Genomic DNA, 144,179 nt, shown 5'->3' with positions numbered 1-144,179 from the left:
TCGTCTATAATGAGCTGTCAATCCCACATATGGGGCAGCGTTTTAGGTATTTGGCTGGGAATCTCTTAACCATATATTCCTATAATGTACACAAAAGGTGAAGTAATTTTTTCTTTCTTTTCTGGTTTAAATGCCCAAATTAATCTTCTCAGCCTTAATGGACATCAATGGGGGGAAAACCTGATGAAATTAAGACTTCAATCAGACCTGGTTTCCAAGAGTTTGCAGCCAATTTTCTCTTGTTTTAATTGATCCAACAGCTCTGTCTGGTGTAAAATAAAGGCCTTCTGGTTAATATTTTATACTCCGGAAAGGTTGTGATCAATATATCTTACTCCATCCTTTTAAAATTTAATTTCTTCTGAGCTGCTCCTTTATCAGAGAAGCCAATATTCCTCTACAGCACTATTGGCCAATGGGAAAAAAAGAGAAGTGTTTGGAAAGTCAAATTGATTGGTCTCTCCCATTTTTAAATGTTGAAATATTAAGCATATGTCAGTGCATAATACTGAGATAGCATGTCAGTCCCATAGAGTCTTAGTTTAGGCAATGAGAAGGGAGCTAATCTGTACCTGTCATACACTTTTTATCAATACTTGTTTAACTGTATGGGTGTATTCAAATTATTGTTCTAACGTTACAAAAACCCACTGTTATTTCTCTGGTTTGTGGTTGAGGAATCCGAAGTCTTTCCTTAAAGTAGTTACTCAATCACAGCAGGAAATCCAGATATCTTTCCTTGAGGTTAGCCATTCGGTTGTAGAAAAACTGCATTTGTTTACCACTATGCCAGCTCAATGTCAGATCACTATGTCAGATCTCAGAAGCTAAGCAGGGTTGGCCCTGGTCAGTATTTTCATGGGAGACCCCCAAGGCAGTCCAGGGTCACTACAGACAGGCAAGGCAATGGCAAACCACATCTGAAAGTCTCTTGCCTTGAAAAACTCTATGGGGTTGCCATAAGCCGGCAGTGACTTGTCAGCAAAACCGCCCCCCCAAAAAACAAAAAACCAGCTGAATGTTGCGTCTAGAAAAATCCAATCCTTCCCTTCAGCTAATGTTTGCTGTCATTAATGTTGTATGGACTGTTCCAAGGCACCTATTGGTTAATGACCATGTCGTCAGCAGTGACAAGCAATGAGTAAATTGTTATTGCTTTGCCTTTTGCAACATCTCGCCAGCTCTAACCCAGAATTTATCTAGCGAATAGCAAATAAATTAGAAAAAAATAGGGAAGGAAAGGTCAACCCAGCATGGAGAGAGAGGCAGAAGTTAGACCAACCTAGAACTATCAAAAGTATACATTTCTTCAGCACTGAAATGAATCAACAGACTTGAGCCAAAATGAAACTGTTCTTTCTCTTTTCTTTTATAAGGCACTTTCCCTGGTCACATACTGAACTCCAGCAATCTGGTATTAAAGAATGGCAGGATCTGAGGAACTGTTTTGTCATGATCTTCTAAAAATCAACTGCGAGGACATATGGTGTTCGGGGCATTTAGATGTTGGTAAATGCCAATATTGTTCCCTTCTCCCCTCATATATATTTTTTTAAATATAAACATAAACAGAAAATAAAAGAAAAATAGAAGCCATATCACAGACAATTAAGTCAGTCCAGTTTTTTTAATACGGTTGACTCACCAATCACGTGCCAGCACATCAGAATTTCCAGACACAATAGTTTTGCACTGCAGAATCACAGACTGCCTGTACATATAAAGGTGTAAGGTCAATAAAAGCAACCCCTGGTTAAAATTATCACATTAAAATAGTAAAATATTCTAACAAACATTCTCTAATAAAGCGCTGCGTATTTTAATAGCAACAGCGCATAACTTGGCAGTTTGGAGCGTAAGCTGAGGGTCTTCTCCTAATAGGAGCTTCTTTGCCAAAAGCTCAACTGACTCATTAGGGAATTTACCAAGTAGAGGGGAAATAAGCTTTGGTCTAACTTTGTGGTAGAATGGGCAACATATCAGTACATGTTCGATGGTTTCAATGTCCCCTGTTCCACATGGATATAACCTCTCTGATCTAGGGATCTTCTTATATTTCCCTTCTAAAACAGCCGATGGTAGGGCCTGGCATCTGGTAAGGGTAAAGGCCTTCCTATAATTAATAGACTCAATGTGATAAAAATAAGCTGCAGGTGAGACCAAGTACCGAGATTTATCAGGTACTAGGATAAGTGGTGATTTTCCAAGGTCTGTCTGGAGTTCAATGTCTTCCACCCTTTGCTTCAAGAAACTTGATGACAATTACAATTAACATCAAAGAAAAAATATGCAAATGATATAATAGATGGTTCTTGAATAATTAAAGGAATTGGAGTTTCTCCCCCTTTCAGACACCGGTGAGGTCATCCCTACCACCACTCACAGCAATCTGTCATTTGGCAAAAACCTGTATGAGATCAGGATCACAGGCCACATGCATCAAGGGTTGGTGGTGCTTTATGTGGTTCTAAGGAGGAGGTAGGGTTCGTCTCTCATGCCTCCTGTTCATGTGTTTCTCTTTTGTGTGTAAGAAATTTATTTTAAAAATAGTGTTAGATCACTAGTGCAAAGCGGGTCAGCTTATGGGATGAAAGAAGGCAATCTTTTTTTTTATAACATATTTTTATAGACATATTTATAATGAGCATAATTTGCTATTGTGCTGCTCATTCAACCAACTCAGAGATAGCTTGTAGGGCCTTTTGCTTGACTTTTAACCATCTTGAATAATTCACTGTCCTCTACAAAACTGGCTACTTCTCATTGTTGATGTCAGATCATTTTTAAATAAATAAATTAAATAGCAATTGTAAATTATGCTGCAGTCAGTGTGTTTGTGTGCCTTAAATATGTCATTTCCTCCCTGGTTATCTGTCTTTTCATATCAGTTATTTTGGATCTCAAAAGACTTGAATTGAGAAGCCAGTGGGAGGTAGGGCTGCCAACCTCCAGGTATTAGTTGGAGATCTCCGGCTATTACAACTGATCTCCAGCCGATAGAGATCAGTTCACCTGGAGAAAATGGCCGCTTTGGCCATTTTGGACTCTATGGCATTGAAGTCCCTCCCCAAACCCCACCCTCCTCAGGCTCCACCCCAAAAACCTCCCGCCAGTGATGAAGAGGGACTTGGCAACCTTAGTGAGAGGAGACACCAGGGTGGTGTTGCATCAATGTTTCCTAGTCTACACATCACTTTTCTAGTCTACAAATCATCGAGGCTATGAACAGGGCAGCTATCATGCGTTTGCAAATATTGGAATTTCTTTGAATCTGGAATTCAGTACCATGAGTCATCACCTTAACTGGCCCACAGTCCTGAGGGTAACATAGGAATTCAGGGGTCTGAGTCCTCAGGAGTTAATGATGCAACAATTTATTTTATCTAATTTGTTTAATTTCATTTATACCTTGCCTTTCTCCCCAATAGGGATCCAAAGCAGCTTACATTGCTTCCCTCGCCTCCATTGTCATAATAACCCTGTGAGGTAGGTGTATGACTGGCTCAGGGTCACCAAGAGTTTTTCATGGCAGAGTGGGGATTCAAACCTGGGACTCCCAGATCCTATTCTGACACTCTCACCACTATGCAACACTATCACAATCATATTTCTTGTATACATCCAATAATTGGAACAGTTGGTTCTTGATTGGAGAAAAATATTGGCTCCAATATGAATCTGTTAGGTCAAATCATTTTGTGCTCAGAAGTAGGGATGCAACCAATGTTTAAGAACATATTGGCCTATGCTCTATCATAATTTCCAGTTAGGGACATTTAAGTTTTCTGAACAAGGGGTGGTGATCCTCACTGATTTTCCCCTCGAGTCTTTGGAATTGTGTGGTTCAGCTTTCTTTTATAGTTTCTCCATGCTTGGGATGAAACTGCAGCCATGTCCCCACCCCCTCCCAAAAATATGAATGGAAATTTGATAGACATATTCCTGTTATTTAAAATCAATGCCTGTTTTTGTGCCAGTTATGTATCAAGAGTATAAATGGTACATAGCTATAAACAGCATAAAATGGGGTGTAATGTAAAAGTGGCATTAAAATGTAGTAAAAAAACTGGGAAATCTGACAGAATAGATAGGATGGAATCACTTTCCAACCCACGCATAAACATTAAAAGAAATTTAAAAATACATTCCTTAGTTCCTAAGGGGCTTTCATGATGGCTTTCATGCTGAGGTTGTGAAAGGTCACCATTTATCTGAGGAGGAGGAAGAGGAGTGGGGAAGGAAGACAGGCAGCACACAAACAATTTCTAACCTACTTTACGTCCCCAAGTTCCACAAATGTCCTTTCTTGTTAAAAAGCATTCCCAGACCAAATAGCATTTTCTTTTACTTCAAAAAGCACAATTTCCACCATTATGACATGGTTTATTAGCTAATAACTTAGCAATCTTCAGTGCTGGATGGGCTAGAAAGTGGAATCCTTTGATAACTTACGGATTAATTTGGACACTTTTTTTTTTGCTGTGTTGCTTATTGTCAGTGTTTAGCAAATAATATAAGGCTATAGCTGATGTTGTCAGTACCCTCTTGAAAACCCAGGTTGACTCTCTTGGGACATAGCAAACAGAAAAGTGACTCAGAAGTACATCTGACATTTGCATCTTCTACCCTATCGTTATCTTGCTCAGTGCTTTGTGTATTTATCCTTCACATAATGTAACATACTAAGAGCATCCTGGGGAGAGAGAAAATTTTGAATTTTCCCAATGTCATTTAAATTGCCACAGGAAACTGCAAAACGAAGGCTGAGTTTAGTAATTGTCAGTGAGTGGGAATAGTTCCTTATCTACTAAATTCCATTACCGGTAATTCACTTATGTAGCTGTGAAACAGTCCAAACCTTTACTGAGCCGCATTTGAAGGCAAGTCAAATGGTTGCCAGTTCTGTTATTATAGGAAGGCTCCTGTGAAGTTAAAAGTTGAATTGACTCCCTTGTGGGGTTCCCACACTGTAAGCTCTCCTTCCCTGGAGGTTTTTAAGCAGAGGCTAGATGGCCATCTGTCAGCAATGCTGATTCTATGACCTTATGAAGGTCTTACAATAGGTATTAAATATACAAAGGAGCATCCTGTACGATTGTTTAATTGCACTGACAAAAGTCTGTGCCTGGTTCTCACTTGGCTTCCTGGCAACCATATTCACCTCCACTGTTTCCCTTTCTGTGAAACATCTCCAGGAAGTCCTTCTGTCCCATAAAATATTTTCCTGCCATTCCCTTCTCATACTGATTATTCTAGCAAAGCACCTATCCCTCCAATATACCTTAAAAGCTTTCATTTTTTTTAAAAAAAGCCATGTCTGGTTCTGTATGAATCATTTTTGGCTCTAGAACCATTCCTTGCAGACCCAGCGTCTACACCATTCACATATGAAATAGGGGATGTTTTACTTTGTCACAGGTACTGAACCTGAGATAGTATGGCTGACGTTGCTGGGCCCAGTGATGGTGTTGCTAGGATCTATATGAGAGCAAAGTTGGCACCTTGGTTTGTTGCAGGCCTTGGTACCAGAGTCCATGCTGCTGTTAAGTAGTTTATCATTGTGGGTGAGAAGTTGTTTTAGGTCAGCAGGCTGTCTGTAAGCAAGAAAGGGTCAGTCCCCCAGTGCCTTAACAAGGGAAGTGTCACAAACCAGCACTGGTTGTAGGTTTATGGATTAGTAACTAACATATCAAGAGCCCCGTGGCACAGAGTTGTAAGCTGCAGTACTGCAGTCCAAGTTCTGCTCACGACCTGAGTTCGATCCCAACGGAAGTTGGTTTCATGTAGCCGGCTCAAGGTTGACTCAGCCTTCCATCCTTCCGAGGTAGGTGAAATGAGTACCCAGCTTGCTGGGGGTAGAGGGAAGATGACTGGGGAGGGCACTGGCAAACCACCCCGCAAACTAGGGCTGTTGATTCGGTTCGGCCCGAACTGAAAATCAGCCGAATTTCCCCTGATTCGGTGGTTTTTAGTTCGGGAGGAACCGAACTCAAAACTGGCGGGCAACCGGGGGGTGTAAGCTCCTGACCCTTCGAACCAGAAATCACCACAGAGTCATATAGAATCCAATCAGATGGCTTTTACTGGTCAAAAAGGCAATACAGTGCATACAGGGAACTATGGCAGCTATGAGAGTCTCACTAGCCGAACGATAATATAAGGCAGTAAATGGCGGGAGATTATACAACATCAGCATACACAGACAGAGTCAACTTTCCCAGGAGCAGTGTTCCCAGGCCTTGGTATGTGTGGTCGGCCTTGAGGCTAGACAGTACAGCACCGACACAGAAACAATACTGAAACCGAGATAGCAGCCTGACATCCTGCTCCCCTTAAGGCCCCCTCCCAGTCTGCAAGGGGGATGGCCTGTCCGGATAGGCAGTGTGAAAGGCATCGATTAGCTTGGGGGCGGAGACATCTCGTGCGCGAACCCATTCGTCGTAGGCAGGGGGGAAGTGCTTCCAACGGACCAAATACTGTAGGTTTCCATGGTGAACACGGGAGTCAAGGATTTTGGAGACTTCGAAGTGCTCTTCCCCCCCCACCATAATGGGCTGTTCGGGGGGCGGATCGGGATGCCATCGTGGAGAGGCCGTATGGGGCTTCAGGAGGCTAATGTGGAAAACGGGATGCACACGCCTCAGGGTTTTCGGGAGAGCTAATTCCACCGTGACAGGATTTATGATCCGTGTGATCGGGAATGGACCAATGAATTTAGCATTGAGTTTAAGGCACGGACGGGTGGAACGTAGGTTTTTGGTGGAAAGATAGACCAATTTACCCACTCGCAGTTCGCCCCCGGGGGAACGGTGTTTATCAGCTTGTGCTTTGTATTTGCGCTTGGCTCGGTCGAGATTGTTAATGAGCCAAGGCCAAGTGGTACGGAGGGTGTGTGCCCAGGAAGCAATGTCAGGATCTCCCTCCCCCTCCACAGTGCTTGTGGGAGTAACAGGACCAAATTCCTGCCCATACACTGCATAGAATGGGCTAAAACCTGTAGATTGATGTACAGCATTATTGTAGGCATATTCTGCAAAAGGTAACATTTCTACCCAGTTATCTTGGTGGTAGTTAACATAACAGCGTAAATAACATTCAAGGACAGCATTTACACGTTCAGTTTGACCATCAGTTTGGGGATGGTATGCAGTAGACAATCCTTGTTCTACCCCCACCAACTTGAGAAATGCTTTCCAAAACTTGGAAACAAAGCCACTGCCGCGGTCACAGATTATTTTGCGCGGAAACGAATGTAATTTGAAGATATGTGTCACGAAGAGGCGGGCCATTTTTTGAGCAGAGGGGATTCCTGCGCATGGAACCAAATGGATTTGCTTGGAAAACAAATCGGTAACAACCCATAATACAGTTTTTCCCCCGCTGAGAGGGAGATCAGTCATAAAGTCCATAGCAATCACTTCCCATGGTCTGTTGGGTGTTTCTAGAGGTTGCAGTAGCCCCGGGGGTTTGCCTTGTGAGCGTTTCATTGTGGCGCAAACAGGGCAGCTGCGAATAAAAGAGTCAACATCGGAACGCATTCCCCCCCCACCAAAATTGTCGGCGCAATAAGTGGAGAGTTTTTAGGAATCCAAAGTGTCCAGCTGTTTTTACTCCATGAGCTAAGTGTAAAACGTCTTTTCGAAGTGCCTTGGGTACGTACAATTTAGAGTCTTTGTACCATGAGCCCCCCTGTTCCATTACCCCAGCGGGTAGGGTATGAGTGGCGCGTTCAGAAAGGCAGTGGTCCCGAAGGGTATTTAAAAAGGATTCGGAGATGGGAATCTTGGCGGGACCCCCCCCCCCCGGCTATAGTAGTTTTAGGAGTAGCTATGGGGGTAGAGCTTACGTGCGGTGGTGCGCAGGTTGTAGGCGGTAGGGCAGCCGGTGGGATTGGAGGATCGGGATCGTTGGTTCGTTGCTGTTGCGAGGGCGGTTGGGTAGCCGCTCGGGTTGGAGGTGCTGGAGAACTGGATCTGGGATGCTGTTGCTGAGATCGAGTTTGCACGGCCAGTACAGGAAGGGCTCCCCTTTGCGTAGGGGTGAACAGAGAGTCAGTCGGTCTCTCGAGTTTTACCGGGTATTGTGGCAACCGTGAGAGGGCATCTGCGAGAACGTTTTGCTTCCCAGGAACATGCTTTAGGATGAAACGAAACTGAGCGAAGAATTCAGCCCAACGTTGTTGCTTCGCCGATAGTTTATGGGACCCTGTGAGGGCAGCTAGATTCTTGTGATCGGTCCAAACCTCGAAGGGAATATTGGACCCCTCTAAGAATTGCCTCCAGAGAGTTAGGGCATGGTGAACGGCCGCTGCCTCTTTTTCCCAAATGGGCCAGTTCAATTGTGCGTGTGCAAATTTCCTCGAAAAGTAAGCGCAGGGGTGAAGGAGGCCATCCGGACCTTTCTGGAGAAGGGCCCCTCCCATAGCTACATCGGAGGCATCGACTTGCACAATAAACATTTGGTTTGGGTCCGGGTGCTGTAATACGGGTTCGGATGTGAAGAGGCGTTTGAGAGCCACAAACGCAGCTTGGCATTGATCAGTCCACAGGATTTTTGTGGAAGGTAAGGTAGCTGTGTTTGCTTTCCCTTTGGTTTTTAGTAGATCAGTAATGGGTAGGGCCACTTGGGCGAAGTTAGGAATGAACCCTCGATAGAAGTTTGCAAACCCCAAAAACTGTTGCACTTGCTTGCGGTTGGTGGGGGGAGTCCAATCGAGAACGGCTTGGACTTTGACAGGGTCCATGCGAAGACCTTGGTGGGAGATTATGTATCCTAAAAAAGTGAGCTGGCTTTGATGAAACTCGCATTTAGCCAGTTTGGCAAAGAGTTGGTGGTTGCGCAGGTGATGCAGAACTTCTCGGACTAGAGTTACATGCTCTTCCATGGTTTTTGAATAAATGAGAATGTCGTCTAAATAAACCACCACCCCGCGATATAGCAAGTCATGAAGGATTTCGTTGATGAGTTGCATAAAGACCCCCGGGGCCCCTTTTAATCCGAACGGCATCACGAGGAATTCATACATACCGAAACAGCTAGAGAAGGCAGTGAGGTGCTCATCTCCTTTGCGGATGCGGACTCGGTAGTAGGCTTCCACCAAGTCTAGTTTGGAGAATATCCGGCCCTCCTGTAATTGTCCCAAAATATCAGAAATTAATGGGATAGGATAGGCGTTGGTTTGGGTAACCGCATTGAGTTTCCGGAAGTCAATGCATAAACGAAGGTCGCCCTCCTTTTTTCGGACAAAAAACGCGGGGGCCGAGTTCGGGGCATTCGATGGGCGAATGAACCCTCTGGCGAGGTTTTTGTCAAGGAAGTCCCGGAGAACAGTGCGCTCGGAAGCGCTCATAGGGTAAATTTTGCTTTTGGTTAATGTGCAGTCCTTGACCACCTCAATTGTACAGTCCGAGGCTCGGTGGGGAGGTAAGGTGTCACATTCCTTAAGGTCGAAGACATCCACGAAGTCTCGATAGACGTTAGGTAGGACTGGAAGCGCTGGGACATCGGAGGCCAATGCTGGGACGGGTGGATATAACAGCGCAAAGTTCTGCCGGTGCTGATCGCACATAGGACTGGCGAAGGAGATAGTGTTTGTTTCCCAGTTAATGCTGGGACTGTGTCCTTTAATCCAGTTAATACCCAAGACCACTTCAAAACGGATAGGGGCTATAGTGAAGTCTATTTGCTCCCAGTGGGAGCCAATTCCCATTGCCACCCCTATAGTGCGGTGATCAACTGGACCCCCCTGGAAATGGCTTCCGTCCATTTGGGCAAATTGGACAGGGGCGGGTAAAGCCTCAGAGTCGGCTCTGAGTGCAGCAAACGTGGCTTCGCTTATGAGAGTGCGACAGCAACCGGAGTCAATTAGTGCTTTGACGGGTAGTTGTGGGCCACCGTTAAGGTGTTGTAAAACTGCATCCACGTAGACGGTGGAGTCCACCTCTTTGATTTTGGTAGGAGCATTCGGTTTGATAGGAGGATCCTGAGAGGTCTGTGGAGACGCTCCATTCACCACAGACCGGAGCCGTTTTTTGACAAGTCGAGGGGAGATTCCAGGTTTAAGGCTGGAGAATTCCAAGGATTTTCCTCATCCGAAGAGGGAAAGTTGTCCCCCAATGGGGCACTTGTAATCCGAGACCCGGCGGGGTCGTTGGTAGTAGGCAGGGAGGCTGGGTCCCCGGCATGGAGTGCAGAGGGTGTGGGTCTTCCCGGAGCTGCGCTGCGGGTGGCCGCGGTGCCTCTGCGTGGTGGACGACCTCTGGCGCAGGTTGTCGTGCTGGGACGAAATAATTCATGGCGGTGTGGGCAAACAGCTGCAAAGTGGCCCATTTCTCCGCAAGTAAGACAGGCACCCCTCTGAAATCGGGCTTCACGTTCCTGGGGCGGACGTGGAGGATTTCGTGGGACGGGCGGTGGTGCCTTGGGTTGAGGCTTTTGGGTGCCTTTTTCCTTGTGCTTTTGACGGACGAGAGAAATAAAGCGTCGGCGGCTTTCCACTTCCTCGGCCAATAGGATCCAGTCTTCGAGGGTATCGGGATCGCCCCGCATGTAAGACCAGTTCAGAACGTCAGGATGCAAGGCTTCCCTGAAATGATGGATCAGGGTGGTCTCGGGCCAACCTACAATTTTACTTGCCAGTCGTTGAAATTCATCGGCAAATTCTCGAACTGTAGCAGAGCCTTGTTTTAATTGTAAGAGTTCTGTTTTGGCTCTTTCCCCCAGGAAGGGGTCCTCAAACCTCCTTCTCAGGGCAGTCATGAAGTTGTTGAGGGAACGAATAGCACGAGAGCGGGTGTCAAACTGGAGGACCATCCAGTCAGCCGCTTTACCTGTCAGAAGGGAAGCTACATAACGCACCCGGCTATCTTCCGTGGGGAAAAGTTGTCCTTGTTCTCGCATATAACTGTCCACTTGATGCAAGAAACAAGGCAAGGTCTCGAGAGATCCGTCATACGTAGTCCTCAATTTGAGTTGCTTCCAAGGGCCGGGCGCAGGTTGACCCGGTTGCACGGGTGGTCCGGGCGGAGGAACAACAGGAGCTCCAGGAGGCAAGGGTGGAGCAGGCACATTAGCGGGTGGTTGGGGTGGCTGTATGGGTACCCCCTGACCCGGTATCGGAACGGGCTGTGTCTGGGCTATCAGGGTTTGTTGTAATTGCCTGTTCTCCTGAAGCATACGTTCCATTAGTTCTTGGAGTTGATCAACACGGTCGGAGAGCTCCCGATTCTGGGCTCGTAAGAGGTGAACCTCCTCACTTGGGCCACCAGTAAGATGAGGTTTACTGGTCCGAAAGCTCGTGGCCCATTGAGAGCTATCCCCATATAGATCCTCGTCTTCAGACTCTCCTGAGTCTCGACGTCGGTCAGCCAAACGGCGTGCGCGTTGGGTCGCGCGCGACGGGACAAACGCCGGGGAAAAAGACAGACCTGATAGCCCTTGTACATTGTCCTTGGGGCGCGTGTCCATGTTCGCCCGATCCCTAACTCTTGCTGCAGCCGCCCTGGCTGCTTCAGCAGCTTCTCTCTCTCTTGCGACCTTAGCCGCTTCGGCGGCTTTCTGATCCGCAAGAACTTTGGCGTTCTCAAGTCTTAGGGCAGCCTCCGCCGTAATGCGCGGCAAAAGTTCTGTTTCCAGGAGTGAGAGTATAGGGTCGGGTTCCCCGCCCAGCAGAGGTTGTATTCGAACCGCCAGTGCGGGTGCCTCGGCTCCAAAAGTCGAGGTCAAAACTTGAGCCAAGGTGGCTACCGGGGTGTCCTTTGTACATTCCACAAGGAGAAGAGCGGTGCTAATAGCGACTCGCTTGGCCTCAGCCTGACAGCTGGCCGCATCCGGGATCAGGGAAAAACCCTCCGGCGGGGCTCCCGCCATGGTAGATCTAGAGGAAAGAGTCTCTCGAGAAATAAGATTATCCAAAAGTCCAGTTAGTATTTGTAAATCCTCAGTTGCCAACCGGGCATCGTCCAGTAATTGATCCAAGTCTTGAAGATCTAAACGAGTATCAGTATCCTCCGACGTCAACATCCAGAGAGTCCCTTTAAGAGATTGCCACTGTTCCTGTACCAGTCCCCTCAAGCGGCAAACCTCTAGGGTAGTCCTGAAGAGTTCAGCGACTATGTCCTGTAACAGGGTGGGATCCTTCCGAGAGGAATCCAGGATAATAGGTCACTCGGAGAGCTTCTCGGCTCCCATCCAAGCGGCAGGCGAACCCTCCTGGGCTCCAGCCTGACTAGTAGTACAATGAAGAAGGAGATAGATAGCTGCCATAATGTAAGCTCCTGACCCTTCGAACCAGAAATCACCACAGAGTCATATAGAATCCAATCAGATGGCTTTTACTGGTCAAAAAGGCAATACAGTGCATACAGGGAACTATGGCAGCTATGAGAGTCTCACTAGCCGAACGATAATATAAGGCAGTAAATGGCGGGAGATTATACAACATCAGCATACACAGACAGAGTCAACTTTCCCAGGAGCAGTGTTCCCAGGCCTTGGTATGTGTGGTCGGCCTTGAGGCTAGACAGTACAGCACCGACACAGAAACAATACTGAAACCGAGATAGCAGCCTGACATCGGGCCAAATTCAGCGAGTTCGTGAGTTCGTGAATAAATTCGGCAAATTCGGGGCCGTCAGTGAGCAGCATAACCGTCAGTAAGCAGCATTCTCCTCCCCCGGCCAATCGGTGGCCAAGCTGGGTCTTCTTCTGGCCAATCAGTCAGGATTGAGTACTGGAGGAATCAGCTGATGTGCGGCCCGGCCAGGGAGAGAGAGAGAGAGAGAGCGAAATCCTCGTGTGTGTGTGTGTGGGGGTGCTTGTGCACATTTGCTCCTTTCTGTGGCTGCAGGGGGCATATTTTTTGGGGTACAGACACAAAACTTTCAGTGGAGCTTCAGATGAAGCTTCTTAAGATACCCCCCAAGTTTTGTAAACATTGGGTCAGGGGGTCCCGAGATATGGGCTCCCCCCTTTTTCTTTCCATGGCTGCAGGGGGCGCATTTTTTGGGGTACAGACCCCAAACTTTTAGTGGAGCTTCAGATGAAGCTTCTTAAGATACCCCCCAAGTTTTGTAAACATTGGGTCAGGGGGTCTCGAGATATGGGCTCTCCCCCTTTTCCCTCCCCCCTTTTTCCATTTATGTGGCTGCAGGGGGCGCTTTTTTGGGGATATAGCCCCCAAACTTTTAGCATAGCTTCAGACAATTATTCTTAAGATACCACCCAAGTTTTGTAAAGATGGGTTCAGTGGGGGCAGAAATATCGCCAACCCCCTTTTCTCTTTCCGTGGCTGCAGGGGGCGCATTTTTGGGGGTGCAGATCCCAAACTTTGAGCGGAGTTTCACACCAGTGTTCTTAAGAGACCACCCAAGTTTTGTGAACATTGGGTCAGGGGGTCCCGAGATATGGGCTTTCCCCTTTCCCCTTTCCCCTTTTCCCTATTGGGATGAATGGATCAGCCGATCCTGTGTGCATCTTCTCCAGAGCAAAACGTCCCGTGCCTAATTGGAATCATCTTGGATTACAATTCCTCCCCAGCCCCTCCTGATGGAACAGAAGACAGCCACAGTAAGACCCCTTTGGTGGCTTTAATCTATAATTTTTCTCCTGTGTATGTGTGTGTGTGTGTGGGAAAGCAGAGTCTGTGTGTGTGAGGGGAGGAAGCAGTTTCTGTGGGTGGGGGGGAAGCCAAAGGGGGCTTTCGTCGGTTCTGCCTGGGGTGTGTGTTCCACCTCGAGTCTCTTGCTCCCTGGTTTGAGGGGGGAGGTTTCAGTTGTGTCTTCTGGTTTTCCCTGTTGCAAAGGTGTTGTTTTACAAGGTTCTGTTGCTTTGCAAACTGTTGTCGGGGCTGGGAGCTTTGTGCGTGGGCGGCAAGCTCTGCTGAGAGATGCACATTAAGGGTGGGGGGGACCCCTTTCAGGGCCCATATCTCAGCCCCCCCTGACCCAATCTTTACAAAACTTGGGGAGTCTTTCAATAAACGCCCTTTGAAGCTCTGCTGGAAGTTTGGGACCTCTAACCCCAAAAATGCCCCCCCAGAGCCGCGGAAAGGTGCGATTGTGTTTTTAATGGCTTTATTCGGCCGATTTTTTTTTTGAACTTTGAATTCCCGCCGAATTGAACGGATCCGAAGTGGGGGAGTTCGGACTTCGGCATATCCCGAATCTAAACGGGCCGAATTCGGCCGAATCCGAACTATACCGAATTTTTTAAAATTCAACAGCCCTACCGCAAACAAAGTCTGCCTTGGAAACGTCGGGATGTGACGTCGCCCCATGGGTCAGGAATGACCTGGTGCTTGCACAGGTGACCGTTACCTTTTACCTAACTAACATATCAGCTATAGGTGATATTAAGTTTTATAGCTTTCATTATTCAAATAGGCTTTCTTATACTGTATCTTTGTTGATCATTTGCTCTGAATGTTGGCATAGTTTGGCTCTTTAGTTATAAAAGATTGCTGACCCATGGTGTGTACCCACATGTAATGCTTTGGGTCTGTGAGCATCATACCTAGTGTGAGCTCCAGTGACCACTTTCTACTAGTTCAAGAGGCAGCAAAATTCCTGCACGATCTAAAACTCTAAAGGAAGGAGAAAGAAGATGATGAATCCCTCTTGGGTTCTGTGACTGTCTGGCTGTAATGAAAGTGCAAATATATTTAACACCACTGCATCCAAGATACCCTTGGGATTTCAAAAATGTGCCCTTTTTATAGTGCTAATAAATTTGTCAGATACACAGGGAAACACTGTGAAAAATGAGTGTGTTTTACAACATTTGGTGTGATTGCTCCATATTCAGAGCAGGATAATGGCTAATAAAAGTTTGCTGCGTATTTCTGGAATCCTTATTATGGGCAGTCTTAGGAAATGTGCATCAGTGTGCCACAGGGTTATTTTTTTAAAAAATGTTATCTGTAAGATTCTAGCCTAGTGTCAGCAAATAAATGCAGAAGTAGAGTATGAATTTTATTTTTGCCCAAGTCAGGCCTCTTTGGGTTCTATATTAAAAACTCCTAAGGGAAGTTTTACTGGACACACCAATAATGCTTTTTAGTCTGTGTGATCCAATCACGTCCAGGTGAGCTCAAATTGCTTTCCCCAGGACTGGGCCCAGCTTAAGAACATAAGAAAGGCCATGCTGCATCAGACCAAGGTCCATCAAATCCAGCAGTCTGTTCACACAGTGGCCACCCAGGTGCCTCTGCTGCAGCGTTGTCCTGCCTGTGTTCCACGGCACCTGATAGAATAGGCATGCTCCTCTGATCCTGGAAAGAATAGGTATGCATCATGACTACTATCCATTTTTATTAGTAGCCATAAATACCCCTCTCCTTAGGTTTGCCAGGTCCCTCTTTGCCACCAGTGGGAGGTTTTTGGGGTGGAGCCTGGGGAGGGCGGGATTTGGGGAGGGACTTCAATGCCATAGAGTCCAATTGCCAAAGTGGCCATTTTCTCCAGGTGAACTGATCTCTATTGGCTGGAGATCAGTTGTAATTGCAGGAGATCTCAAGCTAGTACCTGGAGGTTGGCAACCCTACCTCTCCTCCATGAACATGTCCACTCCCTTCTTTTAAAGCCTTCCAAGTTGGCAGTCATCGCCACATCCTGGGGCAGGGAGTTCCACAATTTACTATGCTTCCAGTCCTGTGGGCAGATCAAAAGTCTAGGGCTCCAGTAGGACCACATTGTTTTACTTAGGGTGGGCAGGGTATAGCAGGAGGCCTCTTGGCCTGGGCCCCTTGCTCTCTGCTACCACTCAACAGGCTGGTAGGAGGAATTGGGAGGGATCAGCCTCCCAGCATCGTGATGTCACTTCTGACAAGAACCTGAAATGACATCAATGCATTGGGGCAATGCTTTAACATTTGCCCGGAACTCTACAGTCATGAGTTGACCCAATACATTGATATCACTTCCAGTTTGTTCCAGAGGTGACATTGCATTGCTGGGGACTCTGGAACTGGTAAGTCTGCCCCCCGCCCCACCTGTTGCCAGCCCTAGGTAACATGACTTTTACCTGCACTACCATCCTGCATGCCCCCCTTAAGTGCCAGTGGCTTTGATGGTGAAATGCCTGTATTATTGTATCAATACCCAATGACAATAAAACAGCAGGAGGTTGAAGATTTCAAAGCAGTTTGTTTATTGGCCCAGTACACAAACGGTGAAAATTGCCCAAAGCGCAGGACAATTCACACAAACATCAAAGGATTGCAAGCACAGATATAATCTTTGGTAATGGGTGGTACAGAGATGTAATACATCCCGTAAGGACCCAAATACCCAATTCTAGGGACCCCAGGATTAGCATACCCTATTAGAGAATCGGAGGCGTTGCAGAGAAGTGGTGATCTCATTCTCACTAATGAGCAGTGAAGACCCACATTCCCAGGTGCTTCTCTGTTTGCTCCTAAATTACTGCTGTCCTTCTTATCTTGGACCTTGGCTTCTGCCAAAGCTAACTAAGGGGGTTCCTAGCTGGTTCTTATCTCTAGAAAACCAGCTTATGAAAACATACTAAGGCCATCTATGGATTCTTTAATTAGCTTCTAACTAAGGAGCAACACTGGGCCTCTTATACTTGAGGCCTGTAACATATGCAAGTGCTTGGTGTAACTATAATAAGGGATGCCACCTCTTATATGCTGAGAGTGGCATGTTTATAAGTGCAGATATACTTTATTGAGTACAAAGAATATATTTCAAATCAAAGAATACATTTCCAATACATTTCCCATAGCATATAATGATTTCAGGCATTACATTGGAGCCAGTGGAGATCCGACACGGGGAAAGTGTCCCAGAACACCTCAGACTGGGTGGAGCCAGGCAAGAGAAAGCCAAAGAAGGAGGTTGACACATGAACCAAGGTGTTCAGGACAAGAACAACGGCAGCCCTCAGAGTAGGGTTGCCAACCTCCAGGTGGTGGCGGGAGATCTCCCGCTGTTACAACTGATCTCCAGGCGACAGAGATCAGTTCCCCTGAAGAAAATGGAAATTGGATTCGATGGCATTGAAGTCCCTCCCCTCTCCAAACCCCACCCTTAGGCTCCACCCCCCAAATCTCCAGGCATTTCCCAACCCAGAGCTGGCAACCCTACCTCAGAGCCTTTTGGCCTGGGAAGAATATCAGTTACATGAGGCCTTGCAACAACTTCATCCAGCCCAGCGTAGTCTGATCTCAAGCAGAGAAATATTATATGCAAAACATGTGCCTTACCACTTAGCCACATTCTGGGTCTGTTCCCCATTTATGTTGTGTCTCAGTAAATATACACACTCATTTCACACATGCATCATAATCATGCATCCCTTCACATTCCATTCCCACAGATTCCATTTATACATTTTGTCTTAACCACTTGATATCATAGTGTACACACATGAAGCTGCCTTATACTGAATCAGACCCTTGGTCCATCAAAGTCAGTCTTGCCTACTCAGACCGGCAGTGGCTCTCCAGGGTCTCAGGCTGAGGTCTTTCACATCACCTACTTGCCTAGTCCCTTTTACTGGAGATGCTGGGGATTGAACCAGGGACTGTCTGAGTGCCAAGCAGATGCTCCACTACCAAGCCTCGGTCCCTTCCCTAAGTAGTAGTGCTACCTCACCAACAGCCCCATTTATGGGGAGTGTGTGCTGCTGATATTTTTAATGTTTGAGTAGCTGGAATGTCGGAATGTTGAAAATTGTTTTATAACCCATCATCAGCTAAGTTCCTCAGTGGAACAGGCTTCTAAGCTCTCCTTCCCTGGAGGTTTTTAAGAAGAGGTTAGATGGCCATCTGTCAGCAATGCTGATTCTATCACCTTAAGCAGATGATGAGTGGGAGGGCGTCTTGGCCATCTTCTGGGGTCACTGTGTGTGTGTGTGTGGGGGGGGAGGTAGTTGTGAATTTCCTGCATTTTGCAGGGGGTTGGACTAGATGATCCTGGTGGTCCCTTCCAACTCTATGATTCTATGAAATATTCCTCAGGTATGCAACTAAGACAGAAAAAGGTCTCATATAAATTTTACAACAGTTCTCCAATTTATACATATGATGAGAAATTCTGCAGAAAAAGCAGTATGATCATTTGAGATTGCGGAGCCAGCACTGTTTTTATGGAAAGAGCCATCTAGGTCAGCTTCCCTTTTCAGTTACACTTTGATCAATAAACATGTGGGCTACAAGACCTATATAGTAAAACAAATGCGTATTCAAACAAAATGTATTCCCTTTAGGGTTGCCAGTCTCCAGGTACTAGGTGGAGATCTCCTGCTATGACAACTGATCTCCAGCTGATAGAGGTCAGTTCACCTGGAGAAAATGGCCGCTTTGGCAATTGGACTCTATGGCATTGAAGTCCCTCCCCTCCCCAAACCCCGCCCTCCTCAGGCTCTGCCCCCAAAACCTCCTGCTGGTGGCAAAGAGGGACCTGGCAATCCTAATTCCCTTGAATGAAAAGGCATATATGATCCAAGTAAGGTGTTTATTCAACTAACAACCAACCCAAAATTCTTTTTTAAACTAGTAAGCATACAGAAATACCTTTCATTTTTAGATTTCTGACACAAAATGTTCATTTGCTGCGATATTTGTTTTTCACTTGGCTTTGCTGAGCACTAGCAAGCAAGGGGTGAGTGATGTGCAAAAATATCCCCAGTCATTGTGTCTGGTGAACTACTCAAAAACAAAACATATTCAGATATTAGACAATCTTTGACTAAATCTTCCCAGTATTTTTTTAAAATAAATTTCAGGTACACAAGCCCCAATTCGAACCAGGGCTGCAAAGGGAGCTTGAGAAAGAGCTTGAGATCCACAAACCTGAAGGCCCACAAACCTTCAGAGGTCCCCTCGCTCTCCCCGCACATTTCCGCATGTCTTCCCCGCATTTTCTGGATGCTGGCTAAACATGAATCCAGAAAACGCGGGCGAAACGTGCAGAAATGCACGGGGAGAGCAAGGCAACCTCTGATGGTCGGAAAATGCAAGCATCATCAAAGCGAAGGAAACAGCCATGCATAAATGGCCAGTAAGCTAAGCATAGTATTTTGAAAATATGTGGGAAAGAGCACAATGGTTCCTCACTGTTAATGAAGAGTGTTTTTTTTTTTTTAAATCCCCACCTGCAACCAGGTCCGGCTCCCTGTTCACTCCTCCAGCCACTACAAATGAGATTTCAGGCTCCATGCTTTCAGGAATCGTCGTTCCTGTTCAGCCTAAAAAAACTAATACAACCTCCTACCCCCGAATAAAATGACCCACACCCAGAGTGGAAGAAGTAAGAGTGAGCTAGCCAGGTGGTCACCCTTCTAGTGTAGTTTGTATGCTGGGGCGAAAGGCTAACTCCCTGGCAAACAAATCCATATGAAAGAAGGTTGTCAGGAATATTTGCTGTTCTGTTTTTGACAAATTGGCTGTGTGTGTTAATGCTACAGGTCCGCATGTCACCTTGACTTTTTAAAAAGGGGGAGCTGGGCTTCAGCTTCTCTTTATTAATTCCTCGCCTGAGCTTTGGCTTTTGTGCATTCCAGAGGCAAACAGTTTTGCTCCTCAGCATTTTTACAGGCCTATGGAGAATAATCCCTGGCAGGGATGAAGGCAGATTCCAGCAGCAGCAAAGCAATAACCCAGAGCCTTCATGGGTTGGCAGAGTTGGGATTTGAACGGTGGCTGATTTACAAATCCCTCTCAGCACCTTTTCTAGTCAGAGGATGTAGAAAGTCTTTATGCTGCACTCCATATTCCCTAACTGTTGTTTAGTTTGTTGTATTCTTTCACGGAATAAGAATGGCTGATATGCTAAACCAAAGTTGTGGTTTCCCCCCCTAAAAACTTAAATGTGCTCATAAGGAAAATGGTTAGCTATTATTAGTGAGGATGTGCTTTGAGATCCCTAGTTACAGTTGCCAGGCCTGGCTTGGCATCCAGTGGGAGACCGGGGTGGCAGGAACATGGGATAGGTGGCTGACAGCTGACAGTATGATGTCCTTTCCAGGGAAAACCAGAAGAGGTGTCATACCTCTCTAGGAATTTGCTAAAACTCTATGGTAAAACAATAGGGGTTTTGGAGATTTCTAGAGAGGACCGATGTCACTTCCAGGGGAAACCCAGATGTGATGCCAGTCCTCTGTAGGAATCACCAACTCAGCAATTCAGCCAACCCCTAGAGAGGCATGACACCACTTATGGGTTTTCCCAGAAGTGACATTATGCCATTGGCTGAAAGCCTTTTATTTTATTTTCTATTTCTCCAGCTGCCATTCAGAGTGGCAGTGGAAAATGCCAGCTGAGGAAGGGGGCTGGCAACCATACCTCTGGTAGAGATTATGACTTTTAAATAGGATGAGTTTCTACTGTGTGCCGGAGCTATGAAGCACCGTATCTGACCTGGTGTACTAAAGCACCTTTGTGCATCCAGTAATCTGGACCATCTAGCATAGGAACTTGTTTAGTCTACACAGGGGGTCTGTCTTAAACAAGGTATGTCTAGCCTGGGGGAAAAGCCCTTGCAAGGGGTCATATCAGGAGGAATCCCCTCAAGGAAGTAACTACCCACAGCCCCTCTAGGGATCATTAGTTACCATGCTGCATAGGGTGTGAACTCTGGGCTGTGAAATATCTGGAGATTTGGGGTTGGAGCCTCGGGAGGGCAGGGTTTGGGGAGAGAAGGGACCTCAGGGGGTATAGTGCCATAAAGCCCATACTGGAGAGCAGCCATTTTCTCAATGGGAACTTTAGTCTGGAAATTAGGTGTAATTCTGGGAGACCTCCACCCCCACCTGGAGATAGGGTTGCCAACCTCTATGTGGTGGCTTGAGATCTCCTGGGATTACAACCTATCTCCAGGTGACAGAGTTCAGTTCATCTGGAGAAAAGGGCCACTTTGGAAGGTGGATTCTATAGCATTATATGTCATTTAAGTCCCTCCCCTCCCCTAACCCCGCCTTCCTCAGGCTCCAACCCTGGAATCTCCAGGTATTTCCCAGTTCAGAGCTGGCAACCCAACCTGGAGACTGGCAACTCTAAGTTGCTTGCCATCTTGAGTCCAAGGTGATAAGGCACGATCAAGATATTTTAAATTAACAAACAAACAAACATGTGTTGGAGCTCTGGATAGACCAGAAAGAACCCACACCATCAGATATAGCGGGGCCTGCAGCCATGCACAGGTTTTAGAACCCAGGTATATGATCCAAATTGGGTCCCTGAGTACATGGCATTGAGTTCCAAGGACCGAACTCACGTTGAGCATCTGGCTAATGGCAACTGTAAGGAATCCGTAATGTGTGAATCTGTGCATTGTCCTATAGACCATGCACTGATAATTATGCAACGTGAGAATATCCAGGCTCTTGCTCACAGTACTGCAGCACTGAATGTACCTTGGAGACTAGGAAAGAGCAAAGCAGAGATCAATGACATGGTATTCTGTGATCCTGCACTGATATTGGAATCCATTCCAGAAATAAGGCTGGCTTGCTTGCAAACATCCGTGGCTATATCCCTACATCTTTGGATATTACACTGTCTTTGTACTATAGCAGTTATTCACAGCTGGATTTTCAGAACTGTGGACAAGCCAACCCAGTTGTGAACAGTAGTTATGCTGCAGGGTATATTGCTGCGTAATGCATGGAAGGCGCAGGGTTGCCCGAGCCGGCACTCTCACAGCTTCCATAATTCACCCAGACGCTGTAACATAATGTTGCTATTGTACACAAAAGTGCTCCGTATGCGGCAGGAGGCTCAAATAACAGTTGCTCCGGGGACCATAACTCTGAGTTTCCTGATTCCAAGGTGGCTTTTAAAATTTTATTTTCAAGCAGCACGTTGCTTTGTGTGCTATTTCTGTAAGGAGGCATTGCAACACTTCCCACTTGCTGCGGCACACATGCTGTAGGATTTGTTCTAATAGTTCAGCTGCAGGACTATTCGGCACGATCAGCTTCCTTAAAAAAAAAAACAGTTCAGAAAGGATGCAAACATATCCAGAATATACTTTGATGAAGATATCCTGGAGTTTCTTGCACGTACTTCATAACTGAAGTCAGTGTGATGTCATTGTACATCCATTATTGTTACTACGATCCTGATAATTACGGTTGCCAACCTCCAGGTACTAGCTGCAGATCTCCTGCTATTACAACTGATCTGCAGCTGATAGAGATCAGTTCACCTGGAGAAAATGGCTGCTTTGGCAATTGGACTCTATGGCATTGAAGTCCCTCCCCAAACCCCGCCCTCCTCATGCTCCACCCCCAAGACCTCCCACTGGTGGTGAAGAAGGACCTGTTAACCGTACTGATAATTATCAAATTGCATAATTACCAATGCGTGGCCTACTAGAGAATAATATCTGGGTCGATTCACCCATTACAAATTTCTTGCTGCTGCCAGGCGGACTTTCATTCAGACACGCAAAGGCAGTTTAGTCTTAGGAACTCAATTCCCAGGCACACAGGGACCAGTTTCGACTGGGTGTGCAGTGTGTGGGGAGAGGGGGGGGGCTCCCCTGGGAAACTTTCCTGAAGTGGCCCCAGGGGAGCCATTTGTGCCCGTTGAAGGAGACTTTGCCCCCTGGAGAAATGTTCATGTAACGATGGCTACATGCAAATACTGGCTATTGCTGGCCACTGCAGACATTGTTTGCGGCTGTGAACACAAATCTGGCTGTCAGCCGGCTGATGGATTGGCAGGCAATTGCCCGCCGTTCCAAGCCACCTGGCAACTCTAGATGAGTTCCATATATGGAATTCACAGACCATGGCTGTTGATCAGCCACATGGGGGACAGGAGGACTTTATAATGAAGAAGAAGAAGAAGAAGAGTTGGTTCTTATATGCCGACTTTCTCTACCATTTAAGGCAGAATCAAACCGCCTTACAATCACCTTCCCTTCCCCTCCCACAACAGACACCCTGTGAGGTAGGTGGGGCTGAGAGAGATCTTAATACAACTGTGACTAGCCCGAGGTCATCCAGCTGGCTTCATGTGTAGGAGTGGGGAAACCAACCTGGTTTGCCACATTAGCATCTAATAGTGAGACAGGACCTACCTTTACAGAAGTCATGTTGGGCTTTGTTCAGCAGAGCTTGCCCTTTTATATGCGTGACAATTCTATCTTTCCATCAATTTACCTGGAACAGACATTAAGCTAACTGGCCTATAATTTCCTGGATCCTCTGGAAACTTTTTTTTAATAAATGAGTGTTACATTGGCCATTCTCCAGTCTTCTGGTACGGAGGCTGATCTAAGGGACATGTTGCCTATCATTGTTAGAAGTTCAGCAATTTCCCATTTGAGTTCTTTAAGAAGTCTAGGATGAATACATCTGGTGTTAGTTTGCAGTTTGTCTAGATGTTCTAGGATTTCCTGCCTTGTTACCACAATTTGCCCCAGTTCCTCATTCTCCCCTCCCCAAAACCTCTGTTCAGGAGAAGGTATCTGCCCTATATCTTCAACAGTGAAGACAGATAAGAAGAATTCATTTAGTTTCTCAGCATTCGCTTTATCTTCCCTTAGTGTTCCTTTACTCCCATTGTCACCCAATGGTCCAACCGCTTCCCTAGCTGGTTTCCTTCTCCTAATGTACTTAAAGAATTTCTTATTGTTGGTCTTGATGTGTTTAGGGATATGTCCCTCAAAATATTTTTTTGCATCTCTAACATCTCTAATTGCATCTAAATTTCCACTGGATCCAATCCAATGCACAATTGTGCCTATGACACCACCACTCCTTTTTTAAAAATCAGTTTTGGAAAGGGGCACTTGAGGACAGAGAAGTGGTGGCTTAACCCTTTCTCTGCTTATCATTTCCCTGCTCTCAATTGCTCCTGCCACAGCTCCTGCAACCCCATGGGGTCCCAAATAAAAAAGGAAGCTGCGTGGATGGGTGGGGGAAGGGTGTGATTCGGAGCAAGGAAACAGCAGGCGCCTAAAGGGTTAAGTGCCCCTCCATTTCTCCATTCTCAATTATCCTTTCCTGAAGTGTGTGTGTGGGGGGAGGCATTTAGGGGTCTATTGTGTGCATTTGTTCCTAAAGTAAGGCTACTGACAGGGTGAGCTCCTTAAATCAAAGTAAATCTCTTTGCAATACTGCCCAAGACTTTTGCAAGCTAATTATTTTCAGATGGAGCTGAGCTGAGTGCAGAAGGGCCTGTATCAGTCTAGTAGATCCCTGTCACGTCCAGCAGCTTCAGCTATGGGAAATGCCCTTGTTCCATACCCCTTCATTTCAATGAGGTTTGTATAGGAGAACTTCCTGGGCGATCTTGCCCTTGGCTTTTGGAGACAAGAATATCCACGTTTTATGTTGCTCGTGATTTTACCAACCAGCTTCATACATTTCTACCAACCTTGCAAGAAAAAAGTAAAATCCATTGTCGGAGCATGTTCCTGCTGAAAAGTAATGATAAACTGCCCTCAGCGTCTGATACAGGGAACTGCTGTGAGCCAATTTTAAAGATGCGTGATGTTAAAGTGACTCACATTTTTGTCTTTTCCTCCGTGTCTCACATACACACCCACAGAGGAGACAAAGTGATTTCTTTCTTTGCAGTTCTTATTATCTTAATTAAAAGTCACACAGAGCAACAGCGTGCATTTTTCATTTTATTTGCTCAGAAAACAGATGTACTAGCTCCTCCAAAAAAATAAATAAATTGAAATTGCATAGGAGCTACACAAAGCCTGCTAAATATAGTGGCATTTTGACAGTCTTTCCCTCCCTTCCTTGGGATGTGGACTTGCATATAGCCGATGTTTATTTATGTCCATTTTTTAGGTCTAACATTACTGTATGATATGATTTTGATGCTAATGCCGGCAGGGAAGTCGTGTTAGTCTATTACAGCAAAATAAAACAGAAGCCTAATGGCACCTTACAGACTAAGAAAATTTATTCCAGGATAAGCTTTCATGAGTCAGGGCTTCCTTTATCAGAAGAAAGATGTGTACATTCTCAGATTTAAATCTGGAGCAACAGATTGGCGGGTGTGGGGAGATTTTGATGCTAATGTACATGGAATCACGTAGGAGGCACAATCCAGTGAAAGCTTAGCTACTTGTTACCCCCACTATAGGGATCCATAGGGTTGCCAACCTCCAGGTTGTAGCTGGAGATCTCCTGCTATTACAACTGATCTCCAGCCGATAGAGATCAGTTCACCTGGAGAAAATGGCTGCTTTGACAATTGGACTCTATGGCATTGAAGTCCCTCCCCTTCCCAAACTCCGTCCTCCTCAGTCTCCTCCCCAAAACCTTCTGCTGGTGGCGAAGCGGAACCTGGCAATCCTAGGTATCCATTGCACTTGCAAAGAGGAAATATATTTTGGACTTTGTCCCAATACTAAATTAGAAGACAAATCAGGTAAAATAAAGCCACTTATAAATCTCAAAAGTCGCCTTCTCCTTCTTACGTCTTTTCAGGTCTCTTGCATCTGAGCTCTTTTAACAATCTGCCTACTGCTAATATTCTTCACAGTGTTTCTCCTTTTTGACTCTAAGTTAGGGTTGCCAGCTCCGGGCTGTGAAATACCTGGAGATTTTGGAATGAAGCCTGAGGAGTGTGGGGTTTGGGGAGGGGGAGGACTTCAATGGGGTATGATGCCATAGACTCTATGGCATAGAGTCTACCTTTCAAAGCAGTCATTTTCTTTAGGTGAACTGATCTCTGTTACCAGGAGATCAGTTGTAATGGTGGGAGATCTCCAGCCACCATCTGGAGGTTGGCAACCTTACCCCCAGAGCTCTATCTGACAATCCAGGAATATTAATCAAAATTCAGTTTGAAAGTAGATGGAACAGAAGATATCTGCAAAGGGCATATACCACTTTTAAAGAGGTTACAAGCAACCAGGAAGAGTAAATTGGATTGGGAGGAAAGATGTGTGTTAATCCAGTGCTCTACGCAATTTTCCTGATTTAAATTGCCTTGCCTGTATTTTTCCTCACAGAAGGCAAATATCAGGCTCTGGAGGAAGATTTAACTCTGGATCTACCATGCCACATCTAATATGACCCTCAGATATCTTAGTAAATTATTGAGGTGATGAAGACGCATATGTTTGACCAGGTAATCCATTTCTATTGTATTAGTGGGATAGTGGTTAGAACTGGGGTATCGAATTCAATTGTTACGAGGGCTGGATATGACATAAATGTCACTTGGTTTTTTTTTTTTTAAAATAAGATTTTTATTTATATAGTTGGAGGGGTACAGGAAAAAAAAAGGAAGGGGTAAAGCGTTGTATTTATAAAAACAATTCAACATTATAAAATAAACTCAGTTGTAAACAACAAAAAATTATTGGTCATTTATGATATATTATAAAACATTTTCTGCGTTAAAAATAATTGCAAAATATCGTTCAGTTGTTCTACTTGTGTCATATTAATGTTCTATTATGTAAAAATCCGGAATTTACTTAACAGTTAGTTAAAACATAGAAGATAAAACTTAGCCTATTATTAAAGGTTAAGCCAGCGTACTTCGTTCAATTAGTTGCAATTCATATAAGTATAGAATGACGCCCACTTATCATCAAACTGCTCTGTAGATTCACTAAACTTTAAATTTAACTCGAAAGTCATCTTAGCCATACTGGCATATTCCAACAGTTTTTCTTTCCAGTCTTCTGTTTCGGGTATATGAGTTTGTTTCCAGGTTCTTGCCAGAACTATTCTGGCTGCAGTTGTAGCATATTTGAAAACGTCCTGGAATTTTAAAGGCAGGTTTGGTGGCACTATACTGAGTAAGTAAAATTTAGAATCAAATGTTATCTTGGTATCTAACATCAGCTGGAGTTCACGATGAATTTTTTCCCCAATATATTTGTAATTTTGGACATGTCCACCAAACATGGAAGTAGGAGCCATCCGTGTCTTGTCATTTCCAGCAGGTGCCTCTTTTTCCGGAAGTGGTCATCTGGGAAAGCATATTGGGAGTCAAATACCATCTATAAAATGTCTTATACCAATTTTCTTTCACTTCTTGGCACACGGTATATTTCATTTCAGAAGTGCAGAGTTTTTCCCATAAATCCATATTGATCATTTCTCCAAAGTTTTGCATCCATTTTATCATATTGATCTTCACTTGTTCTTCTTCAGTATCATATTTCAAAAGAAGCTTATAAATTTTTCCTAATAAATGAGAGTCATTTTTGGATATTGTTTGCTCAAATTCTGTTAGTTCACGGAATGGCCGGGGGTATAAACAGTCTTTTTGTAAGTTAGACCTCAGTTGTAGATAGGTCAGCCAATTCAATTTTTGAAATTTTTCTTGAAGTTTAATCAGGCTCTTAATTTCTCCTGTGGGCTCTATCATTTGATTGTAGGTAAAGTGAACACCCGGTTTCAGTGTGACGTTATCATGATAAGCTTCGATTGGCGACATTATAGATGGTGGAGAAGGACTTATTCTCTTTTTGTATTTTTTCCACACTTTCAATAACGCTATTTTAACATCGCAGTCTTCTGGTGCTTTATCTTTTTGAATTTTTGTTGTAGAATCCCACAGCGCTTTATGAAAACCTTGTCCGAGATCCGCTCGTTCTAGAATAACATGTCTAGATTTAGGATATTTTATCCATTCTGTAATCCAGGTTAGACAGGCTGCATGGTAGTATAATTTGAGATTGGGTAATGCCAATCCTCCTCTTTTCTTTTCGTCTTGTAGCACTTTAAATCTAATTCTCGGTTTTTTTCCGTTCCAGACGAATCGATTGATTTGTTTTTGCCAACTTTCTATTGTTCTGTCAAGGATGTCAATCGGCAAAAATTGAAATAAAAAATTCAGTCTAGGAAGTACGTTCATCTTAATTGCCGATATCCTTCCCAACCAAGAAATATTCATTTTAGACCATAAACTCAGATCTTTTTCTATTTCTCCCCAGACTTTCAAATAGTTTGACCTTAAAAGTGTCTTGTTTTGTGAAGATATATTAACACCCAAATATTTAACTGATTCTTTAGCGATTTGGCAACCAGTAAGTTCTTCGATATGCTTGTCTTCATCAATTGTAGTATTAAAAGTCATAATTTTCGTCTTTGTTTTGTTCAATTTATAACCGGAATACTTTGCATATTCCATGATGTGGTTGTAAACATGTGGGAGTGTTCGCCCAGGATTCTGACAGATTAGCACGACGTCATCTGCATAGCTTTTAATTTTGTGTTCTTCGTTTCCTATTGTGAGACCTTTAATCTTTGGATCGTTTCTTATATGGTTCGAAAGAACCTCCATTGATAAATCAAAAAGAAGTTGAGAAAGTGGACAGCCTTGTCTTGTGCCTTTTGTAATAGTAAATTCTGTTGATAATGAACCATTGATCAAAAGACGTGCTTTCTGAGCGGAATATATTGTGTTGAAAACTGTGAGAAGAGTATCTCCACAATCCATTTGTTATAATGTTTTAGAAATAAAATGCCAGGAAACATTGTCGAAGGCTTTTTCTGCATCTAAAAAAATCATTGCAGTTTTTAGTGATTTTGACTTTGTATATTTGATTGCGCTAAGAACCAATTGTACATTGTCTCTCATGAGTCTCTTCGGGATAAAGCCAGTTTGGTCTGGATGTACCAATTTGCCGATATATTTTTGAAATCTTTTGGTAATTATAGAGACAAAAATTTTGTAATCAATGTTCAACAGTGAAATTGGTCTATAGGCTTGAGGAAGATATTGATCTGGACCTTCTTTTGGAATCAAAGAAATATGTGCTTCCTGCCAAGACGAAGGAATCTTACCGTATTCAATTACCTCGTTGTAAAGAGAGAGTAAAACTGGAGTTAATTGTTGTTCAAGCAGCTTATAAAATTGTGGTGTTATACCATCCGGACTGGGTGCCTTATCTGGTTTCAGATTATTTATAACGTCTTACAATTTCTTGAGTTGTTATCTTCACTTGGTCAGGCCAGGCCAGGCCTCTCCAGCCCAGATTGAGAGTGGTGTGTGTGTGGGTGGCTGGTGGGCGGGCAGGCTGGATAAGAGCTCTCAAGGGTCTGGATCCGACCCTTGGGCCTTATGTTTGACACCCCTGGGTTAGAGTGACCCCACTGTGCCATGGAAGCTTCCTGGAAGATCTTGGGGCCGGTCACTGTCAGCCTAACCTACCTCACAGGGTTGTTGTCAGGATTAAATGGAGAAAGGGAAAATGTCATAAAGTGTCCCCATTTGGGAGAAAAGCAGAGTATAAAATAGCTAATAAAAATTATGGAAAGTCGTAGGCTAAACCAAACGTAATATACCAAGGATGCAATTGCATTTTGCTTTATGAAGCTCCTGTTCTTGAAATGAAGATGGTCATGTCACAAATGAAAAGCTATTTATTGGGTGGGTGGGTGGGGCTTAAGGTCATACAACCCAGTGCTCCAGGTGGGGCAGTTCATCTTGTAGACTCAATCCAGCTACAACCCTTGTAGTGAGGTAAATTCTTGGAGGCAGAAATATCTTGTCAGTTCCTTTCCGAGGATCTTTAAATCCTATTTTTACAGAAGGGGAGGGGAGGAACTCCCTCCTCAAACAAAGGCTTTAATGCTCTGCTCATCTGTGAGCAGAATTGCTCTTACCAGGAACTCACATTTCCTCCTCCCTTTGGCTGCCACCCATGAAGTCCCTCTGAAGTAGATTGAGCAAATCCCAAGTGCAAATATTTAACAGGAGGCCGCAGTTTCTTTTAGTCAACTCTGCAGTGCTGTTAAAATCCAATTATGAGAGAGCAGATCACACATGTTCAACAGCTGTGGGACGGGCAGCTTTAGGCACCGTCACTTTTGAAGGGCTAAGACTTTGAGGCTTTTGAAGCTCAGAACTGGCCGTTAGACCTTTGTCACCCTCTCTATAGTCTCATGTAGTGGTTATGTTGCCAGCCCCATTTTCATCTGCACACCTTCCCTCCCAGCCTGAATGGATGTACTGCCAGCGTAATACTGTGAGCAAGTCCGACGAGGCACACACCAAACATGGGGAGCGCTGCCACGTTTTGTGTCTCACAGGGGACCATACAGCGGGACTACATCCACAGCCACTGTTTCCAAGGAAGCCTCGCTGGGAGAAATCAGGGCGTGCCAACAAGAAGACAGCAGTCAACCCACCCCAGGCAAGAAGACAAAGATGCCGGTTCCTGATATGCAATCACTGACCATTAACACAATCCAGCCGTTAAGCGTCTGGAACCTCTGATTCAAAGCTTCCCATTGTCCTCAAAGCTCCTGCCCAATACATGACTCACCTTAATATATCTAGTTTGTGTAATCCTGAATCTGTCAGGCCTGTATCTCAGTTGATTCAATTCAATCAATCCTGAATCACAATTCAATCAATCCTGAATCATAATTCAATCAAAAACTGCCCTTCCTGGTGCACTTTAACCAGTTCTTTACTTTTTGCTTGGGTTCTCTCAAGTATTCCTTTATCCTATGTCGTAATCTTTTGTTTCCTGAAAAGGACTCATTTTATGCTATGGGTCAAAAACTGTATAACTAGCCTAACTTTAGAGCCAAGAGAGAGAGTGGCATTGAAGTCCCCCCCCCTCCCCAAACCCCGCCCTCCTCAGGCTCTGACTGCCCCCAAAACCTCCTGGGTGAAGAGGGTCCTGGCAACCTTAAGAGAGAGTCTCTCTGGTCCTGGGTAGCGACTGAACTGCAACAGACTCCCAACACACACTGGATCCCTCCTTCTTCCATCTCATTTCTTCGCAGAATAGGACAGGTAATAACCTGATAAGATCAGATTGACTTTTTTATTTGTTCTCCCTCTTGAGCTATTTTCCAAACCACTATTCCCCAATTTCCACACATGTACACCTTTATCTCAAAGATTAACTCCTGCTCCAAATTGGAGGAGCTCTGCTGAATGTTGGTTAGTTGTTGCTATATTAATTGGGATAACTTTGGTTTAATATGGCTAGTACTTGCTTAGGATAATTCACACACACACACACACAAACACACACACTGTTGTACAAAATACCTCAATAAATTATATTCCTTTAAAATCAGGTCTCTGTCATCCTTTTCCTACTGAAGACTGGCTACTTATAGCCACCTCTTTAGGTAAAAGATACTGGCTTGCTGTGCCCTGCACAAAGACACAAGCTAATTCCTCATGTTAATCTGAATGTATGTTCATGTATTTGGGAGTGCGGTGGCAGACTTGGACCAAGGAGACCTGGGTTCAAACCTACACTCTGTTGGGACGACCTTGGGCTAGTCATGGTCTCTCAATCTAACCTTCACAGGGGAAAAATGTGAGGATAAAATGGTTATATGATGTTTATATGAATTTTATACATACACGTAATATGTAATTTTTAGGCTTAGATTATTTGTAGTAGCTGTTGTTGTGGTTTTATTATTATCTATTGTGGCTGTTGTTGTTTGCTTGTTTGTTTTTGCTGGATAGTGACCGTATTAATAAATTATTATTATGGGTGGAGAGAACTGTATTCCACCCTGAGCTCCTTGGAGGAAGGTGTGATAATATTCGTTAGAGTGGGTGGCTATTTTTGCCAGCTTAACATTTTCACTTAGATGCAAAGCATCAAACTCCTGAGTTGCCCCCATGAATAATACCAATTTTTTTTAGGGAAGAGAGAACATGATTAAAAATCATCCTCTTCAGCTCCAAAAGCAGTAGCACTTGTGAACGCACATGCATGCCATCTATGGCTTGCAAAGCAAGATTGTGGGCTTGGTTTCTATTTCTTCTTTTCTTCACTTTTTGTGTAGTGAGGTCACATGAAAGGCTGTATTGAGACACCTTCTGGCCCATCAAGCTGGCCTGGAGAAGGCACGTATTAGGGATCTGACTTACACCACTTTTGGATGATTGAGCCTAGCCTTGTCATCTCACTGGCGGAGTTTCTTCAGAATCTTTTCCAGCTTTGCTGCCTTCAACAGGAGGTACCAGGGATTTAACTAGGGCTGCCAGGTCCCTCTTTGCCATCGGCGGGAGGTTTTTGGGGTGGAGTCTGAGGAGGACGGGGTTTGGGGAAGGGAGGGACTTTGATGCCATAGAGTCCAATTGCCAAAGCAGCCATTTTCTCCAGGTGATCTCTGTTGGCTGGAGATCACTTGTAATAGCAGGAGATCTTCAGCTATTACCTGGAGGTTGGCAACCCTTGATTAAACCCAGGACCCTCAGAGCACATATCCTACCATCAGGTCAGGCCAGGCCGATACAGCTGCTTTCAAGTGATTCACCCAAGTTCAGCCAGTCCTATTCATGACTCAGTGCAGAACTGAAGCTGGGTTTCACCTCATCCACTCTATCCATGGTAACACACTTCCTGTGACCTAGGCCTAGGGCTACAGCTTCTGCTTATGGTTATAAAAACAGACATGCAATATAGAAATTGCCCTGACCTGGATGGCCCAGGATAGCCTGATCTTGTCAGATCTTGGAAGCCAAGCAGGGGTGATCCTGCTTAGTATTTGGATGGGAGACCACCAAGGAAGTCCAGGGTGGCTGCTCAGAGGCAAGAAATAGCAAACCAGCTCTGCTAGTCCCTTGCCTTGAAAACTCTACGGGGCCACCATATGTTAGCTGCAACTTGATGGCACCTTCTACCACCAATATACAAATTTTATGAGTCAACATGGTGTACATTGAATGTGGATACTTGAGCTCAAAAATCCTCATTCAGTCATGTAGTTTGCTTTTCCCCTCCTCCATTTTTTCCTCACAACCACCACACTGTGAGGTAAGTGTGGCTGAGAGTGACTAGACCAGTGGTTCCCAAAGTGGGCAGTACCACCCCCTGGGGGGCGGTGGGATTACCTATGGGGGCAGTAAGAGGCAAAGGGGCAGCAGGGGGCGCTAGAGGTGGGTCCCTTCAACTGTGCTGTTCACTAATTTACAGTAGATCAAGCTATGGTACCATGCTGGCAAATTTGGTGGAAACTATCAGAATTTTTTTCAGACTTTAAAGAGCTGGTACCACTGGATCAAGTTCATCAGTTTTGTTGAATACATTTCAACCAAAAAAATTTAATTTGATTTTGAATAGGTGTGCAATTAATTGTTACTGTTTTAAAATTTGGTTGTTATTATCTTCTCTAGTAAGTCATGCAAAGCCTTATTTTGAATAATGCTTTTTATAGGATAAGGTAGGGGGCTCTGGGGTTGAGTTTGTGGAACCAAGGGGGGCAGTGGCTTGAAAAGTTTGGGAACCACTGGACTAGACCAAGGTCACTCATGGTGCTGCCAATGTAAAGTGGGGCTTTGAACCTGGGTCTCCTAGTTCCATGTCTAACTCCCTGACCATTATACTACCTGTGATATATGTGCTTAGGCCTCAGACCAGGAGCTGCCCTTTAAACCTGGGCTCCACTCCCCAAGGAGTCCTCCTTGGCCTTCCCATGGTTCTGTGCCCCCTTCCCAAGGCCTTCTCACCTGTGTCGCATCTTCGACCTCCGTTCCCAGAGCTGTCACCTGTGCCTGCCTTGCCTTCTCTTGGTGAGCTCCATCACCCTCGACAGCTAGTGCAGTTTCCTCTTGCCCTTCGCAAGGCTTTTCCTGCAGCTCCCGCCTCCAGTCCCACAGCCTGCGGTTGAGGACTGCTTCACCATTCCCAGCTGTATCTCTGCTCCTCCAGCTATGCGCAGCCTCCTGGGTGTCTACAGTTCCACCCCACCCCTCCGCAATGGTGTCTCCTCACCCTCAACAGCCCAGCTATATTGTTTTTGGGTTGGGCTGTCTGAAGTCACCTGATGCTACTCAGGCCTCGCTGTTAGGGTTGCCTACCTCCAGGTGATGGCTGGAGATCTCCCGCTATTAAAACTCATCTCCGGGTGATATAAATCAGTTCCTCTTTATAAAATGGCTGCTTTGGCAATTGGACTCCATGGCATTGAAGTCCCTCCCCTCTCCAAACCTCACCCTCCTCAGGCTCCATCCCCAAAATCTTCGTGTATTTCCCAACCTGTATCTGGCAACCCTATTCATCGGCCTGCTCCAGCAGCCACATACCATTATACCCCACATGAGGACCTTGGCAAAGTGGCTTTCAAACTGTGCTCTAGGGAGTCTCTCAATGTGAAGATCAATAATGGTGGACAACCGTAGGCACAATAGTATGTGAAGTATGTTCTGACACTCTTTTTGTGCAGGGCAAATGGCAAGACCCTACCAAGTCTCGCCTGCATACATTGTGAACTGACATATTCCATTAGGTTCTTCAGCAGTAAAGCTGAATTACAACTGGCCCCAGAGGTAGAAATTTGAAACGAACCAACGCTGACTTAGAATATTCTTTATAGTACTGACCAGTATAGTTCTCCTTTGTTTGAGGGAATATGTCACTGTATGAAAATATATGCATATACTAGAAGGTCACTTGGCTTTAAGTATTCACCACTGAGCCCATTCCAAAATTTTTTACAAGGTTTTTCACAAGCAGAAAGGACATGCCTGCAGCATGATTCAAATGCTATAAGGCTGGAGCTAGGCTCTGTATATCATTGTGTGTAAAGTGCCAACAAGTCCCAGACAACTTATGACAACTCCAGCACGGGGCTTCCAAGGCAAGTGGGAAGCAGAGGTGGTTTGCCACTGCCTTGCTCTGCAGAGTCTTCCTTTGGTGGACTCCCAACCAAATATCAACCATACTTAGCTTCCGTCATCTGCCGAGATCAGGCTATACCATGCTGTCGTCTCTCTCCTGTCACAGGAGAAGGCCACCGCCTTCCTGCCTTCCTCAAATCCTTGGGCTGGCCCTGAATCAGACCATTGGTGTGTTAAGGTCAATTCTGTCAACTCTGACTGGCAGTGGCTCTCCAGGGCCTCAGGCCGAGATCTTTCACATAATCTAATGTTTTATCAAAAGATGCTGGGATCTGAACCTGAGACATTCTCCATGCAAAGTAGATGCTCTACCATTGAGCCTCTGCCCATGACCTCACTCCAAAATTTGAAGATTTTTGTTAAAAAAATTTATGGGTTTGTGAAGGGAAGTGATCCCCCCATTTGTGCTTCCACTGCTTTTTAGTGGATCACCTGTAGGGCTTCTAGGTCTCTCTTCATAACCGGTGGGAGGTTTGGGGGGCAGAGTCTGAGGAGGGTGGTGTTTGGGGAGGGGCTTCAATGCCATAGAGTCCAATCGCCAAAGCGGCCATTTTCTCCAGGTGAACTGATCTCTATTGGCTGGAGATCAGTTGTAACAGCTGCAGATCTCCATTTTCTCCAGGTGAACGGATCTCTATCAGCTGGAGATCAGTTGTAATATCTGGAGATCTCCAGCTAGTACCTGGTGGTTGACAACCCTAATCACCTGGGCTGTTTTCACCCCAAGGATTTCACAGGTTCACAACTCAAATGGCGCATTTTAAAAACATGTTTCCACATGATGTTATCCTCTATTTATTCACGGTTTGTTCCTTCTACACAAACACCCACAAAACCTGCTTTATTTTAAACCTGTGAAAAACCAGTGTTTCCTTGCCCAGGGCGCTATAACCACAAGGGGCCAGGCTCTTGCAACAGTTTTGTTTCTTTAATGAAGGATTACTGTAGACCTATGCAGACATCATGTCAGCCTGTTCACTCACTGAGGTAGAGCAGGCCCGAGTGCTCTGGCCTGGCATCCACACTATTGCCAAGTGGTCTGCATGGGGCTACCATGTGGAGGAACTGCCCATGTGCATGCCCCCTCCCTGTGATCTGAAATGTTCCAACAACAGAATCACTGATCATGGGAATTGGGTATATGTTCGGGTACTTCCTCTGCATATTTGCTCTGTGCAGACCACTCGATGATTGTGTGGAAGTGGGTCCAGGGCACATGTGCCTGTTCTCCATCCCCATGTGGAAAGTCAACATGCTCACTCTGCCTTGCTCTTGTGTGGAAAGGGACAGCTGAAGCTCTTTGTGGCATGGAAGTAAATAACATTCCATTTAGTCTCTGTTAAAGGGACAGGGGACTTTTTTGCTCCTGGCCTGATGGTAAACCTGTGTGCGTGTAAAGTGCCGCAGCTGATTTATGGCACCCCAGTAGGGATTTCAAGGCAAGAGACTAACAGAGTGGTTTGCCGTTGGCTTCCTCTGTATAACAACCCTGGTGTTCCTTGGTGTTCTCCCATCCAAATACTAACCAGGGCTTAGCTTCTGAGATCTGACAAGATCAGGCTAGCCTGGGCCATCTAGGTCAGGAAGACGGCAACCCTAGTTTCTGAAATTAACAGACTAAATACAAGTAAAGATTTGGGGAGCAATCCTAAGCAGGTCTACTTGGCACTAAGTCCCATTTTTTTAATGAGGCTTTCTCCTAGGAAACTGTTCTTGGACTTTCAAGTGGGTTAAAGAATTTTCGGTTGAGAGTGAAGAAATTACTAATTTTTCATTCATTTTTGATACCCCATGTAGCAAAGAAAGTTACTGCTCTTTTAAGGTTATTATGGGAAAATAATAACCAATTAATACCATTTGTGTGTATGAGCATTACCTTCATCCAGTGTTTGCAGAAAATTAGTTATAGTGCATCAGCAATTAAAGTACCATGGATACATCAGACATAGCTGCCTCTCAGACTTCTAGGTGCTGCAACACTGCTGATTCACACATTACAAAGTACGCAGGTTGTGTTTGAGATCCCCACTCTGTGTAATAGTCAGATGTGACTATTGTTCCCAATTTCTATACGTAGTACTGAATTTGGATCAGGACTATGCATGGAAATGAAGCTTTAGTCTTCCTTCCCCACTCTTATTTTCTCAATCTTAAACAGGCCATGTGTGTTATCTGGCCCCCGGGGGAAACCTGCATGTATCCTGGGACACACGTGGATTTCCCAATAGCCCAAACAGTCAGATGTGAGTTGTGGGTTCTCCTGTTACACTGGATGGGAACCCTAGACCCAAAATAAGTGATTAGGTGCATCAACTAGGGTTGCCAACCTCCAGGTACTAGCTGGAGATCTCCTCCTATTACAACTGATCTCCAGCCAATAGAGATCAGTTTACCTGGAGAAAATGGCTGCTTTGGCAATTGGACTCTATGGCACTGAAGTCCCTCCCCTCCCCAAACCCTCCCCTCCTTAGGCTCCAACCCAAAAACCTCCCGCCAGTGGTGAAGAGGGACCTGGCAACCCTAGCATCAACAATGCTTAACCAAGAAATGTGATTGAATATTGCCATACACTGCATGCTACTTATGCTAGCAAGGAAAGTCCACCATAATTTAAGGAATACAAATAACTTGATGATGGGGAACATACTTTCATTGATGGCTTGTTAAAGCATAATATATACAACTAACACTCATAGCTTCCTTAATGTATAGTTTAGTCATAAGAAAACCCATATGATTTAACTTTCAGCAAGGCTGTTTAAGGTCCTAGAAGGAAGTATCTAACATGATAATAAGAAAAATTAAGAGGCTTTTGCGCAGTTCCAGCAAAAAACAACTGTTCTACTGGTTGCCACAGAGAACACTGCTGATTCAGCACCAACTTGGTACACAGGAAGTGAAACTGACTTCTTCTTTTATTGCATTAAAAATATATGGAGTAAGGGGAAGCATAAATGAGGAGACCTTCAATGAAATGCGCACCTTATTTAACCAACACATTTATTATGAAATGCTTTTGAAATTTCTTTTTCTCCCCTAACCTTAGGCAATATGAATCAATATGTTGGGGGTCCTCAGCTTTGTCAGTCTCTTGATGGCACTCCTGAAAGGACAAGTTGTTTCTGGTCAAACTGTCAATGTGTAGGGCCCATTTTTTCACGCCAGCTTTTCTGTCAAAGAACCCCGGTGCATTTGCTTCTTTGTGTCTTGCAAAGGATTCTGGTTCTTGTTCTAAAAAATGCATGATCACTTCCTGCAGAATATTTGGTCAAGCCACATTGTTATCCTTTGCGCATTCTAGGATACGTTTCACAGTCTCATGCGGTTGCACGTTGCATGGGAAGGTCGATTAGGGTGAGCAGACCGTCTTTCAAGGAAAACTTTTTGCTTTTACTAATCGTCTTACTGAGGAATGCCTCCCCCTGTTAAGAATCTAAAGAAGCCCTAGGATTCCTGGAACGTAGCTCAGAAATGATGGCAGCAGACTGTAATTCTGCAATCAAAAGAGCACAGGTGACAATAGGTACGCAGTTGTGCAATCTGAAATGCCTGCTGTCTTCAGTCGCTCACAAGCCAGGTAGGTGGACAGCACACGCAGGCTTTGTGCCCTCCACCTGCCCTTATCAGTCACCCCAATGTCATTAAAGCTGAGTCATCCATCCATCCATTGCTCAACAGGAAGGAGACAAAGTTCACCACAGGCTAATGGGCAAAGAAAAGCTAATGCCAGGAAGTCAAAGCCACCAGGGGGAACAAAACCTCTTGCCATCTGGAACTGTCAAAAGTGTGAGAGTCTTATCAGTTTTTCCACTCCCCTGCCCCCCCTCAAATATGGTCGAGGGAACATTAGTCTCCCAGGATTCAAAGGCCATGTCGATGCTGCTGTTTTGCAGAGTTTGGTTCCTCTGATTTCAGTTGTCATTGTCAGATTTTGTGAAAGCTCCCTGGTGGTCTCTGGATAACTGTGAATGTACCCAGAGGAGCAGTTGCAGATGACGCATGGTTAAGCACTAGGGAATGGGTATGATTGCATTGTCATGTCCGGTGCCTTTCTCGGTCTTTGTTATGTTTTGGACAGGAGCTCTTCCACATCACAGTTACCTTGCTGAAGGCTCCTAGGGAAAGCACAGGGCTTACTCCAGAGGATGAACTTCATTTGCTTAGTAAGCCAAGAATAGGCTCTCCTTTTCAACATTCTCTGATTCTCTTACCATGGTGATTAACTCAGCTTCATCTGCAAGCTGGTTAACAATTCTGGTGATTTGCTCAATTCTCCAGAATTCTGTGTTATGTGTTTGGAAAATACTTCCCTGGAGTTTGAAATTCTGAATATACAGGTGGATCTAAATTTATAAAAACTACAAAAATATGGGATTAGTGTTTCTCCCCTCTTGTGTTTACATTCCTCCTCCTGGACACATACCTTAATATAATGAAGGGGTTGCATGTATCAGTGAAGCTGAGAGCAATACAGGAAGGAGTTTAGACTTTGTCAAGACACTAAATTCCTAACGAAGTCACTCAAGGTGGAATGGTCACAGCTGAGACACCATACTAAGTTGCATCCTCCCCCTTCAAGAATCACATCAGCAGAAGAGGACAGTTCCATTGGTGATGGGGGTGGAGGAATCTTTGAAGGGTAGCTACTGGGTGGCAGCAGTAGTGGAAGGTGACATTGGTGGAAGATCTCTCATAGACAACAGCAGTGACACTTCAGGTAACTCTGGTTGGTACTGTGCAGAAGAAGGCAATGGTAAACCACTTCTGATCATCTCATACCTCAAAATCTCTATGATTTAGCAATCCAAACAAACAAAAAAAGATATAGTGCTGGAAGACAGCTACTGGGGAAGAGCAGAGGACAACTGTGCATAGCACTTTTCTTAATGATGTGTGTGTGTGTGAAGTGCCATCAAGTCGCTTCCGACTCATGGAGACCCCATGAATCAATGATCTCCAAAATGTTCTATCTTTGACAGTCTTGTTCAGATCTTGCAAATTAAGGGCTGTGGCTTCCTTTATTGAATCAATCCATCTCTTATTGGGTCTTCCTCTTTTCCTGCTGCCCTCAACTTTTCCTAGCATGATTGTCTTTTCCAGCGACTCTTGTCTTCTCATAATGTGACCAAAATATGATAGCCTCAGTTTAGTCATTTTAGCTTCTAGGGTCAGTTCAGGCTTGATTTGATCTATAACCCACTGATTTGTTTTTTTGGCAGTCCACAGTATCTGAAATACTTTCCTCCAACACCACATTTCAAAAGAATCTATTTTCTTCCTATCAGCCCTTCCCGATCTCAATCTCCTTCTGATTTCTTGGTTGCAGTCTCCCTTTTGGTTAATGATGGAGCCAAGGAATAGAAAGTCTTCAACAATTTCAATTTCTTCATTGTCAATCTTAAAGTTGTGTAAGTCTCCTGGAGTCATTACTTTTGTCTTCTTGATGTTCAGCTGTAGTCCTGCTTTGATGCTTTCTCTTTTAACTTTCAGCAGTAGTCGTTTCAAGTCTTCGCTATTTTCTGCCAGTAATGTAGTATCATTGGCATATCTCAAATTGTTAATGTTCCGCCCTCCAATTTTCACTCCACCTTCGTCCAAATCTAATTCAGCTTTCCTAATTATATGTTCTGCATATAGATTGAAGAGATAGGGAGATAAAATACATCCTTGTCTAACACCTTGGCCAATTGGAAACCATTCCGTTTCTCCATATTCTGTTCTAACTGTGGCCTCTTCCTAATGATACAACAGGATTAAAGCTGAAAGGATGTTCAGTTGTTGATATGAAAGGATGCAAAAGGAAAGTCTAAAGCTGTTTGACACATATAATAGGAACATGGAACCTGAGAAGTATGAAGATAAGCTTAAAATCATAAAACGAGAAATGGAACATTTAAACATTGTGATCCTGGGAGTGAGTGAACTAAAGTGGACTGGATTAGGACATTTCCATTCAGAAAATTACAAAGTGTTTTACTCTGGAAATGACAAACACAGAAGAAACGGAGTTGCTTAATAGTGAGACGAGATATAGTACAAGCAATCAGGGGCTATAACACAAAGTCTGATCAAATAATATCAGTCAGACTTCATGGAAAGCCTATCACTGATGAGGAAGACATTGAAAGATTTAATGCAAGTGTCCAGCAAGAAATTGATCACATGTGTAAACAAGACATGCTGTTAATCAGAGGTGACTGGATCACAAAAGTGGGAAACAAAGTAGAATCTAATATTTTTGGAAAATTGGGGCTAGGAACATGAAACAAAGCTGGAGAGTGACTCCTAGAATTCCGTGAAGACAACCAATTGTTCATTGCAAGCACATGTTTCAGGCAACTGAAGAAATGATTGTATAAGTGAACATCACTGGATGGCCAATACAGAAATCAAATAGTTCATATAACTAGATTCAAAAGATGGAGAAGCTCTATTCTCTCTGCTAAAACAAGACCAGGAGCTGATTACACTTCAGACCATGAATTGTTAATATCAAAAATTAAAATAAAGCTGAAGAAAAACACCAAAACATTCATGATGCCAAAATACAATCTAAACAACATTCCTGAAGAGTTTAAAGACCATGAAAAGAACAGATTTGCATTACTAAGTTCAGGTGAATAGAAACTGGAAGAACTATGGGTTGCAACCAGAGATATTATCAAGGAAGAATGCAAAGACTATTCCTGTAGCCAAAAGAAATTAAGTCTCAATGGATTACTGATAAAAATATTAATATTGCTAAAGATAGATGAGAAGTAAAAGTAAAAGGTGACAGAAATATAATCAGAATTCTAAATGCAGTGTTCCAGTGACTGGCACATAGAGACACAGAGAACTATTATATAAACAGTGTAAAGAAACTGAAGAGAACAACAAAAAAGGAAGAACAAAAGATCTGTTCCACAAGATCCAAAAAATCAAAGAGGAAATTAAAGCACAGTTAGACATGCTGAAAGATCAACATGGAAAAACATTAACTGAACAGGACAAAGTAAAGAAAAGATGGAAACAATACACTGAAGAACTTTACAGAAGAGATGAAAGGATGACAGATTAATTCAAAGAAGAATCTTTTGAAAAAGAACCCACAGTTTTAGAATGTGAAGTGAAAGCTGCACTGAGAGCAATTAGGAGAAACAAATCACCAGTACTAGATGGGAAACCAATAAAACTACAGAAACCAAGTACATCAAAATCTTAACCAAAATCTGCCAACAAATATGGAAAACATAACACTGGCCCACAGACTGGAAAAGCTTAATTTACATTCCAAATCTGAAAAATTGACACATCAAAGACTGCAGCAACTATGGGTTCTTCATGCAACATTTTCTTGATGTAACGGTTCTGTCTTCCAAAACTGAGTTAAAGAAGAGATTAAGAGATATGCCCAATAGGACCTCTCTGCCTTGCTAAAATTCACACCCTGAGAAATGTCAACATGGTCTTCCCCAAAATCTGGCTGATTTCAACAAACTCCCACTGAGAAAACTCAACAACAATTCCCTGAGCAGTTTTATGCAGGAGATACAAAAAAAGTTAAAAAATGAAGGGCTTTAAAGTTCATAACCAGCACTTTGATTGGGTCTAGAATAAAAAGTTGACTCAGCACTGGAGTTATGTGTTCCGAGTTGATGAGCCCAGAGAGAAGGAAGCTTGTTGCTCATATGACCCATAGTGCCCTCATACTTCAATACTATACAGAATTGTGTATGCAATTTGGATTTTAATATTGTCAGGATGGTTTGAATTTGCTTACCCACATGAGTTAATCAGATCTTCATGCGTGTTTTAACAAAATGTTCCACCTTGAACTTACTTCAGTCAAGAACATGGCTGCTGTAACTCACCTCCTCATTCTGGACAGTCTAAACTTGCATGGCTTGATAATTATACAAATCAGGCACATTGCCTTGCCTTTTTTGTTTTGTTTTGTACCATCAAGTCACAGCTGACTTAGTGACCCCGTAGGGGTTTCAAGGCAAGAGACGTTCAGAGGTGGTTTGCCATTGCCTGCCTCCATATCACGACCCAGGTATTCCTTGGAGGTTGCTCATCCGAATAATAACCAGGGCTGATCCTGCTTAGCTTCTGAGATCTGATGAGATCAGGCTAGCCTGGGGCTATCTAGGTCAGGGTGATTGAATTACCTACCAGTTGCTTTAGTTCTGCTTCTGACAACTGCTCTAAAAAGATGCCAAAGGTCAGAGGAAGCGTCTCCCTACCTGATCATTTGCTGATGCGTTCTTTTCAGATCAAAACAAAGCTTGTCAGGGAGGAGTGTCATAAACATGTCTATCATGGCTATGGATTCCCTTATTGCTAGAAAAATGGCATGTGGGAGTGGGTTTGTTTCTTGCTAATTGATTGGGCAGTATTCTGCCTGTGCATTTTGCCTTGTATCCAATGTTCTACTATAGACTTAGGTCTAATTTAACAAAAGCTTGCAATGTGGAATAGCTGGAGATCCCAATGGACTCCAGCTGGCATGCTGAGAATCTGGGCAAAACTCAGATAACCAGGCCTTATGATATTCCCAGTCAAAATTTTTTTTCCTGCTACCAGAACTAAAAAGCAAAATTCTTGTATAAGTGTAGTGACATAGTTTGTTCAGTGCCCTGATCTGGATGTCGCAGGCTAGCCTGATCTCCTCAGATTTCAGCAGCTAAACTGGATTAGTCCTGGTTAGTACCTGGATGGGAGGCCCCCAAGGAATACTAGGGTCATTATGCAGAGGAAGGCAATGGAAAACCACCTCTGTTAGCCTCTTGCTGAGAAAACCCTATTGGGTTGCCATAAAACGCACACAGTTTGTTCAGTCCCGTGAGAAACAAGTAGCCATGTATGCTGAGGAGATATATATACAAACATTACTATAATAATCTGATCTTTAACAGCTTTTCTTTTACAATAAATACCTAGAGATGCTATGTAAGCCCAATTACCTATGGAACAAAAGCACCGTGTCATCAGCTTACAATAAAAAGGGAAGTTTACGCCTGCTGACCAGAGGCTGGAAAAAGTTGCTACCATTGAACTCGGGTAATCATAAAAATGCGAACTGGAAAGCAACCAAGTCACACCCCTGTTTCAGTCCTCCATTTGCTGGAACATTTGCTGTTGGTAATCCAGTAAAAAGGATGTTCTAAGCCTGAGGGGCTTGTGTCTGTACACAAAAACCTTCACCAACAGCAGCAAATGCCAATCCACATTAGAACGGGCAACAGCAAAGTTTTCCCCACAGCCTCTCTCTTGTTGCATGCATGAAAAATAGCTTTCAAAGCCACAAAGCTGCATATAGGCAACTTTTCATCACATCAGCGGACTGGATCTAACCAGCTTTCCCCTTCCTACTCAATCTCGCCCAACTCTCCTCCTTTCTATAGCTCCTGCCTCACATGTCCTTTGCCTATCATGGTCCCATGATATTCAGCATAACCATTTTTTGTGTGCTCAGAGGGGACCCTCTCTCCCCTTTTTATCAGCAGAGAAGCTGGTTGGATCCATCTCACTTATAATGAGCAAGGATGAAACAATTATAATCTGTAGCAGAATAGCTTGGCCTGAAACCTCTTTGCTGCTAAGAGGTGGCTAAGAGGGACCTGGCCAGTTCACCTAGAGAGATCAGTTCAACTGGAGAAAATGGCCACTTTGAAGTCCCTCCCCAAATCCTGCCCTCCTCAGGCTCCACCCCAAAAAAATCCCACCGGTGGCTAAGAGGGACCTGGCAATTTCTTGGCCTTGGTTTCCAGACTGGAGAATTTTGGGGGGAGCATCCATATGACTTCCCACTGTAATCATTCTGTTTCCAGGCTTTCCTTGTTCTCAGTATGTAGGGTTGCCAACCTCTAGGTGGGGCCTGGTGTTCTCCTGGAATTACAGCTGATCTCCAGACTACAGAGATCAGTTCCCCTGAATCAGAGGGCAAACTCTATGGTACACCACAGATGCTAGGCAAAGCCCCTCCTCAAATTCTCCCTCCCCCAACACACACCACCCCCAAATCTCCAGGAATTTCCCAGGCTGAAGTTGGCACGCCTATCAATATGCCTTTGTCCTGTTACACCAGCGTGGTGTAGTGGTTAAGAGCGGTGGTTTGGAGCGGTGGGCTCTAATCTGGAGAACTTGGTTTGATTCCCTACTCCTCCACATGAGCAGCAGACGTTAATCTGGTGAAACGTGTTGGTTTCCCAACTCCTCCACAAGAAGGGTTGCCAGGTCCCTGTTCCCAACCGGTGGGAGGATTTTGGGGCAGAGCCTGAGGAGGGCGGGGTTTGGGGAGGGGAGGGATGTCAATGCCATAGAGTCCAATTGACAAAGCGGCCATTTTCTCCAGAGGCCATGATCTCTCTAGGCTGGAGATCAGTTGTAATAGCAGGAGATCTCCAGCTGGTACCTGGATGTTGGCAACTCTATACACAAGAAGCCAGCTGGGTGACCTTGGACTAATCACAACCCTCTTAGAGCTCTCTCAGCCCCACCTACTTCACAGGGTGTCTGTTGTGGGGAGGGGAAGGGAAGGTGATTGTAAGCCGGTTTTGATTCTTCCTTAAGTGGCAGAGACAGTCAGCATCTAAAAACCAACTCTTCTTCTTCTTCTTCTTCTCCTCCTCCTCCTCAGACATCAGGGATATACAAAGTGTTGTAATGGCTCAGGTAGCCTATGACAATTGTCCTTTTATTTAGCAAGGCCATGCCATTAACTTCCCTGGCACACTTTTGTAGCTTGGTAATAATTTCCTTTCAGAAGAGAAGCAAAAGTATCTCCCAGCTCTGAAGATTCTCTCTGTGGGGAGAGTAGGGAGGAGAGAGGAAGAGCAGAGCAGAACTCCACAGCTGTTTTCTAGTGTTTGAGGGTAACTGTCCTGGTACGGGCGTGGAAGGGGCGGAGGTGGAGGAAGAGGGTGTTGGTGACAGAGGCCATATATAGCAACTGCTCAAGCCTATCTTTATCCAGACTTTGCTGTGGGTGTGAAACTGAGGAGAAACCAGAGAAGCTACATCTGCACAGAAGGTATCTCACTGTTGGCTGCCAGACTGCCTAATGTTGTGAGGGGAACTGTCACGTTTTGTAAGGCTGGTCTTGGGAAGGAGCTTTGCTGTCTTACAAGAGGCAGTTTGTGAGCAGGCTGCAAGCAGTTTTCAGAGGAATTTCCAAGAAGCCACCCTTCCTGAACTCTACTCCCCCTTGATCCAGTAATGGGTGGGAGGGGTGTGTGTGTCTTTTTATGACTGAGTAATAAGAGCAGAATTATGTTTTTCTTGTAATTTTGTTTGTCCAGTGTGGGGGTGGGTTGTATTTCTCTGTGGAAAACTGTGTGATATGTTTGCAAATTTGGTTGCAATCCTATCATTGCTTGCGACACCAATTTTGATGCAATGGGACTTATTTCTGAGTAAATATGCATAGGGTTGCACTGCACTTCCTTTTTCTTTTAAATCCCATTGCAGGGAATTTTCTAAAAGGTTTGAACTCCTAAATTTTCCATTAAAAAGAAATGTTGTTGGAAACTCCCCCCCCCCGGCATTTGCAATCTGAAGGGTATGTAGTTGTAATTCTGTCACTGAAATTTTGACTCAGTTTTTCTATATTGTCAAGACTAAAATTCTATCTTGCCAACGTAGCTCACTTGCAGTGCCTTCCTAAACAGGGACACCCGTCGAAGTCCATTGAAGTCATTGAGCTTACATTGGTGTAACTCTGCTTAGGATGGCACTGTTAAGATAAGAACTCTGACTCACTCATTATTTCCTTTCCTTTCATTCCCCACTTTTTGCCTTTGAAGAGAATAATAGTGAGAGATCCACTATGACTGAACCAACAACTACTGAGAAAGAGAAGAAAAAACCAGTTCCTGCTGGCCTGAGTGGGCGACGAGCCATCCCACCCAATGTGTCCAACGCAGAAGAAGATGAGATTCCTACAATGGAGTTGACTGGTTTGATGCCAAGAGGAGTTAATCTGCAAGGTATGAACTGTCAAGACAATTTAAGAGTTCCCAAGACCTGCATCTAGGCTAGGGTTGGTAAACAAATTTTGGTTTCAAAGAGAGTTCACTTCCCATTAAATGTATGGAGTGTCCATTTATAGCAGTCACAGTTTTGCCAGTTAAAACAACATAAATAGAAAATGATGACTTCTGGGTAAAACAGATGCTAATAGTGTGTGTCTGTGTGTGTGTCTGTGTGTAAAATGCATTACTAGCATTGCACAAAATATACAGCAGTTCCGAAATGAAGAAATGAGGAGTTTCAGCAAGACATGATCTGAGATCACACCTAACACAGAAATTCTGCAGAAACCCAAAATCCAGGGTCAGGTACTAAAGGATGAGAGTCTTTTGTGCACATGACAGCGATTTCACACCCCTTTCCCGTCCCCTCCCCCCATCTCCAACAAGACGCTTTTGAAGGCTGGGCATCCAGAGAGAAAACTGGGAGAGCCTCTCTGTGCAGGGGGAGCTCAATAGGCACCCCCCTGTTGTTTGTACTTGTTCTCAGACCCACTTTAGCTGCTACCTATTAATGGCTGATAATGGTGGGGAGTAGGAGTGGTGCCTCTTCCCAGAATGAGCTATTGAGTTGCTAAATAGGGTGTGTGTGATCATTCACATTTCCCTGTCTGGGTTTAATCTCCAGTTAAAAGATAGTGGTAGTGGGTTCTTCCAAAATGGGAGCTTCACCACAGGCTAGGGGTTTGCATTTGGATATTCCATAGCTGAAAGAAATTGCTATATCAGTTTGGTTCGGGGATATTGGAAATGACCCCAAAATCTCTTGAAATTCCAGGAATGACAGAAATGTATCTCCTGGAATTTTGGGAGTATTTCAGATTTTGGGAAGGCCAGGAGGAGGGAGGGAGAGGAAGCTGGTACCAGCAAGCATCAGTTTGGCAATGCCTTGTAGTAGGGTTACCAAGTCCCTCTTCTCCACCAGCAGGAGGTTTTCGGGGTGGAGCCTGAGGAGGGCGTGGTTTGGGGAGGGGAGGGACTTCCATGCCATAGAGTCCAATTGCCAAAGCAGCCATTTTCTCCAGGGGAACTGATCTTTGTCGGCTGGAGATCAGTTGTAATAGCAGGAGATCTCCAGCTAGTACCTGGAGGATGGCAACCCTAAGGCCGGGGCTATGCTTCTGAGATCTGATGAGATCAGGCTAGCCGGGGGCTATCTAGGTCAAGGTGATTGCATTGCCTACCAGTTGCTCTAGTTCTCGTTCTGACAACTGCTACAAAAAGATGTCAAAGGTCAGAGGAAGCCTCTCTCTATCTGATCATTTGATGATGCAATCTTTTCAGATAAAAATAAGGCTTGTCAGGGAGAAGTGTCAAAAGCATGTCTAGTAAGGTTGCCAGGTCCCTCTTCACTACCAGCGGGAGCTTTTGGGGGCGGAGCCTGAGGAGGGTGGGGTTTGGGAGGGGAGGGACTTCAATGCCATAGAGTCCAATTGCCAAAGCGGCCATTTTCTCCAGGTGAACTGATCTCTATAGGCTGGAGATCAGTTGTAATAGCAGGAGATCTCCAGCTAGTACCTGGAGGCTAGAAGAGAAGGCAGCACGAGGCTCCGTTAAAATAAAGACTAAAAGTCAATTGGTTCTTGTAGGTTATCCGGGCTGTGTAACCGTGGTCTTGGAATTTTCTTTCCTGACGTTTTGCCAGCAACTGTGGCAGGCATCTTCAGAGGAGTAACACTGAAGGACAGTGTCTCCTAAAAGTCAAAGCTGAATTCAGTAGAAAATAATATAAGGTTCATTCACCAAAAGGCAGAAAAAACAGAACTAAATACTCTCAAATGGAAGCGTGTTACTGTTTCAATACGAACTTTATTAGTGCTTTTTGTCATGATTGAAAAATTATAGCCCCTAGAGTCTAGATGCTTGTTTATTTGTTTATTTTTGAACTAGTCCTGTATGGCAATTTGCTTTAAGCCCTGCGAGGCATTGTGTGTGAAGTAACACGCTTCCATTTGAGAGTATTTATTTCTGCTTTTTTTGCCTTTTGGTGAATGAACCTTCTATTATTTTCGAATTTATTCAGTTTGACTTTTATTCTTTATTTTAACAGAGCCTCGTGCTGCCTTCTCTTCTAGTCTATACTAATTCAGCACAGGTTAACCTTTTTCCTGAGTACCTGGAGGCTGGCAACTCTACCTGGTAGAGATGGACAACTTCAACATAAATTCCTTTTTGGCCTCCTGTGAGCTGGAGTCCCAGACCACATGGCCTTCCTGCCCTGCTCCCAGCTCTGGGAGGAGGAGATGACAGTGAAGCAGGGTCCTAACCTCATGTTGTGGCCTGGCGTTCTCCTGGAATTATGACTGATCACCAGACTATTGAGATCAGTTCCCATGGATGAAATGGAAGTTTGAAGGGCAGATTCTATGGTATACCAAAGGATCTAGGATAAATGGCAGGCCTAAAGTGATGTCACATCCCCGCTGAGCTCATTCCCCAAATTCAGCCCTGCCCAGACACTGCCTCCAAATCGCCAGGAATTTCCCAAGCTGGAGTTGGCAGTCCTAAACTGGTAGTGGCGAAGGACCCAGAGGAAGAAAGGATACACTGGTGAGGAATTTCCTTTTCCCTGCTTCTTGCGTTCCATAATATCCTTTACCCACTGTATGGAATTCTATAGATGTCCATGAGGCCCCATCGTTGCTTTATTTGTTTAGATTTATTGGTTACTCTGTCATTAAGAATCAGGAGCCCTTATTTAATTTGTTCTTCCAACAGCCTGTAAGGTAAGCCACAATTATGAGCACCGTATAGGTTGAAAAGCTGAGCCTAAAGGTGACCTGCCCAGAGTCAGGCAGTGAGTTTATGTGACCACAGACGATCCTGATCCAAATCCAAATCCAGTAAACTCTATCGACAGAAGTTCTTCATGGTTGGGGAGTTCATACTAGTCTCCTAAAGTGAATTTTCAAGATTACTGTCTTGAATAAGTCTTGAAAATGTATAGGGTTTCCCCACAACACAAAACTACCCGGTTTCGTTTCATTTGACTTTATAATGTTGGGCATCACCTTAAATTTATCTACAGCATTGGTAATAAGAACACAAGAAAAGCTGTGCTGGATCAGACCAAGGTCCATCAAGTCCAGCAGTCTGTTCACACAGTGGCCAACCAGGTGCCTCTAGGAAGCCCACAAACAAGACGACTGCAGCAGCATTGTCCCGCCTATGTTCCACAGCACCCAAGATAATAGGCCTGCTCCTCTGATCCTGGAGAGAATAGGTATGCATCCACTAGTATCCATTTTTACTAATAGCCATGAATACCCCTCTCCTCCATGAACATGTCCACTCCCCTATTAAAGCCTTTCAAGAGGTATACATACCCCCTCTTTTATTTGTTTTTATTTGTGAAATCCAGCTTCGCAAAGAGTTCTATTGAACTCAGAAGCTTGCACACTTCTTTGCGTCACTTTAGTTGATCCTAATAATGGTATTACACAGGCTTGTTTGTGAAACAGAACAATTCATTCCTTTTGCTATTTTCAAAGGGGTTGGAAATGGAAAGCACAAATTTTCTACAAACAAAACAAAGGAAGCCTCTCACCTAAAATCATTCCCAATTTTGCCTCAGGGGCTGAAATATTGACCTCTGCTTATAATTTCCCTTCCTTCTTCAGTTCCATGAACGTCTGTTCAGGTAATCTCAGCCACTTCAGGGTTTTGCATTTGTTGTTGGCATTTTGCCAAAGTTGGTACAGAGGATGCAGGAGGGAATTACTCCAAGCCTCACTATCATCCTGATAGAAAACCCCTAGGGATTTCCTCACATAAATTAACAACGATCTTGTCAGGGCTGTTGTAAATTGGCGGCTGGCATGTGTACAAGGGAGTGAGGTGAGCAGATGGTCCTGGCGTGAAGCATCAGTGGGGGTGTGATTGTGGAGAATCGGCTGCCATGGAGATGGGGAATATCACAGAGAGCCTGGCTGCTTGGGATCCTGGGAGGAATGCATTCCTGACTTGCTACATGACCCTCCGGGTTATTTCATCCAAAGAACGAGTTTACACTTTCAAGGTCAGATGGTCAGGGGGACTTCAAGGGTCACAAACTATGTACCGTAGTTTTAGATAACTTGCTGTGAGTCATTAGTTAATAGTGAGAATGGATAAAATGGTTTGCCTGAACTACTAGAGTACTGGGGAATTCCGTCTGATTCCTGTCCTTAAATTAGACCAAAAACACAGAGCCACTGTCCAGATTTTGTTCTCATATAAAGTTTCCCCTCTCTGTAATGAATTGCTGACCTCATGATACGACGTGTGCCTGCCCTGCCTCATCTGGCTGCCACCAGCCGTCAAAGCCTAGGGCATCAAGTTGGATGTCATAACAGAAGCCAGCGTGCCAGCCCCATAGCCATCCACTAGGCAGAAGGTTGTGTCATGTAATTTTAAAGGAGGCGCTTTTCATACTGGCATGAAATATAGATCTGTGCTTGCTAAATGCAAGCCTACATGTGTACACAAATAAACACACACACACACAAACCCAGTTTCCTCCACCAAATTTGTTTCACAGAACGTTTTCCTTGTTTAATACCTCAGAATTCTGGACCTCATAATAAGGGTGGATGTTATCTGATGTTATACATAATGGATTAATTGTGGCCGTGATCCTTTCCCTTGTGTGTTCACACTGATACACCTGCATGGATGGCAAAGTTTGAAGGCCTATGGTATGGGAGAGTTGACTTATAGCAAAAGCCATAAATGCAATAGATCTCTGTATCTCCAGGGTTTCCCACTGGCACATAATGGATCTAGCTTGCTCACCATTACCTGCTTTTGAGCTGTGGGGTCACTTGGCTAATTAGTTCTTAAGCAATTCTTTATTGGAAAACACCTGCAGAGCTGCACCTTACACTAAAGGTAAAGGTCCCCTGTTCAAGCACCGGGTCATTACTGACCCATGGGGGTGACGTCACATCCTGACGTTTCCTAGGCAGACTATGTTTACGGGGTGGTTTGCCATTGCCTTCCCCAGCCATTTCCCCTTTACCCCCAGCAAGCTGGGTCCTCATTTGACCGATCGGAAGGATCGGAAGGCTGAGTCAACCTTGAGCCAGCTACCTGAAGCCAACATCCGTCGGGATCGAACTCAGGTCGTGAGCAGAGCTTGGACTGCAGTACTGCAGCTTACCACTCTGCACCACTGGGCTCCTTACACTAGTCCAAAACTATTTCACTGTGGAGGGAGACGTCCATGATTGAAGTGTTTGGATACCATGGTGTTGAGTGTTGGATGAAAACCAGACAGATGTATTTGAGGATCATTTGTAATGTATAGAAACCTTGGGGACCACATATCCTATCAGATTTCAAAGTGAATCTTGTTTAAACAGGACCTGGAAATGAGATGCCCAAATGGTACTTCTTTATTTTTATGGCCCTTTCCAGCTACACCAAATAATGTAATGTATGAAGTGAAGAGACCCATGTCCTTCTGGCCACCTCTTTTGAGCATTACGTTTCCTGTAGGGTCAGTGCAAGAATATCTTTATTAGGACTCACCAATGCTCCAATGCAGCACAGAACAGTCTCAGACCCTTTTGATGATTATTTCTTGGCTTTTGTAATTTATTATTTGTTGGCTTTTGTAAAAAATGCTAATTTATTACGATTGTGAACTTTGTTCTAGAGGGGCCAGCCTGGCTACCAGTTTGGAGCTAATCCTCTGGCCTACTACAAGCCCAAACCTATTATCTACTCTCCAACCTCTTCAGTGGAGATGTGCTAGATTGTGTTGCCACGGTGAAAATTTGTGTTATGAGAGGCAGCAGTTGGTCAAGTAATGAATCCTGTGAACAAAAGATTCTTTAACGGGAGAGGAGAAGCTGGGGTTGTTGGGTTTAGCGAAACACTGTCAGCTAATTGACCTGGAAAGGATTTTCTTGAGATGATAAAAAAGGGACCCCCAACGTGGTGACTGTGGGTGCCACAGCGCCCAACAACACCTTTTCTGGTGCCCGCCAAGAGTTTTTAGGAAGTGGGTGGGGCCAGGTTGGGCTTTTGCCCAGCAAGGCTTCTCATTGGTTATTGGAGATTGGATTGGCTGTGCAGGGTTTGTTTTTTTAAATGTTGCTTTGGCAGCAGCTGCCACCACAGCACAAAGATCTGTACTGTGTTACTGAAGTTAACTGTTACTGTGTTACTGTGGCAATAATTTTGTGGCTGGCTCCGCCTCCTACGGCCGCCATTTTGTTCCAGCCATTTTGTTACTGTGCCCACCATGCAGAATCAAAATTCCAAATGGGCCTAAATGTGCCCACAGGCTCAAAAAGGTTGGGGACCCCTGCGATAGAGAGATTGCCCGTTGTAAATGCAAAGCTATTCACAATGACAGCAGACTCTCTGCATGGGAATTTACTCAATACTCTCCCCTCATACCCACCATTCCACCCACCTCCAGCTAGCATTTTGACTTGCTTTTTAATTGATAGTAGAAATATTGTTATAGTGTGGATGCCTACTCCTGATTTAAAAAAAAAATCCTCCAGAAAAAAGCCCACCATTGACAGGGGATGGCAAGCATGAAGAGACTGGGTGCCAGATATTCAGGGAGGTGTGAAAATCCATACCTCCCTGTTCACATTTTTCTGGATGGACCCTTTTCCAGGGTCATTTTTGCCTCCTCATGATTGACGTTATGCCTATAGAGTACATCCTAAGTATAAAGAAAAAAGCTGTCGTTTAAATCTGGTAACTTGGAGTGAGTGAACGTTATTGTTCTTCAAGAAACCAAAGGGCCTCTCTCAGAAGATCGGGTTCATATCACTGGTCCAGGCAGCAGAACAAAGTTCAAATCATGTCACAGTTGCGTGGAAATAGCTAACCAGGAATACGGGTTATGGAGCTGGACCCAGCTTGCAGCCTGGCGTTATTACGATGATACTGTATGATTAACCCTCCGAGAGGGGCTAGCATGATTTTCCTTCAGTCCATCCAAGGACAAGCCTTATTAAAGTGTTTCTGTAATGGCCAGTGGCATACAGGCCAGTATATTTTCTGAGGGTGACCACAGTGCTCTTTTGTTTGACATTACAATAAGGGCGCTCAGCTGCTGAATTAAAATTTAATTTGGAGGCAGTGGGATTGCCTCCAGTATGCATTATGCCTCTTCAAAGTGTCTGCATCATTCATGAGGCCTCCTTTAAGTCCCTCAAGATCAGAAGTCAGGTGTTTGCATAGAGATGGGAAATTCAAATGACTTGCACTGAGAAGGGCTGCATCTAATAAGCACTGTTACAGTATAATTGCCTGATCTGCTGGTATATTTACTAGTCCCCCCCCCTTTGCTTTAGTAGTTCCATCCACTAATGTATTTAAATTATACTTGTTTTTTTGTGGAAAGCTGCCCCTAGCAAGTTAAGTGCGGTGCAGGTAAAGGACTGCCGCTGGCATTAGTCGTATTGGATAAAGAGCCGCTTTCCTGATTTTTCTACTTGAGATTTCTCAATTGAAGGTGCTGAGGATCAAACCCGAGGTGTTAGAAATGATAAATTTGTATCACTTGGTTTTTAGACAGGAGCAAGAACTATAAAAGAGAGTGTCACTGAACATAATCCAGAAGCACTGGGGAAAAGAATGTGGACAGAGTACAATAACAAGGGGTCAGGAATTCCGCAATGACAGTTCCCAAGTTCTGAAAAGTCAAAACACTGTAATTAGAGCAAATGTTATCTATATTCAACAAATATGCATACATTCACTTAGAGATCATGTGTACTATTAGTTACGGGCACAAAAAGTTTCAGCTTTTAAAGTAATTACACTTTTTATTTTGTAGTGTGACTGGGACTTGTGCTAAAGGGGCCAACATGGGTACAAAGCAAAGCAGGTCAAAGCAAATGACTGGACCCTATGCAAAACTGAATAACTAGCCTAGAATGGAGAAGTTCCTACCACTCACAATCGTTGCCTAATCCAGATTCCAAGGGTTTTTCAAAACCTGCTAATGTACCCTTCATTCCACCCCACCATCATGAAAGTTTGCTGGGTGTTTGTGTGTGTCTGTGTTAAGGAACAAAGGATTTCATGTCAGCTACCAGATTTTGCGTTACCGATCTTATGACTTCAATGGATGTATAGAATCCTTGTCTAAATTAAAGTTGATAAAACCCAATTCTCTTCTTTTCAAAAGTCAACCTTTTATGCTTTTAAGAATGGCTAATTCTCAATTAAAAGCCTGATCCTAACGCCCGCTAAACCAAAGACCACTTCAGTGAGCAATAGGTCAAGAGCCAAGATAACAAAGCAAAACAAAACAGCGAATGTGTTGTTGATTTCTTCTGCACCCCAATGCCACGTTTGTTATGGAATTAAAAACAGACACCCAAAAGCTGCCAACATCCATCATGCTCTAAGCACCCTTAGAGATGGCTCTAAAGAGGAAAGCAAGAGACATTCTTCCAAACCGCAGGCATTGATGTAATGTCCTTTGGGAGAGGGATTTGGAAGATGGTGACAAACAGTCCATTGAGTTCTGTTTCTGAATGTTAATCTGGAGAGGAGAGGGTAGCTAGCAAAGTGGCCTCTGTCCCCAGCATATAATAAGGATGTGCACACAGACACTTTTGATCTGCCTTGAGCTCATTTGGTTCAGATTCTTTAATGATGTATTGGGTTGGATGTAGCAGGAAAATTGTGCTGATGAAAGAGGGTTATGGTTTTAATCAACGCCCTCCCCTTGCTAAAGACCTCTGACTCTCTGTGCTTTCCCAGGGGGGTCCTTTGGCCCCCTTCAGTAGCATTTTAGGGGGCATTGTGGGCTGCAGTGGTAAGGGGAGATGAGGAAGTCTAGCTACTCTGCTGGAACGCCCTTCGTGTGCTCAAGGGTACCTGTTTGCTAGTTGTCGCCATTTGCTGGTTTATTATTTATTTATTTAGAATATTTCTATGCCACCTCTCTTGGGATCCAGCTTTGAGGTGGCTTACTAAGCAAAAACATTAAAAGTTGTAAGTTAAAACCCAGCCAGAGCATAAGAACATAAAACAGTTAGTGGCTTAAAATGAATTAAACAGATTTCAGGCTAAAAGCAGACTATAAAAATAGTTTCAGTGAGGAACACACCCTGAAACGCCTTTCCCTGCTTTGGGATGAAATGTTCTGGGATTGCACTACTCATCCAATGAAGCCTCACTCCCAAATCTCAGACAGTTGTATTTATGTATTTGGTTGTATGTATATCCCTTTCCCAATGGCATTAGGATCAGGAAAATGAGGCAATAAACCACACAACACATGGGATGACATTTTAAGGTACAGCTCTCAGTCTCCCTGCCTGAGTAAGTTTCACCAGGCTTACAGAAAAGTGTCCTTAGGTTTACAGCCTAAGATTCTCTCTTGCAGAGCAGCTTCACGGAAGTGTGAAGATGGGTGTGTCCCCCTCGCCCCGTTCTTTCCCAAACTTGCACCTTCTTGAGGGTGGTTGGGATTTGAGAGCTTACTTTAAACAGAAATTCTTTGAGGGTGTGTGTGTGCTAAACCCTGTGAATGCACATGAAACCTGTGCTAGCTTCATCATTTCAACATATTTTCTTCTCTCCCCTGGCTAACTATCAAGTATATACATGTGGGCATCCTTGAGGAAATACTCGACACAGTGAAATTAGCTGTCCTTGGACATAGGTTCTGCTTCTTTTAGCTTTCATGCTGCATTGTTGTTAAAAACAGAAAAGGGATAGTGGCATACATCTACCTTTTTACATGTGGGAGGGCAGGCTGATTTAATTTAATTTATTTGTATCTTTATATCCTGCTTTTCTCCCTAGTGAAGACCCAAAGCAGCTTACAACTTCATTTCTCACTTCCTCTATTTTACCCTCAAAACAACAAACTTTTGAGGAGGAGGCTGAGAGAGATGTGTGAGTGGCCCCATTTGCTGTGTTTTCCCATAATCCTCTGCAAGCCCTCAGAGAGCCAGCGTGGTATGGTGGTTTGGAGCGGTGGACTCTGATCTGGAGAACCGGGAGGCTTATCGCGCCATCAACTGACAGCATATTATCATCGTTCTCGGTGTGTGTGTTAAGACTGCTCTCAAGACGGTTTATCATCATATTGTCATATCGCAAGGAGAAGCGTGGGGGAGCACTGCGTCATGTCTACTTTGCTGATGCTTCCCCGCCTCCCCTCCCCTTTTTTCCCACGCATGCGCAATATCATTGATCTGAAAGAGCGCTGTTCGCCATTAAGAATTGCCTCATTTTCACGGCAGGGAAACCCTAATCACAACCTATGCAGGCATTCCCCCCCCCCCCAAAAAAAAACAAAATGAGCCGTTCCTTGCACAGTGCTAATCACAGAGCTACCGTCTTTTCAGGCGTTGGTCCAACGATCTTGCATTTTTTTGTTGGGACGAGCACATTAAAAAAGTTCTTTTGAGAGCAGGGAGGCACGCTCAACTCCAGCAGCGGGAGAAAGGGAGGAACAGGCGGGGAGAAACTAAGTCAGGGCAGGAGAGCCCTGACTTGTGTGTGTGTGTGTGGGCGCTCTCTCTATCCCTCAGTCTCTCTCCGTTCCTCCTCCTGCTGCTTCCCCCTCCCCCATCTGCCGCTCACAGCAATTTCGCTACTTTTCTAGCCTTCGCCCTCCTCTGCATTCCTTCCCCCTCAAGCCCACGAACCGTGTACAAAATCCACTTCAAGGACATTCCATATGAGGGAAATGTTTGATTGGGACCCTGCACAAATAAAAATGGTTGACCTAATGTTCCAACGTTCCCGTGTTCCTTTGTAAGACCACAAGCACTTGGGGGCGGGCGGGATTAAGTAACAATAATGATTGGTGGATGCAAAAGGGAGGGGAGGGGGAAGGTGGGATGAGAGGAGAAAGGCTTTTCATTGGGTGTTGCAAAAAGAGGGGAGGAGAACTGAATAGCGAATGTAACTGATCGCACCCCTTGGATTGCCGGTTTTGAAACGACATAAGGAAATACATTGTGGTATAGGCGTTTTGGGGAAAAACAGATGTCTGGCGCTTCCAAAGCATTTCCAAGCTGAAATGGGAGGTCTGAGGTGCGATCTAACCTGGATAACCCTTTTTTTTAAACGTAGTATATACTGAGTGCGTTAGGCTCCCGGGTTTGATTCCCCACTCCTCCACATGAGCTGCGGAGGCTAATCTGGAGAACTGGATTTATTTTCCCACTCCTACACATAAAGCCAGCTGGGTGACCTTGGGCTAGTCACACTCTCTCAGCCACACCTATCTCACAGGGTGTCTGTTGTGGGGGGGGGGAAGGTGATTGTAAGCCGCTTTGATTTTCACGAAAGTGGTAGAGAAAGTCAGTATAAAAAACCAACTCTTCTTCTTCATCATCATAATTTCTGGGTCTTTATACATTACAAGGAACTGTCATCCAGAGTGGTTTTCTAGAGAGGAAATTACCATCTTTGCATTAGGCAGAGACATCCTGGGAAGCAATGCAGAGGGATTTGTGCTTTTTTTGGACAATTTTTTCCCCAGGAGTAGAGATGTGCACTCTTTTGCTTTTAAAAAGAGCAAGAAGCCTTTCCCCTTCCCTGTCTTTTACTCATCTGTCAGTGGAACCTGAAAGACTTTAGAGTGAGTTAGCGATAAATTAAAACAAAGTCTTTAATTGTGAGAAGATTACTAAAAATAAACTGTTTCCATCTCTTTGTAGATTTTCTGGAAGTCCAGGAAGTCAATATATTCAGCCGGGAATATGAAATTAATAAACGGGAACACCACACAGACAAATACTACAACTTCAAACTGATTGTACGCAGGGGCCAGCCTTACCATATCCAGATTCAATTCAACCGTCCATACAACCCACAAGAGGACCAATTCTGGATTGAGTATGTTATAGGTAAGTGCCAAATGACAGCTTTCGTAGTTATTATCATTCTCACTCTTGTGTCGCGTGGGTTTGCCATGTGTTGAAGTGTGAGGTAGAAACACAGGAGGAGGGAAAGGCAGGCATGGGTACCTACAGGTAACAGGGACTTCTGGGTGGGCAGCAGAAAGTAGATTTGTGCCCCCAGATAATCTACACGTACTGCCTTCAAGCTCCAACAAACCTGCAAAAGCTCCAGTCACCTGAATTTCTCTTGAAATAAGCAAAAGCAACTCAGGATGGTGCGGACAGTGAAGGAAAAGGAACACAGCTTGTTGTAAAAACACAGTTTGTTGACTGAAGAGAAACTAGTGAGGCTGAGTCTACATGGGGGTGGAAAAATATGCCCTTGCTACAGCATCATCAGCAAGTAGAGTTGCCAGGTCCCTCTTTGCCACCGGCGAAAGGTTTTTGAGGCGAAGCCTGAGGAGGGTGGAGTTTGGAGAGGGGAGGGACTTCAATGCCATAGAGACCAACTGCCAAAGCGGCCATTTTCTCCAGGTGAACTGATCTGTATCGGCTGGATATCAGTTGTAATAGCAGGAGATCTCCAGCCACCACCTGGACGTTGGCAATCCTATCTGGCTGTGATCACAGACGTTCCATTTAGCTATCATGGCTAGCAGCCCTTGGTGAATCCATCCTCCAGGAATTTGGCTAATCCTGTTTTGAACCCATCAAAGCTAAAGGTCATCCAGTGGCAACTCATTCCATAAGTTAATGATGTATTGGTAGGGTTGCCAGGTCCCCACTTACCTTGGGTGGGAGGTTCCGTTGGGCGGGGCAGGGTGGAGGGAGTCCTGCGTGCTCCCAACTCCACTTCCGGTTTCCCAGCCCTCCCAGCAGATCTGGGAGGAATGCTCCAGGCTCCCTTTGCATGCCGATTGGGCTTGTAGAGTGCAAAGGGAGCCTGGAGCCTTCAAAGCCTTGCTGTGCGTGCGCTTGGAGCACACGCACAGCAGGGCTGGGAGGAACACTCTAGGGTCCCTTTGCACGCTACAAGCCCAATCGGGCTTGCAGCGTGGAACAGGAGGCTGGAGCGTTCCTGGGAGGGCGCAGGGGATTGTTCCCCCCTTTCTGCTTCCTCCTGCCAGCCATCAGCTGGTCAGCAGGCAGCCCGGTTGATTGGTGGGCAATTGCCCGCCACAGCCGGGCAGTTGGCAACCCTATATTGTGTACAGAAGTGCTTCCTTCATGTCTGTCCAGAATTGGTTGCAAACTGTTCCCTTCCTCCAGTGGTTGATGACTAGTGGCTGAAAGTAAGAACTGTGACACTGGGTGATGGGCAAATTCAGTGTGCAGAGATTAACCTAGCAAGCTCCTTCGCACAAGCAAATCATCACTGGACTCATGTAAACGTGGGAGTTGGTGTGTTCTGGTTCTGCTCCTGAATCCGTCAGGCTGCACGCCACCTGCCGTGTCAAAAGTGTGTTCATCCTAAATGAGTTACTGCTGTTAATGTTTTCCCCCCCAAAGCTCTCTCTGTTGCCATTATAAACTCTTTGGGAATTGCTTTTGAATTGACATTTAATTTATTTCCCTGGGAACTGGCTGCATTTTTGAAATTTGTATTATTGATTCCCCCCACTTTCTGTTGCTGCATAATAATCATGGAGCCATTTATTAAATCTGTTGCTTTTCACAGTAGCGTGCGTTTACCTTTTACATTTAAATATGGCAAAAATATGGCTGTTTTTCAGGTTTTTTCTTTTTCCCCCACTTCTGCGGATTGCACTGAGAATTGCTGGAGAAGGGTAATCCATAGATTTAGGAAATGCCAGGGAGGGATCCTTAGGTCTAGATCAGGGTGAGATTTCTTCTGTTTGTGCTCTGCTTTTCCCTGCATTCAGGAGAAAGAGATATAAAACTGTGGGTTTCCCCATGAAATTGCATTGCTGCGCTGGTTAATCACCACCTCATTCTTTTCTGACTATTCCAGCTTTAATCTGGCCCAAGAAATCTGCATCACCATCAAATAACAGAGTAACATGGGACTGGGGGTGGGGGGAGAAAGGATGAGGTGAGTCATAGTAGAGAAGCATCATTTGCTTAATCCTTTCCCCCAGCTTCTTTTCTCCATAACACAGGAATAGATTTCATGTTATGATTTCTTTGGTGTGCATTTTCCAAAGACTTTCCTCCTTTAGCATGGATAGAAGTAGGGTTGCCCACTCCGGGTTGGGAAATACCTGGAGATTTTGGGATGGAGCCTGAGGCGGGCGGGTTTGGGGAGGGGAGGGACTCCAATGCCGTAGAGTTCACTTTCCAAAGTGGCTATTTTCTCCAGGTTAACTGATCTCTGTTGCCTGGAGATCAGTTGTAATCCCAGGAGATCTCCAGGCACCATCTGGAGATTGGCAACCTTAGGAAAAAGCAGCTCAGGGGCGATATTTTTCAGCAGAAAAACAGAAAGGGAGGAAAGGGGTGAAGAGGCCCTTTCCCTCTTCCCTCTTTTCCATGCTGTTCTCTCCCTTGAAAAAGTAGCCCCAATGGGTGCATGTGGAAAAAAATAATAAGACCATGTGAAATTGTGATAAGAAGACATGGATCTAGAAACCTGGCTGGGGGGAAAGAGATGGGAGGAAGGGATTATTCTCTCCCCCCCAGGGTTGCCAACCTCCAGGTACTAGCTGGAGATCTGCTATTACAACTGATCTCCAACCAATAGAGATCAGTTCACCTGGAGAAAATGGCCACTTTGGCAATTGGACCCTATGGCATTGAAGTCCCTCCCACCGGTGGCGAAAAGGGACCTGGCAACCCTACCCCCCACCAGCCTGTTAGTTACCTGCTGTCAACTGCAATTTGCAGCTGTTTAGAACTCATGGCTTTCTGAAGGCCCCTCATGAGATAAGGCAGAATGTATACCTTTATCTGCACAAATAGGGAGTAGTGGCTATACTGCTTTCATGTAGTACAAGCAGACAGCAAAGCATAATTTTAGCGCTTCTGCTTGCACAAGGACTGTGGCTCACACAGAACTCTTCCTTTGAATCCAACCCAGTGACTTTACCTTACCCCCGATTAATACATGGATCAGCTCTAGGGTTGCCAGGTCCCCACTTACCTTGGGTGGGAGCTTCTTACGGGCGGGGCTGGGGGGAGGGATTGCTGTGTGCTCCCAATGCCACTTCCGGTTTCCTGGCCCCACTATATGCACACTCTGCGGAGTCAGAGTGCGCGCACAGCAGGGCTAGGAGGAAGGCTCTCGCCTCCTTCTCCAAGCTCCAAGCCAGATTGGAACCAACCTGGCATGCAGTTTGGAAAGGTAGGCATGATTGTTCCTGGGAGTGTGTGCGCGCGGGGGGGGGGGGGGAATTGCTCCCCCCTTTTTGTTTCTGCCCACTGGCCATCAGCTGGTCAGCGGGCAGCCCGGTTGATTGACAGGCAGTTGGGAACCCTAATCAGCTCTGAGACTCTACTTGAAGTGATCCTCTGATTGTAGACATCTCTCGTTGGGGGCGGCACATATTTGGCGGACATTGATAATCACAGTTCTTTATCCCAAATTGTGTTTGGGGAGAATCTGGGGAGAATGTGTGGCCAGGATCTAAACAATTGTGCAGCCAGCTCAGGGAATTCAAGGCAGCTAAGGGTTGGGCTTGCGTTTCCCAAGTGGAAACTCCTCCCCCTCCCCAGTACCATATAGCAACTGGTGCTTTAAACAGAGATGTGTTTAAATGTCAGTTATAGCATGCCGGGTGGGGGGGGGGAGTTAAGAATTGTCTCCTCTGACATGCGTCTGGCATAGCTCTTTGCATCCTAGCCAAGTATGTAAAGTATGAAAATTAAGCACATGTGTATTTATTTGCCTTTTTTGCATAATTTCTTCTGTTTCTGTCAGTGTGATGGTCAGGGTACAAAGAACTATGTCGGGCACAGAAGTCCCTTCCCTTGGGTCTTCTGTCTTCCCTGGCATTGCCCCCTGTGCTCCCGAGCAAGAGCCTTAAGGGCTAGATACTTACAGTGATACCTAAAGCTGTCAGGAAAATGCTCAGAGTACACAGTTCCCTGTCTAGACTTATTTGTGCACTAGACAATGTTGTGACAACTCTACTGGTGCTTCTCAAAAACGATGCGCTCTAATAATAGCTTATTCAAAAGGCGGCTCGATGATTGCATGTGCTAACGAGGCCGTCAATCTCATTTTGAAGAGTATCCTCCTGTATAGGACAGTAAATCTGTTGATAAATTTATATGCCACCTCCTTGCATTAACGATCGATTGCAGTAGGTAGCTGTAAATCTCAGGAGCTGTTTGACACCCCCCACCCCCCAGAGGCATAATAAAATCCATACATATTGGTCTGGCCCCTAAATGCTTTTGTTATAAGGAAACTGACAAGCACACATCAAAGCAGCCTTAAAACAGCTCTTTTAATAAAATTAAACCCTTTCTTGGCTCTTTACCTAAGATTAGTAGGGCCAGACTCCCGGTACTCTAATTATATACAGGTGTAAACATACACAAAGTGACTCAGTCCAATATGAGAGAAATATCCATATGGAGGCACTTTACACACACACAATATATTCCAATAATCTTCTCAAGAATAGATGTTCTTCATATAATTATCAGTGATCCTATGTTCTGGTATCACCAGGAAAAGTCCTCATAGAAGGGGTACGGCCGTTTCGATAGTCTTCTTCAGCCCACTTCTATATTAATCTAATTGAAGCATTCTTATACTGGGTCCATTTTTCAGAGTCACCAGCAAATCCAATTTCTTGGTTCTATTCAATTCCCAGGTTAGGATAGAGAGCTGAGTCCCCAGAAACTCAGGGACTGACCTTGGAGCCTTCTAAACACAAAGCTGATTTTCTGCCAGTGAACTATGAGCACTTCCCTCTTTGTGTATTATGGAGAATGCAGGTCTGGGAATCCCAATCTGCAGTCAGGGATGAGTTGTGGGTTCTCCTTCATTCCTGTGCATTTGAGATTGTGACTGTGGCATACTTGGAAAAGGGACTTCAGCATTCCTCTTATGCCATTTTCCCAACCTGAAATGATCCTAGGGGGCACAATGTGAGCCATCGGGGAAACCCACATGCACACCCCTGAATTTCCATAACAGGTAGGGTTGCCAACCTCCAGGTGACTGGAGCTTTCCTGGGATCATAACTCGTCTCCAGCCGACAGAGATCAGATCACCTGGAGAAAATGACCACCTTGGAAGGCAAACTCTATGGCATTATACCCCACCGAAGTCCCTCCCCTCCCCAAATCCCACCCTCCTCAGGTTCCACCCCCCCAAATCTGGCAACCCTAACATGCCAGACAGTGGGTCAGTTAAATGGTGTAGGTTAAAGGCACTCCAGTTGCAAAACAAGCATGGGAATATAGGACACTTAATATATCTAAAGAGGCCACAACTCTTGGCTACATCTATTTGAACGTTTCAAAGGCAGGTTAAGGTAGGGTTTCAGGTCCCTCTTTGCTACTGGTGGGAGGTTTTTGGGATGGAGCCTGAGGAGGGCGGGGTTTGGGGAGGGGAGGGACTTCAATGCCATAGAGTCCAATGGCCAAAGCGGTCCATTTTGTCCAGGTGAATTGATCTCTATCGGCTGGATACGAGTTGTAATAGCGGGAGATTTCCAGCTAGTACCAGGAGGATGGCAACCCTAGGCTAAGGTCTTTTTATCCCACCAGACATATGTGAACTGAGGGAGTTTCAGGTGGTATCTAGTTTATGTTATCAGTGTTTTGAGAGTTTTTATGGGTGTTTCAATGTATGTTGATGCTTTAAGATGTGAGGTGAAATTCAAACTGAAACGGATTTTCTATTAGTTTCCTGGATTTACAGTGTTTTACTTTTTTTTTGTAACCTCCTTTGGCCATTTGCAATAAAATTGAACCTAACCTAACCATATTCTTCGGCATTTTGCGAGTTCCTTGGGCTATAAAGGAAGTTAATAATAACAGGATAAAAATGACTTGATGATGATGATGATAAGGATGATGAGACGGAGAAGGACCAGAGTCAGCCTAATGAGGCATTGGGCAAGTGCAGCTGCTGTGCACACAATTCTCAATCCAGAAAGGGCCCCAAGTGTAGACGCCTGCCTCCACAAACCAGTCTGGGTTAAGGTCCAGTTTTGGCCTCCACAATTTAAGAAGGATGTTGACAAGTTGGAGCGTGTCCAGAGGAGGGTGACCAGAATGGTCTGAGGTCTGGAATCCATGCCCTATGAGGAGAGACTTAGGGAGTTGGGTTTGTTTAGTTTGGAGAAGAGAAGGTTGAGGGGAGACATGATAGCCATGTTTAAATATTTGAAAGGATGTCATGTTGATGAGGGAACTAGCTTGTTCTCTGTTGCTCCAGAGACTAGGACACGGAGTAATGGATTTAAACTAATAGAAAAGCGATTCCACCTAAACATTAGGAAGAACTTTCTGACGGTGAGGGCTGTTCGATGGTGGAATGCCCTGCCTCGGAAGGTGGTGCAGTCCCCGTCTTTGGAGGTCTTTAAGCAGAGGCTGGATGGCCATCTGTCGGGAGTGCTTTGATTGTGGGATCCTGCATGGTGGGGGAAGGGTTGGGGTCACTAGGGATGTGGGGGGGAGGTAGTTGTTAATTTCCTGCATTGTGCAGGGGGTTGGACTAGATGACCCCGGTGGTCCCTTCCAACTCTATGATTCTATGATTCTAAGTTGCTTGACACAATGGTGCAAAGAGACCACAGATTTGTTTTTCCTAGCTTAGAGTGTGGCATATGATATTTTGGGGTATGTTTCACCGATTTTAGGGAACATGGTTGAATGGTTAAAGCTAGTACTTTCATCAAATTAAGGGATCTGTTTTAGAACATGGGAAGAATTCGAGATTATTTGTTGAAGTCACTCTGAGGTAATGTTCTGATAGAGTGGGCCTTTGCCATTTTGTAAAAATGAAACAAATACGTATTTAATTTTAAGAAATCTTGTTGTTTGATTATACAGCCTGGCAGCAAACTTTACTCCAAATGGCATGATGAAACAGGCAGCTTTTTTTTAAAAAAAATTCCATTATATTGAACAAGATGTTGTCATGAACAGAGATCATTCCAAGCAACTTTTGCAAAACTGAGGAAAATTTGTTACACAGTGAAAAGCTGTGTGGCATTTAAATATTAGAATTTTGAAATTTCCTGCTGTAGGTGAACATCGGAATTTAAATTCCATAGTGGCATTCAGGGACAAAAGACAGACTTTCCTTCATGCAAGCATAAGCAGCTGGAGAGAATTAACATGCAAGGGTAAATGGGAGAGCTGAGATGCATTGTGGAAAAATCTGAAGCAAACTTATCACACACACACTATTTTTGATTGCAGTAAAGTAGCACCTTAAAGACCGACAAGATTTCTAGGATACGTTTGGTTGGTCACTGTGTGAGCAGACTGCTGGACTTGATGGGCCTTGGTCTGATCCAGCAGGGTTTTTCTTATGTTCTTATGTAACACAAGCCTCTCGGTTTCCAGTTTGATCTGGGAATCCGTGATCTGTTCTGATGCATGATGGTGGGACCGACTGGCCACAATGGGCGATGCCTTCTCTTGACTAGGTAGTTCCAAGGCACTGGTGCACTGTTGACTCTATGCTTATGCCGCCTCCTTCCACAAGCCTTCCCAGAGGCAACATGACATCTTTGCACATTACTTCTTAGAGATGTTCACCCAAGATGTTGAAGTCTACCTCACCAGAAGATCCTCTTCCTAAGACTTATATTCTATGCCCCTGCCTGCAGAGGTCGGATGGGTGGCAAACAAGAGCGGGGCTTTTTCAGTGGTGGCACCTTGCTTCTGGAACACTCTCCCACTTGAACTTTACACAGTGCTTACCTTATTGTCTTTTGAGTGCCAGCGAGTCTGAAACATTTTCCCCTTCCTTTTTTCCAAGGCTTTTAACAAAGGATTCCATTGTTTTAGTTTTTTTTATAGCCATTGTTTTAGCTGTTTTTATAGACAGTCCTAGTCTGAGGACTGTCTTAAGGATATTATTTTAGACTGCTCAATGGATCAGTTCTCCTGGAGAAAATGGTCGCTTCAGAGGGTAGACTTTATGGCATCACATCCTTGCTGGGCTCTCTCCTCTGTTTAAACTCCACCTTCCAATGTTTCGTTCCAAATCTCCAGGAATTTCCCAAGTTAGAATTGGCAACCCTAGTATAAGGCAGCTTCATGTATGTGTTCCACAGTTTCATTGTGCCTTTCACATGAAAAGTAAAGCCCACCTACAATTTCCCCTTATAATAAGGCTTACACCCCTCTGACAAAATGATCGTGGCTGTTTATCATTCTGTCACAATTATTATATTTTCAGGACATGCCTGGAAGCTGCTTTGTCTAGGATGTATGAAGGGTCCATTTGAGTTAAATAAATGAACCAAACAAGGGGGAAATGTATTAACTTTGCCACGTGTAATGTCTCCCCCAAACGCAGAATAAAGCTGGGGGAAAATGAGCTTATTTACAGCGACCAGCGCCGAGCTGCTCCCATTAATTTCAGTGAGCTTAGACTGGAGTGACTCTGCACAGAATTGCATCATTGAAGGCAGTAGCACTACGTAATTAAAAACAAAGCATGTTATGCTTTAAATCTAATCTGTTATGGTGAATGCCTCCTGGATTCAAAATATTACCTTTAAAATATAAAAGAGGGGAATAAATATTGGCCCGTGCATTTTTAAAGGGAATACAGCAATTGCAAATATGGCATCCAGGGCCCATCGCCCCTCTTTTTTGAGTCCTGGTGCTCCCTCTGCTGGTCGTGTCATGTCATGTGCAACATTTGCAGAGCTCAGCAATCAGCGGTGTGTAAGTTGGGGTGACAGATGGCTAATAATATTTTGTTTTCCAGAGAGCTGAATAATGGTGTGATTGAGGCATTGTTGCCTGTGGGCGTATATACTCATCCCACCATCATCCATCTCTGTTCACAGATTCTGAAGCTTTATTTTTGTTAGCATTTTGAAAACCCGTGCACCATGTTTGACCAGTGGGACGAAAGAAACAAGAGTGTACACTGCAAGAAATGATGCCTCTGTCATACTACTCTTAAAAATATTGGTGTGGCTTGGGTACAGCTGTCACCTATAGAGCTCCAAAATAAAGACCAAATGCTGAGACGGTTAAGAGAAGGACTTCTTATTTATTGCAGAACTTGAACAGTATGTTATTAGAATATGGCATCCCTGTATTAAATTACATAGCTTTTTGCAGCTTGGTGCATCTCTTCTTGGAAATAAATACTATGTTTTTAATATGGAATGGCTCCTAGAAACAAAGCATAGTTATCAAAGAAGAATGGAATAGCTCCAGCATGATTTAGTGGTTAGAATGTCAGACTAGGATTTGGGATACCCAGGTTTGAATCCCCACTCTTATGGGGTGCCAGCATGGTGTAGTGGTTAAGAGCAGCAGACTCTAATCTGGAGAACCGGGTTTGATTCCCCACTCCTCCACATGAGTGGCGGACTCTAATCTGGTGAACCGGGTTGGTTTCCCCATTCTTCCACATGAAGCCAACTGGGTGACCTTGGGCCGGTCACAGTTCTCTCTGAACTCTCTCAGCCCCACTTACCTCTCAAGGTGCCTGTTTGGGGAGGGGAAGGGAGAGTGATTGTAAGCTGCCTTGAAACTCCTTAAAGGTAGAGAAAAAGCAGGATATAGAAAACAACTCTTCTTCTTCTTCTTCTTCTTCTTCTTCTTCTTCTTCTTCTGCCATGGAATTTCCCTGGGTGGCCTTGGGCCAGTCATTCTCTGTCAGCCTAACCCACCAAATGGGGTTGCTGTGAGGATAAAGCACAGGAGGGGAGAATAATGCTGTCAGTTGCTTTGAATCCCCTTCGGGTGTGAGGAGAGGGATGCTGCACTACAGTTCTATCTTCTTTATTTTGCAGCTGCTGATGGAGCTCAACATGTTCCTTCCCTTGCCTCCCCCACAGGCATTGTGGGGTAGAAGATGTGTCAATGTACGTTTATGTTTTGCTGTTAGGAACCAGTGGGGAAGGGGAAGCAGGCCCAGAGCCTGTCCTCCTCAACAGATGGGCGCCAACATTTTCAGGTGGAGCCGGACCTTCTCCAGGCACTTTGCAGGGTGAAAAAAGTGAAGAAAATAACAAAAATGCAGCATCTTGTTTCCCATGCCTAGCGTAGAGCAGCGATCCACATTGGGGAGGCCATGGGAGTCATTGTGCTCACCAATGTGTTTCTTGGTGCCTGCTCACTTCTTGAGTCATGGGGATGAAATCCAAAGGGTCTGGAATGGAACAGCAGAGACAGCGGCTACCAGCTGACTGACTAGCCAAGCTAGTCTCGGGCAGGTGAACCACAGTAATTTACCCTTAACATGGCCATAAGCACAGCTTCTCTTGAGGTCTGTGGGCTTGACATCTCTCCCAGTGTACCCAAGGAGAGCCGTTGGTTTGCCAGCCTCAAGGTACTAGCTGGAGTTCTCCTGCTATTACAACTGATTTCCAGCCAATAGAAATCAGTTCACCTGGAGAAAATGGCCACTTCTGCAATTGAAGTCCCTCCCCAAACCATACCCTCCTTAGGCTCCGCCCCCAAAACCTCCCGCCGGTGGCAAAGAGGGACCTGGCAATCCCAGAAAGCCGACATCTCTCCTTTCTTCAGAAGCTGAAACCAAACAGTATCTCTTCCCCAAAGCAATGGGCCTATCCCCTCCTCCTCCAGCCAGGCTCACCCTACCCTTTCTTAAGGTTCCAGAAGAGCCTGCATGATCAGTGATGTTGGGAATGTGAGATATACTTTGGCCCTCAGGATGAGTCCATGGAAATCTTTCTTTTCCCTTGTTGAATGTTGGTGTGATCTCTGTGAAAGGTCAAAGTGCTTTTCTGATGGGAGTCTCCTGAAGAAGTGGGGTGTGTGCTGTAGCTCAGTGATGGAGCATCTGCTTGACATGCAGGAGGTCCCAGGTTCAATCCCCAGCATCTCCAGTTAAAGGACTAGGCAAGTAGGTGATGAGAAAGACCCCTGCCTGAGACCCTAGAGAGCCGTTGCCGGTCTGAGTAGACAATACTGACATTGATGGTAGGGCTGTTGATTCGGTTCGGGCCGAACTGAAAAACAGCCGAATTTCCCCCGATTCAGCTGTTTTTCCGTTCGGACGAACCAAACTCAAAAAAGGCGGGAAACGGGGGAGCCGAATTTGCCGACTTCGGGGGTTTGGCAAATAAATTCGGCAGATTCGCCCCCCCGCGCCTTCACGGGGCTTCCATGAAGGCACGGGGAGGGGCCCTTTAAACAGCTGGGAGGCGCAGATCTGTTTAAAGGGCCCCTCGCGCAGAGAGCGCAGAGGGGCTTGACAACCCCCGGCCAGCCTTGCTGGGAGTCCCAGCAGGGCTGGGGGGGGGGTCTGGAAACCCTCTGCGCTGCCTGCGCAGACAGCGCAGAGGGGCTTGACAACCCCTCGCCAGCCTTGCTGGGAGTCCCGGCAGGGCTGGGGGGGGTCTGGAAACCCTCTGCGCTGCCTGCGCAGACAGCGCAGAGGGGCTTGTTGGGGGCCCTTTAAACAGATCTGCACCTCCCAGCGCAGATCTGTTTAAAGGGCCCCCGCACGCCTTCAGGGAATCCCCCTGAAGGCGCGCGGGGGAGCGAATTTTCCTTCAAACTCCGGATCCCCCCCCTGAATTTCGGGGATCCGAAGCGGGGGAGTTCGGACTTCGGCACGGTCTGAATTTTGCCGAAGCTGAACTATACCGAATTTTTTTTTCAACAGCCCTAATTGATGGGCCAAGGGTCTGATTCAGTATAAGGCAGCTTCATGTGTTCAATCCCCAGTTCACAGTGTGGGAAGACTGAAGATTAAAGCTTTTACATCATCTCCTCCCCACTGATTTGGCATTTTCCCTTGAGGCATTTCTGTTCTCTTGGAGTTCTTATCACTGTGCCTAAATGGAGATATCAGATTAATGTTTTACAGCCAAAGGAGACTGCAGTTCATTTATTAAAGGTCTGTCTTGTGCCACTGAATTGCAACTATAGATTTAAAAAGTGTATGCGGCAAGAGAGAGGGCATAAACTCGGAAGCATACCTGTTTGAGATTTTAAAAAATTATGGCAGGCAAAAAAAAATCACTCCAAAGACTGGTATTACACTCAGGTTGCCAACTCCTGCTTGGGAAATACCTGGAGATTTTGGTACAGAGGCTGGGGAGGACATGGTTTGGAGGGTATAATACTTTAGAGTCAGTAGGGTATAATACTTTAGAGTCCACCCTCCAAAGCCTTATTTTCTAGCAATCTTTAACACAGAAAACCTGTAGTGTGTGTATTTATGCTTACTAAGATTTTGGATTCAATGAAAGACATAAATAAGATTATGTGATTTTTTTGATATTCATAGATGGTTGGAGTTTATGCAAATAGTTTTTACTGTAAAAATTCCTTTGCTTACTTTATGAATAATGTATAAAAATTGTATTTGAGATGTATTGCCACAAGCCAAATCCTGCTAGATATGGGGAGAAGCTGTGGCCCAGTAGTAAAGCATGTGCTTTACATGCAGAACTTGCCAGGTTCAATTCCCAAAATCTCTAGTAGGGGTGTGCATTTGGATATGCCCAACTGATAAAAAGACACTAAATTTTCAGCATAGCTGCTAGTGACTCTCGAGTTTGGTAAAGATAGGGTCAGAGGTTCTTCTAACGAGAGTTACCAGCAGCTACACTGCAAATTTGGTGCCTCTACCTTAAAAACAGCACCCCCCAGAGCCCCACAAAGATTGCCCATGGACTTCCTATGGTGGGAAAGCTTTTCTCTGAGCAATTCTCCAGTCTGACATAGGTTCATTTTAGACTATAGGGAGATTTTGCTGTGCTTTGGGAAGCAGTTTTTTTTTTAAGGCAGAGGCATCAAATATGTGGCTCTCCTTACAAAACCCCCCGAGTTTGGTAAAGATTGGGTCAAGGGATCCAATTTTATGGGGCCCCAAATGGAGGAAAAATGGGGCCCCATAAAATTGGACCCCCTGACTCAATCTTTACCAAACTTGGGGATTCTTGTAAAGAGAGTCACCAGCAGCTATGCTGCAATTTGGGGCCTCTCTTGTGAAAAACAGCCCCCCCCCCCGAGCCCCACAAAGATTTCCTAAAGGCCTCAAGAAGAGTCATCCTCTTTAAATTTTAAAGAAAACGGCTCCATTACATTCTATGGGGAATCTTTGTGGGGCTCTGGGGAAGGTTGTTTTTTTAAATAGAGGCACCAAATTTGCAGCATTGCTGCTGGTGACTCTCCTTACAAGACCCCCAAGTTTGGTTGTTTGGGTCCAAAAAATTGGACCCCCATTGTTCCTCCATTGGAATCAATGGAGGATGGATGGGGGTACCCCCTTTGGGGGCCCATAAAATTGGGTCCCCTGACCCAATTTACCAAAATTGGGGGTCTTCTGAGGAGAGTCACCAGCAGCAATGCTGCAAATTTGGTGCCTCTGTCTTGAAAAACAGCCCATTCCAGACCCCACAAAGATTCCCTATAGATTATAATGGACCCGGCAATTTTCAGATATCTGGAAAAAAATGAGAGAGAAAACCATATTGGTTTGGGGATTTAGCTTTTTTCAGATTTACCCCCCCCCCCAAAAAGGGTCTATTATACCCGAATCTAAAAAATACCACCCCAAAATTTGGTGAACACCCCTAATCTCTAGTTAAAATAATCAGGTAGTAGGTGGTTTTAAAAACCTTTGGGACCCTGAAAAGCGGCTTCTAGTCAGAGTAGTCAAAACTGACCAGAATAGGCCAACGGCCTGACTCTGTATAAGGCAGATTCGTGTGTTCGTATTCCAAATATCACCAAGAGAATCCATATTTGTGTTAGCAGAAGTGAGTGTTTCACAATGCCCAAACTTGGTATCCAAGGTATTAGAAAACTGTCATAACCTGTCAAGGAAAACATTTATCATCATTAATCACTAATACCCTCGATATTTGGGGGTTATTTTTTTTTTGTCTCTTGGATATAACTCTCTGTGGGGAGGTAAACGGTTCTCCGATAAAAGCCTACTGTTTGCCCAAACCTACAGACGCGGCGATAACTGTTCACCTTCACTGCTTCCCCTGCATCAGTTTTCCTTTACAAAATCTCATAATTTTTTTTTTTAACCCCAATACATTATCGGTCCTTGTAGGTTATCCGGGCTGTGTGACCATGGTCACACAGTCCGGATAACCTACAAGAACCGATGAACTCTGACCATGAAAGCCTTCGACAATATTCCAATACATTATGTTGACCAGGGTGAAAAAAGCACCCCAGTGGCAAAAATCAGTAGATTTCTGGGGTTGTTTTATAACCCAAGTTCCCTTTTATTTACAGAAAGGAAACAATAAGTGGTGGTACTTTGAGGATATTGTTTACTAATGGGCAGGGAACAATATCCTAAGAGGACCAAGCTGTAGAATTACTTCTTTATGTATTCTGTCCCAAAGAAGTGCAACAGGGGTGGGATTTCCCCCAATTATTTTAATTATGCATCAGCTTTGTGCCACTTAAATAGCAACCACTGCCCAGTTTGCATTTTAAGTGTCCCCCCCCCACCATGGTGCTAGTTTATTTATTTAAACCTTTGCATACCACATTTCAGAAAGTCAAGGCTATTTTACAAATATGATAATGATTATGAAACAAGACAGTGTGGTGCAGTGGAGTGTCGAACCTGGACCTGGGAGGCCCAGGTTCAAATCCCCATTGCACCACGGGATAGGGTTGCCAACCCCCAGGTACTAGCTGGAGATCTCCTGCTATTACAACGGATCTCCAGGCGATAGAGATCAGTTCCCCTGGAAAAAATGGCTGCTTTGGCAATTGGACTCTATGGCATTGAAGTCCCTCCCCTCCCCGCCCTTTTCAAGTGCTGAAGCATCTGTGGGGCTGTGGCAGTTCCAGCACATAAGGCATGGGGTGAGGATAAAAGTGCCACAGCCCACTGCACTGGGGGCCCCATCAGGACTGGGCCTTTGTGGCATTTTCTTAGTTACTTTAAAATGGTGGTGGGGTGCTCACGGTGGCCACGAGGACACTGTCACATCTAGTTTGGCCCTGAGAAAGATCTCAACGTAGCCCACTTTGATTGCATTCAGACATAACAATAAATGGTATGGGAATGCACCTTAGAAATGCTTAGGCTCATGTGTTCCCCCCTCCCTGGCCCTATCCGGTAATGTAGGTGGCCTGGCCACCAGCAGGATATGAGGGGAGGGGTTACTCACTTGGGGGGGTTCTTTGTTGCCATGTGATGACATCACTTCTGGCGCAACCCAGAAGTGCCGCCATTGTACCAGGGTGATGCTCTAGCACTCACCCCAAAACTCTATGGCGTTTCCGGGCTAGTGCCAGAGCATTGCCCCGGTGCGATGCCGGCCCTTTCCACTGCCCCACCGCATTTTGCCAGCCTGTGTCTGCCCACCCACCAGATGAGTGTCGGCGGGTATCAGCAACAATTACCAGCCGTTTGTCCGCCATTAGCGGGCAGCTGGTAGGCCTAGTGATTTTTCAGGAAAGCAGAAGTCTTCAATTGCTGAGTGGCAGAAGAGGAGGAGAAAGAGGGGGATCACACGAGCCAGGAGATTTTCAAGGCTCATTTCTGTAACAACAGATTAGTTTGTTTTTCTGTCTGACTATGAACGCTGCCTAGGACTTAACTTTTAGCATACTTTGACTAATTATACCTGCATTTTGTATCTGCTGCAGTTGCCAGATATGTGCACATTTCCAACGGACATTTAGGACAGCGGAAAAGGGGGAAAAAGTTGTAGATGCAAGGCTTAAAAATAGTAGGAGACACCCACCTTCTGAAAATAACACATCTATATTTTTCAGATATTCTAGTTCAGCAAGATGCTTTTCTCTTGACATTTCAGTTTCTCTAAAAGGTGGGCTTTGCTCTGGGTTTGGTTTGCTGTTCTACTGTAGCAAAACTGAAAGCAAGAACCTACTGTAAAGAGAAGAAAGGTCACATCCAGCAATAGTTCCAAAGAAGGAAGCTGCAACCAACTCACAGATCGTGATTGTTAGCAGCAAACAGATTCTCCTCTTGGTTTCTTCTTTAGTGCATATTTCTACACCTCCTTCCCTTTGAAGACCAACTTTTGAAGTTACTTTTAGGCCAACTTTTCACGGTAGATTTTGCTTCTCTCTTGCCGTGGAGCAAAAAAAAAAATTAATTTTTTTTTCATGGCCGCGGATCATCCCCGTCAATCCCAAAGCAGTTTTGGTTTTTCATGGGAACAAAGCAGGCAGTATTCTACAACGGTTTGGTCTGCCCCTTTGCTGGTGCCCTCCCCTTCTGATAAGCTCAAGGTTTAGGCCCGCCCCCAACTCAGCCCCAACTCCACCCAGCGGATTACCTTGTGCGGTTCACCTCTGTGCACACGGCCCCAGCGCAGAAAAACAAGCACCAGTCCCTCTTGTTTCCTTATATAATTTTTCTATTTATCATGCTCCCCGTTTCCCCCCACCCCCATACTTGGCGATGCTCCCCCCTTTTCCCAGACTTTGACAGATGGTCATCGTTGTGCACCCCTCCAGTACAGCTCCGGCTGTCCAGTGCCAGGAACTTCCATGCAAGAGGGCTAGCAGCCTTGGTGGCGAGCGCTCAGGAGACCAAACTGCTCGACTCCACTTTCATGCAACTGAATGTATGGGGAGTTTTTCCTTGGATTTGCCGCTCTCTGGATGCTCTCTGGATGCAAACTCTCCCTTCCCTTCCCTTTGCAGCATGCCGATCCGCACACTTTCCCAAGATTTCCATAGTTCCTTTGTTCAGTTCTTTTACCAAGTTGGGGATGCACAGGATGCATGGGGGGGGGGGAGGAGGGAGACCCAGAGCAGACTGGCCGCCCCTCCTCAAAAGGGTGATGGGAGTTTTGCCTTGGATTTGCCACTCTCAGGATGCACATTTTCCCCAGCCGAATTCTCAGAACTCAACAATAAGCCCACAAAGCAGAGTTTTGAGAGTTTGAATGGGGAAATGTACATCTAAAGAGTGGCAAACCCAAGGCAAAACCTCCCATGCATAAATGGCCAAACACTCTCCCTTCCCTATGCAGCATGCCAATCCGTCCTGCCTTGGAGGGATGCTGTCCCTTGGGCGCGATCCCCTAAACATAACCCCTCCCCCGCAAGCAAAGCCGTGGCACTCACTCTCTGAAGAACAAAGAGCGCGATCTGCAGCAGCTATGTGCCGCCCGGCATTCCTATGAAGAGGAAACACACTCATCTCTGGTGGGAAGATTTCTGCGGAGGTGGAATGGCGGCCTGCGATACTTGCCGGAACACAAAACTCCCCTTGTCCAATCACTGTTCGCATGCCAGGGAGGGAGGAGAAATTTGCCTGCATAGGCGGGGAGAATACATCTGACCTCAGGAAGTTTTTCATGGAGATCTGCGCCAAAAACCGCGTAGCAAAAGGGAAGAATGGACCAAAACAGGTTTGACTTGATGCGGTGATGAAACGGTTTTTTTCCACAAATTCGAATAGTCATGAAAAATAAAAAATTAGCAGCGTCGCAAAACAAAAGTGAAACCGCTTCAAACCTCCATGAATAAATGACCTTAGTGTACCTTACCAAAGTCTTTATTGATTTGGCTCCCCCCCTTCTTGTTCTGCTTCTTTTGAAGTTCTCTCTCTTCTGTTTCCATGCCCCAGATATTCTAGATAATATGGAAGGTTTCTTGGGTTATGACATCCAAGACCTGAAGAACCAAAATGCATTAGTCAAGACAGAAAGAAACACATTGACTATTGATTAAAACCATATTAAGGAGGGCAAGCTTAGGTTTTTGTTGGTGCCAGATCTAACCTTTAGATTCCATTTTGAATGTCAAGATTAAGTTCCTGAACTTTTGTTTTTGAAAGAGATCAATCTCCTGCTAGGCAGTACTCAACCATTGCTAGCACCCAGCTCAGGTACAGCAATTACTATCTGTTGTGTAGTTTGGTGTAGGCAAGGAGACAACACAATGTGGGATTCTTAAACACAAAGTTTTATTCTTCTGTCCTTCTTAAAAGCTGGTGTTCTACCTTCTTTCTTTCCTCCTCTTCCCTACTTTCAGTATTGAGGGCTCTAGGTATGCCTCTCTATTGGGACACATTTCAAAACATCAACAGTGAAACAAAGTACAAATATTAAAACACAATACTATCCTACGGTAAAATTCTGATTTGCAAACCTCTCCACCTATCTACCCATAAGGAAGCACAGATTCCCAGGCTACCTTAATCTGTAGCAAACTACAAACTACATGCCAAATGACATTCCTTTCTCGTGTGATGTGCAAAAGGTATTGAAACTGTTGATAGGGTTGCCAGCTCCGGATTGGGAAATACCTGGAGATTTTTGGGGCAGAGTCTGAGGAGGAAGAGGCTTGGGGAGAGGCTTCAATGCCATAGAGTCCAATTGCCAAAGCAGCCATTTTCTCCAGGTGAACTGATCTCTATCGGCTGGAGATCAGTTGTAATAGTGGGAGATCTCCAGCTTATATCTGGAAGTTGGCAACCCTAACTGTTGAAGAGGCCAGGGCATGTGAGCAATTTTATTAATGGACGTTCTGGTATATGGTGTGTTTTGTCCACCTGAAATCTAGGGGGAGTGGTAGAATTCAACAAGCTGTCCAGAGCTTGTTGAATTCTTCTCTTGTTTTATCCTGTCTCTTGTACTTCCTCTCTTCTAGAAGGTCTGTCTGCTATTGAAATGCTTACAGTTAGTTATTGCTTCTTGTGATCTGGTAGTTGCAATAAATATTGTAGAATGCAACTCTACAGGTTGGTATGATGGCTTGAAATCTTCGTTATCTGGAATGGTCCAAAAGGGCCTGCCATGCTCTGAAGACTGGGATTAGATGGCCTTTCTGTGATTTATTCCCATTCTCTGTGAACAGCAACAAATTCTACCAGGATGAGATAAAATATATTAAGAAGTTATTTATTGACTCTGTTACACTCATTCATGGGACTGTTTCCTTCCTCTTTCCTCTGTTGCAGGGCGATATCCCCAACAAAACAAAGGCACATACATTCGAATTCCTTTGGTTAGAGAGCTGGAAAGTGGGAAATGGGGAGCTAAGATCACCCACAGCGAAAACAACTATGTCGGCCTGACCATCTTGTCAGCACCAGACTGCATTGTGGGAAAGTTCCGCATGTATGTCGCTGTCTTGACTCCATATGGCATTCTTAGGACAAGACGAAATCCAGATACCGATACATACATACTTTTCAACCCCTGGTGTGCAGGTAAGGCGCATGATGCAACATGTCTGGCTTATCTAAGGTGACTTCCACATGGTGACAATTCTTGGTGGTTACCTTGTTGCTGGTTAAATGCAAAGGCCAGCAGGGCTTAGGCGTGGTGGGTTTCCCTGCACTTTCCCAGCCCCAGTCGATCAGAGAAGCCATTCCCATTGCACCATAGGGAATTATTTTGGGATATTTCTAAAATCTAGAACTGACAGATTTCTGTACTGTTATAATGCTATATTGCTATGTTAGTAACCAATACTCCCCCCCAAGCCGTCCCATGGCACGGGGGGAGAAGGCTGTTGCAGGGAACTGTGTGTATATAAGTGCAATCAAGTTGCATCTAACTTATGGGGACCCTATGAATTAATGACTTCCAAAATGTCCTATCATTAACACCTAGGGTTGCCAACCTCCAGGTACTAGTTGGAGATCTGCTGTTACAAATGATCTCCAGCCGACAGAGATCAGTTCCCCTGGAGAAAATGGCCGCTTTGGCAATTGGGCTCTATAGCATTGAAGTCCCTCTCCTCCTCAAGCCCTGTCCTCCTCAGGCTGCACCCCAAAAACCTCCTGCAGAAGGTCCCAGATTCTTCTGGCATGCAGAAGGTCCCAGGTTCTATCCCCGGCATCTCCAGTTAAAGGGACTAGGCAAGTGGATGAGGTGAAAGACCTCTACCTGAGACCCTGGAGAGCTGCTGTCAGTCTGAGTAGACAGTACTGACTTTGATGGACCAAGGGTCTGATTCGGTATAAGGCAGCTTCATGTGACAGAGATCAGTTCCCCTAGAGAAAATGGCTGCTTTGGCAATTGGAATCTATGGCATTGAAGACCCTCCCCTCCCCAAACCCTGCCCTCCTCAGGCTCCACCCCCCCCAAATCTCCAGGTGTTTCCCAACCCAGAGCTAGCAACGTTAGTTCCAACCTCTTCTTTGAACTAGGCTCCTCCCTAGACGACAGCTATGCTGTAGTTAATGCACATTAGGAGGAGAGCCTGCCACGTGATACAGGTTCACCACCAGTACTCTTACAGCGAGTGGATCTGCTTGGCTGCAGTGGATGTGCCAGCTAAGAGGGACCCCATTTTTTATGAGAGACTGGGACCCTCCTAGCCCACAGTTTGACTCATGGGTAAGCAGCCCACATTGAACTGCTTGTTTTGAGCATTTTGCTGCTGCTGCCGCTGCTTCTATTTGCAAGCATGAACCTCAAAGACCAGCAAGGGTCCTTCCTGGCCAAAGCAGTAGAATGAACACAGGCCCTCTCTGATTATCAGGAAGCAACCAACCCGCTCTCCTAAAGCTTCCCTAGCCCCCTGCCTGGAGCCAAGTCTTCCTTCCCACAACAAGGAAGCAAAATGCTCTTTAAAAGCTTGCCTTTCATGTACAAATGGAAGGATTACTTCTCAGCCTCCAGCTCAGTTCTCCAGCCAGTCTTTTAAAGCCCAGGGCAGGTTTCGCCTTTAAATCTTTTGACATTGAGCCACTCTCCATACCCTTAAGAAGTTCGAAATTGTTCTTTGAGCTGCGATGCAGATGCCTAATTGCATCACTGTGCTCAGACTTTTCAACTTAGCCATGCAGAATCATAAAATGCTTGATAAGAGGTGACATTTTAATCATGCTTTACGGATCCTGCTCAAAATAGTTAGGAGTCGCCATCCTTTTTTTGCTTTTTACGTTGAAGAATGCCTGGCTTCCAATTACAGAGATTGTGTGGGGAGAGAGGGTATCCTACTGCTATGCAAGATGAACAAAAGACATCCTTTTCATTATCGTTATATCATTCTGCAGTATTAAAATCTGACATCTATTATAAGCCAAGCGTCTGTATTAACAAGACTTTATAAACAACATTTTGATGCAGAGGATGCTGTGTTTCTGGATGATGAACAGCAACGGCAAGAGTACGTCCTGAATGACCTTGGAGTTATTTTCTATGGAGATCCTGACAATATAAGATCCAGGAGCTGGAATTATGGTCAGGTGAGTCCTTCCAAATGGAACAGCCTGACGTTCTGTCCCAAACCTAAAACCATCTACACTGGGAAATGAACACTATCGCTGAATGTGGAGAACTGGGCTAGTCTAATGCTTATAAACTGAAGTATTATGCAGCCTTGCAATGAACAGTGTCTGAAGAGAGAGCAGATATATGAGCACAATTTTTAAGATTGGGGTGCTTGGCGGCAACCCTTGACCCAGTTGCTTAGGAATTGTCCTGTTAAGTTTGACAGGATTCTTGAAGAATAAGGGCTTGCAAATTTTGACCCCGCATCTCAGTCCTACACTCTACTGCATTTGGACCTCTTTACACATTGTTTTAAAGTGCACATCCAAGAATCTTGTTGGTCTCTATGGTGCTACTGGACTGGAATCTAGCTGTTCTACTGCAGACCCACACAACTATTCTCTGAAAATAGCTACAAATAAAGGATCTTGCATCAGATGAGTAATGTCAGTCAACTCTTGCCTATGAAAGCTTGTGCCATAGTAAATTTGTTCATCTTTAAAGACTACATGACTCTATTGTTTGTGCTCCAGCTGACAAATATGGCCACTTTCTCTAGGTTTAGAGCTCAGCAGTGGATTTGAATCCCAGTGGTAAAAGCACCATTTCCTAAAGATCCATTTCCAGCAATCTATTTTTGTTCTGGGGTTGTTTACAGAAGTACCACCAACGAGATGTGTGGGACAGTCCCTAGAATAAACGCTCAGCTTTTTGAAGTGATCATGTTTCAGAAGCAGCTCCTTTGGGAAAGGGTTGACCTCCACTGTGAACTCAGGTTTGCACTATGGGATTATAATCCATTATTTAGTAATGAGCTTCTGTTCTGTTACAAAAAAGGGGGGATGACAAAAGGTAATGCAGTTATAGGGACAGAGCCAAAGGAAACGAATGATGATAAATGTACAGTGTTCAATCTGGATGTGATTGCGTTACATGGTTCAGCATCATGGCACTATGTTAAGTAATCAGTCACGTGATCAACTTATTGTTGCTGTTTTGACCAATGAGTATTTTCAAACAGAGTCGAAGTTGAGTGCAAAAGGAAAAGACTTCATAGGTGTTTGTTCCAACTTGCAACAGAAATATAATTTTGTCATTTGTTTACCACCAATTAGAGAGGCTCATAATTGAATTCATGTGCCTCTGCCACCATCTAGCAATTGTTTTCCAAGAGACGGTGTCATTTTTTGGTTGCTATGCAATTTCTCCTGAGCAAATTGGACTGTATCACAGGGCAAGCTCTTTGGTAATGAATTTGGCTCTGTTTAGGCCTCTGTTCTGCCCCCTATTTATTCATGTCCTTGTTGTCACTGGATCCCAGCATTTAGAGCCCTTTATTAGAGTTCATTCTCAAAGGAGACAGTTTCAGGTCACTACTGGCTGATGTGGGTCTCTTTGCAAGACATGCTAACTCTGGTCCAACACTTACCAAGAGATAGTGCAACTAGTAAGCTAACTGAATAATATTTAAATTCCGTGTGGCAGACAAGAGAATTTAGAATAAGATTTCATTTAAGCCAGGGTTTGCCACAGGTCTGAACCTCTCAGTATATCTTTATAATGTTAGAGTACAGCACTGAACCATATGACTTCAGTGGAACATTTGAGATAAATAACCAACCTTCTGGAGACTACCATCTGAATTCCAAATGGCTGCTTTTATATAATGTGCATTAAGGATTGCCAGGCATGACCTGGCAACTGGCAGGAGAACTCTGTGGTTCAACCAGAGTTTTAAGTGAATGCTAGAGCGTCACCCTGCACGATGATGTCATTTCCGGGTTGCTCCAGAAGTGATGCCATTGTGCCAGGAATGCTTACCACATGCCACATTTCACCTGGGCATTTTCTCCCAGCACCCAGTTGTACCAGAAGTGATGTCATTGTGACAGAAATGCTGATCATCCCCCTCCCAATTTCACCTAGGCAGTTTCTCCCAGCACTCAGCTGAGTGGTGGTGGGCAACAGGAGTTGGATGCAGGAGATCTCCTGTCCCCAGTGGGAAATTGGCAAGCCTAACAGCCCATTCCTGAGCTGACAGCGTGCGGAGTCGGTGGGGAAGAGGTGCAGTGGCGCCTCTTCCTAAGCCGACTCGCGCACATCGCGGGAAAGAAAAAAGCCTTTTCAAGGCTTTTTTTGTTTTCTACGAGGCTAAAAGTCCCATTGAAAACAGTGAGGCTATACCTGCTCAAAAGCAGGCACAGCAACGCTGTTCCCGCTGGTGGCGGCCAGGGCCGAAATAGGATAGGAAGCCTCCTAACCGGCGGCTCCTCCCCCCGAAATGCCCCCCTGCACCAGCACGGCCTCTCTACGCTATGGCCTGTGCCACGGAGAGGCGAGGCGCGGTCCCGTGGCGCTCAGCCGCCGGTGGGACTGGCCTCCCCACCAGGGTAAGTGTGTGTAATCACGCGATTACATGCACTTATGCTGGTGGCGGGGTCATGCTGCCTCCTAAGAGGTTTCGTGCCCCTCCCCCAGGAATGGGCTGTATGTGAATCAGATTTGTTTAATAAAAACCAGAAAACAGTCATTTGTGAGTGCTACTGAAAGAGATTTTTTAGAGATTAACTTTGAGATTGTAAAACATAATTGAAGTATAGTGGTCTGGTTTAGCTGGATTAAAGTTTCAGAACAACTCGAGATCCACTAAGGAACTAGTTTGATAGGTCATAGAATCAGCATTGCTGACAGATGGCCATCTAGCCTCTGCTTAAAAACCTCCAGGTAAGGAGTGCTTAGGGAGCCCCGTGGTGCAGAGTGGTAAGCCGCAGTACTGCAGTCCAAGCTCTGCTCACGACCTGAGTTCGATGCCAACGGAAGTCGGGTTCAGGTAGCCGGCTCAAGGTTGACTCAGCCTTCCATCCTTCCGAGGTCGGTAAAATGAGGACCCAGCTTGCTGGGGGTAAAGGGAAGATGACTGGGGAAGGCACTGGCAAACCACCCCGTAAACAAAGTCTGCCTAGAAAATGTCGGGATGGGACGTCACCCCATGGGTCAGGAATGACCCCGTGCTTGCACAGGGGACCTTTACCTTTAAGGAGTGCTTACCACCTCCTGAGGAAGCCTATTCCACTGAGGAACCACTCTGTTAGAAAATTCTTCCTAATGTCTAGATGGAAACTTGTTCTCTTCCTTGTCGGGTTCCTTGCCTTGCAGGATTCTCTCATTTGCATTGGCCAGGAATAAATGCCCTCTGGCGCCACCTGCAGGCACAGGGCTCTTTGGCCTCCTTCGGGGGCTATTTAGCTGTTGGGGTGGGGCCTTGAAAGCCCATTTGCTGCTGCCTCTGATGGAATCAGGAGCCATGTCATGGCCACTACCATTGGCACGGACTGGGCCCAGTTGAGTAGCGCTGGTGGGAAGGATGGTGGCCGGGCATGCCCCAGCCACTGGGCAAGCCCTGGCCTCTGGACATAAATCTTCATGATATCTTCAAAAATCTTCAAGTAAAAATGTGAAGAAGAGTGTTCTGCCTTGAAACAGAAAGATTACCGTGTACGTGTGTTGGGGTGTCTGTGAAGATATATATATATATATATATGTATATGTATGTATGTGTATATATAGGTCTAGGTAGGTTTTTTTTAGCATTTGCTGCCTATGTTTTATCTTTTGAGAAAATGAACATTCATGCCCTGTTTGCTGTGTAGTTTGAATCAGAGTACTTTTCCTCTTTCCACCCTTTATTTAGTTTGAAGAGGGCGTTTTGGATGCTTGCCTGTACCTGATGGACAGAGCAAAACTGGATCTGTCTGGCCGAGGAAATCCTGTCAAAATCAGCCGGGTTGGCTCTGCGGTGGTAAGGCAATAGAACTGTGCAAGAGGAGGATCCACAAGGACTTGCAGAGGGCATCTAGTTTTCCCTCATTATTCAGCTGCCCGCACTGTGTCATCCTTCCTTCTCCCTGCCAACCTCTCCTCTTTGCTTCACTCCAACGCACCCAACAACCTTTTAATGTAAACCCTCCCCTTCAGCTTCTCTCCCTTTCCCTGCTTCCTTCTTCCTTCCATCTTTTACCTTTTGCAGTCTCTGTCACTCACACTCCTTTGACTGACAGAAACCAAGGCTTGGAAGGCTCAGCAATACTGTTGTTGTTACCTAGCAGCCTCTAAAATGGCCATCAACACCTCACAGGATCTTAATGGGCATCTGTTAGAGAGTTAGAGAGGTTCCTTCTCTTATTTTGGGATTCTTTAAAAAAAAACACCATTTTTTTTAAGATTTCAGATTTTTCTGCAAATTGGGGACTTCCCTCAGATTTGTAGAAACACCCCCTATTTCCCCTGGCTCCACGGTGTAGGTTTTTTGATCCACAGTCTACAGCCTGATTCAGAATGGGATAAAATAAGAGAAGAACCCGCAAGGACTTGCAGGGGGAACATCTCATTTCCCCTTCCCCACTATTTTCTCTATCCCTTTCCAGGAAGCATCCATAGTCTTTCCCTTTTCCATCTTCCAGTGCCAGCCTCTGGGTTAGGCTCAGTTGCATGGTGCAGGCTGCCAGGCCGGTTCCATTTGCACAGTGGGGAACCCACCAGGACTTGCAGGGCATGCCTCACTTTCCCCTGTATCCCCCTCACCACACTATTTCCTCTTGCCCTCCCTCTAGCAGCCACCATATCCTCATCTTTCCCTTCTTTCTTCTCTCCTTTACACCCACAACCAACCAGCCTTTTATCTGCCCCCATCTTTAGCTATATTTATTATTTCTTTAGGGGAGGGGCTGTGGCTCAGTGGTAGAGCATCTGCTTGGCATGCAGAAGGCCCCAGGTTCAATCCCCGGCATCTCCAGTTAAAGGGACTAGGCAAGTAGATGATGTGAAAGACCTCTGCCTGAGACCCTGGAGAGCTGCTGCCGGTCTGAGTAGACAGTACTGACTTTCATGGACCAAGGGTCTGATTCAGTATAAGGCAGCTTCATGTGTTCATATGTACTTCATTTATAACCTGCCTTTCCCTCCTGTGGTGACCCAAAGCAACTTACATTGTTCTCCTCCCCTCCATTTTATCCTTACAACAACCCTGTGAGGTAGAGAGAATGCTGAGTATGAGACTGGCCCAAGGTCATCTCTTTATGAAGGAGTAGAATTTCAAACCTGGGTCTCCCAGATACTAGTCTGATACTCTCACTACTACATCACAATGCCTTTCAAACGGTGGCTGCTGTCAAATAGTAGTGAGTTGCCAAATGGTTGCTACTGGACAAAGGTAAGTCATGTGGCAGTGAGTCACCTGTTGGTTGCTGTCCACTGAGTCCTTCCTACAAGGCAAGTGGGAGAGAAGCATGGATGTACTGGGAGGCCAAAATAGTCCTAGAAAGGGCCATGCCCCCCTCAACCTGTCTATTAGAGACAGAAATTAGATATATTGATAACTATGTGTTGCTTACTGGTATATTATTTAGTATATTCGGCTAGTGGTGTATGGAATGTGCTTTTGTTACAGAGCTTCTATTGGCAATCAGTTTAAGCTGGCCTACCTTAGGTGCCAAAACTTAAGAAGCTGTTTTATATAGAACATAATCATATTAAGCAGCAGCTTGGGTCAGATGCCACAATAAACCCATTTGAAAATGCCACAAAATATCTTCTCTCATTTGAACAGACAGAAAGGAGAATGTGGTTTTACCAAAGAGTTTCCAGCAATTCCTAGAGAGGCACAACTTCACTTCCGGGTTTTCCTGGAAATGACATCACACCATTGGCCTGATGGCCATTTTTTTAAAAAAAATAAGCAACAATTTCTCCTGCCTTTGCTCCAGGAAACAGGAGCTGGGAGTGAGGGATGCCCCACCTCCACTACAGGACTAGCAACACTGTGTGTGAGGCAGAAAATCTATAAGGCCAAAATATTTTAGGACAAATTTTGATCATGAAGACCTTTGGCAATACAATACTGAGCTGAGATACACCCTTCAAGTCCATTGATGTCAAACTTGGAAGGCTATAACTCTGTTAGGATTGCTCTGTGGGACTCCTAACCCATGTGGATCATTAAATAATGATGTTTTTAAGCACACCCTCCAATGTACATTCTGAGGCAAGCCTCCTCACCTTGCCCAATAGGTCTGATCCAAGCTACAATGTTAGTTTTTCCATAGGGAATGTGAATTTGAATATGGAGATATGCTGCACTTTGGAAAAAATGCTGATAATGTGGTATTAAATCCAGAAGACTTCTTATGACGTTACAGCATTTGCAGGGTATTTCCACAGCCTTCCTTTGATTTCCCAAAGCTACCTGTAATTTGGTTTGTGATTGGTTTCGGTGGCAAAGTTTGTACATATCAGTGTCCACTTTTGCTAATGAGGAGCCTTTTTTGTTCCAACATACCTTCCACAGCAGCTAAAGGTCTAATCCTGAAACCCCTTTGGGCCTGCTGCTGAATCCTTATCTCATTCTATCCTAAGGGTTCACAGGAAGTCGATTTTTCTAATTAGAAACCAGTAGTTAATCCGGCCAAACGCTTTTCAATGAGAGATGTGATTTATCTGGCAAGAACTCAGCAGCTCTGCATTAACATAATTAAAAGGTACAGAGCAAAGGAACATTTCTACAGAGTCTCCGCTGATTTTGTTCAGATTGCTGGGAGGAAAAATATTGCTCACTAATAGCTATCTGTTCAATCATTAGTCAGCAAAAAGTCTCACTTCGTACAACCTTTCCTCAAGCAAACTTCTCAACGAGCAAAATCTTTCTCACTTTCATGATGGGCAAACCCCAGTTGCCCTATTTTTCTTCACATGCCACTTACTTAAGAAAAATTCTTCTAAAAGGATTGCAAAGGGGTGAAATTGGAACAAATAACAGAAGTTTGATGACAATTTCTCTTGTAAAATAGGTCAGTGTTTTTTTTTTTCCTCTAGGATATCTTCCTTTTCTAGTAAACACTGATCATTTGAGGCGAATTTAGAGTCGCCATCCTCCAGGTAGCGGCTGGAGATGTCCTGCTATTACTGCTGACCTCCAGCCGATAGAGATCAGTTCACCTGAAGAAAATGGCCGCTTTGGCAATTGGACTCTATGGCATGAAGTCCATCCCCTTCCCAAACCCCATCCTCTTCAGGCTGTGCCCCAAAAACATCCTGCCGGTGGCAAAGAGAGACCTGGCAACCCTAAGCAAATTGCACTATCGTTCTGAGGTGGTGGTGAAACTGACAGAACTGGATTTTGGGTTTTGGTGGTAACTCTCATGATTTCCAGAAGTCAGAAGTGTGCAACATTCACAAGACTGGTTCTCAGTATTTGTATTTTGCTCCCATCAGATCAGAATATTCCACAAAATCCGAAACAGGGTTACTCCCTTCTAAATCCACCCAATCAATGGATTTAGGAGGCTGTAACTCAGTTTAAGATTGCACTCTAGCACCCTAAACACAGAGCATGATATATCAATGGAATCCATAATCTGTATACATCAGTGAGTACTGAAATTCCTCAAACAACAAACATGGATATGATACATATAAGACATTTAAAGAAGAAAACATCCTGGCCCATGAAGCTGTATAATAACTGCCTTCCTGGAATGCGCCTTCCCTGGAGGTTTTTAAGCAGAGGCTAGATGGCCATCTGTCAGCATTGCTGATTCTATGACCTTAGGCAGTTCATGAGAGGGAGGGCATCTTGGCTATCTTCTGGGCATGGAGTAGGGGTCGCTGGAGGTGTGTGGGGGAGGTAGTTGTGAAATGCCTGCATTGTGCAGGGGGTTGGACTAGATGACCCTTGTGGTCCCTTCCAACTCTATGATTCTATGCCTAAAGTGTAGGCAAACAAGCAAAAAAAGTTACTATATGCACAGAGATTGCCATAAATAAATAAACATTCTGTAAAAAAAAAAAATCAGAAAAGTCATTCTTCATCTGAGTTATGGTTATTGGTTTCATAACTCTTCTACAGTTCTTAAAAAGATTTGATTGAAATGGATTTTGGGGCGGCTTTTGTAATCAATATCAATATCTTGATGTTGTATATTTATAATATTCATATTTTTTTCACATTGATTGATACATCATGCATGACTTGCAAATTACACTGATGTATTGTCCTCCACATTTTGGCATTTAGAGCATTATTCTTCTTATAACGTATACCTTTAGACATAGTTTTTCTTTTATACTGCTTTTGTTTGTTATTCAAAGGAGGCATGCCCCCCCTTTGTTGTGTTCTCTTTATTCCAAAACATAATTCTCTCCACTGCTCAGTTGTACCTGATGCTTTGGCTTGGCTCTCTCCATGTTCAGCTTTTGCATCAGTCTTCAGCAAAATGATCCCCTTTCTCCACAAAATGTCATTCTTCTTTTTTATCTTTACAGAGAAGAAGCTGGAACTTCCTTTGCTAACTAATGCTTCCGTTTTCGTCTTATTCCAGATTATAGATTTGCTTATTTCATTCCCTTTCTGAGTCTACAGTTTATTGATCTTTCTACCCTAGATTTATCAGAGTGAGCCAATTGCATTTCCATGCAGCTTGCAAGAAACTAGCAGTTCAGCTGGTGTAACACCCCAGTCCTGCTGTAGCTTTGCTTGGTCTCTTTATTGGTTTTTGCAGACAAACACTTCATTGCTGATCCGCCTATTGCATCTGCCGCTTGCTACCTTGCTAGCCTAAATATAGATTTTGAACTCATAATTTGTTTTATTTTTGGCTTTCAACTCCACCTTGGGAAATTCCTGGAGATTTGGGAGTGGTGCTTAGGGAAAGCAGAATTTGGGGAAGGAAGGGCACTCCGGGATTTGATGCCACATGGCGTCCACTGCCTGAAGTTGCCATTTACTCCAGGAGAATTGATTTCTGTAATCTGGAGATTACTTGTAATTCTAGGAGTACTCCAGGCCCCACTTGGAAGTGGGTAACTCTAGTTTTAGGGTTAATTAGAATAATCTGTGAAGCACTGCAGAGCTACTGAGAAGTAATATTCATCCCCGGTATCTCAATCTTTGATTGCTGGATCATTCCCCCCCCCCCAGTGCAAAACATAAAAGCTAATAGCTCTTCCTTGGAATCAATAACATGAGGAGCCAGAGTTTTGCATTCTCTGGATCCATTTTTTTCCTCCATTTGGGCCCAGGATTGCCAGTTCCTTCCTGGCCACCAGCAGGGGATCGGAGGGGGATAGGCTTGCCAGATCCAGGTTGGGAAACTTCTGGGGGTTTGGACAGTGGGGTACAATGCCACAGAGTCCTCCCTTCAGAGCATCCATTTTCTCCAGGGGAACTGATCTCTGCAGTCTGGAGTTATGCTGTAATTCTGGTGGATCCCCAGATCCCACCTGGAGGCTGGCTTCCCTATTTGAGCCTCTGGGGTAGGGTTGCCAACCTCCAGGTACTAGCTGGAGATCTCCTGCTATTACAACTGATCTCCAGCTGATAGAGATCAGTTCACCTGGAGAAAATGGCCGCTTTGGCCATTGGACTCTATGGCATTGAAGTCCTGCCCCTCCCCAAACCCTGCCCTCCTCAGGCTCCGCCCCAAAAATCTCCCGCCAGTGGAGAAGAGGGACTTGGCAACCCTTATTGGCATCTCTTGCCCTCTGTTGGGCAAAACAAGGCAGTCTTTTTCTTCACTAGCTTGCCTATTTGCTGTACAAATTAGGTTTTTTATTTCATTTTCCCTCTTTGCTATATAACATTGCTTGTGAAAAACTGCTCAGAGACTTATAGTTCCTTTAGAAACTAGCACAATTTTACTGAGAAAAGCACACTCATCTCTTTTAAGCTCACACCTAAGATGTTCCAGTGCTTCAGTTATTACCTCAAGCAAGGCAAGTCTTTCAGTAGTAGAGAGGTGCTTGCGTGCAGAGGGTCCCAGGTTCAATCTTTGGTATCTCCAGTTGAAATGATCCGGTAGTAGGTAATATGCAAGACTTCTTCCTCAGACCCTGGAGAGCTGCTGTCCGTTAGTGTAGAAAATACTGACCTGGATAGACTAATGGTCTGATTCAGTAGAAGGTAGCTTCACATGTTCATATATGGTCTGCTTTCTTCAACATGAATGCAAAGAACACCACCATTCCCTTCAATCGGGCAAGCATGTGTAGCAGAATTATGCTCAGTGTTCTGAATTATGCCCACTGGCCTTCACTACTCTTTTGGTCTCCTGAATTAATATTTCTCTTGACCAGTGGGATGTAATGCTTGGAGTGTCGTGTCTCTCAGATACTAGTTCAGGTTCAAACACTTGCCCTTTGTGAAGCTTGCTGGGCACCCTCGGACCAGTCCTCTCTGAGCCTCACCTACCTCACAGGATTGTCATGAGGATAAAACAAGGAAGGGAGAACATGTAATGTCACTCTGAGCTCCTGGAAGGAAGGGCATGGAAAAATGCTAGATAGATTGATTTAGAGGATTTCTAATTTTTAAAAACTTGCATATATTGTTCAATACATAGGAATGTATATGTCAACAATGAATTTGTTTATTTCTCACCCTCCTTCAGATCAATTCTCAAGATGACCAGGGTGTGCTTGTCGGGTGTTGGAGCAATGTTTATGATTACGGAGTCCCACCATCCACCTGGACTGGAAGTGTAGACATACTGTTGGAATATTATAGTTCTAAAGAGCCGGTGCGGTACGGCCAGTGCTGGGTCTTTGCTGGAGTCTTCAACACTTGTAAGTATGAGAAAAGTGTGCCACAAGAACGGTATTTTGTGGCATGTGCTTTGTTGCCCTTTCATTCTCAAATGACCCAAACAAGAGATGATGTCATGACTGCGAGAAACTAGAAATGTTGTGAATAGAAATACCAACCAGGATGATCCTGAATGGTGGGAAGATGGGCTAACTTTTGTGGTTGGGCAACTTCCCCTCTATGCATATGTCTGCAGTGTCCCTCACTGGCCCAGCCTCTCCTGCTTTCTTCTGCCTTTGGAAACTGAGCCAAAAGGCACCAGAATAACTGTTGGATCACAAGGTTGCCAACCATTCCAAAAGGTCAGAAATGTTTAATTTACAGTGTTTACAAATGGGTGCTGTTTGCATCAGATTTATAATAGTCAATTTCCAACCGCATATCCCCAATTCCTGATTCAGTCAGGATGACACTCTTTATACTCCCTTTATAAAGAGTAATTTCCTTTATTTTCATCCACTGACTCTCAGCTGAAAGTAAATGTTATGATTGTAGATGGCAGAAGCTGAAAATGTTTATGCTTTTGATTTTGCAAAGTGTGTTGGCCAAAGCTAAATATCCAATATATTTGCTTGTTTTTGAAAATGAAGATGTTGGAATGTACCTCTCTTTATAGACATATATTTCTTCCTGTGGTTATGAACACAGATACACTGAAACAATCACCCTGTTTATGTCACAGTTGGCAGAACTCTAGTGCAAACCTGACTTCTACTCCATACACATGTCAATATTAGTAGGTATTGCCAGCCATTGAAAATGTGTGCACCTCTTGGCTATTCTGTCTTCTTCTTGCAGTCATGCATTAAAAAAAACCCCATCCATCTCAAGTGGTGGTATTCTTATAATGTTCTATGGCACAGTCATAAGTAGACAAGCTTTGTGTGTCTCTTGTTCCCAAGGCCTCAGGTTCTGCTAGGGTTGCTAGCCCCAGGTTGGGAAATACATAGAGATTTTTGGGGTGGAGCCTGGGGAGGGCAGGGTTTGGGGAGTGGCAGGACTTCAATGCCATAGAGTCCAATTGCCAAAGCGGCCATTTTCTCCAAGTGAACTGATCTCTATCAGGTGGAGATCAGTCGTAATAGTGGGAGGTCTCCAGCTACTACCTGGAGGTTGGCAACCCTAGGTTCTGCACCTCCCACACTGTACTACAATGGGGCAGAGAGCTATTTACATCTGAACGCAGAATTTGATAGAGCGGATTGGCACGAATGCTGCAAGGACATGTTAAGGCAAAGATCCAGCCGTGTTATGGACTTCTGAGCTCATGTTCCATTATTGATGACTTTAGAAAAGTTTGGTTTGCCATGGCCTTCCCCAGTCATCCACACTTTACCCCCAACAAGCTGAGTACTCATTTTACCAACCTCGGAAGGATGGAAAGCTGAGTCAACCTTGAGCTGCCTACCTGAAACCGACTTCTGTTGGGTTCGAACTCAGGTCATGAGCAGAACTTTTGACTGCAGCTTACCACTCTGCGCCACAGGGCTCTCTCTCTCTCTCTCTCTCTCTCTCTCTCTCTCTCTCTCTCTCTCTCTCACACACACACACACACACACACACACACACACACACACACAATAATTTAATTTCAGCTGAGCTCCAGGGGAAAAGTCCACAGTCTCCCAATAACAGCTATATCCCATACTGTATTCATCTTTTAAACAATATGTGCATCATTTACTATGTATATATCTTACAGCCATTACCTCTGGGTTAGTTTTCTGGTATTTAGAGCTTCTAGCGCTTTTTGGCTACCACTATACAACTTCTCAAGGTTAACATATTGAATATTTTGGGACAGTCATCTGTTAAAAATGCTAAAACATTTTGAAAAAGAAGGTGTGAAGTCATTAATCTTGAAATTGTCAGCTGAATTATTTCCAATGAACCTTGATGGCTCATGTGCTAGGAGTCTGGGAGGGCATTTGAATTAAGCTTAATCAATAGGTGCATATGGTATTGGATGCATCTAAGCAATTTGTCATCATACGATTAAAATGAATGAGCAAAGCGACTCTTCTTCAAGAAACACTGTAAGCACATTAGGCTAGAGAACATGAACTACTGCAGGAGTGTCAGCCTGAAGGCCTAACCAGACTCTTTATGGGTTCCCAATGTGCTTTTGGATACTATTGCACAACTGTTTAAACAACCCTCTGAACTAGGATGCCAGTGCTTTTAATAGTGTAAAAGGGATAATTCAGCAATAGCTGCTGCCATATGTCACCATATAAAGCTCTCCTCTCCATTCCTTGTTACAGTTTTGGTACTCCTACACTATGTAGTAACAGCCTGAATAGCCCCTGACTAACCTAAGCTCATCAGAGCTTGGAAGCCAAGCATGGTCAGCCATGGTTGGTGCTTGGATGAAAGACCACAAAAGAAGACAAGGGTTTGCTATGCAGAGGAGGGCAATAGCAAACTACCTCTCCTCATCTCGTCTTGAAACCCCTCAAGTCATGGGATCACCATAGGGTTGCCAACCTCCAGGTACTAGCTGGAGATCTCCTGCTATTACAACTGATCTCCAGCCGATAGAAATCAGTTCACCTGGAGAAAATGGCTGCTTTGGCAATTGGATTCTATGGCATGAAGTCCCTCCCCTCCCCATTCCCCGCCTTCCTCAGGCTCCACCCCCAAAACCTCCCACCAGTGGCAAAGAGGGACCTGGCAACCCTACGTCACTGTGAGTTGGTTGCAACTTGATTGCACACAGTTATTATCACATCATGTACTGGGAGAGTGTGCTACTCAGTTTTACTGATATGTGCAACTGCTAGTTTTGCGTGGATATATAATGCTCATATTTTCAAGCTTTGTCATTCAGGAATCATACTGGTAATAAAACTGGGTTTCCAGTTTTGAGTATCAAACCTGGAATATATGCAAGTGGTCTTATTTATGCAAAATAGAGATCATACATCCTGAGAGGATCACGTAGTGTATTCTCCCCATACATGAGGCAGGAGTGCCAAAAATATAAGTAGTGAAAAGGGCTTAGCAGTGGCTAGAATAGGAGAATGGCACTGCTAATTGGACAGATAGAAGAACAGATATAATGTGTCTGCACCTTTATCTCTCAATATAAAGATGCATGCCAGGGCCACAAGGAAAAAAAGGCTATTTAAAACAAATGTTTAATGGAAATGGAATTGATACTTTGGCATCTAAATCTAGGGCCCTTGAGTCCATGAAGAGCACATGTTTGCATGCATGATGCTCTGACGTGTCCTGATAAAAGATCTTAGGTAGCAGAACTGGGGTGTGTGGGGGTGTGTGGATTCTGCCACACACCTTGGAGTGCTATTTACAGGCAAACAATAGTGGCTACAAGGACAAGTAATCTGATTTAGTCCAAAGCAACTTCCTATATTCACTTCAAATAGAAATGATTATTTTTTTTAGAAACCTTTTAATGCGTGTGGACTATTTAATTTGAAGGTTGTAATTAGCTAAGAGTCAAACAAGAGGAAAATGCGAAAGTCTTTTGTTGAACAAATCTGCTTGTAACTTTTCATCTCTCTCTGTCTTGTCTCTCTCTGTGCTGCTTTACTGAGTGACTTTTTGTAGCTTCTCCCTGACTTCTGCTGTGTTCCTCAGTTATCTCCCATCTTTGCTCACTTACTTCGTTTTACATATATTGATACATGGACTGCATCCTGGCCATCTGTTTGGGTGGTTCAAAGAGAGACCCACAACAGCCTTTTGACTGAGCGATAAGATAGAAATATTTTTATTTTTAAAAATAAACTGTATGATTATTTTCAAAGTGAAATCCATAAACAATTCATAAATGTACTAAAATAATAAAACCAATACAAAGCACCAAACACTAAAGTTTTAGCAGTATCATACACTAAGGCAGTAAAACAGGTGAGAATTCTCTATAACAGAAAAAGTGGTTGCGTCTGTGCTTTACATTTTTATTGTACCGTCCTATTTATTATTATTATTTCTATTTCCATTTGTTACCCCGCTCTCCCCTGCCAAAGCCAGGCTCAGAGCAGCTAAGCTGCTCCAGTTCTCACTAACTCTGTTAACTCTTTGATGAATCTTCTTCACTGGTATGTAGGACTTAAGCATGCTTTTCACGGTTAAATCCTGAAATTTAATATACTATAGCATTGGGTTATTTCAGGACTTTGAATATTTGGCTTAAACTATTGTAGGTGTAACTATCAAATGAAAAAATACCTCTTTCTTTTTAGGAACGGTTCCTTTCAAATAATTCAAGAGGGACAGTTTAGGAGCTAAAGATAAATTTATCATTAATAGACTGGGCTATTTGAGTGTAAAAAGGTTTTGCTTTTTACAGAGCCACCAGCAATCTTCAGATTTTCCAGTTTCTTGTCCACATTCCTGTTACTATAAATCTTTGCTTGGCTGTGGGGAGCGAAATACCACTGTGAACATATTTCACAGCAGTACAACATTTCCGCAGGACAACAAATAAACATCTTATGGCATCAGGACCATAGAGCCTCTCTCTGTAAACCTTGCATTTTAGAATGATTATAGGCTGTATAGATTACGGTTTTTATACATCCATGGACACCCTCTCATTCAGTTTAAAAAAAAGGCACCTACAGAGGCTTACCCCAAACCAAAAATACATAGATGACTACTAAAAGCAATGAAATAAATATCACAGCAAAAAGAAGAGACAGTAACAATAGAATGAAAATATGTGCTGATCTAGTTGGCCCCTGTCTGTCCACATACTTCTCAGGAAAGGAAGAGATTTTCTCAGATCAATACTGAGAGTCAGTGGTGTTAACCAGTATCAGACTAGCAGCACAATCCTAAACAGAATTACACCTGTTGAAATCAGTGTATTTAGAAGGACATAACTCTCTTAGGATGGCATTGCTAGGCCAGAAACATCTAGGTTCAGAGGATCTTGGGCAAGATACTCTCTTGTAGCCTAATCTACCTCAAAGGAGGTAGAGGATAAAATGAAGGCGGGAAGGACTATGAGAGTTACCCTGGGTTCTTTGGAGGAAGGCTGGGATAAAATGAGATGGGGGGGCAGTTGAACATGCTTTGGGGGTAAGCCCTGTAATGTGGAGGCAGGGGTGACCAATGGAAAGTGCTGCTTCTGGTAATGACTAACCAATAGAACTCCAGTAGAATGAATAAGCAATAGAACCCCAGTGAAATAGTGTATTTAGAAGGGCGTAACTCTCTTAGGATGGCATTGTCAGGCTAGGAACCTCTGGGTTCAGATGATCTTGGCCAGATACTCCCTTTTAGCCTAATCTACCTCAATTTGGAAGGCTTTAAGAGGGGAGTGGACATATTCATGGAGGACAGGGCTATCCATGGCTGTTAGTCAAAATGAATACTAGTCATGATGCATACCTATTCTCTCTAGTATCAGAGGGGCATGGGTATTATATTAGGTGCTGTGGAACACAGGCAGGATAATGCTGCTGCAGTCATCTTGTTTGTGGGCTTCCTAGAGGCATCTGGTTGTGTGACTGCTGCACTTGATGGCCCTTGGTCTGATCCAGCATGGCTTTTCTTATGTCCTTATGTTATTGTGAGGATACAATGAAGGAGGGAAGGACCATGCAAGTTACCATGAGTTCTTTGGACGAAGGCTTGGATAAAAAGAGATGGCGGGCAGTTGAACATGCCTTGGGGTAAGCTTTGTAATGTGGAGGCAGGGGTGACCAATTGAAAGTGCTGCTTCTGGTAATGACTAACCAATAGAACTCCAGTGGAAGAGAAACATGAAACATATCTGCTCATAGGTTAGATAATTCAACTACTGACCCATTGATGCAAATGTCACCAATATTTGCTTGAACAAACTTCTCCACCCCCTTTCTGTTCTTACAGTTTTGAGATGCATTGGAATCCCTGCAAGAGTCATCACTAACTTTTCCTCAGCCCATGATAATGATGCCAATTTACAGCTGGATGTCTTTTTAGATGAAGATTCAAAGGTGGATAATAAACTCACAAAAGACTCAATCTGGTAAGTTTTTTTTTGGAAGCGCTTGACTCGGTAAAATTTAAATCATAACCACCACCAAGGCATAGTCTCCCAATTCCTTATACTCCTCTGATCAGTTGCTATGGGAGGAGGATACCTTGGTTGCCTATATTTAAGAAGACTTGCAAAACTATCCTATTTCCGAGGGCTCCTAGTTGAGTTGGTTGTGTACATAAACTGCTTTGGAGTCATTAATACGGCTGAAGAAGAGTTGTCAACTCTGCTTATTCACTGGTGGATGTAGGGTTGCCAGCTGTGGGCTGGGAAATGCCTGGAGGTTTTGGGGGTGGAACCTAAGTAGGGTGAAGCTTAGGGTGGGGATGGACCTCAACAGTACCATAGAGTCCACCTTCCAAAGCAACCATTTTCTCCCGGGGAACTGATCTCTGTAGCCTGGAGATCAGTTGTAATCCCAGGAGATCTCCAGCCACCACCTGGTGGTTGGCAACCCTAGGTGGCTATGTTGTTTCCATCTTTGTGATTTTGTCATATTCTTGTTGCTCTGTTGGCATATTGTTAGCCACCTTGAGTCCTTGGGGGAAATTGGGATATTAATATGTTAAATCTATCAATAAACTTCCACTTATTGATGGATGTATTGATTGTTGATAATGTAGGAAGACAGTGCCTTATAAAACTGGATGATTAATATTCTGGCTAGTAAGTTGGATTCGACTGATCCAGGGTCCAGGAACAGCACCTCTGTAGCACACCTTGATCCCAGGTAGGGTGGAAGCAGCGTGAATATGGGAGATGACAACAGGTGTAAGTTATGCCCGCCATCTCCTCCCACATTGACACACTCAGCTGATTTGGATTCCTTGGATAACTTGGGTGGTGAACCGGTCCTCCCAGTAGAATAACTGCCCAGTGTGCCACCAAACCATCCATTGAGTCATGTGGAATGGCTTGTTCTTGTTCCTCCACTGTGTGTGTTTAATGATGTCCTAATCCTTTCGTTTTGCTGACTCTTTCAAACTAACTCAAATTAAAGTAAATGCAACTTTCTAGATCTCTGTCAGCTAAGGGCAAGCATTACTGTGGTTTAAATCTTGTTCTCTGTAAGCCTCCTTTAGGAGGCTTAATTACTTTTTGAACTCCCTCCCATCTCCTCTCCTCATAGGATATTTATTGCTACATGATGCACACGACCTCTTGGGGCACACATTAATTTAACCTATAGTTCTTTTTCCATTTCTCCTCTGTGTCCTTTCTCTCCATTTACTTTCTATTGCTTTATGGAAGCTCTCTCTGTGTGTATTGTGTGATTTTAATATTGCTTTATAAGGCTACATTCTGGATATTTTATCATCCTTTTTCATCTTTCTCGAGGAAAGTGGATAATGCAGTGGGCTGGATCCTGCCAGCTTTTAAACACAGTCACCTAATTCCCCCCATTACTACAACCCCAATCCCATGTTGCTTTTCTCTGTGTAGGTCCCATGATCCCTAGCACAGCCATTTTTGTTGTCAAAAGGGACCCTCTCCTCCCTCTTTCACCAGCTGAAAAGCTGGTTGGATCCAGTCCAGTATATTTTTGTTGTTTCTAAACAACACTTCCCTTACAATTATATTAAAAGTATATTTAAAATCTTGTTTGGTATTATTCAGAGCTGACTTTCAAACAATCCTGCTTTTAGCAATCTTCTCATCCAGGAATTTAACCCAGGTCTCTTTTTACTATTAAGCACCCCAACTGCAGAAATATGTTGGAAACTCCAGAATTCCAGTTAGACAGTCAAAGCTTTGGATGCAGTTGAATTTCTCAAGCCTGTTGGTTCAACTCAGAAATCCCCATTTCAGCTGAGCCAACTGAACCCATGAGTCTTATTTTTCTGCCATTGTTGGTTTCTTCATGCCGAATAATTAAAATTAGTGCGTCTTTCAATACTGTTTTCATATATTTTGCATATAAATGGCCAAAAATTATTAAAATAAATGTAATGGCATAAAAATAGCCCAATGGAAACTATTTGGGAATACCAGCAAAAATAAATGAAATAAAATAAATGAGTGGAGCAAAAAGACTCCCTGTGACAACAAAACAAAAAAGAAACATATATGGGAATATTGATGCATCCCTAGCCAGGGCCAGCTATGAAGACAGGGATGGGGGACTGTTAGCCACAATGTACGCTAGGTAGGGAAAACCGGAACTGTGCCTATGAAAATCAAAGTTCATAGTACCTATTGGACTGGTATCCTAAAAGACAAAGAAGAGCAAGAGGAAAGCTTTTAAATTAGAGCAAAGCAACGGTCTTGCAAGCTTTGAGAACAAAGCATTGTACAAGTAGTTAGAACACAAGATGTATAAGATAGAAGCATACCCCAGGTAAGGTAGAATAGAGAGCTGGGTAGGTGGCCATCTTGAGAGACTGTTGATACAACTAGTCACCCCCTTCCTCTTATCTCATTCCAGTCTCTGATTTGGTAAATGTTAATGGAGTGAATCAAAGGTTAAAGAGAACTGAAAGAAAACCAAAACAGGCTCTTCATTTCCCTATCAGAATGATGACCATGGTGATGGAAGCAATAGTAATGAGTACTCTTCTGTGGTACTCAAAATGTTTCACATATATTACCTCAGCAACTCATAAAATCTAATCAAATAGATCTGTAGTATTATCCCCATGTTATAGAAAGACATAAATTCATGCTTAATCCCACTTAATCTATATGTTGGAGCAGACTGAAGGGGTAAACTGAAGTGATGGAATTCTGGACTAAACCATTTCAGACTGCAGGTAGCAGGATATGTCATATTTTTAATGCATATAATAATTCAGGCATATAGTAATCCAGTACACCAAGTAGCTGGCTATGCCAAACCTGTTTCCCTGAAGTGCTATCCTATTACATGCAAGACATTATGTCAAAAAGAAGTGGCTCCACACCTGCAATTTGAAATGGTATAGTCCAGAATTCTTTTACTTCAGGCTACCTCATTTGGGGCAATCTGTAGAACAGCCAAATTCTTGGTTGGGCTGATATTTGATCTTGAGGAAATGTTTACACTGCGCCTCTAAGCAATCGCAGCGCTATTAGGTGAATATGCTTTTGAAAGCAGGGGCATATTCGGATAATAAATGCAGGTTTAGCCATTATAGAAGTGCTTGTGTAAACAATGTAGTCCTCTTTTTTCCTTTCAGTTGGCTTTGATTGTCAGGCATGAAGACCACCTGGTTGTTGTTTTTTCAAATACCCCTATTGCTTGTTTAGTTTGTTCGCAATTATTTTAGCAAGTGTCTCATGTCCCCTGAATTGGTCTTGATCTGTGTAGTGATTCCTGCATTCATTACTGCCAGACTCTGTTTTCAGTGTAGCTATTAAATCTTCCATTTTAAGATGATATAAACACCCTCAGTGGAGGGCATGGTCTCATTGACCTCTGTGTCTGTTGACATTCATTAGAGATGCAGAGCATCGTCTCCCACTAAACCTACACAAGTGAATGACATCTAAAGAGCACATAATCAAATGTTTTTGAAAGAATCAGTGTGGTGGAGTGGTTGGATTAAGATCTGAGAGATTGAGATTTGAACCTCTAATGTGCTATGGAAGCTCTCTAGGTGGGCTAGTCATCCTCTCTCAGTCCAGCCTATATCACAGGGTGGTTGTTGTGATGATAAAATGAAAGAGGGGAGAGCAATATTGCAAGCCACAATGGGTCCCCATTGGGGAGAGAAGTGGGGTGACCTTGGGCTAGTCACACTCTCTCAGCCTCACCAACCTCACAGGGTGTCTGTTGTGGGGAGGGGAAGGGAAGGTGATTGTAAGCTGGCTTGATTCTTTCTTAAATCAGCATATAAAAACCAACTCCTCCTACTCCTACTCCTCTCCTCCTCCTCCTCCTCCTCCTCCTCCTCCTCCTCCTCCTCCTCTTCTTCTTCTTCTTCTTCTTCTTCTTCTTCTTCTTCTTCTTCTTCTTCTTCTTCTTCTTCTTCTTCTTCTTCTTCTTCCTCCTCCTCCTCCTCCTCCTCCTCCTCCCTTAATTAGAAGAACAGCTACAAGACAGTTTGCCTATCCTTATGTGCACCCACAGGGGAATGCTGAGTGTATTCCAAACATATGTTTAGTTCATATCATGTGATGGTGAAGCCCAAAACTATTCTATGTGAACTGAGCGTGCTCCCTAAGGCAATTCCCAGCATCCCCTGTGATGCACAGGGATTCTGTGGCAAATGAGTGGATGCTCCTTGGCAGGCTAGTCAATGGAAAAAGCTAAATTTTAAATCCACTCTCAGCTATCAATATTGCCAATTGCTACGCATGGCTCAACTGTCATCTATCAAAAACCACACAATATCAACTGCCAGATAACAAATAGGAAAATCAAATTTCATTCGGTATCAAATGTATCTTTTCACCCTTCAGAGAATCTTCACCCTCAAAATGTGAAGAGGAAAACTTTGAGAATAATTGGGAGCAAATTCATTTCTGTTCCAGCTCTGACTGTATTACTCATGATGGTCCTGTCTATTTATTCATCTCATGCCATTTTTAATATTCCACCCTGACTGGGCCGTGAAGTGAATAGCCACTCAGTTCATGTCAGTAAGGTTTTAAGTGCTGTAGGGAATGAGATCTCCAGTTCTGTGCAACCTCCCTGTCAGTACCGATCTTCCAAACTCACCCTGAAGTGCTTCTTTCCTGTTCGCCAGCCACCACTAGCAAGGCTCTGCAAGAACCATTGAATATGTAGCATTCCCAGCGGTATCAAAAATTGATGCAGTGTGCCTTGAATAATTCTCCTTTTCCTGTTGCCCTGCTTCATTAACTCGTCTAACTGACAAGTTTCTCCTTCATTCTGGCTTTCATTTCCACTTCGAAATGTCTTGTTAGACATGCCTCAGATCTCACTGACTTCTCTTGTTTGTCTTTCTTTTCTCCACCTGTTATTAATGAAACAGCCTGAGTTTAACAATCTTCATATTTGCTGAGATGTTATTGCTAATATTATAGGATTGAGGAGACGTGGCTGCATTAATATAATTATCTTTTTATCATCTGGGAGGGAATGGATACTTTTTTAAAAAAAGGACATTTCTTCCTTTCTGCCCTTTTCTTCCCCTTCTACAATGGATCAGATCTCTTGAAGCTTGTCTGAAAAGTGTCTTCAGGGCTTTTTCTCCCTTGTTTGTACTTATTCTTGAGCCCTAATAAACCAATGGAATGAAAATCATAGCTTCAAAAGTTTTTTTTGTCTTCAAAATGTTTTTGGCAGATTGTGTATGTGATGATCCTATGGTGTTTTTCAACTTCGGCTGCATAGACTGCATTTCAACCCTCAGAGCCTGTTTGATTACTGTTTCAGTACATGGCAGCTGCACAAAGGGCAAGAAATTATAAATAAAGCCCACACCCTCTAGCAATGGTAATCTACTCAGGGAATGGCTGACAGTACCTGCCAATTAGAAAAAGGGCCTGCTGATAGTCGCTGAACATGTGAAAAGTACTTGTGTGCGTGTGTTAAGTGCCTTCAAGTCGCTTCTGACCTATGCGACCCTATGAATCAATGATCTCCAAAACATCCTATGGTTAACAGCCTTGCTCAAGCCTTGGAAACTGAGGACTCTGGCTTCCTTGATTGAGTCAATCCATGTCATGTTGGGTCTTCCTCTTTTCCTGCTGCCTTCCTAGCATGAACGTTTTTTCCAGTGACTCTTGTCTTCTCATAATGTGACCGAAGTTCGATAGCCTCAGTTTAGTCATTTTAGCTTCTAGGGAAAGTTCAGGCTTGATTTAATCTAGAACCCATGGATTGGTCTTTTTGGTGACACATCTTTACACTTAAGAATCTTTTCTAGCTTCTCATGGCTACCCTTCCCAGTCTCAGTCTCCTTCTCATTTCTTGGCTGCAGTCTCCCATTTGGTTAATGATGGAGCCAAGAGGGCTCCATCAATATCCTCATTGTCAACCTTAAAGTTGTGTAATTCCTCTGTCATCATTACTTTCTTCTTCTTGGTGTTCAGCTGTAATCCTGCTTTGGAAATTTCTGTTTCAACCTTCATCAGTAGTTGTTTCAAGTCTTCGCTATTTTCTGCCAGTAATGTGTGTCAAATCCCACCAATTCATTGTTTATTTCTAAAATCGACTACTGTGCTGAATAATCCACAGGTTCTTGTAGAAGTTTCCAATCAAAAACAAAACATCTCAAAAAACACTCAAGTAAAACAAAAAATGCAAATGAAATTAAAAATACAAACCAGCAGAAGACAAATAAGAGAGGCTGTGGCTCAGTGGCAGAACATATATTTTTTTAAACAGACGGTCCCATGTCCAATCCCCTGGATCTCCAGTTAAAAGGGTCAGGTAGGAGGTGAAGTGAAAGACCCTGGATAGCTGCTACCAGTCAGAGTAGACAATGCTGACCTTGACAGGTCAAAGGTCTGATGTGTTATAAGGCATCTGTAAGTGTTCGTGTGGTTCCTCCAGCTCAACAACCCAAGTCCCTCTTGAGTAAACATCTCCTTGAAGACACATGAGAATGAACCAGAAGCATCTCTCTCAGTAGGGAGCTACACATTGAGGGCACCACTATCAAAAGGTCCGGATAGCCTCTCATAACATTGCAGATAGCCTATGCAGAGCTTATCCCAGACAATTTGAAGGTGAGGAAAGACCTTGGCACATGCATTTAGCTTGTGTGCAATGCCTTGGGAGTGACGTGAAAACTCTGTACATAAGCTCAGAGGTGAGCTTATGTACAGAGTTTTCATGTCACTCCCAAGGCATTGCGCACAGGCTTGGCTTAATGGGCTTTTGGGTGCTGCTGGTAGCAATTATGGATGAAAGCGATGGGGACAGTGATGGGGAAGAAGAGGAACACTGAATCTGTGCAGGGAAGATGCCACAAAACAGTGCTTGACCAGTGTGTGGCAATAGGGATTCAAGTAGGCACGGATATATCAGCTGATGCTGGTCACTCTTCAGTACTGTACAAATGCTGTGTATACTATGCTGTGCAATTAAGACTTATCGCCTCCACTGCTGGAATCGAGCTGTAATGTCTTCTTTGCTGGGTCAGTGTTTCGGGCCTAGCATAAACATGTCTCCAGCTTAGACTGGGTTCTAGCAGTTTCCTGACTCATAGCAACAGCCACAAAAAGCCTAGCCTGTTCTGTCTTCCAAGCATTTCAACTATTTATACACATCTCTGCCATGCACTGGGAGTGACTTTTTGCATACCAGTGGTAACTCACATTTAAGAGAGTGGCTTGAAAGAGCATACCAAAAGTTGTTCCGGAAGCACTGTGCTGAGTACACACAACTGACTCAGAATGCATTAGGCTTTTCCTTTGCACTGAAATAATAACCATGAGACTAGTTAATATTGCAGATCAGGTCTCAAGGAACCAAACTTGCTCCATGAGGAGGAGGAAGGAAGGAAGATGTTGAAGGATATACGGCAGATCTTAAAACATTGATCTTCTATGCTATCCTACTGATGTCACTACACTATTAGATGCAAAATGGATGTACTTGGAATATATCAAAGTGTGGTCCCAATGAACTGCCCTGCTGTGTCTTGGTACAAAAATAGCTGTGCTTATTTCTCTGCAAAGTCAATCAGCTATTAATGGCCCAGCTGTAATGAAGAATAAATATGCTCCTTTGCTTTGATGGTAATGTTGCCGCTTGAAAGTTTAATGTTCTCATTTTCTTCTGTTAAGGAATTACCATTGCTGGAATGAGGCTTGGATGGCCAGACCTGACCTTCCTGTTGGCTTTGGAGGGTGGCAGGCTGTGGATAGCACTCCCCAGGAAAACAGCGACGGTGGGCTTATCATTCTTCCATGTCATGCTACACGACAGACTGTTTTCATTTCATTTTTGAATTGATTTCATGTAGCAGAATAACACTGTAGCATATGCCTTCCAGAATGGAAGGGTCATACATACATACAGAAGAAGAAGAGGTAGCTGTGAGTAGTATATTCAGTGTGAAAAGGACAACAGGGACCAGACTTAAAAGTTTAAAAGGAAATATAGAGTTTATTGAGGGATGTGGTACAATATTAGGTAGGGGGGAATCTTTTTTAAGCAAATACTAGATCAAATCACAGACAACAGGACATTCTTATCCAAACTGAACAGTATCACAAACAAACAGCACTAACAAACAGAGCTTCTCCAGTTTGGAGGAAGAGTTACCTTTAAGATAGAGGTGTAAATGTGGGCAAAATGGGGAAAAGGACAGAGGTGAAGTGGGTCAGTTGGAGCAGAGATGACTGGTCTTCCAGGTGTGAGTCTTTACCTAGCTGAGAGAGATGCAAAATGACAGCTCTTTGTGTAGTGCAGTGTGGGTTGGAAATGGGGGAGATGGCTTCAGATGGGGAGCCAAGATATACCTTTCCTAGTCTGTGCAGCAACCCAGATGGAAGAATGAAGAGGGGTCTGGTGTGTTTAGAGCCTCTGTTGCAGTCCAAGTTGTAGCCAAGGTCAGATCCTTGTTTCACACTTAAATTTCTGTCTCTAAAGTCAGACCAGTTATATTGTTTTGTGGGCTTAGGATAACATAGGGTCTTTTGGGAACACAAAAAGCAGATAGAGGAATGGCTTGGGAGTTGAGAGAATTATGGGGAAAGAACTGTAGAACTAGGATTGTGGTGATTGAATTGCTGGGGAAGGCAGGAGACAGGGGAATGTCTTGATGGAATTACTGGGGAGTGGTACAAAGACAGATTTCCAGATAGCAGGCATGACGCTAAGTCATATCTGTGGCAGGAATTTGGGGACCATTGTAAGATTTGAATCGGAGTTCCCAGCTGTCATAAGGCACATAAGGTCCAAATTATGTTAGTGGTCAGTGATCTCAGATCATGTGAAAGACAATATGCGGGAGCAGCATCTTTGTCTTCTAGTCTGGTGTGGCTTGATTGCTTTTGTCCTATTGGCACATCTGTCAAAAGATGACTTCTTTGAGCATTATTGCAAGATCCCTTGTGAACCACAGAACAGGGCAGTTGCTCCCCATAGTTGCCTTGCTGGGGCTGGAATTTGCTCATGATGTTACACACACAGAACATACATTCAGGCTGGGAGTGAGGGGTATGCAGATGAAAGTGGGGAGGGGCTGGCAACAATTATATGTGTGTGCCGTCAAGTCGTTTCCGACTCATGGCGACCCTATGAATCAATGTCCTCCAAAGTGTCCTATCCTTAACAGCCTTGCTTAGATCTTGCAAACTGAGGACCGTGGCTTCCTTTATAGAGTCAATCCATCTCTTGTTGGGTCAGCAATTATATAGCAAACAATTATATAGCAAAGCAAAATATTAGGATCTTTCCATCTGATTTAACAGAACAAAAATGAAATATTTGTAAAGTTTTCAAGATTAGATAAAAATAAACAAATGCAAACCGCATAATCCACATTGAACCTCAGTAAGAAAGGATGACTATAAATAATGTACATAAATAAATAAACCTTAATTGAATAATTAAGACAGAATTTCTCACGAAACAATTTCTCACAATAAGAATATTAAAGTATTGCTAAGTGAATCATGATGTAACACTTAGTATAGAGCTGTAATTTTAATGTAATACAAGGAACAAAAACTTCAAAGCAGCCAATATTTCCAATTAACAAACAACAAACAACAAAATGAATTCACCTTTGAAATAGGTTCAACAATATTTGAACTTTCATTAACAGAACAAAAAATGTTGATCATTTTTCATTGCATTTATCACACTCTGAATAACCTTTCCTGCTTTGTCAATGAAAAGTTATCTTCTCCATCCCACGTTATCTTGTGCCTGGATTCAGAACAAAAGTTTGTGGTGGTTGTCCATTTCTTGTCCCTTCTAATGGGACTAATAAAGTCAATATAAAAGGGTGATTGCCAAATTGAAGTTTATTATTTGATTTTTCATGGTAGGACAGTAGAAGCCTGATCAGAAATCTTCCTTTATTATACAAAAGCTAGCGAATCTTTCAGTCCTGCAGAGACAGACAAAACAAGACTGAATAGTTAGAAGCTAATAGTAAACAATTAGACCATTTCAGTCCCCAAAATAACACCCAGCTTCTTGTCAGCAGGGATAATTAGCAATGCAGTGCGATCCATTTCAATCAATGACAGATTTTCAACAGACTTCATAAGAACATGAGAACAGTCCTGATGAATCAAACTAAAGGACCATCGAGTCCAGCATTTTGTTTCCTAGGGGTGCCAGATGCCATCGGGCAACTCGCAAGAAGGCATGAAAGCAACAGCCATCCCCACCTCCTCTCATTTGTCCCCAGCATCTATTATTCAGAGGTACACTCAGGGCCGGTTCTGGGTTTCAAGGGGCCCTAGACAGAGAGTGTCTAGGATGGCCCAGGCTAGTCTGATCTCGTCAGATCTCAGAAGCTAACCTCGGTCATCCCTGGTTAGTAATTGGATGGGAGACCACCAAGGAATACCAGGGTTGTTGTGCAGAGGAAGGCACTGGCAAACCATCTGTTAGTCTATTGCCTTGAAAATCCTACGGGGTTGCCATAAGTCAGCTGTGACTTGACAGCGCTTTACATATGGAGACAGAGAGTTCCCAGCAGCCCTGCCCCCACTCATATCTCACTTCCTGCCCACCTACTCACATGCCCCCCAACTAGGGTTTCCAGGTCCCCCTGGCCACCGGCAGGGGATGGAGGAAGTGGGGTTGCCAGGTTGGGAAACTGCTGGAGATTTGGGGATGGAGTCTGGGGAGGACAGGGACCTCAGTGGGGTACAATGCCACAGAGTCCACCCTCCAAAGTATCCATTTCCTCCAGGGGAACTGATCTCTATAGTCTGGAGTTGAGTTGTAATTCTGGGAGATCCCCAGGTCTCAGCTGGAGGCTGGCATCTTTACCCTCACCTGCCTGTGTGTCCTTCCCTTACCTATTTGTAAGCCATCTCATCTCCTGCACTCACAGCCACATGCACGGCCCACATACCCTTTCCTCCACAACCCTGGATAGTTTATGGTGCTGGTGTCTCCACCAGAGCTGTCAGGAGAGCTGCTCCTGTATACCACCTGTACATTCTTCCCCAGAGCTATTGGGCAGCCCAGGCAGCTAGGAATATGGGTGGTGCAAAACTCACAAGCAAATGGATGGGGGAAAGGCACAACATAAGAGCATAAGAACATAAGGCCATGCTGGATCAGACCAAGGGCCATCAAGTCCAGCAGTCTGTTTACACAGTGGCCAACCAGGTACCTCTAGGAAGCCCACAAACAAGACGACTGCAGCAGCACCATCCTGCCTGTGTTCCACAGCACCTAATATAATAGGCATGCTCCTCTGATCCTGGATAGAATAGTTTTACATCATGACTAGTATCCATTTTGACTAGTAGCCATGGATAGCCCTCTCCTCCATGAACAAGTCCACTCCTCTCTTAAAGCCTTCCAAGTTGGCAGCCATCACCAACTTCCTGGGGCAGGGAGTTCCACAGTTTAACTATGGGGCCTGGCAGCTCTGGACCCTGACAGAAACCCTGGGCCCTGGCAGCTGCCCCACCTTGGTATGCTGACGCCAGCCCTGGGTGTGCTACCTGTAAACATGTAGATTCCTTTTAGCTTTCAAGACTAATTGTGGAATAAAGGCTCAGTTCCAAACCTTTGCTCCAGGTAGCTTGGATTTTGGGAATCTCCACGTCCTTTTAGTCTAAGCATGTGGCCAGCACTGAAGCCCACGGGAAGCCACTCTGCAAACATGCCATAAATGGTACGCTTAATTCTCCCATTAAATGTACCTTGATCCTTGTGTGCAGGAGTTCCTAAACAACTTTATGCTCTAAGGCCAGAAGGACAGCAGAACACTTTACCAGGTAGTGGTCATTGCATCAATTGCAGATGGAAGCTGAGCAAATTATATTCAGGATGTTCTTTTGTAATGATACCATATGGATCATGTTGGTTTTAATGAGATTTTATTTTTGCTGTCTGAGAGGGGAAAATAATTTTATGTGTTATTTATGTGTTATGTCTTGCTGTCGAATGTCTGCTGCAAGTGTTTGTAAATTTGATATGTATTGACTCTGCTTTAATTATGTAACCTTTCGTAACTTTGTTTTTTGCAGTGGCTCACGACTGACAGCTATCCTCTCTTCCCTACTGAAATGAAGCCTAAATATTGTTCCTCTCTCTAGCCCTGCCTGCAGTTCCCTTTCTTTCTTTGTTGCCTTCCTTCTCTCAAATGTTAGAGTATAAAGATCCCCAGGATAAGGACCTGTCTTCCTGTACTTTGTAAAATGCTATGCATGTTGATGATACCATATAGCATTAATAATAGTGCCTAGTAAAGCTCCCAGACAAGAAAGGATACAGCAAATCTGGCTCCTGGCTCATGTTGTGCCCCAGGTGGTGGCGTGGGGGAGGATGGTTGTACCCTGGGCATGTTTCCACCAGTTGGGGGCTAAGTTGTCCCCAGTAGCTTCACCCTCTTGACTGGCAGTCAGGTATTGGGATGATTCAATGGGTGAGTCCACAGACCAGAGGGGCCCTACATAAGCCTATAAAGAGGGATCCTCTTAAGAGTCTCTGGGTCCAAGCCTGATGTGTCAGGCATCCAAGAAGACAAGGCAGTGGCCTCCACTGCTTCTTATCTTAAATCAGCCCCCCCCACTTGCCTCCTAACAAGTGAATTGAGCAGCCAGACTGCCAGCAGCCCCCATCATGCCCATGTTGTGCCAAGGACAGAAGAATGTCTGATCAATAATTACGTGGCCTGACTTCCCCACTACAATGTGTCCATGTCATCCTTCTCTCTCCATGATTTCTGGCTGGTCCCTGCTTTGGATATTTATATAGGGATAGGAGGATTCCAGTGGTACTCCAGATGAATCAAAACTTATATCCCATTTTTTTTGCTTTCCATATTCAGGCATGTACCGGTGTGGTCCCGCTTCAGTTCAAGCTATTAAACATGGACATGTCTGCTTCCAGTTTGATTCTCCTTTCATTTTTGCAGAGGTATGCATCAGTACAAGATATTCTTCACTGAACAGCACCAGTGGGAACAATGATTGAGACCTGAAGTAGTCTCTTGCTTTATTTTTATTTTTTTTGCCGCCAAGTTGTCTTATGGCAACCCTGTAGGGTTTTCAAGGCAAGAGACTTCAGAGGTGGTTTGCCACTGCCTGCCTTCGCGCCACGACCCTGGTATTCCTTGGAGGTCTCCCATCCAAATGCTTGCCAGGGTCAAGGCTGAGAGCGTGTGACTGGCCCAAGGTCACCCAGTAAGTTTCCATGGCAGAGTGGGGATTCGAACCTGGGATTTCCAGATCCTAGTCAACCACTACACCATGCTGGCCCTCGCCTTGCTTTAATATATCAAATAATATGTTACCTATTTAAATTAGGCAGCATGTTCAGTATTACTACTATTTAACAATATGTTAGGTACTCTATCGAAACTCAGCAACATGATTCTTGCCTAGGAGACTTACAGTGCAATCCTTCTACATCCATTGAAGTCAGCAGACTTAGGAGGATGTAACTCAGGGATGCACTGTTAAAGTCTGTACTGAGCTTGTTGAAACACAGGTGAGGATGAAGAGAACAGGACTTTATAAAGCAGGGACCAGGACAGGATCAGAGAAGTTTGACCACAGAAAATGAATGTGTGATAGTTTAGAAAGTGTTGTGTACAAGAAGGGATTGGAAGCATGAGCGAGGCATGGCTGGAGGCCACAGACCAGGAAGTAGTTCCCAGCATGGGGGTGGGGGTGGGGGGGAGGAAGGGGGCAAGGTGGGGCAGTGAAAATAATGCTTCATGGAGCGCTATATGGGACAGAAAAGATAAGCCTAGAATAAGGAAGGAGACATGACGAGACTGATTTACCTACTACCAGACTGAGACATGACAATTTACTGATTTACTTACTACCAGATCAAGGCATGATGAGACCGATTTACTTGCTACCAGATCGAGCCCACTTTAAACGATTCCATGTTGCAGCTACTGTCATATAGTAAACTATTTGTCTGGTGTCACTCCTGACACATGGTTGAGCAAAAATGTTACTTCGAGGTTTTTGGGGCAGAGCCTGAGGAGGATGGGGTTTGGAGAGGGGAGGGACTTCAATGCCATAAAGTCCAATTACCAAAGCACCCATTTTCTCCAGGTGAACTGATCTCTATCAGCTGGAGATCAAATGTAATAGCAGAAGATCTCCAGCTAGTACCTGGAGGTTGGCAACTCTATGGTTAACAGAGCTCAAAGGGCCTGATCCAGCCCACAGGCCTTATCTTGGACATCGTTGATCTAGATCATTGTGTTCTGTGTATAGGGTTTATAGTGTTCAGCCTCCTCTGAGGTCTCATGGGAATCTTTAATTGGTGAACTGATTTCTTTCTCATGGTGCACATGACAGTAATTTTATGGCACATTGTTTAGGAGTGTACTCATCTTGTGCGACTTGGGTCAGTGTGTGACTTAATGCTTTGCCTTTATTTATTTATTAGGTTAACAGTGACGTTGTCTACTCAAAAGTCATGAAAAGTGGGCAGAAGGAGGTTGAACTTATTGACAAGACCCACATTGGGAGATTAATCCTGACCAAGGAATTGGGTATGGATGGGAAAAAGGATGTTACTGAGCAGTACAAATTCCAAGAAGGTAATTCCACGGCAGACTCATTGACAAACAATGTTTATCATAGTCCATATGTTCACTGAGCAACCTCTGATTGCCTTCTAAGAGTTTCCACTCTGTAAAGGCAAAAGCCAATGGCATGTTGCTTCCATGTTGCTCAAGCACATGCTGGATTATAAGTGTTTCAGGCCTCAAGGAGTAGGGTTGCCAACCTCCAGGTACTAGCTGGAGATCTCCTGTTATTACAACTGATCTCCAGCCAATAGAGATCCGTTCCCCTGGAGAAAATGGCTGCTTTGGCGATTGGACTCTATGGCATTGAAGTCCCTCCCCTCCCCAAACCCCACCCTCCTCAGGCTCTGCCCCAAAAACCTCCCACCGGTGGTGAAGAGGGACCTGGCAACCCTATCAAGGAGCCAGATATAGCCTAGTGGCTCCAGTTGCTAAGGTTGCCAATTTCAGCTTGGGGGTTTCCTGAAGATTTGGGGGTGGGGGGTGATGCCTGGGGAGGGTGGAATTTGGAGAGGGGAACTCAGCAGGGATGTGAAGTTTAGCAGGGAGTCTAGTTTCTTTTAGATTCTGTTATGTACCATAGAGACCGCCCTCCAAAGCTCCTATTTCCTCAGGGAAATTTATTTCTGCAGGCTGGAAACTTGTTGTCATTCCAGGAGAACTCCAGGCCCCACCTTGTTGTTGATAACCCTACCAGTTGCTGACCCCATTCTCTTTTGTGGCTCCATAGGCCTGAAACTCCCTCTTCCATGAAGCCTTTGATTTAATCCCTTAATCCCCACCCCTAACTAAGTTTGCCAGCCAGTGGCTAGCAATTGGCAGAAGTCCTGGGAGGGGCATGGGGGGCACTGGCGGGCAACAGTGTGATGTCACACCTCCATAGGGATTGATGATTCATATAGTGTACTGATATCACTTCTGGTTTTCCCCCAGAAGTGACATCATGCTGTTGCCTAATGCTGTTTTTACATTATTTGATATTTTTTACATTATTTTTCTTCCACTGGCATTAGGAGCAGCAGCAGGAAACCTGGGGGCTGGGAATACCCTGCCCCCAGCAGGAAACTGGTAATCCTGCCCTCAACTTTAATGGTATCAAAGCGTGTGTATGTACATTTGTGTATATTAATCTCCTGTTAACCTCTCTGTCTTGATTCCCTCTCAATTGTCCTTCTGTTGCAAACCGCAGGGCAGGAATCTGCTTCTTTTGATTATATTACCCTGTAAAATGCCATATGTATTGATAATAATTAGGGTTGCCAGGTGCCCTTTCACCACTGACAGGAGCTTCATTGTGGTGGTGGGGGGGAGGTGATCCACGCGCACAACACATGTGCCGCAGTAATGTCGCTTCCAGGTTTACCCTGGAAGCAATGGGGATGCTTAGCACGTTTCTCAAAAAACTGTATGGAAACCGTAGAGTTTTTGGAGGAATGTGCTAGAGCGACCCAATAGATCAGTGGAAGAGCATCTGCTTGGGATTCAGAAGGTCCCAGGTTCAATCCCCGGCATCTCCAGTTAAAGGGACTAGGCAAGTAGGTGATGTGAAAGACCTCAGCCTGAGACCCTGGAGAGCTGCTGCTGATCTGGGTAGACAATACTGACTTTGATGGACCAGGGGTCTGATTCAGTGTTCATGTGTCCCAATAGCTTCATGTGTTCATGTGTCCCAATAGCTCAGTGGTAGAGCATCTGCTAGGCATGCAGAAGGTCCCCGGCATCTCCAGTTAAAGGGACTAGGCAAGTAGGTGATGTGAAAGACCTCCGCCTGAGACCCTGGAGAGCCACTGGAGGTCTGAGTAGACAATACAGATTTTGATTGGCCAAGGTTCTGATTCAGCATAAGGCAGCTTCATGTGTTCATGTTTTTACTTCACGGGCAAACCCAGAAGTGACAGGGACGCTCTAGCACATTCCTCCAAAAACTTTATGGGTTCCACAGGTTTTTTTTAGAAACATGCTAGAGCTTTCCCATTGGGGTGCATGTCCCCCCACACACGTGGATTGCCCCTCCTTCAGCTGGCTTGCTTCCACCTGCCGGCCAGCTGAGCAGTGGCGTGCAGGACCATCAATTGGCAGGCAATTGCCCACCATTACCAGGTATCTGGGAACCCTAATAATAACATATACTACAGTTTACACGAATAACAACACAGACATTTTGGGTCATGAAAGCTTTGTCTAATGGCACACGTGAGATGCTCAATAGAGTTGGGCACAAAGTTGTGATGCCAACAAGGATGTCACTTATTTTTCAGAGGCATTTCCCTTTGCTTTACAGGCACAGAGGAGGAAAGGCTGGCCCTCGACACTGCTCTGATGTACGGTGTTAAAAAGCAGGTCACCCAGGACGCCATGCCCAGTGCGGAGGTCGACATGGACTTTCAAGTGGAAGATTCGACAATTGGCAGTGACTTCAAAGTCATCGTTACTTTCAAAAATAATACCAAAAACCGCTACACCATGAAGTCTTATCTTTCTGGAAACATTGTGTTTTATACCGGAGTCTCCAAAACTGAGTTCAAGAACCACAGCTTTGATGTGACGCTGGAACCTGCGAGATGTAAGCCCCGAAAATGTTGCATGTAAATTTTAATTAAAATACATGGCCGCCTCCTTCCTGAGGGCTTGTGGTGGATAAGGATGCAATAAGGAAACAAATAAAATATCTCATTAAAATTCAATTAAAATCTCATTAAAACAAAGCAAAAGATAACCAGCCTCTCTTTAGTCTGGCTCCCAAAGGTGAGAGTAAAATGTTTTACAACTGTAAGATGAATTTATTTCTTTTGCAGTTTGGCTCACAAGCTGCATTCCTTGACTGACTATTTTTAGAAATATGCTGAATTTTGTCGAAGGCTTTCACGGTCAGAGTTCATTGGTTCTTGTAGGTTATCCGGGCTGTGTAACCGTGGTCTTGGTATTTTCTTTCCTGACATTTCGCCAGTAGCTGTGGCAGGCATCTTCAGAGGAGTAACACTGAAGGACAGTGTCTTTCAGTGTCAAGTGTGTAGGAAGAGTAATATATAGTCAGAAAGGGGTTGGGTTTGAGCTGAATCATTGTCCTGCAAAAAGTATCAAAGGTAATGAGCTAATCATTGTCCTGTAAGTATCAAGATAATGTGCTAATGAGGGTGTGGTATGTTAATATGGAACCATTGTATCCTGAATGTGGATAATGTGTGGATTTCACACATTAACAGATCACTTCAGGATACAATGGTTCCATATTAACATACCACACCCTCATTAGCACATTATCTTGATACTTACAGGACAATGGTTAGCACATTACCTTTGATACTTTTTGCAGGACAATGATTCAGCTCAAACCCAACCCCTTTCTGACTATATATTACTGTACTCTTCCTACACACTTGACACTGAGAGACACTGTCCTTCAGTGTTACTCCTCTGAAGATGCCTGCCACAGCTGCTGGCGAAACGTCAGGAAAGAAAATACCAAGACCACGGTTACACAGCCCAGATAACCTACAAGAATCAATGCTGAATTTTGTTGTGTACGTATGCCAGTGCCCTGACCAGGATGGCCCAGGCTAGCCTGATCTCGTCAGATCTCAGAAGCTGAGCAGAGTCAGCCCTGGTTAGTATTTGGATGGGAGACCACCAAGGAATACCAGGGTTGCTGTGCAGAGGAAGGCACTGGCAAACCACCTCTGTTAGTCTCTTGCCATGAAAACCCCCAAAAGGGGTTGCCATAAGTCGGCTGTGTCTTCACAGGACTTCACACACACACGCATATGCCAATGGTCAAAAATCCCTTGTTTCAGAATAATTGGTGTCTTCTTGACCAGTATTGATAATATTGCTGTAGCTGTTACGACTTTTAAAAAAATCTTAAAATGCACTTCGATTTTTGAAATGTATTTGCTATGTTTTCATCCACCCTTCCTCCAGGGAGCTCAGGGTAACGTACATCGGCCTCCCCTCCTCCATTTTACCCTCACAACAACCCTGTAAGGTAAGGTAGGCTGAGAAAATGGGACTGTCCCAAGTTGGCACAACATGCTTCCATGGCAGAATGGGGATTTGAGCCAGGGCCTCCCAGGTCTTAGTCTAACATTTTAATCATTACACCAAGCTCTTTCTGAATCTTGACATTTAAGAGCCAGTGTGGTGTAGTGGTTAAGAGCGGTGGTTTGGAGTGGTGGACTCTGATCTGGAGAACCAGGTTTGATTCCCCACTCCTCCACATGAGCGGTGGAGGCCAATCTGGTGAACTGGATCTGTTTCCCCTCTCTTACACATGAAGCCAGCTGGGTGACCTTGGGTTAGTCACAGCCTCACCTACCTCACAGGGTGTCTGTTGTGGGGAAGGGGGAAGGGAAGGAGATTGTAAGCCGGTTTGATTCTTCCTTAAGTGGTAGAGAAAGTTGGCATATAAAAACCAAGTCTTCTTCCCCCTCTTCTTCGTCTTCCTCTTCTTCTTCCTCTTCTTCTAATTTTGAAGATATCAAAGAACAGTCCTTTCATTTTGACTAAGAAACTTGATCCTGTCCCACTGGACAGTGCCTGTGCACAGTGGAGGACTGTGATGGTGCTACCTGGAACCCCCCATCCGTTAACCCACCTGATACGTGTACATAGAATCCTATAGGCATAGGACACAAAATCAGTGTAAGTGGAGTAGGGGATAAGACTGGCTGTTCTCACACTATTTGAACGTTACGTCCAAGATACAGCTGATAGGTGTGTGTGCAATGACTGAGTAGGCACATCTTGAGGGGCACAGCCAGTTGGCACAAACCCACTCTTCCACTGCTGTTTGGTGCTATGTTATCTGCATTAAGCTTGTGTTTGTTGTGTGTAAAGTGCCGTCAAGTCACAGCCGACTTATGGCGACCCCTTTTGGGGTTTTCATGGCAAGAGGCTAACAGAGGTGGTTTGCCAGTTTTTTCCTCTGCACAGCAACCCTGGTATTCCTTGGTGGTCTCCCATCCAAATACTAACCAGGGCTGACCCTGCTTAGCTTCTGAGATCTGACAAGATCAGGCTAGCCTGGGCCATCCAGGTCAGGGCAAGCTTGTGTTTATCCATACCTTATTTGCAACAGTTCTGATGAGTTGTCTGTCTAAGTACAGTTAAGAGTTTAACCACAGTCTCTAGCATTCTTTTCCAAAACGTAAAAAACCCCAAAAACACCAATTACCACATAGCTTATTTCGTTATTTTCTTTGGGGCAGGAGTGGATAGACATGATTATTCTTAGGTTTTACGTAAGTTTAAGACTCAGGGACATACAGTGTAATTTTCAGAGGGGCCTCATCAAACAGATTCTGACAGGACTTGAAAATCTGGGTCAGACGGTTGCCTGGGAATAGTTAGAAGAATGAAAGCCAGGACTTCATTTTGATGTAAATGGCACAAAAGGAGGAAAATCAGCGAACGTTTTTTCACCTGGTAGCCCTTGGTGGGAGAGGTGGAGCTTTTGTCCCTTTGGGAAATTCCAAATCAAGACAAGAGGTCCGTCTCCATCTCCACAGCTGCTGTCCAGCTCTTCATCTCACCCTCCCCCAGCAACCCGCTAGACCTCAAGCCGAGCAGCTAATGTGTCACTTTGATTCCAGTGATAGTTCACATATGTCCTCAGTCCCAGTAGATTAAGGCTGTAATCGGGCTATGATGTGATTTCAAAATCTTCATTGGCTAGAGAATGTCCATTTGTTGTCCATGTTCTCTCCCTTAGCAGCATTCACTGGCATAACTATGGTGTACTGTCACCCGTGCTCACAAAATGTAGTTTTCTCCAACCGTGGCTTCAGCAGTGAAGTACCTCCCTTCAGTGTTTTTCGCACTTCTGATGGGACGTAAACTGAGCTGGCAGTGCAAACAATGCAGACACAGGGCACCTGAGTGCCAGCATTCATGCCAGAGTAAGCTTCAGCAAAACACACTTAAAACACTGTCGAAGGCTTTAACGGTCAGAGTTAATCGGTTCTTGTAGGTTATCCAGGCTGTGTGACCGTGGTCTGCCTCCAAGTCATGACCCTAGCATTCCTTGGACCACCCTGGCATTCCTTGGACCAAGACCACGGTCACACAGCCCGGATAACTTACAAGAACCAACACCTAAAACACTCTTTTTAAGTTGAATTCAGATGTCAGAGTATTTTCCAAGTGAATGATAAAAGTCACAGATCTCCAAATTCCCCAATGTGTTTTGAACATATACTTCCTCAAGCAAAGTTATACAGTTTCTTAATTAAGAAAACAATATTATGAATGCAATTGATCTCCTTCCGTTTACTTCAGAAGTAATTGTTGTACAGTTGTAAAAAAAAAATCTTCCTCACAAGTATACTGATAATTTACAAGCTGCTTTCTCTAAGATTGATCTATGGAGAAGCCTCCTTCAGAGTATTGTGTGCAGTTCTGGTCACCGTATCTCAAAGAAGGATACTGCAGAGGTGGAGAAAGTACAGAAGAAGGCAACCAAGATTATTAAGGGATTGGGGCACCTTTCCTTTGAGGAAAGGCTATTGAGTCTGGGATTTTTCAGTTTAGAAAACAGACAAGAAGGGGGAAACATGATAGGATTGTATTAAATTATACATAAGGAGAAAGTGGGTATAGAGAACTTTGTCTCCCTCTCCCCATAATACTAGCATTTGGCGGCACTCAGTATATTTGACGGACAATCAATTCAGAACAGATAAAATGAAACACTTCTTTACTCAATGAGCAATTGTGGAATTCACTGTCAATTGATGTAGTGATGGTCACTCGCATGGATGGCTTTAAAAGAGGGTTAGATAGATTCATGTCCTGGATAGCCCAGCCTAGGCTGATCTCATCAAATCTCAGAAGCTAAGCACGGTTGGCCCTGGCCAGTATTTGGATGGGAGGCCTCCAAGGAATGCCAGGGTCATGACTTGGAGGCAGGCAATGGCAAAGCACCTCTGAACATCTCTTGCCTTGAAAACCCTCTGGGGTCGCCATAAGTCAGCTTTGACTTGATGGCGCTTTCAACTTCCAGATAGATCCATGGAGAATAGGTCCATCAATAGCTGTTAGCCATGGTGACTAAAGGGAATCTCCATATTTGGAAGCAGCAAACCTCTGAAATCCAGTGTTAAGAAGGAACATCAGTGGAAGTCCTTGGCCTTTGTACCCTGTTTGCTGGCCCTCCAGGACAGCTGGTTGGCCACTTTGTGAGACAGGATGCTGGACTAGATGGACTGTTGGTTTGATACAACAGGGCTCTTCTTATGTTTCCTACTTGATAGGATTTTTCTCTGTGCTGCTTATCTGATAGCTTCATTTCTGGTGCCTTTCCTAGCCCATGTTGTGTTTCTAGAGCAGAACAGAGCTTAGCAACATTCACAGGGAGTGGTGGGTGTAGCTTGTAATATTTTTAATTGCTCACAAGTACCTCTCATTAAAGAAACTGTTAGTGAGTCCTGCTCTAACCACTATACTACACAGGAGAAAGCTTATATCACTTAAGCAGCTATGCTAGCTCAAAACCCCATAATTGGAAGTACTTCTAGTGTTTTTTTTAAATCTGTTATCAGGGGCTACTTCCTGCTGTCCTTGTGTCTAGCAGCAACAGATGGGAAAAATCACATGGATGGAAGTGATCTAAATTGCCTTAAAATAAATGCAAATTCTCAAGCATAACTATAGTATGTGTCGATCACAGCCAAGGCGGGAAAGGGAAAACAAGTCATAGCTCAGCAGCTGGATGCTTCTTAGCGCCTTTGAAAGCGTTGGCCACTCTCTGCAAGAAGCATCTTTATTGCATCTGATGGCCTATGGGTAATACAGTATCAGCAGGACTGGAAGTAATAACTTGCAAGTATATTGCTTTCAGGCTTCAGTTGTGTTTCTTTGTTTGTTTGTTTTTCCTGTCAGCTCAAACTACTGAGGTGCTAATCAAGGCCAGCGAGTACATGAGCCGGCTGCTGGAACAAGCTTCCCTGCATTTCTTCGTCACCGCCCGTGTCAACGAAACACAGAAGATCTTGGCCAGGCAGAAGAGTGCCGCGCTCAAAATCCCACAAGTGATCCTTAAGGTCAGTTTTCAGGGACTGCAACAAACAGAGAGACTGACGCAGCTGTAATGTGGATGTATTTTGCATCCCAGTTGAACGGATCTTCCTGAAATCCTGGAGAGCCACTGCAAATTAAGGACTTAGTATATACGTAACGCAAAACTATGTTTAGTGTGATTGTCTGAAGACAAGCGCCTTCACTGGCTATGGTTAGTAAGCGTCTTGAAACCTAGGTCGTTTATGCATGGGTATTTGGACTCATGTTCACCCTTGTCTGACTCTGTTTCCCTTGGACTTATGCATGAGTTTTCCCTCCATTAGAGATGACCTCGCTGCCAGCCCTCACAGATCCCGAACCTTGCCATTCCTCTGTTAACCCGATTCTTCCCTCCCCATTAAGCTCAGTCCGGGTGAAATCCCAAAGTCAAAATATTCAAGGCAAAATGACATTAATTTATTCACTCTTATTGTTCCCTATCCCAGCACTTCCCAAATTGTGGGTAAATTTGGATCCAAATACTAGCCAGGGTCATCCCTGCTTAGCTTCTGAGATCTGAAGAGATCAGGCTAGCAAATTTAATAAGTGTCCCCTCTATTCCTTGATCCAAATCATTTGCAAAGATGTTGAACAAAGCAGGGTCCAGGACAGATCCCTGAGGCACTCCGCTAGTCTCTCCTCTTCAAGTGGATGAGGAACCATTTTGCGATCTGTCAACCAGTTACTGATCCACCTAATAGTAATAGGATCTAAATCACATTTGTCAACAAATTTGTTTGGCACCCCAAGTAGCAGCTTGGGTCACTTGGGTGGTAAACCAGTCCATCGTTTCTGGATGCCAGGCAAAGAAATCAGCAGTCCTGTATAAGCAGTAAAAGAGGGAAGTTGCATGTCCAGTACCGAAAGAACCAGAGGTTAGGGCTCAGTGGGAGGCATAAAAGAAGAGAGTGAACTCAGTTCTGGGTATCATGGAAGGAAACAGGTCCCCAACCTTTCTGTCATGAGTCAGCCTGCAGAGACCTCCTCTGATGAAGGGGAAATAGAAGCCAGAACAGAGGGACATCCTCAGGCAGAAGTCCCACAGGAACAAACAAACACAGGGCCTACAGCCTCCAAGAATAGAGGATCAGCCAAAGTCAGGAGATGACTCACCATGCCTGCAGCCTGCCAGCTCAAGGACTCCAGTTGGACCTGACACCTTGCAACATGCAGTGTCTCCAGAGGCCTCGCCAAGGCCACTGGAGCAGAGAAGAAAACAGGTCCGTCTGGCAATGCAGCAGAGACGGCAGAGTGCTAGACTGAAGGCTTTACAGAGGAACCTCCTCAGTAGCAGTGATGAGGAAGAGCAGGGCTGAAGCACCACCTGTGAACTCAGCTGAATCAGCATCAGCTGGCTCTGCTACAGCAGCAGCAGAAGGGATTTAAGCCATCAGTTAGGCTTGGCTGTTGTGCAAGCAACTTGTCACCAACCTCCTTGTGTACCGGCCTTGTTTCCCTGCTATCCTTTGGATTCCTGGTATCCTGACTTCTTGGACTGGCTTTGACTAACGCCTTTGACTTCCCTTGCCGGTAATGAGATCTTGGACTTGTGAATGACCTTGGACTGTTCCCCAGACTACGCTTCCAGCTTCCAGCCCTCGCTCCTTGCCTGCACCACGACACTTTCTGAGCCTGAGGGCACCTTTGGAATTCCGACACAGTGTGGTGGGTAGGCTCAGTCACAGAACGGCTGCCGCAGCTTACCTTAAGTCACACAGTGAAGATCCTTGTACTGTGATGGCAGCTGTTGCCAACATAGCATTTAAAGAAATCTGCTCAGCCAGTCAGGTCTCTAGAGGCCAATCAAAAGCCTTGCTGGGAAAAAGCCTCACCTGGCCCTTCCCGCTTTTTCAAAACACTTGGCAGGTGCCATGAAATGGGTTGGTGGGTGCCAGGATGCCCCTGTTGGGGGAACGCTGTCCTAACCACTGCGCCAAAGTGGCTGTAATCTTAAACTGGCTCTTTGGAATCCAAGAGAAGAAGAAAACACCGTTTTAATAATTTGCCTGAAATGCCGAAGAACTTAAGTATTGACAGCTTTAGTCCAGGAAGGAACGATAATTATATCAGCGGCCGTTTATTTCCAGATAAAAAAACCAAAATGGATGTGAGACAATGTGACAGATGATAAAACTCAAAAGACTTAAAAGTTTGCGGGAAATGGCTCCTTCTCATCAAAGTTTGTTTTGAAAACTCTCTGCAGATGCCAGCCTAGGTGTATCTAATTAGTGGGGACAAATGTTTATCAGCAGTGTCCTCAAATAATATTATGTCTTTTCTGAGCACTCCACAGAGGAAGCCAATAAGTCAAATAAACTTTGCTTCGAGCTGATATCTTCAATAACCACATTTTAAAAATGTATAATCCTTTCAATTCTTTGCCAGAGCTGAATAGCGTATACAGACTCCCTGGGTTACACTCCTAAATTGCTTAGTCTTTCCCTTCTTCTCTGAAGCAGGAATATTAAACATGCAAGGAATGAGCCCCCGAGTCACTGCTTCTGCAGGCAGTTGTTTTATATACCCTTAAGAGGGAGGGAAAAGTTAATTTTGGGCCCAGTTTGGTTTTTTTCTTTTTTTAAGAAATCTCGAAAGTTGTTTCAAACTTTTTAGAGGTTATTTTATTTTTTATTGGTTCTTGTAGGTTATCCAGGCTGTGTGACCGTGGTCTTGGTATTTTCTTTCCTGACGTTTCGCCAGCAGCTGTGGCAGGCATCTTCAGAGAAGTAACACTGAAGGCCAGTGTCTCTCAGTGTCAAGTGTGTAGGAAGAGTAATATATAGTCAGAAAGGGGTTGGGTTTGAACTGAATCATTGTCCTGCAAAAAGTATCAAAGGTAATGTGCTAATCATTATGATTAGCACATTACCTTTGATACTTTTTGCAGGACAATGATTCAGCTCAAACCCAACCCCTTTCTGACTATACATTACTCTTCCTACACACTTGACACTGAGAGACACTGTCCTTCAGTGTTACTTCTCTGAAGATGCCTGCCACAGCTGCTGGCGAAACGTCAGGAAAGAAAATACCAAGACCACGGTCACACAGCCTGGATAACCTACAAGAACCAATGAACTCTGACCGTGAAAGCCTTCGACAATATTTTATTTTTTTATCCGCTCAGCACTATCCAGAGGGCCATAGAAAAGTCTTGCTTAATCAGTGTCATATTTCAGTACTGAGCATCTGGTGACCCATGCTCCTTACCTCTTCTGAAGCTGGCTGCCAGTTGGCCTTACCTCTCAACAGCCCCTCAGCCAAACACTTCATGATTGGCTGGAGAAGAAACAGTCTGAAACACACAACCTGCACTGATTAGGCTAGGGTTGCCAACTTCCAGGTTACAACGGATTACAACTGATCTCCAGCCAACTGAGATCAGTTCACCTGAAAAAAATGGCTGCTTTGGCAATTGGACCTTATGGCATTGAAGTCCCTCCCCTCCCCAAACCTGACCTCAGGCTCCGCCCCAAAAATCTCCCACCAGTGGCGAAGAGGGACCTGGCAACCCTAGCCGGAGTGTGGCTTTCAGCTTCCGCCAGCTAAGCATACTGTGGCAGAAGTAGCGCAGGAGCAGTATTAGTGATTCTACGGTCCTGGTCAAAAGTCCAGTATGAGGCCCAAAATCATGTCCCCCACTAGGGCCCTTGCCCCATGTGAGTTGGGTGGGGGCTGCTGCCGGAGCCCTGGACGTGGCAGGCACGAGTCGCCTGGCCACAGATGGGTTGAGTTTGAGTGGCTGCCATTGTGAGTGGATGGAATTGAGTCCTGACATGAGTGATGACAGCAGGAGTCTGCTGTTTTTCTTTTTTTCTCCCCTCCCTTGGGTGGGTGGGTGGAAACCCCTCTAGCATGGGACCTGGGGCCTCTGTGCCCATTGGCTAAGGCCGCCCTTGAAGTAAGGAAGAAGTAAGGAGCAATATGACCTCTCCCTGTGAACTCTGCCTTAAGGCTGGTCTTAAGGCCAACTTAGTTATCAGTTATATCCCCTTTGCTGTCTTGAAAGCTTCATGAGTAGCACTGAAATAAGAACTGGGGCTCCCAGTTGCAAGTGCAATATAGTAAAGGCAACTCTCCTCCTGGGGGCTTATCAAGCCACAGGCCTGGTAAAGATGGGTCAGGAGAAGCCACTATCTTAGCAACTCCAGCATCCCCTGTATTTCTTTATACACAATGGGTTGGGTCCTGCTGATCCATTCCACTAGTAGAGGGGCTTTCCTTTGGTGGAAGGAGCCTTCCTCTGATGGTAACACGCCTTTGTGAACTCTTGTGCTCCTTCTTCCAGAATCTGATGGCCAGACCCATGGGATCCAACTCTGTATATTAAGTATATTTCTTAAGGAAAGCATAAAATAATATCCTCCCAGATCATAAGTGATGCATTTTCTCTTAGGGTATAGTCACATTTTCTCTTAGGGTATAGTCACATATAAAAGAGCCCTGTGGCGCAGAGTGGTAAGCTGCAGTACTGCAGTCAAAAGCTCTGCTCACGACCTAAGTTTGATCCTGACGGAAGTCAGTTTCAGGTAGCTGGCTCAAGGTTGACTCAGCCTTCTGTCCTTCCGAGTTGGTAAAATGAATACTCAACTTGCTGGGGGTAAAGTATAGACTACTGGGGAAGTCAATGGCAAACCACCCTGTAAACGTATTCTGCCTAGTAAACGTCGGGATATGACTTTACCCCATGGGTCAGTAATGACCCAGTGCTTGCACAGGGGACTACCTTGACCTTTACCTTATAGTCACATATGATTGATGGGTCTGTTTGTGCCTGGAATGTTAGCACACATGATCAAAGACAAAATTCTTCCATAGGGTTGGATCCTGATTACATTTTCCAACAGCACATGGAACTTTCCTACCCTCTCCCCACTGTAGCCCACTGATCTTTACAATTTGTTGCTCCTGAGTGACAGGGGACCATGAGGAATAATGGGGGGGTGCAGTGGGAAGGGTGAAGCAATGGAAAATACCAATATAGGCAAGATCTGACCCATAACATATAGCCTGTCGGCATTATGCAATTTTGTACCAGTGGTTCTGCTGCTGTTGACTCCTGTGTATCATGTATAGTGTGTCTGATTGAACCTGACCCCATAACATATGAACAGATCTGCACTGTGGCATCTTTCCAATTTTATTTTAGTTTGTAACTTGGCGCATGAATGGCTAATGTGAGACTAGGGCAGAGAGCAGGACTGGATGAGGATGCAGAAGATCCTTTCTAACCTCTCATTCCCTCCGTGCCCCCTTGTGTGGCCTGCAGGCACTTACTTTAGTAACGGGGATGTAGCTCTGCCTTTGGGATTCCTCTGGTGCAGGCACTATGCCCACAATCAACAGGATCATGTCCCACGTAGCCATATAAAGGTAAAAGTAAAGGTCTTCCCCTGTACAGGCACCGGGTTAATACTGACCCATGGGGTGACATCATATCACGACCTTTACTAGGCAGACTAGGCTACCTGAAACCGACCAACTTCTGTCGGGATCAATCTCAGGTAATGAGCAGAGCTTTTGACTGCGGTACTGCTGCTTACCCCTCTGCGCCACAGGGCTCCTGCAAGTAACCAAATACATGCGATTAATTCATTGGTTTGAATCTATCCAGCTTTTGTTGTTGTTGTTCAGTCTCACCAAAAAAACCTTCCCCATCCCATGTGGCTTATGTCCCTGCAAGATCCATGTTCTCAAGCACAGGCTTTTGGGGTAGTCAGAGGGAATCAACCTCTTTTTCACCAGCGGAAAAACTAGCTGGAACCCCTCCTGTTATGTGCTGGCTAGTAAGCTATGGGTATAGGGCTATGTTTGGTTTGGTTTTTTACCAACACTGCCCCCTGAATGAAAAGAAGATAATTTTTGCTGCAGCCAGGACAGTGAAGAAATTATACTTTTAGAAAGAACACCCCCCCCAACACTCTTCAGTTCTCTCAGCAGCATATAATGTATGTCTGATTACATGGAAAGGAGAAGACATTTGAATACCATCAATATTTCCTGATTGTTTCTGGTATCAAGTGCAGCTTAATACAAAGCCATGGCTTCCAATGGGCTCACTAGCCAAATTTTGTACTTACTAGCTTGGCTTTGAGTCCATATCAATGCTATTACTTTCTACAGATCAGTTTGTCTTCTGATTCGTCTGGGAGAAGAATCTGATGCCTCTTTAAAGAAAAAGAAAAAGGCCTAGGAGAGAAAAATAAAGATTTAATATAATTCATAAAACCCTAACAAGCATAGGCTGAATTGGTTCATTCCCGTGTTTTAAGATAAGTGTGACATACCACAGATGTTGCCATGAATTATGCATCATGTTGCACGGTAGGGTTTTTCTTCCTTTTTAAACTGCTAATTCCCTGTGCCCTTATCAGACAAAAGACAGTCAGATGCCAGGAGGTTTTCACAGGGTGAGAAGAGCATCATCCAGCACCTAAGCTCAGTAGGATTCTCCCCATCCTCTCTTTGCAATAGGCATTTTATAAAGTCTGTAGTTACCAAATAGATTAGGTTGGGGGGGCATAATTTTGACTTTTAGTGGGCCCAAGATGACTACTTAAAATGACAGCCAGCATGGTATAGTGGTTAAGGAGCAGTGGTCTCTGCAGAACCGGGTTTAATTCCACATGCAGCCTGCTGAGTGACCTTGGGCTAGTCACAGTTCTCTCAGAACTCTCTCACCTCACAAGGTGCCTGAGGGAGATGGGAAGGTGATTGTAAACTGCTTTGAGACTCCTTTCAGTAGAGAAAAGCAGGGTATAACCCCCCTCTTCCTCTTCCTCTTCCTCTTCTTCTTCTTCTTCGCTTGCTGGGAGTAACCTGTAGACAACTGGGGAAGGCAATGGCAAACCACCCTATAAACACAGTCTGCCTAATAAATGTTGTGATGTGACGTTACTCCATGGGTCAGTAATGGCCCGGTGAAAGTTGCTTTTATTATCCTAGGGTGATTCCTTAGGCTGTTAGAAGCAAGAGTTATCAGCTGTCATTGTGGTTCTGTTTATTTCAATTAATTCCCCCATTGGAATTAATAGGAACCGGCTTCTAGTCATTCCTATGTGGGGAAGGGGGCGACCCCTTCCAGACCCATAACTCCAGATCCCCTGACCCAATATTCACCAAACTTGGGGGTTCTTGCAAGGAGAGTCCCTTCCTGCTATCCTGAAAATATGGGACCTCTACCTGCATAAATACCCCCCAGGAGCTGTGCAAATAAAATTATCTATTCTTCTCAATGGTGGCAACAGCTCCTGGGGGGGCATTTTTACAGGTAGAGGCCCCAAATTTTCAGGGTAACTAGAAGGGACTCTCCCTGCAGGAACCCCCAAGTTTGGTAAAAATTGGGTCAGGGGGTCTGGAGTTATGGGGTCTGGAAGGGGTTGCCCCATCCTCCTCCATTCAAATGCATTGGCAAAGTGGCTGTATTCAGACTCTTTAATGTGATGTTTGCAATGTATCTGAATGGAGAAGCCGGGCTTTAAATGGTGAACAAGTTCACCTCACACCTCCATAGAGACAAAGTGTATCACATTGTATCTCTATGAAGGCACCGGGTGAACTTTCCCACTCACCATTTAAAGCCCAGCTTCTCCATTCAGATACATTGGAAAGATCATATTAAAGGGTCTGCCAATGCATTTGAATGGAGGAGGATGGGGGTGACCCCTTCCAGACCCCATAACTCTAGACCCCCTGACCCAATCTTTACAAAACTTGGGGGTTCTTGCAAGGAGAGTCCCTTCTAGCTACCCGAAAATTTGGAACTTCTACCTGTACAAATGCCCCTGCAGGAGCCGCAGAATGCCGGATATTCGGGAATGGAAAATTCGGCTTTGCTAACCTTCCGGATTTTGTGGACTCGGTAAACCCAAACCAGAAATTTACCGAATTTGCATTTATTCGGTATTTTTCTGGTTTTTACCGAATCAACAGCCCTAACGCCAACCCTATGAAGTCATGACCTCCAAAACATCCTCCAGAACCTTAACAGTCTTGCTCAAGACTGAAGGCCATGGCTGCCTTTAACATATATATGATAGTAAATACAGTAATCATTTAAAACATTTTGCCGTAAAGGATTTCCCCCCAGCAATGGCTTTAACAACAAAAAACACTAAAAAAGCATAGGCATATAAAAAATGTCCAGTTTCACTGCACCTAAAAGATATCAGATAGTGGTAGTTGCACTTCTGTCAAGCAGGCATTCCAAAGCTGACGTGCCACCATCAAAAAAGCCCTAGTATTGGTAGCTACCTACCTTATTTCAGAAGATGGAAGCACACTGACAAAGCTTTCAGATTTTAATTGCCAGACATGCTGATATGGGAGGGGGCTGTCTTTCAGGGACCCCAGTTATCTTACTTTGATCTACGTTCTTCCTTCAGGTTCCTGGTGAGAAGGCAGTTGGCAAGGAAATGACAGTGATAGTGGAATTCACCAACCCACTGAATCGGGAGCTAACAGAAGTTCTGGTACGACTTGATGGGCCCGGTGTACTGCGTCCCATCGCAAAGAAGTTCAGGTAAGAATTAACCTCGTATCAGGGGTGTCACACTGGCTTCCCAGTATCTGTATTCGCAACATTTATGCAGATGGCCTGTTGAATGCATCCAAATTATATTGTATTTACAATCTTGAGATTATGCCCTTTTCCTGTAAGTCATTAGAGACAGAGACAGATAGTGATGAGATTCTGATAGTGGGATAATGTAGTGGCTAACAAAATAAGCCGTGGTAATAAATCCAAGGTCCATGGTTTAAGCGTCATTTCAGCCATGATCGCCTTAGACAAGCCAATAACTCTGTTTTAACAGTTTCAGCAAACTCTGCAGTTATTACTGATCTGTGTTACAGTGATGTTGAAAGTATTACAAACAATGTGTGTTAAGTGCTTGACAATTCAAAAGATATTATAAAAAGGCCTACTATTGTTGCTGTTGCTTATTGTTATTATTATTTATTTTATTATTTATTTCAATGGTATGATAGGAAGGTCCTTTTTTTACACCCATAAATGGAAGCCTTGCCCAGGTTCTGATTCTGCACCAGAATTTGGTGGATGACAGAAGATAATTTTGCCATGCATTTTACTACAGATGGGCCAGTGTTCACTTGGCTGGATGATACGCACAACCCAGTTTACCCTAGGGAAATCTGGTCATCCGTGTGGCCTCTTTCACTCTACGAATCCATCAGTTGCTCGTGCAAGATCCCCAGTCTTCCAATAATTGCCCATTCATTTCAATGCAGGGAACTGATCCACATGTACACAAGAATGAGTGTACCAAAAGGTTTCTCCTTTAAACTGAATGGGGCAGTGCAGCACATATGTGGAGGAGTTCTGTGTGCTTATCACATGGAATTCTGAATCTGGGAGATTCCAGGTTTTTCTCTGACACCATGAGAGCTAGAAACTATCTTTAAAAGCAAACTTAAAAGCTGAGATTCTTGGTTCCACACAATATACATATTGCTGATCATGTTATCATGGCTTCATTGAGGTGGCAACCCATGTTCACAGAGAGAAAAACATAGCTGATTATTTAAATATTAATCCCATTTGCCTCTCTGTATTGAAGATGATAAATGACTGGTGCATGTTGATGGCTTAGCACATTACTGAGAATCATCCATCACTAAGGTTACTTCAGGCAAATCAAATTAGTTGAGTTTTATTCCATTAGTTTAAAAAAAAATCCTTTGAGAAACATTCTGGGTTGTTGTTTTTTTTAAAAAAACAAACAAACTACTGGACCAGATCCCACTGGAAATGTCCCCAGCAGTTTTCTATAATGGTTTTCATGTTTTCATTGTAAAAAAGACGTTCTAGAGAGCCACTTTTAAAACCAGCCTGACAAGGTACTTTCTCGGCCCCTTTCTGGATGGTGGTTTTATGTTGTTTTGCTTAGGGTCAACACTAAAGAAGAAGAATTTTCAAAACTGCTTATAGCTAGATGACAGTGCTCTTTTTGTTTAAAAAAGGTGCCAGTACTCATATATTAGGCTGCACTAATCCCCACCAATTCCTCCCAATGACTTGGGAGAGCCATGAAAATAGATGCCACAGCTCAATAGCAAGCGAATACTGTCACCAAAAAGCCCTGCTAAGCGATAGGAGATCTAAATGAATAAGGCCTCTCTGGGCTGGGAAGAAACTGTATTTGTGATTAGTAGTGTTGCCAACCTCCAGGTAATAGCAGAAGATCTCCTGCTATAACAACTGATCTCCAGCCAATAGAGATCAGTTCACCATGAGAAAATTGCCACTTTGGCAATTGGACTCTATGGCATTGAAGTCCCTCCCCTCCCCAAACCCTGCCCTCCTCAGGCTCCGTGCCAAAAACCTCCCACTGATGGCAAAGAGGGACCTGGCAACCCTAGTGATTAGAAATGCACAACTGTTGTGTGGAGGGTGGCCTATAGAACTCATCCTGTGGGTCAGACAAGTTTATGTGACCTAGTTCTACTTGAAAATGTCAAAAAGCTTACCACAGGCTTTTACATACAGAAGACACCTCCTCACTCACTGCATTTAATAATGGATTTAAACTGAGGGTGGAAAGGTACTGGCTGGGTATTAGGAAACATTTTTTTACACTAAGAGTTATTTGACAGTGGAATCAGCTACCTAGGGAGGTGGTGAGCTCCCCTTCATGGGCAGTCTTTAAGCAGAGGCTGGACAAATACTTGTCAGAGGTGCTCTAGGCTGATCCTGCATTGAACAGGGAGTTGGACTAGATGGCCTAGATGGCTCCTTCCAACTCTATGATTCTATGATTTAAGTTGCAGCTTGATCCATTGACTTCCCAGGTAATGGCATCCTTCCAACCAATTGGATCCTTGCAAGGGAGGGGCACGGAGTGCTTCCCGCCAATCACCTTTGGTGTTATCGACAATGATTATTGCCCCAAACTCTGGAATCGGCTGTCCGTTGAAAAGAACAGTGTCTGCAGTGCGCGTGCATGGAAACTTGCTTACTTCAGGGTCCAGTTAAATGGAGCCCCTTTGTTGAATGTGCTTGAAATTCAGGGGGTCTTGAGAGGAGAGAAAGGATTGCGTTCCATGTGAATTTGCCATCATTCCATTTTGGGGGCTATCATTCCAGTCCTAGAGCAGTGTATCTGTCCCAGGGACCATCACTCCGCTAAGGGGGCTGTAATTCCCAACCCAGAGCAGACTTCTCCAAATCCCTTCCATGGACCTCTAAATCCAGTGCCAAACTCTTATTATCCAAAATGCTGTTTCATTTCTAGATATGAGTAATTATTGCTTGTGGTACATAATTGTGTACACATATACCAATCAAAAGTATAAGGACCACTTTGCTGGATCAGTCAAAGATTTCTGTTCTATACAAGCTTTTGCCTAACATCTAGCTGGTAAATGGGAATTCTCTAGCAGTGTCCTGGTGTGTTGAGCTTTTCTTTTTAGGGGTAAAAGCCCAATTTGGGGTGGGATATTTCTTCTTAAAAGATAGATTATCTTTTCCCTTGCCAAGGTGCCTGCTCATGTATTCAACTGAGATTTATGGCCCATCTGCCATCATATTCACGCTGTTCTTTATCACTGTAGCAAGATCGCAAGGAATTCAACCTTGACCTGGGAAGAAAAATGTATTCCAAAGCGGGATGGCCCCCGAAAGCTGATTGCAAGCTTGAATTGTGATGCCATACGGCATGTCTACGGTGAACTGGACATTGATATTCAAAGTGCTGTGTAAAGAGATTTTCTTTTCTGTTCTTTAATTTTTTTCCTCCCCAGTATTTCAGAAATTTCATTCCAAAGAAGGTATTCTTCCAAGGGTATATGTGCATTTTCTATGTATGTGCCTGATTTTATTTCTTTTTCAGAAGCTGCCCTATAATATTTTCAAACCACTCTTTAAAACCTTCAAAATCAATTAAAAAAAAGCAGAGAATAATATTCTGGGAAATTCTCTTGCACAAGCCCTTGTATCAGGAAACAGCTCCAGAGCACAGGAAAGCCATTTTGTGCTGCTCATTAGGCTTCTGCAGGAGAACTTCTCAAGCTGTTGTGTCCATATTTTGGAGATTTGGTGTGAGAGGCTGGCACAGGCTTTTGTATTTGCTCAACGCTATCAATGGACCCAGCATTGAACTGACTAAGCATATCCAATCAAGGAAAGTTATACCTGTCCCATCAACAAAAAAGTTTAAGGAGCAGAAAATTATTCAAGATTAGACCAAAGTAGTCTTAACGTCATTGTAGGCCACATTGTTTCTTCTTGTTTATATGCATCGATGGCCTATTGCCAGTAGGCAGCTTCCTGACCCCTTTCAGGCTGGGAATGCCTTCTACAACAACAGTGTTGCTGCACCAGGTTTTAGCTGGCACAGTCTCCCTGTTTTCAATGGGGAAAATGCCTCATCCCCCCCATATTAAATTAAAAGACTTTTTTAAGCCTTTTGGTGGCCAAGGAACGGCTTTGGAGGCGCCGTGGCAGCGCCTCAGCCATGCCGTCCCCGACCGCTGAAAGGCTCAGGAATGAGCTGGAAGAGTCCAATAGCACCTTAAAGACAAGGACATTTATTGTAGCATAAACTATTGTGGGTTTTAGACAGTGTTGGGAATAGGCTGAAGACTTGTGCTTCAATTACTTTTTTTAGTCTATATGGTAATAAGAGACTCTTCTTTTAAAGATTATGTAACTCCAAGGACATAGAAAACTTGCTTGAGATTACAGTTGCATTAGCAGAGATACAGGGGTTGAATTGTACTTCAGTACTCCATTGTACAAGGTGCTGCTTCAGAATAGCAGGTCATAGTGATGAGTTACTTGATTTCCAGATCATTAAACTACTCTTCTCAAAATGTTATTATAAAGTATGCACTCAGTTGGTTTGCATGCACATTCAGAGTTGCGCTACTGTAAAGCAATGCATTGTCGGCTTTTCACTTCTGTCTGACAGAGTGCCGTCTGTGGCTCTCAGAATCTAACTCTTATATGCAACAAAGTTAATCCAATAAAAGAATTACTTTACCTAGCTGTGTGATTCACTTTGGACTGAGAACATAACTACACATTACACTTTTCCTGGGTCTGCCCTGGGTCCTATCAATCAGATGCACACTGGGAGTTCCTGGCTGAAACTTACCCATGTGGGGAAGGGACCCAATTTGGATCAGGACCATGGGGAGAGGAGGCTTGACCCTGCCCCATTATAGTGGAAAACTCGCGGAAGACCATTGTAACATGAGGACACAGATTGTAGTGAACCACATGCTGCTTCACTATGTCATAGATCGTCCTATGGCAGCACTGGGGTGGAAGGGGTTAATGGGGAGGAAAAGGGGTTAAGGCATACAGCATAGGCATGCGGAAGCTGCCTTATCTCCTGGCCTTGGAGAGCTCTCTTCCAAGTTGCTAGGCAGTAGGGGACACACACACACACACACACACTATTGCTTTTCTATAAGATGGGGGGTACTTTCTCTCCCCCCCGCACTTTTCTGTCTTCTTACTTTTCGTTCCAAACCAAACTGTATAGACCAAGCTGTGTGAGTCTACCTACAGCTGTATTTTGGGGTCCGTGCAGAGCAAGGGGCATGGGTCGTCTTTTCTCTGTCATTCTGTTTGTTTATTGCTTGTAGGTAACAAAACTGCTTAAATTCTCTCAGTGCTGTACTCATTGCTTTTGAAATACCTAAGGGAAAAGAACCGTTTGCCATTTGGCAATACACCCATGTCGTTTTCCCAACCTGAGACAGTTCTGGGCAGCCACGAGTTGCCCTGTTGGGTAAACTTACATATAGCCCATTGTGTGTGTATAAAGTGCCTTCAAGTCGCAGCCGACTTATGGCGACCCCTTTTGGGGTTTTCATGGCAAGAGACTAACAGAGGTGGTTTGCAGTACCTTCCTCTGCACAGCAACCCTGGACTTCCTTGGTGCTCTCCCATCCAAATACTAATCAGGGCCAACCCTGCTTAGCTTCTGAGATCTGACAAGATCAGGCTAGCCTGGGCCTTCCAGGTCAGGGCACATATAGCCCATTACTACACATAAATTTCCCCAAATAGCGGTTCCTTGGAGTTGTTTTAGGTCAGGAAAATGGTATGGGCGGGAAGGTCCCAGTCTGAATTAGGCCCTGATGCACCTAAGAATCTATGGTTTAAGCAGGAACTCACAACGCACATCCACTTGATAGGAATGGTGGTAGACCCAGGTACAGTGTTACATGCTGTTCGGCCTTCATCACCCTTATCTATGCTACTCTCTTTAAACCCCTACAAACAAAGTACAATCTGATCAATTCTGGGCTGATGCCTGTGATTTTTCTCTGCTAGGTTCATACATCCTACTCAAGCAATGCTGGAATGACAGCAAGGTCGGATAGGTCCAGTCCTAACAATCATGTCTGTTTCAAAGGCTATGGTAATTTGCAAACCCTTGCCTTCTAAAATACTCATTTTACTTTGACATGCTCTTTCCCTCCCCATTACAACGGCAACAATTTACAGTTTTAAGATGTATTAAGTATCTTTTCAGGGCTGTCTTCCATTTCCTCTCCAATTTTGACAAAGCACACGTTTGCTTGCAAATAAACTGGATGTGAAGAATAAAAGAACACTCAGTCAGGAGTAAATTTAATTCTAGACAGACTGTTAAGAAATTCTGCCCATTCAATAGGAAGAGACGGCGGATCTTGATTGCAGCATAAGAACGATGGGCTTCAACTAAAATTCTCAGTATTCTGCTATCAAATGATTTCAATTAGAAATGTACTTCCCACAGGAAAGAAAAAAGGTATAAAACCCTGCAAGCAATGGGATAGAGAAAAAGAGCAATTCAAAAAAAAAATCTACACCCCCCCTCCCCAGCTACTGGATTCATCACTAAGCCCCATTCTTATTTGTATGTTTTTGTTCGCCCATTTTCGGACGTTTCTTCGAATCCACCAGAATGAGTAGCTTGCTTCTTAAACAATAACTGAGCTACTGATAACTCCACTGAATTTCATGCAAAAAAAAAAAAATCATCTTCACAGTACAAGAGCAGAGAGATCACTGGACCCTTTGATTTTCCCTTTGGCTTTCCATTGAGTTTCTGTAAAACAAAAAAGAGCTGAGCAGCTTTTGCAGGCAAAAAATTCTAAATTATTTTGGTGTCCTGATTTTTCGACATAAATCCTTTCCCTGTGCCTTAAAAATGTGTGTGCATCTCATGCAAAACGTTGCCGCTCTGGTCATCAATGGGCTGCAGGATCTAGAGAACGGCCTGGCTGTGACAGGGGTAGTTCTGTCATCGAAGCCAAGTAGATCCAGACCTTGATCAATAACTGAAAGGGAAACGCCAGTAAATCCTGTCAAAGAGCTCCCCAACCTGTCTCCACCAGTTGGAGGCTGCTTTGGTTTGGTCAAAAGTTTTCCAAAAGACAAAACCTTGAACTCCAGGCTTTCGCCCCAAGTCCAAGGAGTAGCTGCCACCAGCCCTTTCAAAAGATTGAGCTCCAGGGGGAAGATAAGGGCAATCCTCTCCCAACTCACTCCAAAATTGAGTGTAACGCTTACCCTGCAAGGTAGAGGCCTGCCAGGGAAAGATTACACTCCCAAAATGTCTTAGGTTTTTGGTAGGTGGTTTTTACACTCAAACAAGGCACTTAGAATTTAGGCTTGGAATCCCAAAATCACAGACACAAGCCATTTAAAGGCTAACAATTTATTTATAAGATTCAAGCTGGTTTACAGGAAAGAAAAGTCATGAAGTGTTAAGCAAGAAAACAATAAACTATTTAGCATAACTAGCTAATACATTCAAAAGTCTTTTTGGTTCAAAAGGATTGGCAAAGGTTTCTTGCATCAGGTTTATAGTTACCAACTTCCAAAGATGCTTCCAGCATTCAAGAGTTTCAAAAGGTTGTCCAAAGGTTTCTCCAAGCAGGTCAGCTTGACCAGAGTTTCCCCATAGGGCCAAAATCAAATGGGTTGTGATGCAGCCAGCACAGCCTTCTGCTGTACCCCAAAGCATGCATAGTTTTCTCAAGGGTTGGTTTGTCCTTATATTCGTTTTCTCAGTGGCATGAGCTCATAGAGGCCAATTGAGAAAACGCAAGCACTTAGCTATTAATTAATCGCTTGGTCAGAATTGCTGACTCACTCAGAGATGTGTTCAGGTGAGGAAGCCTGCAGAACTACCTGCACCTGGACATTGTCATGATGGCTGACCATTTAATTACCATGGCAATGCACGGCCTTGCATTCCAAAAAGGGGAGAGGTTAACTAGCACCAGCTGGGGCTTATTCCCTCCACAGATGCAGTTTTCAAAAGGAAACTTATTTTTCTGGTCTAAAATCCCAATAACACAAAATTCATAGGCCTCCCAGGCCTGAACCAAAGAAATAACACACTCCAAGAAATTGAGAGGCCTCAACTTCTTGACAAATCCCATTTAGGCTAGCCTGAGAGGAAAGCATGCAAGGGTGATAGATAAATAAAATATTGGGTGATGACAGATGGAAGGATTGGCAGAGGAACAGATATGATCAGACAAACAGCTGCATGGACGAGTGAGCACTATTCCATATCAATCAGGGCCTAAATACACATTAGACCTAAATGTGTGCAAGAACCCTCCTGACAGCTGCTATTTCTAAGGCAAAGCAGCTTTGGGAGATGACAATTTGGAGTGGAAAATCAGTGTGTGTGTGTGGGGGGGGGATGAGCACTTAACTCTTGCTTGTTTGCCCTTTCTCCCTTCTAAATCGTTCTCCCTGAGCCGCAGTTCCTATCCCTGCACAGATTTCTTACCCTGCTGTGTTTCTGTTTCACATCATCCCTCCCAGAGCTGCTTTTCATTAGAAGTAGTTGCAGAGGGATCTGTTACATGTGCTGCTCAAATACCCACTGGGTTCAGCTCACAATCTGTTCAAACGGAGCCCATTTTTCATCAAACTGTTTGGCTGCTCTCAAACCTGGACCTGTTTGTCGGGTTACTTTTCATGCATTAAAAAGAGCATAGCACAGTGCAATCAACAAAGTGTCATGCATGTGCATTGTCCCCTGACGGAAGTCCTACTTTCACCTTTCCCCATAAACCTGTTGTCACTGCACACTGCTTGGCAACCAAGTCTATATACAAACCATGAGCAATCCTGTCCGCCAGCAATTATAAACGTTGCACTTCTTTAAAAGTCTTCCAACATGATGTTCATTTAAGTCTGTGTTACTGATATAGGCACATTTTCACACAGTTTTAAGGGAGGCATAGTTCCTCGCATGTCATTAACGGTGCAATCCTAAGGAGAGTTACTCCAGTCTAAGCCCATTCATTTCAATAGGCTTAGACTAGAGTAATTCCGCATAGGACTGCACTATTAATTACCTGACCCAACCATCCATAACTTTAGATAATCTCACCTACTGCACAGATGCAAAAGCCTCCCGTAATGCAAGAAAATGAAACTCCACCACCACAACTACTGTGCAGCTGTTTGATAGTCATTGGAGGCTCAAACATGGTTCTGGGCCTGGTACTTTTCAATATTTTTATAAATGATCTGGATGAGGGTGGTGGGGGACTACTCATTAAATTTGCAGATGACATGAAATTGGAAGGAGCAGTGAACATCCCAGAAGATATAGAATTCAACAAGATCTGAACACACTGGAAAAGCGGACGGATGTGAACAAGATGCAGTTCAAGTGCTGAGTTCCACATCTGGGTAACAAAAATGAGGGACATGCATACTGAGTGTGGGATACACTTCTGGGTAGTAGTGTGTGAACAGGATCTTGGGGTATGGGTGGACCGTAAGTTAAATATGAGCAGCCAGTGTGATGCAGCGACAAAAAAGCTAATGTGATCTGGGGGTGTATCAACAGAGGTATAACATCCAAATTGCAAGATGTCACAGTTCTGCTGTACACTGCATTGGTCAGGCCACACCTGGAGTATTGTGTGCAGTTCTGGAGGCCTCACTTCAAAAAGGGTGTGGACAGAATGGAGCAGGTGCAGAGGAGAGCAACGAGGATGATCAGAGGCCTGGAGACCAAGCCCTACGAGGAAAGGCTAAGGAAGTTGGGAATGTTTAGTCTGTAGAAGAGGAGGTTGAGGAGAGACATGACTGCTCTCTTTTAAGTGTTTGAAGGGCTGTCACTTAGAGGAGGGCAGGGAGCTGTTCCTGTTGGCAGGAGAGGATAGGACTCACAATAATGGGTTTAAATTACAGGCAGAAAGGTACCAGCTGGATATTAGAAAAAAATCGTTTACGGTAAGAGTGGTTCAACAGTGGAATCAGCTTTCTCCGGAGGTAGTGAGCCCCCCCTCACTGGCTATCTTTAAGCAGTGGCTGGACAAATGCTTGTCAGGGATGCTCTAGGCCAGGGGTGTCAAAGATATGGCTCGTGGGCAGGAACAGGCCCGTTGAGGGCTTTTATCCGGCCTGCAGAGCCGAGGCTCCCCCCACCCCGCTCCCCCTATGTGCTCGCCAGCAAGCAAGGCTGGATCTTGGTGGGGGCTTAGATTCGCGATCGCAAGCCAGAAGCTCCCATCGCACTTTCCATTTCTCTTTCCAGCTGCCCCTTTCCCCACCCTCTCTTGCTGTAACTTGCCTTCTCTTTAGCCTGCCTTTCTTTCCCTCTCAAAGCTGCCTTTGCACTTGCTTTCCATCTCTCCTTCCAGCTGCCCCTTTCCCCTCCCTTGCTGTAGCCTGCCTGCTCTTTCTCTCGCTCTGAGGGGCTTCTCTCCCTTTGCCTTTCCTTTTCATTTTCACACAGGAACACGCTAAAACAAATAGGTTGTTCCTGGAAGAGAGCCAAGGATTGGAAAGGAGAAGTGGGTGAAGTATGGGGAAAGATGCAGGCTGGCCACCTCTGTGACTGACATGAATTTTGCTACTGGCCCTCGTTCCCCTAGCCAAGGGACAAGTGAGATGGAAACATCACCATGTCCTTCCGTTTGTGCAGGTAGAAAGCTGCCACTGCTATTGTTGAGCCTACCTATTTTTAAAAAACAATTGCTTATAAAGGCCTCATAAGGAAACGGCTTTATAAAGCAAGCTTTTGCTTGTGTGTTTAAAACTTTAATACAGGTGTCCAGAAAGGGAGGTTATGTGCAGACAACTCACTTAAGAGAAACTGAAGTTATTTCTTTTTGGAAGCAAAAATGACTGGAATGCTGTGTGTGTTACAGAGTTAAATACACTGTCAAGAGGGGTTTTCTAGGAGGCATGATAAATAATACATTTTACAGATGGCCTTAACTGGATATGGTAGGTTGGAGCTAGTATTGATCTTTCAAAATAAGGCTTGTTTGGGGGAGGAGTTTTTCAGCTGTTTCTCCATTTTCGGTTAACCAGCCACCTGCAATAAAAGTGTTTCTTCAAGTGGCAACAGCTCAGCAGCCTACAAGAGCCAAGACTCTGATCCCAGCCTAGAGCCTCTCAGATAATATAAAAGTGTAATTATTCATTAACAGTTCATGGAATTCAGCACAATTTATTCTACCGTTTAAAAGAGTGGGTGATTATATATGTGTATTTTATATGTATGTGTAAAGAAAAATATGTATATAATATAGGGCTGTCAAAAAAAAAAATTCGGTACAGTTCGGATTCGGCCGAATTTGACCCTTGTGGGGTCGGTACGTGCCGAAGTCCGAACTCCCCCGCTTCGGATCCCCGGTAATTCGGGGGGATCCGGAGTTCGGGGGGAAATTCGGCCGAAGCGCGCCTTCAGGGATTCCCTGAAGGCGCGCGGGGGCCCTTTAAACTCATCTGAGCCTCCCAGCTGGGAGACGCAGATCAGTTTAAAGGGCAGCCCGCCCCCCTTCAGCGGGCTCCGCTGAAGGGGGGCGGGCTGCTCTTTAAACTCATCTGAGCCTCCCAGCTGGGGGGCGCAGATGAGTTTCAATGACAGCCGCGCCTCTCCAGCAGGCTCCGCTGCAGAGGCGCGGCTGTCATTTAAACTCATCTGTGCCTCCCGGCCGGGAGGCGCAGATGAGTTTCAATGACAGCCCGCCTCCCTTCAGCGGGCTACCCTGAAGGGTGGCGGGCTGTCATTGAAACTCCTCTGTGCCTCCCGGCCTGGAGGCGCAGATGAGTTTCAGTGACAGCCCGCCTCCCTTCAGCGGGCTACCCTGAAGGGGGGCGGGCTGTCATTGAAACTCCTCTGTTCCTCCCGGCCGGGAGGCGCAGATGAGTTTCAATGACAGCCCGCCTCCCTTCAGCGGGCTACCCTGAAGGGGGGCGGGCTGTCATTGAAACTCCTCTGCGCCTCCCGGCCGGGAGTTGGCCCCTTCCAACTCTATGATTCTATATTTGCTTCAACTGCAACAACCCTACATGCAAATGTGGATCTGGAGGGGCTGGCCCTGGTAGATAACATGAAGTGTACTGCAGGAGCCATTCCCCAGAAATGCCCAGTTCATACAATTCTTTCCACTCAAAATGGTGGAAACCAATGCAGAACATGAGTGACTTTGGACTGGAAAGAAAGCAAAACCAAACCAAAATTCTAAAGTCTAAGATTCTCAAGATTCAAAATTTCTGAGTGTCTCCCCTTTGTTCCATGGAACAATTTCACCTTCAAACCTGTAATCTGGAATGTTATGTTGCAGTGAAATCCTTAACACTTTATTTAGAACTAAGTCGTGCTGCGTTCAATAGGACACACTCCCTACAAAGCGTGCACAGGATTGCAGCCTTAGGCTGCTGCTAAAAATAACGACCCAGAGGCTGATCTCTTCCTCCTCCAGTCATGCATAAGGAAATCAAAATATGTGACATGATGCCATCGCAATCCAATTTTCTTTGCCTCTGGCTCCACTTCAATGGTTTCTGCTTGCTAAGGATGGAGAAATGAGGAGCACAATGGACCACTCCTTTTGTTTTACTATACATTACTGGGGGAGAGAGGGAGGAGGAGACATAGGATTGCTGCTGAAATCAGCAGCTACGTGTCTCCAGTAACATCTAGTGTAGGCCTTGTTGAAGCAGAGGAGAGAGAAAAGAAAAAAAATGTGAATGCCACAGGCTATTTAGCAGCAGCATGAATAAGCAAAAAAAAAAACCAAAAAAAAAAAAACCCCTTCTTTATGTCAGGGAGGGAAAAACCTTTTGTGATTTAAGAAGAAATTTCTAGCCCTGACATTTCATCTTTCTTTGGCAAGCAGATATCAAACATGTGCAGCTGGAAGCTATAGTCATGTTTTCAGGGAACACCGGCAGCAAAGAATCTATACATTTCATATGATGATCTTTCTTCTGCAGCCCACATCTCTGCCGCTTGATCTTCAAAAGAACATACCAGCACAAGCTTCCATGAGGATTCCTTGCAAGGTCATGTTTTTATGTCACAGAAAGGCCCCTTCAAGTTAACTTTTGCTTTCATGGGTGACTTTCACCAAACAAAAAAGAAAAGGAAAGAAAAAAGTATAAAGACAGAGGCACATACAAAAAGAAAAGTATTACCAGTGATACATTCCTGCCTAGGATGGCATAAATGATATTTCTCTCCAAAATAAAGCTAGCATCGTGACGTAATTCTCATAGATCTGTCAAGCATACGGCAAGCAATAGCATGAGCTGAATATGATGGAAATCGGTACAGCAACAAAAACATTTCCCCCTTTCACTTGCAGTTTCACGTCACTTGTACGGGTGCACCTTAAAAGTCAGTCACCGAGCACTGTCTAAAAACATTAGTCACGATTAGTCACAAGTGGAGGTTAAGTGTAGAGTCTTCCTGCAGCACACGTACCCTGCTAGAGCCATCTTGGGTATACCACAACACCACAGATCACATGACAGAATTGGTGGGATCGAGTGGTTAGTGTCAAGTTACACTCTGGAGCACCAGATCCAAATCCCTACTTTAACATGAATCTCATGGGCCAGTCATACTCCCTCAGGCTACCTCAAGGATTGTTGGGTGTGAGTGAGTGAGTTAAGCGCCATCATGTTGCTTCACAATGGAAAAGGGAGAACCATAGATGCCAACCCTGGGTTCCTTGGAGGGAAGGCAGAATAAAAGTGCACTAGATGTAATGCTGAGACCCTTTGGTCCTTCCATTTGGGCTTCCAAGGAGGGGGGCTGTGGGTTAGTGGTAGAACATCTGCATAGTGCATGATGTCCCACGTTCAATCCCTGCCATATCCAGTTAACGGCTATATGAAAGACCTCTGCCTGAGACCCTGGAGAGCTGCTACCAGTCTAGTAGACAATATTGACACTGATGGACCAATGGTCAGACTCAGTATAAGACAGCTTCATGTGTGTCCAAGTTCCACAGCACATACAAGCATAAACAATTCCTGCCAGAAGAGGAACTCTTCTCTACCTCTTGTTTTCTGCTCAGAAAATGACTACACCCCATTGCAAGCTCTCCACACACAGGGAACAGTACAATAGCAAGTATGTTGAAATATAATTGGTCAGTTAGGGATGCCAGTCCTTGGCTGGCAATCCCCAGGAATATTGGGGGCCAGTGTTGTTTCCCCCCATTTTCCTCCTGCCACTCCATTGAGAGAGTTCCTTTTCAAGTGAACTGTTGAACTGCTTCTCTATTCCAGCATTTGGGATCTTTCGTTACAAATGGATCCTTTTCAGACAGCTTTAACTTGCTCTTCTTCCCAGCTTCACTCAGCCAGACTCTCTCTCTCTCACCTGTTGGTTTCAACTGTCTCCCTCATTATCATTCTGACAGCTCTCATTGGTTGCTCTTAAGGAGAGGCAGAACCAACCTGTCCGTCACACTGGGTAAATGGCATCCTTGGTCCAGATTTGTAACACCCCCATCCCTGGTCTCATCCCATATATTCTCTAGACTTGTGAAAGAAAAAGCCCGTGTTATTGTTTCAATTACATGTATAGACCTTACCGTTACATGAAGCTGAAGAGCTGCTTGGCCATCGGTCAGCTCCACGCCATGCTTGACTTGGCTGGATGTAAACAAAGCTGGGTCAGAAAATGGCGCAGGGCTGCAGAGGGAGGGCAGCCCCTCCTCCCCTGTTCTGGGGACCAGTAAAAACTGGGACCAGCTGAGGAAGGGAGAGGAGGTTAAGGACGCTGGGTGGAAGTGTGGTCCCTCACCTTGACAAACTGATTGGGAGATGGGCAGTGGTCAGCCCAGAGGTGTCTAGTATGGCTTCAGTGGTATGCATGGTTGTTTCTTTGTTTTGCTTTTCTTCAGCTCTCTGTTACATTAACAAAGTCACTGGAGAGCTGGAGCCTGAGAAAGCGTAGCAGTTACAATCCAGGTTTCTTGTTTGACTGATTCAGACTTATAACATGGAACATGCAATTTTAAGCAGAGTTATAGTTACTTGTTTGTACAAAGTATTAGTTCCACACTTCTGATGTGTTTCAAAACAATTTGAATTTTTAAGCAAAAATTGAAGCAAGGAATGGAAAGAGGGAAGTGCATTAATCTTAGAATTAAACTGCCTACACAATTAAGAAGACAGAAAGTAGTACCCACCGGAAAAGAAACTGTGCTCCTTGACTCCTGAAACCTCATTTGAACACCTTTCAGATTCCTCAGTTTTCAATCCTTTCTTTTCTGGAACATATAGCTATTTAATTAATTTGCTACTTCATTTCTTAATAACAGTCATATAAAATAGACCGCCACTTCAAAAACACATGCAATTATTTCTACAATTAATGCACAATATAATAATTTCTTCATTCACCAATTGACTAATTTGATAAAGTCTATTATTTTTAAAATAGTGACCTCACTAGCAATATCCAGAGCATGCAGAAGGTCCCAGGTTCAATCCCTGGCATCTCCAGTTAAAAGGACCAGGCAGTAGATGATATGAAAGATCTTTATCTGAGACCCTGGAGAGCTTCTGCCAGTCTGAGTGGACAATACAATACTGATCTTGATGGACCAATGGTCTGATTCAGTATAAGGCAGATTTCATTTTTAAGTGCCATCAAATCACTTCCAACTTATGGTGAACCTATGAATTATTCAAAATGTTCTATCATTAACAGCCTTGCTCAGGTCAGGTCTTGCAAACTTAAGAGCTGTGGCTTCCTAATGTTGGGATTCTTCTTTTCCAGTTGCCTCCAACCTTTCCTAGCATTACTGTCTTTTCTAGTGTGTCTTGTCTTCTCATAATGTGACGAAAGTATGATAGCCTCAGTTTGGTCATTCTGTCTTCTAGGGAGAGTTCAGGCTTGATCTGATCTAGAACCCACTGATTTGTCTTTTTGGTGGTCCATGGTACCTGTGAAACTCTCCTCCAACACCACACTTCAGATGAGTCAACTTTCTTCCTGTCAGATGTCTTCATTGTCCAACTTTCACACCCATACATGGTAATAGGGAATACGATGACATGAATTAACTTGAAGTTGATTGCCAGTAACACATCCTTACACTTAAGGATCTTTTCTAGCTTCTATATGGCTGCCCTTCCCAGTCTCAATCTCCATATGTTTTCTTGGTTGCAGCCTCCCTTTTGGTTGATACTGGAGCAAACAAATATAACATCTTGAACAATTTCATTTTCTTCATTGTCACCCTTACAATTGTGTAATTCTCCAGTAGTCATTACTTTTGTCTTCTTGATGTTCAGCTGTAACCCTGCTTTGGCACTTTCTGCTTTTACGTTCATCAGTAGTCATTTCAAGTCTGCCAAGTACTGAAAAGTACCTACAGAAAAAAATGTATTTTAAATGTCCATGACCCAGAAATATTGAGAGCCATCTTATGAAAATTGACCATGCAATGAAATGAAGGATGTCACATTTTCTGGGGCTTGTGCTTTTGTTACTGGGAGAATTTGTTTTACCTAATCAGACTGCAGCACACAGGTTACTTGTACATTGCAAATGTATGGGAGTCTAATTGTTGATATTTTTTTGTTTGCTTGCTTTAAGGGCTGACACTGAAATTTCACCTAAAGCAAGCTTGAAAACAAAAGGGATTCTCTGCAGCTGAAACATGAAAAATTCAAGAGTCACCCAACACTCTTCACTAAAGCAAGTGACATTTAAAAGGGCCATTTTTTTCTTTGGAGGGTTAATGCCTAAGGAATGTAGAGGGTAAGCCAAACAGTGTCAAAAGAACTAGGAATATTCTTGGAGAAGTTTATTTAGAGTGTTCCAAGGGTTGGTCAAACGCTCCTGCACCCAAGTGGTATCACAGCAGTTTTCTGAACCACTGCAAAGTATGGTGTCACAGAGCAAACTAAATATAGCACAGTTCTTTCCCACACAGGTACAAAAAGTCACAGGAGCAACTACACTA

At 44.4% G+C, this 144,179-nt stretch overlaps 1 protein-coding gene across 1 annotated transcript; it reads left to right on the top strand.

Moving 5' to 3' along the window:
* Positions 1-45,532: 45,532 nt before the first annotated feature.
* F13A1 (coagulation factor XIII A chain) lies at positions 45,533-130,697 on the top strand. Its single transcript, XM_056854154.1, has 15 exons — positions 45,533-45,578; positions 46,351-46,533; positions 58,218-58,406; positions 77,416-77,667; positions 79,538-79,656; positions 83,373-83,480; positions 90,121-90,295; positions 96,162-96,300; positions 103,993-104,096; positions 109,182-109,270; positions 110,765-110,918; positions 113,188-113,469; positions 118,782-118,942; positions 127,343-127,479; positions 130,530-130,697. The coding sequence occupies exons 2-15, from the start codon at positions 46,374-46,376 to the stop codon at positions 130,675-130,677; spliced, it is 2,217 nt and encodes a 738-aa protein (XP_056710132.1). The 5' UTR covers positions 45,533-45,578; positions 46,351-46,373; the 3' UTR covers positions 130,678-130,697.
* Positions 130,698-144,179: the final 13,482 nt, after the last annotated feature.

This window comes from Euleptes europaea, chromosome 8, assembly GCF_029931775.1.
Source record: "Euleptes europaea isolate rEulEur1 chromosome 8, rEulEur1.hap1, whole genome shotgun sequence".
Lineage (NCBI taxonomy): Eukaryota > Metazoa > Chordata > Lepidosauria > Squamata > Sphaerodactylidae > Euleptes > Euleptes europaea.
This window is presented reverse-complemented; position numbering and strand designations above follow the sequence as displayed.

What these genes read in the sequence shown, in the direction of transcription:
- F13A1 (XM_056854154.1), top strand. Translation starts at nt 46,374, where the DNA reads ATGACTGAACCAACAACTACTGAGAAAGAGAAGAAAAAACCAGTTCCT. An exon ending in TTTCAACCCCTGGTGTGCAG is followed by an intron (nt 77,668 to 79,537) that starts GTAAGGCGCATG and finishes ATTTTGATGCAG; the next exon opens with AGGATGCTGTGTTTCTGGAT. An exon ending in TCCCACAAGTGATCCTTAAG is followed by an intron (nt 118,943 to 127,342) that starts GTCAGTTTTCAG and finishes TTCTTCCTTCAG; the next exon opens with GTTCCTGGTGAGAAGGCAGT.